This window comes from Megalobrama amblycephala, linkage group LG3 (assembly GCF_018812025.1).
Source record: "Megalobrama amblycephala isolate DHTTF-2021 linkage group LG3, ASM1881202v1, whole genome shotgun sequence".
Taxonomy (NCBI): domain Eukaryota; kingdom Metazoa; phylum Chordata; class Actinopteri; order Cypriniformes; family Xenocyprididae; genus Megalobrama; species Megalobrama amblycephala.
In genome coordinates this window covers 42,365,573-42,509,751 of record NC_063046.1, presented here as the reverse complement: position 1 = coordinate 42,509,751, position 144,179 = coordinate 42,365,573, and the positions used below count along the sequence as shown (strand labels likewise).

Here is a 144,179-nt window from a genome sequence, read left to right as displayed (position 1 = left end):
AAGGACATTTTGACATAATTCTGCATGTACAGTGGGTACGGAAAGTATTCAGACCCCCTTAAATTTTTCACTCTTTGTTATATTGCAGCCATTTGTTAAAATCATTTAAGTTAATTGTTTTCCTCATTAATGTACACACAGCACCCCATATTGACAGAAAAAACACAGAATTGTTGACATTTTTGCAGATTTATTAAAAAAGAAAAACTGAAATATCACATGGTCCTAAGTATTCAGACCCTTTGCTCTGGATCAGAAGGGTGCTTCTACTAAATACTGCCATGAGTCTTTTTGAGAAAGATGCAACAAGTTTTTCACACCTGGATTTGGGGATCCTCTGCCATTCCTCCTTGCAGATCCTCTCCAGTTCTGTCAGGTTGGATGGTAAAAATTGGTGGACAGCCATTTTTAGGTCTCTACAGAGAGCAACACAAGACTAACATCTAATGACATTTACAGCTGGAGAGACTGGACTGATTTTCTACTGTTTTATTGTCAATCTCCATCTAACTCAGCCAGGTAAGATCTACATTTAGCCTTAGATGTTATATGAATATGGTCCCTGCAGCACAAGTTTTATCATCTGGCAATTTTCAATGCACATTTGCAAGTTGCACTCTTGTGCAAATTAACATTAATGGAAAGATGAGGCTTATCAGTATGTCACAATACCACCCTGTTTTGCACCATTTCCTGCCAGTCTGTCATTGTAGTTATTCATTTGGATTCACAAACTTGCATCGAGTCAATATCAGTTACTTTGGATATACTGTATATCAGGTAGGCTACAGAAGGCTACATGGCAAATTTTCTCAAGAAAAAAAAAATTCTAAACTAATGCTGTAGGCCAGTGGTTCTCAACTCCAGTCCTCGGGACCCACTGCTCTGCACATTTTGTATGTCTCTCTTATATGACACACTCAATTCAGTTCATGCAGACTCTCCTAATGAGCTGATGATCTAAATCAGGTGTGTTAAATAAGGGATACATACAAAATGTGCAGAGCAGTGGGTCCCGAGGACTGGAGTTGAGAAACACTGCTGTAGGCCTATAATACACATGGGAATTCAATTCAATTAAATTCACATTTATTTGTAAAGCGCTTTTGACGATACATATAATTTAAAAGCAGCTTTACAGAGAATGCATGTCAACATTACAATTTAAAGAATGCAGTTAGCTAATAATGTAATAATTTAGGCAATTCATTTACAATCACTGTTAGCAGTTTAACTGAAGGTAGAAGCAATGAGCTCCTGGAAAAATTAATTACATTAACAATAATTAGGATATAGAAATTGGGCAATGTTGATCCAGATGATTGCGTCTTCTGAAGTCCTCGCAGGAATCAGTTGGTACATTAATATTAAAGGTTAAATGAACCAATTTGTATACAACCTTAAATTACACTTCAGTAATATATATATTTTTTATAATAATAAAGTTATAATAGGCCTACTAACTTTAAAATTATTTCTACTCCATTTTTTATTTTTATTTTTTTAAATATAAACATTTAAATGGTGGCTGTCAACTTGATGGATTTTTTTCAAACATGCATTATATAGCATGTTTGATATATATATATATATATATATATATATATATATATATATATATATATATATATATATATATATATATATATATATATATATATTTAGCTAAATGCTCCTCTCTATAGTTAATTTTTCTAGCTGACTAACGAGTTTATGGTCATGATGAATATGTTTGTTCTGAGGTAAATGTGATGTTACGTTTGTTTGTTTGTTTGTTTACAAGCTGTTAAAGGAAAACTCCACTTTTTTTGAAAATAGGCTCATTTTCCAACTCCCCTAGAGTTAAACAGTTCAGTTTTTGAATCCATTCAGCCGATCTCCAGGTCTGGCGGTACCACTTTTAGCATAGCTTAGCATAGTTCATTGAATCTGATGAGACCAATAGCGTCTCGCTCAAAAATGACCAAAGAGTTTTGGTATTTTTCCTATTTAAAACTTGACTCTTCTGTAGTTACATTATGTACTTAGATTGACAGAAAATGAAAAGTTGCGATTTTCTAGGCCGATATGGCTAGGAACTATACTCTCATTCTGGTGTAATAATCAAGGAGCTTTGCTGTCGTACCATGGGTGCAGCAGGCACAATGATATTACACAGTGTCTCTCACAAATGTCTCCATGGTTGCAAGGCACGCTCCCTGTGCAAGCAGGGGGTCACAGCCAGGGACGTGCACAGGAATTTTGAGGGGCAGTTGCTCTGACCTCAAAAAAGGGCACCCCCCCCCCCCAAAAAAAAAAAAAAAAAAAAAAAAATCACGGGCTATATGAAGGACTGAGAATAACATGAGATGCGGAAGAAATAGTCCTACCCACAATAGCGATTAAGTACAAAAACCGAACGAATCCCTTTAAATATATCATCGGATCAATGTCTTGAGGTGTGGTAACCATGGTAAGCGGAATCGTGACCGAATCACCACCTCAGGTGTGCATTATTTTTCTTATAATTCAACGGCCCGTCGTCAATTATTCCTTACTTGAATCGCAGCTTAAATAGTGTTTTGACATCGACAACCTAAGTGCATTTTACTCAAACTTGCGTCTAGTTAACTTTCTAAAGTAACAATCGCTTCTCGGGTCGACATTAACAAAATTATATTCAGAATTAAAAATATTTTTATACCACTTTTTAATGTGTGATTGTGTAAAGGTTTTCAGGAGATACCAACCTTTCGCGAACTTGCTTCCAACAATCGTTCTCATGGAGGCGCGGTGTGCTCGGAGGGGAGGGGCTGTGCGCGCGCGAGTATGTGAGAGAGACGCGTGAGTGAGAGACGCAAGGAAATTAAATGCAGCTGAACGTTTGCTCTATGAAAGACATTGACAAAGACGAAAACTAAGGACATTTCATCTATAATTTTATTTTATTTTAGTTAGTTTTGCCAAACACACATTACAGTTTTGGTTAGTTATGGTTTTTTTGTAATGCCTCGTTTTTATTTTTATTTCAGTTAACGACGATGTTTTTTCCCACCTAGTTTTCGTTTTTTCGTTCGTTTTCTTTAACGATTATAACCTTACTCACCTTTCCGACAACGTTAAGTCGTCTCACCCTATGGTCTCACCCGACAACCGCGACAATCTCCTTCTAGTGCCGCTCATGCAGGCTCAGCTCAGGTGCCGGTCGCGTGCAGCGCTGCAGCCACGTAAACAGAGTTTGCCCTTCCCCTACTGACTTTCACTTTCGGACGGGTGCCCGAATATGGAAGTGAATGAGGCTTTGCGATTTTTATTTTTTATTTTTTATTTTTTATTTTTTTTATCTAGGCCTACGTGAAATTCTGCATCCATTGTACGATTTTTTATTTATTTTTTTCCACCTCGGAAGGGCAACGTGAGTCGAGAAGGGCATATGGGCAGTTGCCCGGGCAACCTGAGCAACCCCCCTGTGCACGTCCCTGGTCACAGCCGCTGCGTAATATCATTGTGCCTGCTGCTGCTGCCGTCCTTGATTATTACGCTGGAATGAGAGTATAGTATCGGCCTAGAAAATCGCAACTTTTCATTTCATCGTCTTAGTACACAATGTAACTACAGAAGAAGTTTTAAATAGGAAAAATATCGAAACTCTTTGGTCATTTTTGAGCGAGAAGCTAACGGTCTAATCAGATTCAGATTCAATGAACTATGCTAAGCTATGCTAAAAGTGGTACCGCCAGACCCAGAGATCGGCTGAATGGATTCGAAAACGGTAAAATTCAACTGTTTAACTCTAGGACAGTTGGAAAATGAGCCTATTTTCCAAAAAAGTGGAGTGTTCCTTTAACATCTTTCGTTGAAACACTGACTAAACCATTACATGAGACATGATATGGATGTCGTTAAGTTGTTCTGTATCCTTTAACATAATTTAGGTGTTCATTCATGTTTATTTTGCGCTGTAACTGCTATTAAAACGGAGGAGAGGATCAGTTCACATGCGCGTCAGGCTGCCACTTCTTTTGAACTGAGGCACTGCGATCTGTCGTGTCACATTAAAGAGCGCCAAATCTGTATTCACACGCTTTTTTTAAGTGGATATATGGAAATCCTTGACCTTTCCTAGTGGGCATAAGGCATATACCTGCATATCACGTAGACTACACCACTGGGGGATCCCCCTTGGGAGAACTCGCGGGGGCCCCATGCATTTGGTGGGTAAACATGCTATTGACGGAAGCACTAGAACTGCAACTGATTGTGCGCTGTAAAAATCAAGCTGTCATTTCATATGCTCTTGGGGGCCCCTGGCAGCTGCTTAGTTTGCTTATGCCTTGGGCCGGCTCTGGTGATTATAGTCATATTTCTAAAAAAATATATAAAAACGTATCTGTTTTAAAGTAAAAATGATTAATAATCATAAGCCTTTGGCTTGCTTAGTTGGGGACACTTGACATTTGACTTGACATTTGATATTCAACAGTGCTTTGATCTGCCTGCATTGACACTATTCTTTGAAATAGAATTTGTTTGAAATAGAAATTCTTTTCATCAAGTCAAGTCAAGTCACCTTTATTTATATAGCGGTTTTTACAATGCAAATTGTATCAAAGCAGCTTTACATTGATAACTGGTACATAATTTTTGCTGCACAGCAGCTCTTCAAGAATAGTGTCAATGCAGGCAGATCAAAGCACTGTTGAATAAATGTCAAGAATACTGTTGAATATCAAATGTCAAGTCAAATGTCAAGTGTCCCCAACAAAGCAAGCCAAAGGCGACAGCGGCAAGGAACCCAAACTCCAACAGGTGACATCAGGTGGCAAACAAGTGGCAAATAGGTGTTAAAATGGAGAAAAAAACCTTGGGAGAAACCGGGCTTAGTCGGGGGGCCAGTTCTCCTCTGGCGAACAGTGCTTTGTTACGAATCAGGTTGCTATCATAAATCTGATAGGATCGCAACATTCAAAGTATTTATTTCAGTTCCATCCAGTTGAGGATCGCATTCATCACGCCGGTATGGGCGTTTTGTTGAGGAACTGTGGCACGGGCTGTCGTGTCGATGAGGCCTTCACAGTGGATGATCTAGTCGACTCGATCTCTGCTGATACTTCAGGGCTGCGTTGTGGTCGTGTCCAATTGAGGATCGTATTCATCACGCCGGTATGGTCGGTTTGTTGAGGAACTGTGGCACTGGCTGTCGTGTTGATGATGTCTTCACAATGGATGATCTAGTCGACTCGATCTCTGCTGATACTTCAGGGCTGCGTTGTGGTCGTGTCAAGGCGCAGGTCCTTGGTCTCAGCTGGATACGGCCTGGATCCGGTTGACTACGGTAAACATCGGGATAAACAGAAAGACTAATATTAGCGTAGATGCCATTCTTTTTCTGATGTAACGAGTACATCTGGTGTTATAGGAAGTGTTCCTTGTTCCGGCTGACCTAATTTATGCAGCCTAATAATCCTTTAACGGATTTGAAAATATAAATTGATAATGTGTTATGTGTATGCCAGGTTAAAGAGATGTGTTTTTAGTCTAGATTTAAACTGACAGAGTGTGTCTGCATCCCGAACAATGCTAGGAAGATTGTTCCAGAGTTTGGGTGCCAAATAGGAGAAGGATCTACCGCCTGCGGTTGATTTTGATATTCTAGGTATTATCAGCTGGCCTGAATTCTGAGATCGCAATAAACGTGAAGGACTATAATGCATTAAGAGCTCGCTCAGGTACTGGGGAGCTAAACCATTTAGTGCTTTGTAAGTAATTAGCAAGATTTTAAAATCTATACAATGTTTAACAGGAAGCCAATGCAGTGATGACAGAACTGGGCTAATATGGTCATACTTCCTAGTTCTAGTAAGAACTCTAGCTGCTGCATTTTGTACGAGCTGTAGTTTATTTATCAAGCGGGAGGAACAACCACCCAGTAGAGCGTTACAGTAATCTAGCCTTGAGGTCATGAACGCATGAACTAACTGTTCTGCACTTTTCATTGAGAGCATATGTCGTAGTTTAGATATATTTTTAAGATGGAAGAATGCGGTTTTGCAGATGCTAGTAACATGGCCTTCAAATGAAAGATTGGTATCAAAGAGCACACCCAGGTTCCTAACTGACGACGAAGACTTAACAGAGCAGCCATCAAGTGTTAGACAGTATTCTAGGTTACTGCGTGAAGTAGTTTTTGGTCCAAAAATTAGAATCTCTTTTTTTTCTGAATTTAGTAGTAGGAAATTACTGGTCATCCAGTTTTTTATATCAGCTATACATTCTGTTAATTTAGCGAATTGGTAAGTTTCGTCAGGGCGTGAAGAAATATAGAGCTGAGTATCATCAGCGTAACAATGAAAACTAATGCCATGCTTCCTAATGATATCTCCCAAGGGTAGCATGTACAGAGTGAAAAGCAATGGTCCTAGTACTGAGCCTTGCGGTACTCCATATTTAACTTGTGATTGATATGACATCTCATCGTTTACTACTACAAACTGATAACGGTCAGATAAGTATGATTTGAGCCATGCCAATGCAATTCCACTAATGCCAACATAGTTTTCGAGTCTATTTAGAAGAATATTGTGATCAATAGTGTCAAATGCAGCACTAAGATCCAGTAACACTAATAGAGAGATACAACCACGATCTGATGATAAGAGCAAATCATTAGTAACTCTAATGAGAGCAGTCTCAGTACGGTCTAAATCCTGACTGGAAATCCTCACAGATACTATTTCTTTCTAAAAAGGAACATAGTTGTGATGAAACTGCCTTTTCTAGTATTTTTGATAGAAAAGTGAGATTTGAAATCGGCCTGTAATTGACTAATTCTCTAGGATCAAGTTGTGTTTTTTTAATAAGAGGTTTAATAACAGCCAGCTTAAAAGTTTTTGGTACGTATCCTAGTGATAAAGATGAATTAACAATATTAAGAAGAGGATCTATGACCTCCGGAAGCATCTCTTTCAATAGCTTAGTCGGTATAGGGTCTAACATACATGTTGTTGATTTTGATGATAGTTTAGACAATTCTTCCTCTCCTAAAGCAGAAAATGAATTGAATTTTTCTTCAGGGACACTACAATGCACTGTTTGACACAATACTGTAGTAGACGGTTGCATGGTTATAATTTTCTCTCTAATATTATCAATCTTGCAAGTAAAGAAGTTCATAAAGTCATTACTGCTATGCTCTTTGGAAACATCAGAAGTTGAAGCTTTATTTCTTGTTAATTTAGCCACTGTATCAAATAAATACCTAGGGTTGTGTTTATTTTCTTCTAAAAGTTTTGAAAAATAGGCAGATGTAGCAGTTTTTAAGGCCTTTCTATACTCAATCATTTTCTCTCTCCACGAAATGCGAAATACTTCTAGTTTTGTTTTCTTCCAGCTGCACTCCATTTTTCTAGTTGCTGTTTTTAGGCCCCAAGTGTGCTCATTGTACCATGGCGTTGGATTAATTTCCTTAATCTTTTTAAAACGCAAAGGAGCAACTGAGTCTAATGTGCTGGAAAAGACAGAGGCAATAGTTTCTGTTGCAACATCGAGGTCTTCTAAGCTGTCTGGTATGCTAAGGCGATGAAACTGATCAGGAAGATTATTTATAAAGCGATCTTTAGTGGTAGAAGTGATGGTTCTACCATATTTATGGCAGGGAGGCAGTTTAGCCTCTTTGACTAAATGTAGTATACACGAGACTAGATAATGATCTGAGATGTCGTCACTCTGCTGCAGAATTTCAACGGCATCAATATCGATTCCATGTGACAATATTAGATCTAAAGTATGATTATGACAATGAGTGGGTCCTGACACGTGTTGTCTAACACCAATAGAGTTTAGAATGTCTCTAAATGCCAATGAGTCTTTTTTATTATCTACATGGATATTAAAATCACCAACAACAAGGACTTTATCTGCAGCTAGTACTAATTCTGATAGAAAATCGGCAAATTCTTTGATAAAGTCTGTATGGTGTCCTGGTGGCCTGTATACAGTAGCCAGCACAAATGTCAACTTACATAATGTTACGTAAAGCACCATCACTTCGAAGGAATTATATTTGAAAGACTTCTGGCTGATACTGTAAATATTACTATAAATTACAGCAACACCTCCCCCTTTGCCTTTCTGATGAGGATTGTGTCGATAATCATAACCTTGAGGACTAGACTCATTTAAAGTAATGTAATCGTCCGGTTTTAGCCAGGTTTCTGTCAAACACAGCACATCTAGATTATTGTCTGTGATAATATCGTTTACAATAAGTGCTTTTGAAGAAAGTGATCTAATATTTAACAATCCAAGCTTTATCGTTTGTTTATCATTATTATCTCTATTTTTTATTTGTTGAACATCAATTAAATTTTTAGCATTGAATGGGTTTGGAAGTTTTTTGTTTTTACTAATTCGGGGTACAGACACAGTCTCTATGTGATAATATCTAGGTGTAAGAGTTTCTATGTGTTGGGATTTATCTGACTTCTGTAATGTGAGGCAGCTAGCAGACGGTCGGTTTAGCCAGACTGTCTGCTTCCTGTCCTGGGCCCCAGTTTGTCATGTTTCAGCTCTAAGACTATGTGCCATATTACCAGAGAGAAGAGCAGCACCATCCCGGGACGGATGAATACCATCTCTTTTCTCTTTAAGAGCTGCTGTGCAGCCAAAATAATGTACCAGTTATCAATGTAAAGCTGCTTTGACACAATCTACATTGTAAAAAGCGCTATATAAATAAAGGTGACTTGACTTGATAAACATGTCTTTTGAATGGAAATAAATAAGTACTTTGGGTGTATTGTTAATTGTTTATTTTCATATAAAAGCAACAGAACTTAAATTACATCCAGTTTATCAGCAACACAGCGCACAAGTGTGAATCCCGTGATATCCGCCTTTGATCTCGTAGGTGTCTCGTGTCTGATCCACTTTGAGAAGACAGAACTGTCTGTCTTGCCTGCACTTTTTTCACTCCTCCCCTAACTGCAGCTGCCTACTCTCGTCTACTTTTCAGGTGAGGCTAGGTGCATCTCAAACAAGCCTAATATATGCAAAAACAAAATTACGTAGCACAGCATACATAACACCCTACAAACCCCTTTAAGCAGCTTTAACTGTGCACTTACGTCTGTGAGATGAGAATCTCGTGCAAATAAATTATTCATCGAGGTCAAGCTTACAATTGTGAAAAGCTCTTTAGTGGCACGTTTCATTCAAAGGTTTGTTTTAGATCAATTTAAAGCATCTATTTGCTCCTTGTGGATTATTACAAATGCCATACAGTCATTAGCATGTTTCTCTCCTTTACAGTGACTCAATAGTCATACTCCTTCTGCGGTCACAAACAGAGAAATATGAACGTAATTCATGTTTTAAATGCATTAAATGTAAATCACAACAGTGTTGTTTTAGAACTATGTGATTTAAATCGTAACTTATCTGGCTACAGGAATTTAATGTTAGTGTAATCTCTTGTACTTTTTTTTACTTTTTAAATTGAAATATAGTAATTAATTTGCAACTAGTTCCACTCAACACTGATTCATTTCTTTTCTGTTTCCTTCTTAATGCCTATACAGAGAACACTGGAGCTTAATTGAACGGATGGATGTTTTTCTTTCACAAAGGCGTTTGAAATCAACACAAGGGGACCAGTAACCATCAAATGTGAGATTCTCACAAGAGACTCACTATAGTACTGTATCTATGAAGATAAATGAATATGTGATGTGATGTCTGTAACTAGAATCTGAAATGTTAATTAAATATTCAAATATCAATTCTGTTCTCAACTGAGAATATCAGCACAAAAAAGTGAAAATCCGTTAAGTGATAATGGATGATTAATTCTGGCTTAGTATTCATACAAATTACCTTTTTTATTTACAGTTGAAACAGGGGATGAAGAAATGCATGAGCTCAGAAGAGTACATTTAGGTCTTCAGTATAATCCCTACAATCATGATGATATTGTTATTAAACATCCATAATCAAGTGATTCAAATGTTTATCTGATTATCAAGTATAGCGCCTTTTTTACGTTTCACTTGCTTACATTTTATATAGAATACATTTGTTTATTATATTGTGATTTTATGAAGTCAGCTATGGGTCTGTCTGTTGCTAATGTACAGATATACAGTTTATTATCCTTGTTCTGTGGATGGAGTCTATTCATCAGTCAGGCCAAATAAACTTATTTTTTTACCATTTAACAGCTTTTATGTACCTTTCAATCGCTCTGCTCTAGATAGTCTAAAGCTTCTTTCACCACTGGCACACAAATTAATGTAAATAAAATTGAAATATACAGTTAAGAACATTTTTATTTGTTTGAAAAGTTCACTCGCCTGTTGTAATTGTAACTGGATCTTCATCAGCAGATGCAGAGGTTCTCCTGCTTTAAAAAGGTATAGTTGTAGACATTAATGCACAAATAAATGTGAGCACTGTGCATTTGTACTAAAAGATAGGTGCTAATTTTACATTAATTTGTAAAGTACAAACAAAAATGGATCATATAATGCATAAAATAACAAATTTTACATTCTGGCAGACTTCTGCCCTTATTCACGTTCTTACACATGGGGATTCAAAAGAGAACACATTTCCCCCCCTTTTGTACTGATTTAGGTGTGATAGAACTGTTGCAATTATTTATTTTGACAACTTATACAAGTTTAACATTCAGTGTTTACTTTTTTGGTTGCAAATTTTTGACAGACAAACTCAGAATTGTTGAAGAGTTCACTGATAATATAAAATTCAATGAAGGTTGAAAATTCATTGAACTACAGTATGCAGTTATCTGCATGTCTCATCCATGAAGAAGCAACAATTGATAAGCTATTGAGGAGTTTGAGAAGCAGAACTAAGTTGACTGAGCAATTTGAACTTTAGCTATAGTGTGATGCCTCTTATTAATATGTCTGGAGGTAAGGAATAATTAGAAGAAAAAGGTAAAATTCACCCAGTATTCAGTATTCCATGCCGCCTCAGACTGGTTGCTGGCCACCCCTATGACAATATCCTGGAGGATCTAGGAGACGCACTGGAGAGTAAGTAGTCCGAAAGGTAAGCATTTAGGTTAGTATGCGTTAACGAGACCGGACAATGACTGAGTGACTGTGAGTGTTTTTTATAGTGCTGCTGATTGGGCTGGTGATGGGTGTCAGGTGCGTGTGATCAGTACTCTGGTGAGGGAGTGCGACTGTCACGGTCTGGTGTTGCAGAGACGAGGCGTTCACGGATTTCCACAGCAAATGGATATTTATTAACATATAGCAGAGAGGAACAACATCCAGACACAACATAACATTTAGGATAGACAAGGAGTGCAGGGAGTGAGTGCATTATAAAGGGAGTGCAGATGATAGAGTCCAGGTGCAGGTGATCCGTGATGATGAGGAGCTGACGAGGGAAGTGAGTGCAGGTGAAGAAACACGAGGATCATGGGAAATGGAGTCTTGGAGACGAGGGAACTGTAACAGTACCTGCAGGGTGGGCACCCTGGAGACCTCATGCCGGTGCAGGGAGAGGCATGGGTAGGAGTGGAGGTCTCCAGGGCGGGTCCATGAGCCATGGCGGGTTAGGTGCAGTGGGCAGCCACGGCGGGTCAGGTGCAGCGGGGCCACGGAGGGTCAGGTGCAGCGGGCTGCCACGGAGGGTCAGGTGCAGCGGGCTGCCACGGAGGGTCAGGTGCAGCGGGCTGCCACGGAGGGTCAGGTGCAGCGGGCTGCCACGGAGGGTCAGGTGCAGCGGGCTGCCACGGAGGGTCAGGTGCAGCGGGCTGCCACGGAGGGTCAGGTGCAGCGGGCTGCCATGGGCTCTGGTGCTCCCGAAACCCCGCCCAGGAGTTCCCCCCCCACAGGCACTGGAACCGGTACTAGGCCCCCCCCCAAAAAATACTTGGGGAGGCTGAGGAGAGTTTTTAGAAGTTTCAGGAAGGGAGTGTTTTTGTGGGCAGGAGTGGGCTTCTGGGAGGCAGAGACTGGAGATGCAGGCTCGGCGGCGGAGACTGGAGCGGCTGGCTCGGCGGCGGAGACTGGAGCGGCTGGCTCGGCGGCGGAGACTGGAGCGGCTGGCTCGGCGGCGGAGACTGGAGCGGCTGGCTCGGCGGCGGAGACTGGAGCGGCTGGCTCGGAGAGGGCTGGAAAAGGGGTCCAGTCCATCCCCTCAAATTCGATCAGAATCCCCACAGGCACTGGGGTTGGCACTGTGGAGACTGGAGAAGTCGGCGGCGGCGGCTTGCTCGGCGGCGGCGGCTGGAGCTGAGGGCTCGGCGGCGGCGGCTGGAGCTGAGGGCTCGGCGGCGGCGGCTGGAGCTGAGGGCTCGGCGGCGGCGGCGGCTGGAGCTGAGGGCTCGGCGGCGGCGGCGGCTGGAGCTGAGGGCTCGGCGGCGGCGGCGGCTGGAGCTGAGGGCTCGGCGGCGGCGGCGGCTGGAGCTGAGGGCTCGGCGGGGGCGGCGGCTGGAGCTGAGGGCTCGGCGGCGGCGGCGGCTGGAGCTGAGGGCTCGGCGGCGGCGGCGGCTGGAGCTGCTTTCTTCCTCCTCCTCCGCTTTCTGGACCCAGCGGAGGAGTGAGGGTCCAGTGTAACACAGGGAGAATGTTCGCTGGAGGGGCATGCGGAGGAAGAAGGAGCCTGACTAACTGGCCCGGCCACCTCTGTCTCTGGAGGGACTGGATGAACTTGACACTTATCCTGAACTTCATCAACAAAGAAATTAGATCCGTTTAAATACAAAATTAGATTAATGGTTTCGCTCAAGGAAAAAGAATCTTCAGGTTCATCAAAACGGATAGTGTCATCATCCAGTCCATCCAGAAACAGGGCGTTCAAACGTGCATCTGACCAGTTAGTCAGAAAAGCAAGCTCTACAAACTCCTCCACATACCTCTCCAGTGAACGTCCCATCTGGAAGAGTCCCATAAGCCGTTCCGTCGCAGAGAGAGGTGGAGAAGGAGTGGGAGCCATTGAGGGTACAGGCACCAGAAATATACCCATATTGTCAATTGTGGAAATCCTGCGGTTTTGGTCTGTCCTTCTGTCACGGTCTGGTGTTGCAGAGACGAGGCATTCACGGATTTCCACAGCAAATGGATATTTATTAACATATAGCAGAGAGGAACAACATCCAGACACATCTAACATAACATTTAGGACAGACAAGGAGTGCAGGGAGTGAGTGCATTATAAAGGGAGTGCAGATGATAGAGTCCAGGTGCAGGTGATCCGTGATGATGAGGAGCTGACGAGGGAAGTGAGTGCAGGTGAAGAAACACGAGGATCATGGGAAATGGAGTCTTGGAGACGAGGGAACTGTAACAGCGACGTGATTGGCTGGGTGCAGAGCCTGGCGTGTCTGTGACATATATAATATATAACACAATACTTTTAAATAAGGTCACTTTTCAGTTTGTACATGGATAAGAATATCATAATGTATAAAGAGGATTATTTTAGCCTATTAATGATGTTTAATGTTACAATACAAAATAGTTCATTGTTAGTTCAATGATAAGTTTTTAATTTAAAAAAAAATCAATAAATGTGTTGTTTCCTTCATGTTTATGTTGTTACAAATAGTAATTAAAGACAGAGTATAATATGCATGCAACATATTAAATTTAAAACATGTTGCACTTTATTATATGAAATTCAAAATAATCATTTAGGCCTAATACAAAGACTTGAACAAGTGAAATGTGCATTTCTTTATATGAGAACAAATAAGACATTTAATTAATAAAATAGGTAAAAAATCATTTAAACGTATAAACAGCTAAAACATTTTTTTTAAATTAACGCAAACTTTATACGACAAATATTTACATTTACATTTACAAGTATGTAATTATACAGAAAAACCTCAGTCATCACTGAAATTCATTGCAAAGCCCATTTACAACACCCAACCCGAAAAGTAATCAAACTGACCACTGGAAAAATATTCTATAAAATAAAGTCTGACAACAAATTCAAGCGTCAATATTAATGTTACAGTACAGGGACAGAGACCGACTTTCACAGGTAATGGAGCTTTATTGAGTACCAGTATGAGCAATGGCAGAAGTGCAGGTGAGTGAGCAGTGAAGTAGTGCAGGTTCTTGAGATGGAGAGTGATGACAGAGTTCTTTTGTGGTTTCAGATACCGGTGACCTTGGAACTGGAGACGCTGGAGACACTGGAGACACGGAGCACTCACACAGAGAGGAGAGAACACACAAGGAGATTCTTGGAGACAGGTAAGTAGATCTCGGGGAGTCCTTAAGGTAAGCATACAGGTAAGTTAATGCAAACGAGACCGGACATTGAGTGGTGTGTGTGAGTGCTCTTTATGCTGGCTGTGATGAGGTGCTTGATGAGGTGCAGGTGCCGGTGATCAGTATTCTGGTGATTGGGTGCGCTGTGCTTGGTGAGCGGTGGAGCCTGACGTGTCTGTGACAGTACCCCCCCCCTCCACGGCCCGCTCCTGAGGGCCGAAGACCCCGTGGCCGTCTTCTTGCACGTGGGGCAGGTCTGTCAGGGTGATTGGCGTGGAAGGTAAGTAGCAGATTTGGATCGAGGATGTCGTTCCTGGGAACCCAAGAGCGCTCTTCAGGGCCATATCCCTCCCAGTCCACCAGGTATTCCAACTGGCCACCACGGCGCCGGGAGTCCAAGATGTCCCGTACCTCGTAGGTGGCTCCGTCTTCCACGATGAGTGGAAGGGGAGGTTCGGCGGCTGCCACGTCAGGCCCTGTGGAGAGAGGAACAGAGGGATGGTGAGGCTTGAGGAGAGATACGTGAAAGGTGGGATATATACGATACTGTGAGGGGAGTTGTAGCTGATATGTCACCGGGTTGATCTGCTTAATGATCTTGAATGGGCCAATGAACCTGGGACTCAGCTTCTTGCCGGGCAGACGCAGGCGGATGTCTCTTGTAGATAGCCAAACCTTCTGTCCAGGCTGGTAGGTGGGAGCGTGAGAGCGACGAAGGTCGGCCGTCATCCTGCGTCTGCGCAGGGCTCTCTGCAGATGGTGGTGTGCTGAGTCCCAGACCCTCTCGCTCTCTCAGAACCAGTAATCCACAGCTGGGACGTCTGATGGTTCCCCGGTCCACGGGAACAGTGGGGGTTGGTAACCGAGCACGCACTGGAATGGAGTGAGTCCTGTGGCAGGTTGACGCAGGGAGTTCTGTGCGTACTCGGCCCAACCCAAATACTGGTTCCAAGAGTCCTGGTGGTCGTGGCAGAAGGTACGGAGGAAGCGGCCAATTTCCTGGATCTTTCTTTCCGTCTGTGGATGGTAGCCGGATGATAGACTTACGGTCACACCTAGGAGCGAGTGGAAGGCCTTCCACACTCGGGAGATGAACTGGGGTCCTCTGTCTGAGACGATATCCTCTGGTATTCCGAAGTACCTGAACACGTGATTGAACATAAGTTCAGCTGTCTCCATGGCAGTGGGTAACCCTCTCAGTGGGACTAGACGACATGACTTGGAGAATCGATCGATGATTACTAGAATGCAGGTACAGCCCTCGGATGCGGGTAGATCCGTTACAAAGTCCACTCCTAGGTGTGACCAGGGGCGGTTAGGAACGGGCAGAGGATGGAGCTTGCTGGATGGGAGATGGCGTGGGCTCTTGGAAATGGTGCACTCCCTGCAGCCCTGCACGTACCTTCTGACATCAGATGCCATACTCGGCAACCAGAAGCGTTCCCTTAGCAACGAGAGGGTTTCATTGACCCCCGGGTGGCCAGTGCCGAGCGAAGAGTGGGCTGTGTGAATTAGTGGAGTGCGTCGTGCTCGAGTGATGTATAACAAGCCAGGTGGACAACCCGGCGGAGGGTTAGTGGAGACATTGGAGGAGGGGATGGTCTCTTCCGACCAGGAGATGGGACTCACGATGATGGAGCTTGGGAGGATGGATTCAGGTTCAGCGGTGGTCTCTTCAGGAGAGTGGAGTCGAGAGAATGCATCTGCTTTGACATTCTTTGATCCAGGACGATAGGAGATGGTGAAGTCAAATCGGGAGAAGAATAAGGCCCAGTGTGCTTGTCTAGGATTTAATCTCTTGGCGGCTCGTAAATATTCCAGGTTCTTATGGTCTGTTAGCACAAGGAACTGATGTTTGGCTCCCTCCAACCAATGCCTCCACTCTTCTAGAGCCAACTTCACGGCTAGGAGTTCTCTGTTCCCTATGTCGTAGTTGACCTCTGCCGGGTTTAGCTTGCGGGAGAAGAAGGCGCATGGGTGGAGTCTACTTGGTGTCCCCTGCTGCTGAGACAAGACGGCTCCCACTCCTGTAGTAGAGGAGGTCCGGGTTAGGGTGGACGAGGAGGGGAACGGTGGTGAAGGCTTCTTTGAGGCTTTCGAAGGCGTTGGTGGCAGCTGGTGTCCAGGACAGAGACTTGGGCTGGTTTCAGAGCAGGCTGGTGAGTGGATGGGTTATGGAACTGTAATTCTTGATAAATTGTCGATAGAAATTAGCAAAACCTAGGAAACGTTGGAGTTCTTTTATGGATGTTGGAACTGGCCAGGTCTTGATGGCGTCCACCTTCCCCTTGTCCATCCGGATGCCACTGTGATCTATGATGTACCCGAGGAAGTGAACTGAAGACTGGTGGAATGAGCACTTTTCTGCCTTGATGAAGAGATGGAACTGGCGAAGTCGTTGGAGGACCTCCGCAACGTGGTGGCGATGTTCGGCCAGGCTCCGGGAGTATATTAAGATGTCATCGATGTATACCAGCACGAACTTGTGGAGGAACTCCCGGAGCACCTCACGTATGAAATCCTGGAATACGGAGGGGGCGTTGACCAGGCCATACGGCATAACGAGGTATTCATAGTGGCTGGTGGGCGTGATGAAGGCGGTCTTCCACTCGTCCCCCTCGCGTATCCGGATGAGGTTGTACGCGCTGCGGAGGTCCAACTTCGTGAACACAGTGGCACCACGGAGATGTTCCAGGGCCGCTGGGATGAGAGAAAGGGGATAACGGAACTTGACAGTGATTTTGTTCAGGGAGCGGTAGTCTATGCAGGGCCTCAAGCCTCCGTCCTTTTTTGCCACAAAGAAGAAGCTCGAAGCAGCAGGGGAAGTAGACGGGCGGATGTATCCTTGAGCAAGGGCCTCTTTGATGTATTCCTCCATGGCCTTCTCCTCCGGGATGGAAAGGTGATAGATCTTACCCCTTGGCACTGGCTCACCCGGAAGCAGATCAATAGCACAGTCCCATGGCCAGTGTGGAGGCAACTTGGAGGCTTTCTGCGGGCAGAAGACGTCACTGAAGGGGGCGTAGCATTCTGGGATCTCGGTGGAATGTTTCTCAACTGGACTCTCTATGGAGGTGGCACAGATGGGTAGATCATAAGAGGATGGTACTCGAGGAACTGGAAGGTCAGAGAAACAATTAGAGAAACAGGCTTCGCCCCACTTCAGGACCTCGCCGGTTTTCCAAGAGATGGTAGGGTTGTGCTGCTCCAACCAGGGATGCCCTAGAACCACGTCAGAGGTGGATTCCTCCAGAACCAGCAGATGGATGTTTTCCAGATGGAGTATACTGACCCGTAACTGAATGGGACCCACACATCGGCGCACACATCTTCGGCTCAGAGGCTTTCCCGTGATTGAGTGGATCTGATAGACAGACGGAGAGGGCGTGGTCTTGAGTTTGAGCTGCCGGCAGAGGGCGCCAGAGATGAAGTTGCCGGCTGACCCTGAATCGAGGAGCGCCACCACTGGAAGGGAAACACCAGCAGCAGTAAGGTTGACCACAGTGGTGAGTGGTTTCATCTTATTGAGTGAAGGAATAATGGCACTCACCATCGGCCGTGGGGGACGAGTTGGGCACGCAGAGATGATGTGCCCAGGTAAACCACAATAGAGGCAGAGGTTCAGGGTCAGCCGTCTTTGGCGCTCGGAAGGAGTGAGGCGAGAATTCTCTATGTTCATGGGTTCGTGGGCTGGTTCTGGAGGGCTGACGGGTTCAGGTCGGTGGAGGAGGTGGTGAAAGAGTGACTGGTCCTGGTGTTCTTCTATACACGACTGCATACGGGAGGCGAAGCGGATGGACAGCTGGATGAAGCGCTCGAGGCCGATGGAATCCTCGTATGCAGCGAGATGCAACCGCACCCGAGGATCCAACCCTTGACGGTAGGTGGTTATGAGGGCTTGTTCATTCCATCCACTGGACGCGGCTAGCGTTCTGAACTGCAAGGCATAATCGTTAATAGTCATGGAACCTTGTTTGAGATTACACAGTTTCTCACCAATAGAGGAGTTGAAGGAGGGTTTACCAAACACCTCCTGGAAGTGGGACACGAAGGAAGCATATGATCGAATGACGGGACCATTTTGAGACCAGATGGATTCTGCCCACTGTAACGTCTTGCCTTGCAACTGGGAGATGATGAACGCTACCTTGGATGTGTCGCTGGGGTAGAGGTGCGCTGCAGTCCTCCGCCGATCCTGAGTAGGGCGCTGGTCTGGCCATGGGACTGGCGTGCGCTGACGGAGAGGGAGAGGTGACAGTGTTTGCGGAAGTGCTGACAGGTGATGGTGGAGGTGCGCTGCCGGTGAGTGTTCGTCGGAGAACGTCTACGAGTTCTTGAAAGGGATCCGGGGAGCTCATACTGGCCTCGCGCTGTTATGGTCCGGTCTTCTGTTACAGTACAGAAGGGACAGAGACCGACTTTCACAGGTAATGGAGCTTTATTGAGTACCAGTATGAGCAATGGCAGAAGTGCAGGTGAGTGAGCAGTGAAGTAGTGCAGGTTCTTGAGATGGAGAGTGATGACAGAGTTCTGTTGTGGTTTCAGATACCGGTGACCTTGGAACTGGAGACACTGGAGACACGGAGCACTCACACAGAGAGGTGAGAACACACGAGGAGATTATTGGAGACAGGTAAGTAGATCGCGGGGAGTCCTTAAGGTAAGCATACAGGTAAGTTAATGCAAACGAGACCGGACATCGAGTGGTGTGTGTGAGTGCTCTTTATGCTGGCTGTGATGAGGTGCTTGATGAGGTGCAGGTGCCGGTGATCAGTATTCTGGTGATTGGGTGCGCTGTGCTTGGTGAGCGGTGGAGCCTGACGTGTCTGTGACAATTAAAATGAAAAAGACATGTAGATTCAATATTTTTAGCAGACAAACGTATAAATAATTTCCTCACATCATGGCATGACATATTACAGGCAACTCACCATATAATCCATCTTGTTCTGTTCTGTCAAATATCTTTTTGGTTTTCATAGAGAGGCTTTCCATTAAATATTGAATTTAAATGAATTTATAATGAATTTAATATGATTAATTAACAATTATCATCACACACCTGCAGGTAATAGATAGGTGTGTTGGAGAGAAGACCAAAAAAGTCAAAAATCTAAAAAAAACAATGGAAATCCTGTTTGCAATACTTGCAAAAAGTATCAAAAATGTATTAGCTTAGCAAGTACGGTTACACATTTATTAATATATTTTCAAATTTTAAAAGTGTTCTCATTACTTCATAAAGTGAACTAACAACAAACTATTGTTTGTACTACATGACTTCAAAATATTGCTCATTGTACATCATGATATCTTGTATATGTATGAATTGAAAAGTGACTTTATTTCAAAGTATTGTTTTGAAATCTATTGTAGATCCAATAAAGATAGATATATAATAAAAGAAAATGATTTGTGTATGTAGCGCAACTCTATTAAGACTGTATAAGCTCCGGCCCTCATTTCCGTTCTGTGGCTGCAGTTCTGCAGCGGGATATATCTCATATAAGGAGAAAATACTCACTGTTGACTGATGAATTTGCACATGGTTTGTCTTAAAGCATATTAAAAACACCACATAGACATATAAACGGTAACACTTTAGAATAATGGTCCATCAATAATAAGTAACTATGCAGGAAGTAATGCAGGACTAATGAGTAGTACTACATTAACACTTCAGCTATATAGAAACAAGCTTGACAAAACAGTAAGTAATATCAAATTTAGGACTAAGATAGTTCCTTATTAGCTAATCATTAATTAGAGAATGAGATTGGCATCATTAAGAACTAATAGGTAACTATGACAAATTATAAATAATTACTAATTAATTACTAATCACAACATTAAAGTGTCTGAGATGTGAGCAACTGCCTTTTTTTTTGCTCTCACAGTGATCATAAAATGCATCACTACTCATGTACCTAGTCATTCTTCAAGAACTACTAGTGATCTGGACCATTATTTTAATAAAATAATGGTCCTGATCACTAGTAGTTCCTGCATAGTGACTAGGTAACACTTGAGTAATTAATGATGCATTTTATGACTATATTCAGAGTAAAAATGATGACTGATTATGTCTCAGACACACGATAACATTCTTTACAATTTATCCGTTAGTTAATAGGTATCAATGATGGTAATCTCATTAGGTAATTATAGATTAGCTAATAAGGAACTATCATCTAAATTTGATATTACTTACTGATTAGTTAAACTTCTTTCTATATTAGTTAATAGAAGTAGCTGAAGTGTTAATGCAGTACTAGTCATTAGTCCTGCATTACTTCCTTTATAGTTACTTATTAATGACGGACCATTATTCTAAAGTGTTACCATATAAACAACATTAAAAACTTGGTTTTTCACCACAGGGGGACTTTAAATTACATAATTGTCTATTTATATCCATTCAAGACAAGGTCAACATGTGGACATTGTGCATCTTTCCAACTGTATCACTGAGATCAAGATTTGGATGTCTAATAATTTTCTGTCTTTAAATGGCTCTAAAACGGACGTTATGCTCCTCGGCTCTCCTCATCAACTGTGAAATGCTGGTGGTTCTCTTACTTTGTCTGTTGATGGTGTTGCCTTGGAGTTTCAAAGCAAACTAAAAAATCTTGGTGTCATCTTTGATGCCACGCTGTCATTTGAGTCTTTTGTTCAGAATACGGTTAAGACATCCTTTTTTCACCTCAGAAATATAGCACGAAATATTTATGTCCTATGTTGTTCTTCGCAGTGGCTGAGAGGTTGATAAACTCTTTTGTCTTTTCACATCTGGACTATTGTAATGGTCTTCTAGTTGGAGTTTCTAAATCATTACTCGACAAACTTCAATATTTATAAAATTTGGCTGCTAGAGTTCTGTCTGGGGTCAGGGCTGGTGATCATTTTACCCCTGTCTTAAAGTCTTTGCACTGGCTCCCTGTCAGGTATCGTATTGATTTTAAAGTCCTCATGTTAACATATAAGGCTTTTCATGATCTGGCTCCTCAATACTTGACTGATCTTTAAATGCCTTACACACCATGTCGAAATCTGCGTTCCTCTCAGAGTGGTCTCTTAGTTGTTCCTAAGACACGACTTCACTCTATAGGGGTGATAGAGCATTTTCTTCTTATGCTCCTAAGGTTTGGAACTCTCTCCCAGCTGACATCAGGGAGGCAAATACATTAGTGACTTTTAAATCTCTTCTCAAAACATTCTATTTTAGGATTGCTTTTACTTGATTAATCATTTTAATCATTTAATCATTTGATTTGCATTTCTTTGATGTATATCTTTTGTATTTTTGTTTTCTCTGTTATGTTTTCTTGTAAAGTGCTTTGAGAAAGACACTTTTAAAGGCGCTATATAAAATAAATGTATTATTATTATTTTATTATTATTAAAATGTAATATTTTGTATGATAAGGTGGATTACAAATCACCTTATCATCTTTGGAGTTCCACTTTTTATTTTACTGTAAAATATACATATTGCTTTATTAAATAGGCAATACATTTTCTCAATTATATTATTTTAATGCATAATTTTTCATCATATTTTACAGTTATTTAAATAGCATGTATTGCCTTTCAAAATATAACATTTATAACAAATATAACAACTGTAAAAGATTACTTGCAGTTAACAGTTTTTTACTGTGAAAATGTTTGCATTATTCCATTAAATGACAAATTTTTGAAATGTAACTCTGCAATATAAGTTTTTTTTTCATTTGGGATTCTTCTCCTTGCAGTGAACAAGGCGGAGTCCCTCTGTTCCTCCTCAGCAAAACCAGCCCCTTTGTTTCTGACCTCACTTCACCAAAACAGCCTGACTGAGACTGAGAGTCTGTGTCCTCAGTAAACGTCCTGACAGTCAGAGCGGGTGTTTCCCTGCACGTCATCTGAAACACTGCAGCATGGACAGCGATGGGAGGAAAGTGGTCGTGTGTGACAATGGCACTGGGGTAAGATATTCACTAAGTATTGTGGAAACATCATTCATAATGTGGGCTAAAACGGTATCTAAGCAATATAACCGCTGATTGATCATTTATGAAAGAACACTGCTTGTTTAAATGAATGATAAAGGAAAGTTCTTTTGATTCAAAAACTGTTGTAAAAGCTTTAATTGATTTTAACTACATATTTTAAAACTCAAATGAGAATCAAAAGAAATGTATTTACAAGTCTTGCTGCTGTGGGTGCTGCATGCCTGACGTGCGCTCGTGCAGAGACCTGTTGCATTGCTTCAATCTGTCTGAACATGTCTGGCCAGGAACAACACTTACTTCACCTTAAAAGGTGGCAGGGAAAAAGATACAAGTTTATTGGTCACAAATGAGGAAGTGCTTTAAACTCTGGTGTGCTTTACCACGTCATGGACAAGTGTGAAGGTTCCTAACATGACACTTTAAAACAGTTTCATGAAAGTAGGGAAGTTAGAGGGAGTTGGGGAAGATGCAGTTCTTCAAAACAGGCTTATCTCAAATAATTCAGTGCAGTCATATGATATCTGCCCTTATAACCCTGAAATATAAAACAGAGCTGAGTTTGATCTTTTCATACTACTCACTCATCATCTTCTCACACATTGTCTGCAGTTTGTCAAGTGTGGTTTTGCTGGCTCCAATTTTCCTGACCACATCTTCCCAGCCCTGGTGGGACGTCCCATCATTCGGTCAGATACAAAAGTTGGGAATATAGAGATCAAGGTGAGTTATCCGGTCATCCAGAGAGACTCAAAACAAAACAATAGGTTGCGTGTATATGTATATATATATATATATATATATATATATACACACACACACACACACACACACACACATACATATTTCATATTTTTATTATCAGTAACTAAAACTATTAAAAATTGTTTTCCTAATCGAATTACAGCTGGGTGTGTGTGTGTGTGTGTGTGTGTATGTATATATATATATATATATATATATATATATATATATATATATATATATATATATAGTTAAAATAAAATGACAAAAACTGAAATAAAATAAAGCTATAGATTTGAAAAAACAAACAACAAAAGCAACAAAAATGTCAAATTCACATAAAACAACTGAAACTTCAACTAAAAATTTTAATTAAAGCTAAAAATATAAAATAAGTCAATTAAAAATATTAATACAACTATATAGTATATAAATAATACTAAAATACTGATATACACCATCTATCAAGAAACCTGTAAAAACATTTATTTATTCATATTTCAAATTATTTTTATTATTTAAATTATTTCTATTCCTCCTTTAAAGTATCTTTTATTTTAGTTCCTTATTCTTTTTATTTAAGTTTAAGTTCCTTATTCTAAATGATCGAATAGTGTTTCAAACCTTTTAGTAACCACAAATATACACTATCAGTCAAAAGTTTGGAATCGGTAAGATTTTTAATGTTTTTTAAAGAAGTTTCGTTTGCTCACCAAGGCTGCATTTATTTAATTAAAAATACAGTAAAAACAGTAATATTGTGAAATATTACTACAATTTAAAAATAACTGTTTTCTGTTTGAATATATTTTATAAAGTAATTTATTCCTGTGATGGCAAAGCTGAATTTTCAGCATCATTACTCCAGTCTTCAGTGTCACATGATCCTTCAGAAATCATTTTAATATGCTGATTTGTAATGATGCTATTGAAATTGTAATAATATTTCACAATATTTAATTACACAATATTACACAATTTTTAATTAAATAAATGCAGCCTTACAGATTCCAAAATTTTGACTGGTAGTGTGTATATATATATATATATATATATATATATATATATATATATATATATATATATATATATATATATATACACACACACACAATATAAAGACTGTCATTATGTATTACTCTTATATAGATTTATATTTCTGAAATATATAACAGACTTTTTTTTAAATACATGAGATTCATTATTCATTATGCTCAGTCTTTAAATTTGTAGAATATAGAATTAATGGAATTCACAGATGAATTCTGAATTCTTCATTTATATAGCGCTTTTTAAAATACAGATTGTTTGAAAGCAGCTTCACAGTGATAATAGGAAAATTAATAGACAGAGATTGTTTTGGTTTTACAGCAGATCTAGGAAAAAGTTATTATCGAGTTAAAGTAAGTTTTTGATTAAATCACTACCGTTGTAAAAATCGTTAATTATTAACTTAGAGGCTGCTTAAGTAACACCTTTTTAAATGAAAACAGAAGACTTTTAACGCATTCTTGCTGTTCATTTACGTGTTTAGGCTATAGGTATGCGCGTTTGAATGTGTATGTGCACAGACACTGTCTTTTTTACAAAGTGACATCGCCAAATGACTTGTCTGGCCCACATAATACAGAATTATTAGTTGTTTCCGCGGATCCAAGCGAACTGGAATCATTTTGATTATGTTTTATCTATAAATAGGTAAAGAGGGGAGGCCTTCACAGGGGATAGTTTAGTTGACACTTCAGGGCTGCATTGTCTTCGTGTCTAGGTGCATGTCCTTCATCTCATCTGGATATGGCCTGGATCTGGCAGACTACGGCAAACCTTGGAATAAACAGAGAAAGATTAATATTAGCGTAGACGCCATTCTTCTCATTATGTAGCGAGTGCATCAGGTGTTATGGGAAGTGTTCCCAGTTCCGGCTGACCTAATTTATGCAGCTTAACAATTTACATGTAGATAATGTGTTATGTGTATGCCAGGTTAAACAGATGTGTTTTTAGTCTAGATTTAAACTGACAGAGTGTGTCTGCTTCCCGAATAATGCTAGGAAGACTGTTCCAAAGTTTAGGCACTAAATAGGAAAAGGATCTACCGCCTGTGGTTGATTTTGATATTCTAGGTATTATCAACTGGCCAGAATTTTGAGATCGCAATAGACGTGAAGGACTATAATGCATTAAGAGCTCGCTCAGGTACTGGGGAGCTAAACCATTTAGTACTTTGTAAGTAATTAGCAAGATTTTAAAATGTATATGATGTTTAATAGTGAGCCAATGCAGTGTTGACAGAACCGGGCTAATATGGTCATACTTCCTGGTTCTAGTAAGAACTCTAGCTGCTGCGTTTTGGATCAGCTGGAGTTTGTTTATTAGGCATGCAGGGCAACCACCCAGTAGAGCATTACAGTAATCTAGACTTAAGGTCATGAATGCAAGACCTAACTGTCCAATCCTGCTCTTGGAAGGCCACAGTCCTGCAGAGTTTAGCTCCAACCTCAATTAAACACACCTGAACCAGCTAATAAAGGTCGTACTAGGCATACTAAAAAGAAACTTCCAGGCAAGTGTGTTGAGGCAAGTTGGAGCTAAATTCTGCAGGATAGTGGCTCTCCAGGACTGAGTTTGGACATTCAATAATTTGTTATGTTTTTTTTTTTTTAACCCCTTTGACATTGAAATCAACGTTATTCACCTCTCCACTTTTACTATTAGGATCTGATGGTGGGCGACGAGGCGAGCGAATGCCGCTCCATGCTGGAGGTCTCGTATCCCATGGAGAACGGGATAGTCCGCAGCTGGGAGGACATGCTACACCTGTGGGACTACACGTTCGGCCCGCAGCGGCTCAACATCAGTCCTCCTGACTGCAAGGTCCTGCTGACGGAGCCACCCATGAACCCGCTGAAGAACCGGCAGAAGATCGCCGAGGTCATGTTTGAGACCTACAAGTTTCACGGCATCTACATCGCCATACAAGCCGTGCTGACTCTCTACGCTCAGGGTAGCAGAAGTGACTGTCAAAGTTAGGTGTTGAAGATGAAAAATGCAGAGCGTATAGCTGAATTGTGCTGTGTTCCTGTGGCAGGTTTGTTAACCGGTGTGGTGATCGACTCAGGAGATGGTGTGACTCATATTTGTCCTGTGTACGAGGGCTTCTCTCTCCCTCACCTCACGCGCCGCTTAGATATCGCAGGACGTGACATCACGCGCTATCTGATTAAGGTGACATTCTCCTTCTATTATCACCATGGAAACTAAGGAATGAGCAATGTTACAGATTCAGAACATGTTAAAAGGGATAGTTCACTCAGCCTCATTTCGTTCCAAACCTGTTTGACTTTCTCTAGTTTCAAAAATGTCAATACAATGAAAGTCGATGGGGTCCAATGTTATTTTGGACACCAGTGTTCTTCAAAATATAATTTTGTGTTCCACAGAAGGCTGTGATCAAAACCACAGTGAAAACAGTAATATTGTGAAATATTATTATAAGTTTCTATTTGAATATATGTTAAAATGTAATTTATTCCTGCGATTAAAGCTGAATTTTCAGCAACATTACTCTAGTCTTCAGTGTCACATGATCCTTCAGCAGTTGTGCTGCTTCATATTTTTGTGGAAACTGTGATTCATGAACTAAACCTTTCAACTTCTACTGAACCTGTAACATTTTGTTACACTGTCTGTTTTGCAGACTCATTTTCTTAAATGTTCCTAAAATGGATCAAAAGCTACAATTAGAATTATTGTTTTATTTAAAAAAATAAAAAAAGATCAATCTAGAGCAATTTGTCAGTTGTGGTCTGGCAAAAAAAAAAATGATTAAAAAGAGTTATCCAGAGTTGCTGAAATGCGGATATTTCATTTATTTAGCTTTTGCTTCTGCGAGGCTACGCCTTTAACCACACGGCAGACTTCGAGACGGTGCGGATGATGAAGGAGAAACTGTGTTTTGTTGGCTACAACATTGAGCAGGAACAGAAACTGGCCAATGAGACCACTGTCCTGGTGGAGTCCTACACGGTAATACACTTACAGCTGATGAAAATGAAGCCAAAAATAAGTTACACCAAGTACCTAACACCTACATGGACAGGTTGCATGACAGGCCCTCGAGAACCATGAACAAAACTTTGGTATACTGTGTTTCCATTTAAAAGTCCTGAGGCGAAACAAGCTGACAATCATTGGTCTGTTGCATTTAATTTTCCATTTGCCAATGTATCTTCCTACAGGGGGCAGAAGAGAGCTGCTATTAGTTCTCATGCATGTCACAATGAAATTTAAGTACAGACGACAGATCTTAATGGATTATAAAAAACCAAATAATTTATGGCAAGGATGTGGACTTGAGTGCCTTCCTCACAGCATATAAAAGATTTTACTGACCTTTTCCGCACACAGTTACCAGATGGACGGATGATAATGGTCGGAGGCGAGAGGTTTGGAGCGCCAGAGGCCCTTTTCCAGCCTCATCTCATTAACGTGGAGGGAGTTGGTGTGGCCGAGCTGCTCTTCAACACCATCCAGGCAGCAGACATTGACCTCAGGTTGGAATAATTCAACACCATCATTGTCAATTAGGAGACTTTTAATGCTCGATTCTGTGGAAGGCATTGCACTTTTTTTTGAGCAAATCTTACTGTCAGTAATTGGACATATTTTTTTTCTGCAAATGTTCTTCAGCTAACAAGTTAGGAGACATTTTTATCTACACTGCAAAAAAAACGTAGTAGTCTTTCTTACTTAGTAGGCCTATTTTTGAGTACAAATACTGAAACATTCTTAAATCCGACATACATTTATTTGAGATTTTTGGACTAGAGTCACATGATTTGGACTTGTCTTGAGCTGTGTTAGAAACTGCCCCCTATACCCTCATTCACTATTCCCTACATTAGTCCACTAATATAGTCCACTTGAAGGAGTGAATGAAAACGAGTGACTGAATTTGGACACTGAGCGTGCCGGAAGGGCTGAGCGCTTTTGCATAGTTTGGGCCGTTTAATCATCATTTGAAACTTAGCAAACTGGCAGCTCCAGTAGTAAGGAAAAGATTCATCTTGAACTCTGTCATGGAAACTAGCATTAACCTTAATTAAACAAAGTAATAATCAATTAAAAAGGAATGTATATCTGTATGATATTATGCTGTATCGACATTGGACCAGTGGTTTGGAAAATGTATGGTTGGATGATTCAGCTGCAGGAGCCATTGTTTAGTGAGATGAGGGAATTTATTCAGCACGTGACTCTCACAGTGCATTATGGGTATTCTCTAGCCGTTGAGTGTACATGAGTTGTACACTCATTATTGCAGTGCATTATGGGATTGAATGAGTGCACTCAATAACGATAACACTGTGGTTTCGGACACCACTACAAATGGTTGTTCCCTAAAATAGTGCCCAATTTAAGGGTATAGGGGGCGATTTCGGACACAGCCATGGACTCAAATCCCAAATTTAATGACTTGCAACTCGACTTAGACTTTAGGTGTGTTCAACATGTGCTGGAAAATAAGATAAAAACACTAACTTTTTTTTTAAAGAGACTTTACTCAGTTCAACTACACATTTTTTAAGGAGTATTCCAGGTTAAATACAACCAAAGCTATTTCTTCTGAGGTCATCTATAACATGTCACAGCTGTTTCTGATGGAAATCAAATTGGTTTCCACCTGGAATGTTCCTTCAAAGGTGTCTGTGAGCTTCATGTCTTACTGTCCATCTGCAGGTCAGAATTCTACAAGCACATCGTCCTGTCCGGAGGAACCACCATGTACCCGGGACTTCCGTCCCGTTTGGAGCGTGAGATCAAGCAGCTGTATCTGGAGAGAGTGCTGAAGGGAGACACTGACAAACTCTCTGTAAGTTGTTATGCTAATGCTAATTCCTATGTGAGGATTTCTGTCTTTTTCCCCCTGTAAAAACATCTAAACACCCTTAAAATAAGATATATTTACTCAAGAATCAAAAGTATGTGCAATATTAAGACTTCAGTTTTAAAGTTATCAGTTAAAGATTATTTTTATTGATTTCCTATTGGAAAATATATATATATTTTTGTTCATATTTCAAGAATAAATCTCAAATTTGCTTGATTTGTGCTAGAACTAAAGAAAACTAATTGCCAGTGGTGTACTGTTAACTAAAACTATTGCAAGTAATACATTTTCGGTAATTGAAATAAAGCTGAAATCAAATAAAATATAAATATTAGATGAAAAGGAATGTTGCTTTGCAAAGTAACTGAAATAAATTAAAGTACTAAAGAAATTTACATAAAGCTAAATAAAAATATAATAACTTAAATTACTAAAACTTACATAAAAATTAAATAAAGCTATATCGATATTTAAACGAAAACAAATACTAATAAATGATGCACAATACATAATAAAAGCACATAAAATTGTGAAAAATTAAACTAAAATTAAAATGAAAACTATAAAATATAAAAATAAAAGCTAATTCAAAATGTTAATAAAAAATATATTAGTATATATAATACTGAAATAACTGATGGGGTCGGTAAAAAAAACAAAAATTGTCTGAAAAGTCTTAATATCTCATATAATTTTTCAAGTAAATTAATCTCATTAAATAAAATGATTTATGTCATGATATAAGATTCACCTAATTCCATATATCATTTTCAAAATTTATTGACTGATTAACTGAAAATCATCTTTTTTTTTTAACCACACCCAAATTATCAGAATTGTGTATTACACTCTAGTGTATTACACTTTTCCAAAACTCATTTTGTGGGTACAAAACATTCATACACAAGGCCCCAGGTGACTGATTTTACATCGCAAAGGCCTTTGAAAAGCAAAAGAGTGCTGGTACTGACATGGAAATGAGGGACTGGCACACAATAAAGTAACTTAAATATTGCATATTCAAAATATATAGGCTATATGTCAGAAAGCTTAAATTACTTTTAAATGAATTTTGCTTCAAGCAAGCTGCTTCTTCACTGCTGTTTTCTCTCCCACCACAGAAATTTAAAATCCGTATCGAAGACCCTCCACGCCGCAAACACATGGTGTTCATGGGCGGTGCGGTGCTGGCCAACATCATGAAAGATAAAGAGTCTTTCTGGCTGTCGCGAGCCGAGTATGAGGAGAAAGGCCTGAAGGTGCTGGACAAACTGGGAGCAGTGCTGCGATGAGTGTCAGCACCATAACCTGTTCATGCATGTCTGTGTAGCCACTTCCCATTCAGATCTATTGTTTTATATATATATATATATATATATATATATATATATATATATAAACATTTTAATCACTCTTAACCCTAAAACGTACACAAACACTTGCTTCTGAGTCTAAATAAGGGCATACCATAGACATCTGATTTGTTTATATAAGGCTTATTATAGGTTTGGAGACATTTAGCAAAGATCTGGAGATGTTTATTCCAGCAATTTAGCCCCCAAAGTACAGTTAAGTAACTAAAATTGGCATGAAATGCATGTAGCACTAGTCTTTCTTCCCTGTTGTGATGTCTGAGTGAAACAGCTTCACGAACAAGAACAAATGTAGGGCGGGGCTTGATTTTGTCAATGGGGAATTGATTGGATGGTTGTGGTTTGCTATTGGTGGATCTCATGTGATTGACAGATTGCCCCACACTCACAGTAAACATGTCATCAGAGAAGAGATGTCGCTATAAGAGGGAGGGGAAATTATATTGATTAAAAATTATGAGGCACATGAATTTAACAAAAATAATTATGTGCACGGATAATTTATAATAAATACTGCAATATTCCATAAAAAAATAAGTGTTGTCAGTTTTGATTTCATTGTGACTTTCACTAGCTATCTAAATGGAAATAGTTACTAAGAGGACATACTATCAACCACATATTATTTCTATTATTTTAAATAAGTTTAAATATATTACTGCAGTCTTACCAAAGACCTTACCTAGTATTTATGAACTATTTTTCCATCTGAACAAGTTCCCAATTTTTGTAAAATTTTACTAAATTCTGGGGACTTTTATCCAAGCTCCAAGTATAAACTTTGAAACATATAATCTGCACACACAAATACAAATATATATACAAAATAAATGGCAAATGTAAACTACAGAAATTAAGATATTTGACACGGCTAATTTTTACACGCTAACAGATTATACTGAATAAAAATCATGTGTTGATAATGAATCTTTCTACAATTTTTTTACTTGTTGATCCAAACCAAGAAAAGAGCCTCAATCCAACATTACATATTACGTTGCTGCTGCCATCTAGTGGACTACAAACTTACTAATGTTCAGGTCAATGTCAGTGTATTGAACCACACACAACAATCCATAATTGGTAACACTTTATTTTACAGCGTCCTTGTTACATATGTTACATGTACTTACCATAGTAATTATGCATAGTTACATGCAAATAACCCTCAACCAAACCCTAATCCTACCCTAACCCTATAGTAAGTACATGTTGTTAATTAATATTACTCAGTACTTAAATATATAATTACACTGTAACAATGACACCTTAAAATAAAGTGTAACCCCATAATCACCAACAGCTCCAGAGAGACAGATGTCAGCCGTTAGCATTCATATAGGAGTTTAATACTGTATGTCAGTGAACAAGCATACAGCACCATTCTGTAGGCAGTAAACATTCAGAGAAATGAATCTGTGCGTGATGTCATATGAAGCATATTGTTCATTCATGCATCACAATTAAGCGCATCACAAACAAACGCATGCATCGGTCAAGAGTTCAACTGATCCAGCAATAAAAAGCATCAAAACTCAACTGAAGTCATAATCAGAGCCCCATGTAGAATAAGCATTACATTTATAGTTAAACAACACACTGTAGAAAGAAAATATTTCAATGTCACATTCAGAGTCAAAGTGAAACCGGCGAAAGAGCATTTGATGGAACAGTCGTTTTGGTGGGACATTCGCAGGAAACGCTGCCATGTGATTTACCACAGAAACTTATTTAACTCCGTTTAATGTGAAAGAAAAATAAATATTTGCATATTCCCATCCATCATTACATTTTAATGGGTTGTATAGTCATATAAATTTATATGGGTTAACATTACTTTTATTTAATTAAATTAACAGGTAGTAACGATAAATAACATTGGTACTTTGCAAAGCTGTAACCACATATTTTAGATTAGGGTAATAGTTTAAAGTGCCCCTATTATGCTATTTTAAAGGTTCATAATTTTGTATCAGAAATCTCCTACAGTAATTTTCTTACAATATACACTGCAGCATCAGCTCTTTTCTCACAGTGTCTGAAACGGTTCCATAAAGGATTCGGTCTCTCTAAACCAGTAGTGGCCTTTGATATGTTTCACCTACTTGCGCTCGAAAAAGAGCCCCGCCATTCATGCCGTGCGCACACCAGGGGCATAAATTAATGGGGACTTGGAGCAAAAATGCCACACAAATTAATAAAAATGCCTCCAAAATTCAAGATAATGGGACAAAAAGAAGTTCCTGTATGAGTTCTTGCTTTTAATATTTATAAAGGATATAGGTATTAAGCAATACCACATGAGCAAGAGTGCTGTTTTCCCGGATATCAGCATGACTGCAATTGTAATGTCAATTTTATGCAACAGTATAAACAATAAGTTAATATTAGGTGACTTACATTTGATTTTAGACTCAGAATATTGACTGTTTTTGCTCTGTAACCAATAAAAATAGTTCCAAACAAATACACAGTAAAGCCATTGTCAGTCTCCGAGCTACACAGTGATGTTTCGTTACTGAATGAATCCACGTTTCGAACGAAATCGGTCTTATGAATGACTCAATGACTCACTCGTCTATTTTTCTCGTTTCTCGAAACAGGCCTCCGAATTGCAAAGGCCGCCTCTGCTCTAAAGCCCTCTTTTCCGAGAGCTTCCTCTGCTCTGATTGGTCAGATCTGTTGTGATTGGTCTACTGCTTACAGCGTGTCGGAAACCAAATGCCCATGAACAGTGCAACAGTCTGGTTCCGGAAGTAAAAACTCATTTCTCCATAGGGAAATTGATTTTTAACGATAACTTATAAACCTTTAAAGACAGACCTACTGTGATCTACGACATTGTCAGTCAATTGTATGTGCTTCTGCTGAAGCTGTCAGCCTGTAATATTTTGACTTACTTTTAAAATAATCTTGTTTAACAGCAGAATTCATGGTGAAAATCTACATTACCCATGATGCTGTACGGAAATTAAACAATATCAGAGTCAGTCTCTCTACACTCTCAAAATACTATATATATATATATATATATATATATATATATATATATATATATATATATATATATATATATATATATATTTTGTAACATACTTAACATATTGTTTTTTATATTATATATTTTTTTAAATTTACATATATATACAGTTTTATATTTCTCCTTATATTTTTGTCTGATTTTCAAATGTTTTTCTGCTTCAAATCAAAAATTTTTTAATGTTATGATTCACCTCGTAGCCTCTTACCTTTGTTCATGGCTTATAATGCTTTAAAGAAATTCCAATGGAAGAATTGCATGGAAAAAATCTCAATTGCCATATCTGAATTTCAGCTGCAGAGGCTTTCTCAGTACATGTACTCACACAGTGATAAGAACAGTAACTATGGCGTTGTTTTACCATGTGCCTTGAAGAGCCCGTATTATATTATTTTAAAGGTTACTAAATTTGTTTTGGAGTCTCCTACAATATATACTACATTCAAGTTAAAAAACACTTTAATTTTCTCACAATATACATTGCAGCATCAGCCCTTTTCTCACAGTGTCTGAAACCATAAAGTTCCATAAAGGATTCGGTCTCTCTAAACCCCACCTTTCCGAAAGCCTACGCTGCTCTGATTAGTCAGATGATTCAATCTGTTGTGATTGGTCGACCGCTTACAGTGTGTGCCTGAAACCAAATGCCCATTACCATATCTGAATTTCATTCCACACACACAAAAAAAAATTTCTTCCACAGCGCTTCATACACAGTGATATGAACAGTAACAATGGTGTCTTTTTACTGTATTTAGTCCTATCCCTACCCCTACCCCAACCCATAAGTTATCCCTAAAATCAGTGGGAAATGATGGGTGAATAACACAAATGTAGAATCACCTAACCCTGGTTTTAAGACTAAACTTGACATAAATTGTAAACCTGTCCTTCAAATCTGATTGGTTGTCTGGAATGTTGTTCAACAAAGATGCTGATCCAGAAACATGTTGTACTTGGTGAAATCATGTTCACTGTAATGATAGTGTCGTTTTACTGTATCAATCTCATCCTTTGGAAGTGCGTCAAAATGGATTTGCTTTTGCAGCTCTGAAAACAGCATCTTCTCGACATGTCGACAACACAAACCAAACTCTTCCAGTCTTAACTACAACTACAGTGTTTGAGGGTGGGTCAAACATTGTTTACGTGTAGCCAATGAAGGCCATAGGCTGGCATTATGAAAATTTATTACAAACCTACATAGAATCGAGCAGGAAATGAGACTGGAATTACTGAGGTCTCGTTTCAGCAGTTCAGAATCGTTTCTTCATTTGGGAGACAATAACTCCATTTATCTGCACTTTGATCTTTGAAACTTTGCAGACCTTTTACATTCACAAACAGCTATATTACACACTGCATGAATGGTAACATCGAAAAAAGCATAATAGGGGCATTTTAATCGTTAAAATAATAATAGTTCTGGTTCAGCAAGAATAACAAAACAAAACAAACAAAAAAAATCCTGAATTTATCGGGCACAAATGACACCGTTTCCTGCATATGATTCAGGCTTAAAACTAAAAACTCTCAATAAAATACCCAAGTTTGACACTTGATGGCCATTTTGAGAATCTCCCTCCTCTCTTCAATCCAAAAGGGAAATTCTTTCTGACTTAACAAAATTTGCTTTCGGTATGAGTTGAATTGTGGGCAGCCATAATTCAAGCTCCTGACAGTGTCTATGTGTTTATCTGCCCACCATGAGGTGAAACCAGAGCTGTACATTCAGCAAGCGTGACATGATACACTATTTGTGCTGAACACTTCTGCAAATCACAACCAGCTTGTTTCTTTGGAGTCTATTTACATGGAGTATTCACAAATGATAATGATGCCACATGTTCACTACATCCTTCAAACACTGAAATAGTATGCTTTTTGAAGGATATTAAGAAATAAATCAAATAAACACAAAAATCAGGCCAGTGGTGATTCAATGATCAAGTCCACGATGTTCATTCAGTTAATGTTCAGCTAACAAAATAGCCGGTGCAGTTCAAGTAAAACTCAGAGTACCACAAGCAGACTGTAGTACAGCAGTGTTACCGCAAAACTCACAATATACTCAAACCTTCATACTTGATACTTACACTGTGTTTACAATGGAAGAGAGTCTGTTGTCTACACTGGAAATGTCAAAGCTGCACATCAGCTCATCATGAAATAAGCTACAGTATAATTGCATTTTGCAATTTGTTGCATTTTTGTTTATTAAATATACACTAGCTTTCAAAAGTTTGGAGTCAGTAAGATTTTTTAAATAAAGAAATTAATACTTTTATTCAGCTAGGATGCATTAAATTGATCAATAGTGACAGGAAAGACATTTATAACGTTTTTGGTCAAATGAACACAGCCTTAGTGAACTTAAAGGCCAAAGTATACTTCATTTTTTTACGTGTACACGAGGGTCAGCGTACAGTGCGTGTGACGCGAATTTCGTCATCAAAATAATAATACGCGCATACTGAACGCACACCGCCAAATTTTTGTATGCGCACATGTGCATTTAATATTGAATGAAGATTTTAGAAAGTACCCTCATTTGTACAACTCTAGCATGAAAGAATACAAAGACTGGTTTATATGGGTCGTATACCGGGACCCCTTGAACAGCCTACTTTTTTTTAATTAAAAATATATTAATCAGCATTACAATGAAGTTTTGCATGTTATCAAGCACAATTTAAGTTATAATGGAGCTTTATGGAGCTTCTCATGTGCAAATTTGCTTATTTTTGCTGATTGGTGACTTAGAAACCTTACATCAAAACCATCAAAACCTTACATCAAAATCCTAAAATCTTTATTTTTGTAATTATTGGCATCTGCCAGTGAGTTTCTCTGTTTGGCCGATGTGTCAGAAGTGGGACTTTTATTTTGACAAAGATGAGAACACCAGTGTGTGTGCACAGAGCTCCCATTTTCCTTCTTCATTTGTTTAAGGTCTCGGTTTAACAATTCTGTCTAATATTTTATTATTATCAGCTTTATATCAGCCATCAGCCAGCCAGCTCTCTAAAATATTGGCCATCAAAAAATTCAATATCAGTCGACCACTACTTTTTGACCACACTGTATAATTAAATAAAATGAATAGCAATCAATTCACATATGATATATAGATAGATAGATAGATAGATAAATCAGATGAACAAAGAAATAAAGTGGCTGCAATAATGTGTCAGAACCAGAAACCATGAACTGAAGGTGCGTCGCGAGATTCGCGACACACACTTTCAGTGCAAACAGGAACGATTTAATGCAACACTTCCAGTGTAGACACAGTGTCAGTACTCAGAGCATGTCAGATGTGTACATATATGATTCTTTAAACATATATATTTTTATTAAGTTTTTTTGTATTATGTTCAACACTTTGGTATTACTCTGCAATACACACCTCTGCAAGCCAATCAATAAGTGAGAGCTGAATCTCAGAGCGCTGGACAGCGTTTCTAGATCTCCTGTTTGGCAGATATTGCTTTTTGCATTATTACCAAGTATCTCGCTTCTTGCTTTGATTCATTGGAAATGCTATTGTGCTTTCAGTTTACACCCAACACAAACAAAAATAATCACCATCATCCATAGAACTGAACACATATACAGCATTCAAATACTGTGTGACATCCATAATCCTCTTGCCACGAATGTGACAAAAAATATAAAGTCATATTCTGCACCTGCTTCTCCTCACTCCTCACACACCGACTCTCCCAGATCTACGGCGCCGCCTCTGGTCAGTCTGCGCATCTTGCTGAAGTCGTGATCGCAGCGGAGGTACGACAGGGATGCTCCCTCATGCATGCCCAGCTGATGAGGCTGTGTGTGGGCCGGTAGAGGACGCATTTCCCCTTCACTTCTCCAGAACAGACAGTAGTGCTGTGGCTCGCTCACGCCGAACAGACCGGCGCAGGCCTGGGCTAAAGCATCAACATTTTCCCCCGCCTTCCAGAGAAGAGTCCGCACTGCACTACGAATGTCGTCCTGGAATAACACACGGATGAACCTCTGCAATCCGACAGGGAACAACAAGAAACATAATCATAGTTAAGGGTGGATTTGATTTAAATAAATAAACAAATTAACAATAATTTCATTTAGACAGACAGACAGACAGATAGATGACAGATAGATAGACAGACAGATAGATAAGTAGACAGATAGATAGACAGACAGACAGACAAACAGATAGATAGATAGATAGATAGATAGATAGATAGATAGATAGATAGATAGATAGATAGATAGATAGATAGATAGATAGATAGACTTAAAGCTGCCGTAGGTAACTTTTGTAAAAAAATATTTTTTACATATTTGTTAAACCTGACATTATGTCCTGACAGTAGAATATGAGACAGATAATCTGTGAAAAAATCAAGCTCCTCTAGCTCCTCCCAGTGGTCCTATTGCCATTTGCAGAAATACACCGCTCCCGGTAAGAAACAACCAATCAGAGCCAGGAGGAGTGTCTTAGCAGTGTCAATCAAGCTCGTGTGCGCGCTGATCTCACCCCTCTCATGCACAGTGTACAGGCGTCAAATTCAAGATTACCGGTGTGCCGCAGCTTTGCTTATGGCGAAATAAAACGATGTTATATGCAAAGGACCACCCTGAAATCTACAAGAAACCATGCCATACATAATTTGTCAGTCCTGTTTTGAAATTATCTTAGTTGTGTAGTTCTTAAAAAATTAAACAAATCAAGCAGGGATACTTACTTGTCAAGCAGAAATGTGGCTGACTCTGCATCGGTTTTTAATCCGTTCAGGACACGTAGCTCCCTCCACCTCGGAAAAGCCGCTCCGATATTTACCCTCGTTTTATTTCGGGCTCTATCTAATTATTTCTTTTTGGCTTTTTTATCATCGTCATCTGTCTTTTTCCGTTTACCCGTCTTTATTTTATGAGCAGGTGCCACTCGAGGAATTGACAGTTTGGATTGTTTTTCCGCCATAAGCAAAACTGCGGCACACCGGTAATCTTGAAGCCTGTAAGCGCTGGCGCTGTGCATGGCAGGGGTGAGATCAGCGCGCACGCGAGCTTGATTGATTGACACTGCTAAGACACTCCTCCTGGCTCTGATTGGTTGTTTCTTACCGGGAGCGGTGTATTTCTGCAAATGGCAATAGGACCACTGGGAGGAGCCAGAGGAGCTTGATTTTTTCACAGATTATCTGTCTCATATTCTACTGTCAGGACATAATGTCAGGTTTAACAAATATGTAAAAAAATTTTTTTTACAAAAGTTACCTACAGCAGCTTTAAAAATAATATAATTGACCGTTAAAAAAAATAATAAAGTTGTTTTCTGATAATCTGATAAATAGGAAAATAAGACTGCACAGAAGAAAAATCCACAACAATAAATTACTAAATATAAAATGTAAAAAACAAAAACAAAACAACAATAACAACAAAAACATTGGATTGTGTATTATATATTTTCAGAATAAAACAATGTGTGTGTGTGTGTGTGTGTTTGTTGTTTTCAACCTGTTTCTGCTGACTGTCCTTCTGGGTCTTGGCTTCTTGGCCCCGCCTCCTGCTCCACTCCCGCAAGTACTCTTGAGCCTCATTGGTCAGACTGCAGGTGGGCGGGGTCCCAGGCTTGCTCTGGATCAGACATAGGCTGGCATACACACTCGTCAAATAGTATCCTCCTACAAACAAACAACCATAAAAACTCCTCAGTTTGGGGACGTCACAAACAGTCTATACATCCTGTCTCAATCTTATAAAATAATTTTAACAAAATCTGCAAAAACCTGTACCTAAATTACTCATCCCATAAACCATTTTATAGATACACAGTATGTGAGTGCATAAATAGTTTTAGAGTGTAGGTAGATCTCGATTACATAATTCATCAGACTTCATGTGAATGTGTGCTCGCTGCTGGGTTTCCATGGTAACAGCAACTTCTGATTGCTGTTGCTGTGTTCAGGTAGTGTAGATCTTCACTGGGAATTTGGCTATTGAAGTTTATGAAAATAAATGATAAATGAAGTACAAACCCGATTCCAAAAAAGTTGGGACACTGTACAAATTGTGAATAAAAACAGAATGCAATGATGTGGAAGTTTCAAATTTCAATATTTTATTCAGAATACAACATAGTTGACATAACAAATGTTTAAACTGAGAAAATGTATAATTTTAAGGGAAAAATAAGTTGATTTTAAATTTCATGGCATCAACACATCTCAAAAAAGTTGGGACAAGGCCATGTTTACCACTGTGTGGCATCCCCTCTTCTTTTTATAACAGTATGCAAATGTCTGGGGACTGAGGAGACAAGTTGCTCAAGTTTAGGAATAGGAATGTTGTTCCATTCTTGTCTAATACAGGCTTCTAGTTGCTCAACTGTCTCAGGTCTTCTTTGTCGCATCTTCCTCTTTATGATGCGCCAAATGTTTTCTATGGGTGAAAGATCTGGCCTGCAGGCTGGCCATTTCAGTACCCGGATCCTTCTTCTATGCAGCCATGATGTTGTAATTGATGCAGTATGTGGTCTGGCATTGTCATGTTAGAAATTGCAAGGTCTTCCCTGAAAGAGACGACATCTGGATGGGAGCATATGTTGTTCTAGAACTTGGATATACCTTTCAGCATTGATGGTGCCTTTCCAGATGTGTAATGCCTGGCTCACACTACAGGAGTTTTAAAATCCTATCCGATTGTAAAATCTGGTTGCAGCACACACTTCAGGAGAATCTTTGCAGATTTTCTTCCCTCAAATCTTAAACATGCTCACACTACAAGATTTGAAATTTGCGGAGCATCACACACTACAAAATGTTATTAAGATTATCTGCCAGAGGAAGCGCGTCACGTGATCTACGCAGCAGATCGAAAGCGGATGTAAACAAAATGGATACTGAAACATGAAAAAAATGGTTGAGGAGACGGGCTCAACGTGGATTGTCAGTTCTTCAGCGAGAAATGGAGGTAAAATTGACCTTTTATTACTATCGTAGTGTGCTAGAATGTTTACCGTTATAATATTGCCTGCCTAGTTCAAAAGCGATAGCGTCAACTTTTACATTGTAGATTCCTTGATCTTGGTTTCGCGGTCGCCATTTCGAAATGTCTGTCACTTCCGTCGCGTCGTATACTTGTTTCCTATTGGCTATTGTGACAGTACTGATGTTATTACAATCTTGCTCATCCCGATAAATATCAAACATGTTTGATATGATCGGGGTGAGCCCGATTTGTGTGAGATCAGATCGGGAGGTGCAAGATTTTATCTGTGAACGTCTCACATTACCAGATAATCTGCGCCGAACATCGGAACCGATCGAGGTCGTGGACAAGATTTTTTCTCCGATTCTCGGGAGAGGAAAATCGGGCATAAATCGGCCTAAAACTCCTGTAGTGTGAGCCAGGCATAAGCTGCCCATGCCACACGCACTCATGCAACCCCATACCATCAGAGATGCAGGCTTATGAACTGAGCGCTGATAACAACTTGGGTTGTCCTTGTCCTCTTTAGTCCGGATGATGGCGTCCCAGTTTTCCAAAAAGAATTTCAAATTTTGATTCGTCTGACCACTGAACAGTTTTCCACTTTGCCACAGTCCATTTTAAATGAGCCTTGGCCCAGAGAAAACGCCTGCGCTTCTGGATCATGTTTAGATATGGCTTCTTTTTTGACCTGTAGAGTTTTAGCCGGCAACGGCGAATGGCACGGTGGATTGTGTTCACCGACAATGTTTTCTGGAAGTATTCCTGAGCCCATGTTGTGATTTCCATTACAGCAGCATTCCTGTATGTGATGCAGTGCCGTCTAAGGGCCCGAAGATCACGGGCATCCATTATGGTTTTCCGCCCTTGACCCTTACGCACAGAGATTGTTCCAGATTCTCTGAATCTTTGGATGATATTATGCACTGTAGATGATGATAACTTCAAGCTCTTTGCAATTTTTCTCTGAGAAACTCCTTTCTGATATTGCTCCACTATTTTTCGCCGCAGCATTGGAGGAATTGGTGATCCTCTGCCCATCTTGACTTCTGAGAGACACTGCCACTCTGAGAGGCTCTTTTTATACCCAATCATGTTGCCAGTTGACGTAATAAGTTGCAAATTGGTCCTCCAGCTGTTCCTTATATGTACATTTAACTTTTCCGGCCTCTTATTGCTACCTGTCCCAACTTTTTTGGAATGTGTAGCTCTCATGAAATCCAAAATGAGTCAATATTTGGCATGACATTTCAAAATGTCTCACTTTCAACATTTGATATGTTATCTATATTCTATTGTGAATAAAATATAAGTTTCTGAGATTTGTAAATGATTGCATTCCTTTTTTATTCACAATTTGTACAGTGTCCCAACTTTTTTGGAATCGGGTTTGTAGAAATCACACCAACTTGTGGCTCAGAGCTCATGGTAGACTGTCTCGAAAGGTTTGTATTTTACTGCTAAACATTAAGATTTAAATTTTCGGCTAATCGATTAATTTTTAAATTAAACCATTTGATGTACATGATGTACAAGTGAATAAAATATTTGTAATTTATAATTGCAGAGGAATTTTCCTCCCAGTCTTGTCTGTGATTCTCATATCTGTTAAAACATTTATGTACCTGTTATCTGATAAGTTATCTTATGGTTATCTTACACAGTAGCATAAACGTGCCACCTAGTTTTTGACAGTCTTTATGTTAAAAGTAACTAGAGTTTTTAAAAAGGCCATATTATGCCCTACAAAGTCTTGATTTTGTTTTTGGGCACTACTAGAATAGGTTTTTATGCTTGAATGTTCAAAAAAACACATTACTTTCCCCATATTTGACATTGTTGAAGCATCTCTATTCCCAGTCTGGGAGCATTTCCCAAAAGCATTGTTGTCCAACTATAGTTGCAATTCTATTGAATTGTGTTGGTAATGACGGAACTTGCAACCAGTTGGCTTTGGGAAACACACCCCTGTTTAGTTCCTGTCTCTATGAAGCCCCTCCTTCTGAAAAACACAATGTGCTCTGATTGGTTGGCTGGATTAGTGTGTTGTGATTGTGATTAGTGTGTTGTCAACCGCTTGAGCATGTTTGGGGATCGTATCATGAGTTTCAACATGATACTAACACAACCAGGCCCCGCCCCTTTATTTTGTGTTCCTGGAAGAAAACTCAAGACTACAATGGAGGCGTTTCAGGGAGTTCAGAAACAGTGCATACTGATATAGAGAATAACTCCCACTGGAGGGACTTTGTGGGACTTTTTAATGCAACAATACACATTAAAGAAAGCTGAACATGTAAAAAGCATAATAGGTCCTCTTTAAACAGAGACTGTATGTTTTTGTTTTTGAGGTGAATTCTCCTTTACCCTCTCCTGTTAGCCATGACGGCTCAAGCAGCTCCATCATGTACTCCGTCTCCAGCAGCAGTTGTGGGATATTACACTGAACTAGCACATAGGACAGTGCTGGTAGGAAGTCCTCAGACCCCACTTCCTGATCTGCAGAGGAAATGCATTCAAGTCTTAACTTTAACAGCTTAAAGTTGCCCTATACCTAATGACAAACCAGTTTCTAAATCTTTTCTCACCAGGTTGCGTCTCCATAGCCTTGTACACACTCTTGCACACCTGCAGCAAAAGCAACACCTTGTCAATGGGCGAATGGCTGCGCTGCATCAGCGTAAGCTTTGCCTTTGCTCTGTCTACACCACGAACGTCCAGGACTCCCACTTGTACAGCCAGGCGCTCCAGTGCCCCTTCCTGGAAGGCCAGCATGCTGTCTGTGATCCTCTGTAAAGAGCCATCCTGAGTGTGGAGAGAGACGAGCGTCTGGTGCAGCTGAATCTTTAATGGCTTCAACACGCAGCCAAACAGAGCCTTTTCCAGGGCTAGATCTGTGGGTCACATAACAGGAAAGGAAAGTACACTTTAAATTCAGAACTATTTCCTGTGGGTGGATATTTCAGTCTCTTTCTGGTGTCCTTGTGCAATTTACAGTGTTTACTGGCGTTATATTGCCTTAACTGGAATTGAAATATTGGATGTAACTTTTTACAGCCAAGGTTAGTGATTTAAATAGTTCCCATAGGTTTTCATGCTTGAATGTTCACAAAACACATTATTTTTCACATATTTGACATGGTTGCAGCGCCTCTTTTCCCTGTCTGTCAGTCTCGCTCTGTTTAGTTCCTGTCTCTATGAAGCCCCTCTTTCCGAAAACTCAGTGTGCTCTGATTGGTCGGCTGGACCAGTGCCGCTTTGAGCGTGTTTGGGAAATATCACTCCCTTTACCATAATTACTAACCACACTAATGAAAGTTGAAAATGTAAAAAAGCACAACAGGTCCTCCTAAAATATTTTTTTCTACTATAATGCTTTGAGCAACCAATACGAGTGATTACAGCAGTATGACAGATTACTCTTTTTCGCAGATTTATCCTATACACGGCAGAAAATAGATATGGCACAGATTGCATACTGGCCTACTTATGTTTGCCTAAATCTATTTGGAACATGTACGCTTTTCCTCTAACTCTATTTAAACATGATTATGTCTGTGGTAGTGAACATACAGCCACTGAGCAGCTTGGCGAAAATAATTAAGCTCTGTTCAATAGCAAATTAATGTTTGTACTGCAGAAGAAAGAGCCAGATACATTTCAGCAAACAAGAAAATCTGTGCACTGTGCAAAATCTCCTCCCCATCCCTCCTTCTATCTCTTCTCTCTCTCTCTCTCTCTCTCTCTCTCCACATGCTTCCTGAAGTATGCGTGGGAATGTGCTATGTGCTAATGATAAATGCAAAGTGGAAAATGCGAATGCCTTCATCAACATCTGAAACAGCATCCATCCCCAGGGATGTGGCCGGATTTCTTGCTTTGATTTCAGGGAGATATCTCATAATCAGCTCATAATCCCAGCTATGCAGAGTTATAATACATTGGATGTTTTTATATGAGTAAGGTGATTGTTTTGCGGTATAAAAATGAATCTACGTTATCTTAAATTTGTGTCTTAAGCACTGCTGTACTGCAGTTAGCATGCTCCATAAACGTGAACCATTTTTAAGGAACATATTTGGAAATATATAAGACTTTACAAATGCATCAGTGCTGTGTTAATAAAAGCTGTATGTACTGTAACAGTGCAATTCAAACATAAACACTATTTTCCAGAAATTCAATAAAATTCTAGGAATCCAATCACATCTTTTATCCACTGCAAATGCTTTAGAGTTTTTAAAAAACACTGACTGGTTTCCGTGATGCAGTCCATAGCGCTGAGTCATTTACTTCCTGTAAAATCCTTTGGTAATTCAAGCATCACAATTAATATTGCTCAAACTTTTAAAATTGCTCATTCTAGTGTATTAAACTCTGGTTTGCTATTACTTGTTATTACTAAAAAAAAATCAGATTTCCAATTTTCAACTGTCAGACATCAAAAAAAACAAACGAACAAACAAAAAAACTACAGTTATTAAAAGAAGGACCTGAGTCAAACGTAAAGACTAGGCTATCATAGACCACATTTAAACTGCAGGTCTTGATGCCTAATTTGTTGACTATAACGATTTTTTTTGATGACCAGCTTACATCATCTTTTAAAAGCGACCCATATCCGATAACTGCATTTACACTATACACTTGGTGAAACAACCCAAGGTAGAGGTACTGTCCCAGAAAAGCTTAGGCCGAAAAGGAAGTAAAAACGGCACAATTTGCCATGGACGCAGACAAAATGATAATACAAGCTTTTGCTTTCCGCACCATCTTTAAAGGTCAGCAAAACATTGGTCAAGGTGGAGAAAAAAAGAGGAGAGCCCTTGTTGCAGCCTGGGCGAATATAGCAATGATCGCTGCTGTAATCGCTGTGGTTTGTGTCAACATGACTTGACGTCATTCACCACCGTCGCTTTTTCAATAATGCACAACTCGCATTGACAGGGGAATATCTTACACGGAAGACGCAAATGCACGTATCCAATTCATATAAGATTATTTCCACATATGAATGAGGCCTGAAACTGATCTGAGAATATCGGAATCCATGTGCTTATATGTTCATGGGTTATATCCGATCTAATGGCGTTGTTAGTGTCTGCTCTGCTCTTTGAGCTATCAGCAATGTGTCATTCATCAAGCAACTTAATCTCAAGTGATGCCTCCTTACCTTTCTCGTTCTCAGGCACCAGCGTCTCAATTGGAGGTTCTATTTCTCCTGCTTCAAGGAGGAGAATTTTAGCTTGGGACAGAAATCTCCTCATGCCCTGAAGCAGCTCCACAGCAGAACTATGCGTTGAGGCCTCCATCTCCTGCCTCTGTTTCTCTAAGAAGTCCTGCACCAATGACCCAAACGTGGAGCGTCTGTCATGGGAGAGTTCATCCACCAATCGGGCAACTCGGCGCTCAGGAGCAAACACGCATACAAAGGCGGCGGTCATGCGGCGCAGAGTCGAGGTCGGGTTCGCTGAGGGGAAACGAGTACCACGTGCGGCAGGCGGCCATTGGGCGGCAAAGTCTGCCTGTGCTTCCTCCTCCTCCAGGCTGCTGAAAGAACTATTGCTGTCCAGTTCAGCAAGGGAAGGAGCACGAGTTCTTTCCAAAGCAAGACACACCTCACCATCTTCAGTATCTTTGTTGAGTTCAGTGTTGTCTCTTTGGGGTAAGGAGTTACTCTAGAGAACCACATGATGTGGAGGAGGGCAAGGTAAAAAAAAAAAACAATTTTAATTTTAGAACATGGCACTACTGAAATACTTTCAAACACACATCATGATCACGACCTTCCAGAACCACAGGGTAGTGTAGGCACAGTATGTGGAATATCATTATATTGTTTGTAGGAGGAAGTTAACTAGGAAAGGTTATATTTGTGCCAACCTCTCTCCACCCGCGCTAACTACTGCACAGTTGCGTGCGGACCATGATTTAGCCAAGCAGGATGTGCTCCTGTTTTTTTGTTGGTTCTGAAATGTTATTGTAAAACAAAGACACTCATAACCCTTCCCATATGCCTATTAACATAAGCCTGAACATTAGAGGAAAATGAGAATTTGAAAAGAATTTTGTTCAACCCCATATGCCAGGGGTAGCCAACGCTGCTCCAGGTGGGCTACCATCCTGCAGTTTAGCTCCAACCCTAATCTAACACACCTGAACCAGCTAATTAAGGTGTTCAGGATTACTTGAAAATGAACAGGCAGGAGTGCTAGAACTGAAGTCTGCAGAAAAGTAGCTCTCTGGAAGCATGATCGGCTACCCCTGCCATATCCCACCCCAAAGCCTAACCCAGGTGTGTCCAATCCTGCTTCTGGAGGGCTACTTTCCTGCAGAGTTTGGCTCCAACACACTTGGTGTCTAGTGATCCTGAAGACCTTAACTAACTGGTTCAGGTGTGTTTAATTAGGGCTAGAGCTTATGCTGTGTTCACGCCACCTTGTATTTACCAGAATCTTGAGATGACAACACGTGACGGATTCGGAGCTGTTCACGTCCTTGGACTGGGAATTATGCGTTTCTGTGGCACCACTATCAACGCCTAAATGAATCTACAGCGGTCAGGTGGTACAGCGGCCACGTGGTACATCTTGGAGCTTTCAGAAAACTCCCAGCTTACAAGCTGTAATTACAAGCTCTACGAGGATGTGAATGCTTTTTACAAGCTAGAATCTCATAACTACAGGAATTACGAGGCGGCGTGAACGCACCTTTAATTCTGCAGGAAGGAAGCCCTCCACGAGCAGGATTGGACACCTCTAGCATAACCCCTTACCTATACCTAAATTCTGATTGGATGATTAGTCCAGGACCAACAAGAACATTGATCCAGAAATGTGTACTACCATCAAAAAGCATGGAAAGTCACATGGGTATGGTGACTATGATTTTGCCAATTAAATGTGAGAACTTTTCTGTCAAGCAAACATAGTCCTAACCCTAAGCTTAACCTCAACTTTAACCATTATCTATACCTGAAATCAGAAGGAAATCGAAACAAAAAATGTTGTTTAAGCTCCTAATCCAGGTCCAATCCTGCTTCTGGAGGGTCACAATCAAGCAGAGTTTAGCTCTAGCCCTAATTAGACACAGCTAAACCAGCTAATCAAGGATTTTAAGAGCACTAGAAACCTCCAGGCAGGTTTAATGGAGTTAAACTCTCTCCAGGAGCAGAATTGGACACCCCAGTCTAAATCTCCACCTTGAGACAAAACATAAAGTTGTCCCAGGTTCAGCACGTATGTTGGTACAGAAACATGCCTTACTTTGCAAAAGCTCAGTCAGACAAGGTTACACATACTTACGGGTGGTATCTGTCCCAACATCTGTTCGTCCTCCTCTTCTGAAGTGGGAGTGAGGGCCGGAGTCCTCCTGAGCACACTCAATCCTCCTGTCCGTCTTGGGCCTCCCTGGTTGGCAGTCTGTCCATGCGTCTCCCCCTGGGTTAGGTCCGATTCTCCACCTGACAGGCTGAGAGAGGTTTCATTGGACACACGAACCCTGAGGCTGCGTTTGAAGCGGTGGCGTTTGTGTGAGGCAGTTCTGCTGGGTTGGGGAGGCTGAAGGAACAGGGGATTTACAAAACATGGGCTGATCAATCTGGATGTCCGGTGGGGCGCTGAGGGTGGAGGGGGGCCATTAGGAAGGCCAGGGGACGTCTGAGAGCTCCAGAACTCTGAAAGAGCCAAGGAAGATTGCAAAGAGTGAAAATGAAATGGAAAACACAACTGCACATGAGAGAAGTTTAGAGAATGCATATCATGTAGGGTGAATTCAAGGGACACTTTTAGCCAATAAGATGACATGGAAAAGTGTCCCAATCAACCTGAATTCACCCTAGATCTACTGAAAATTAAGCTTTCAATGTACCATGAAAACATAACATGACAACTTTAAAAACTTCCTGAAACAACATCTATTTGGTGAAACCATAACCTGGCCAGTTATGAGTTGATAAGGATGCTATTTAGCATGCTAGCTGGCATACGTTAATTGGAATTTAACTAACAAGATTAAGATGTTGGGAAAGTTTGCAAAATGTTGTCTTGTCACTCTTTGTTTTATACAATATCCCTGAGTTTGAGGAACACATTTTAGTGCTAACTGATTTTGTGATCCACAAGGATACGCAAACTTTGTAAAGAGGCTGTTTTTGAAGGATAGGACAATTAAATACTACAGTGGACAAAACCACAAAACCTGCAGGTTGTTATAATCATTGAAAAGCGCTGCAACTGATTATAAGAGTGGGTATTTACATATATCTGTTAAAGGTACAGCAGCAAAAAAGGCTAGTTTAGTTTTAAGGGTCAGTGAGGGGGTAGAAATGGTCATGAAAAACAAGTATTCTTACCTAAACCCAGATGCGAAATGCTTTCCAGCTGGGTGTGTGTTGTGGCCTGTATAATTGCTTCTGGGAGATCCAGTGGGAAAGGTAATACATCTCTGTTGAACACATACACAAATAGCAGAAGTAAAAAAATAAATTACAGATAAATCACTTGTTTAATGTACATGAATCCTATAAAGTTTGTTGGTTTGATGTACCTGCTGATGGTGTAAAATGCCACTAGTCTGCAGAGATCAGGGAAGCTCAGGGCAGAACTTTCTAGAGAAAATGCTAAACAGTGGCAAAGAAGATATAAGAATTTAAGATATAAAATGTTAGGAGACATAAACCCAAGTTTACCAGTCTTAGCTTTCTCATTTAGGAGTAGCCCAGCTTTTTTTTTTTTTTCCTAGTAATTTTTTCAGCGTCAAGTATTATTTTTGTTCCCAGAACATTTTCCTAAAAGGTAGGATAACATTCTTTAAAAACATTCTAAAAATGTTTAGTGATAACATTGTTAGAACATTATCCCCTAACATTCTTATAATGTTTTTAGCAGGAAATTTCCCAGTGGGCACTGGATGTGGACAACTCCACAAACAGCATTATCATCTTCACTTGTTACTAAAGAGTTTGACTTTATTTCTGTCATTCTTCTACAGAAGTTCTTCTTGAGAATTAACAGAGGTTTGGATGTTGATGTTTTATTGAAAATAATATTGATTTGACTTCACCATTATGGTGATCAGTGGTTTCTTTAGTTGGGCTCTTGAATATTTACTTTTTAACATTAGTTTTTCTCTGGCTATTGTAACTGTGTGTTTGTAAGACACATTCATTATGGCGAAAAAGAAAAGAGAAAACCTTATCAGGTGGTTTGGCTACTTAGTGATGGTGAAAATCATCATCTACTGGTCTGATTCACTGATTTCATCCAGTGTCGAAACATTGATCATATGGGGGATGTGTTATTAGTTTTATATTTTTGATGATTGTAGCCCTGTGATTCTACAGCATGAGATTCTACAGTATTTTAATTAGATAAACTTATAAAAGATAAAAGATAGATAATAGATATAGATAAAAGATTTTGAAAATACATTGTACACTAAACAACTCCTGTGTCTATTAGACTCACTAAGACATCAAGAATCAGTGTATGATTCTCAACAATGGTGACATGCTTCATGCTGCAGTACATTCTGGGAGCCATGGATGAGTTTTATATGATGCACTTAGAATTAATAACACACATAAGTTCTTATTGATAATTAATATGATCAAAGTTTAGACACTGGATCTGACACTGACATCAGACACTGACATCAGGCACAATGTCAGACACTGACATCACTGAATCAGGCCACTAGATGATGGTTACATCAGCTGGGGCCAGTTACATAAACTGAAGCTGTGCACACATTTAACGATTGTAAGGCCGATTATGAATGTAAATTGATACTTATGACTGATCGCACTCAAACGCGTCCAGTCAGAGCCAGTTGCGTTCAGTCTGCGATTACAGTTGGTTTTCAAATTCCATGTACAAGTATTTAAATCTGCTTCAGTTGCAGGAAACAATCGTTTGTATGTTGAGCATAGTCTTAGAATGTTTTAGCTAGTTGTTAAATGAGTGCCCGGCATTAGTCACTATGTTAAGACTGTCTTAAGTGAAAGTGAATTGAACCTATACACTTTATTTGTCCTCTGCATGTGACCCATCCAAGATACGAGTAGTGAACACACTGCAAACCGTGGACACACACCCCCTGAGCAGTGGGCAGCCATTTTTGCTGTGGCGCCCGGGGAGCAACTGGGGGTTAGCCTTGATCAAGGGCATCTCAGTCATTTCCTGTCAGTATTGAGAGTCGAAACCATGACCTTCGGGTTACCAGTCTGATTCTCTAACCATTAGGCCATAACTGCCCTACAAGAACTACTTTCTTTGATCTTTTGACACATAAGAGGTCTTTGTATCATTAATACATCCTACAAGTTCCAAAACCTAAAAAGTCCTCATCACCAAAAAAAAAAGAATTTATATAATCAAGCTGTAAAAATACTTAATCTGACTCCGAGGTGGCATGTGACGTCACAGGGGCACAATCATTTGCATACGACTGCCTCTGGAGCAAGACAACAACACCTACTTTTACATCGTTGCATCTATGGCCCCGCCCACTGGTCAAGTCAAGTCATTTTCAGTCATTTTCATTCACAATACATATTGTTTCAAAGCAGCTTCACAGTGACAATAGGAAAATTCTTATCAAGCTTAAGTTGGTTTTTGATTGAGTCACTTCCGTTGTAAAAATTGTTAATTATTACTTTAGGGGCCGCTTAAATGACACCTTTCCTACTGAAAACCGAATACCTTCAATGCATTCTTGCCGTTCATTTACGTGTTTAGTCTATGTGTGTTTGAGTGTGTATGTGCGCAAAAGCTTGGTCTTTTTAAAAAAAGTGATATTTGCCAAATTACTTTACTGGAGAAGGGATGAATACCATCTCTTTTCAACAGGTCAGGTCTGCCCTCAAAACTTTTCCAACTGTCTATGAAAAAATGACTTTTTCTGACATTGTACTTTGTAGTTCACACACCTCTTTAATGTTAATTTTAGTGATCTCCGATTGGCGAAGTCGAACATCATTAGTGCTGACGTGAATAATAATCTTAGAGTATTTATGATTAGCATTAGCCAGCACTTTTACATTTGCTTTCATGTCAGGTGCTCTGGCTCCCGGCAAACATGTGACTATGGTGGCTGGTGTCTCTATTTTCACGTTCCGTGTAATGAAATTGCCAATTACTAGGGCACTTTCAACAGGATTCTCAGTGGGTGTGTCACTGAGTGGGGAGAACCTGTATGATGTTCTAATTGGAACGGAAGAGTGTTTTTTTCCGTGGCAAGGCCGCCTCATGGTGACCCAATTGCCCTGCTGCACAGGCTCTACAGCCGGAACCGAACAATGAACAGAGTTCACTAAGCTAGTCACATCCAAAACAGTATCTAAAGTCTGTGCATTCTTACTATCCTCAATTAAAGTTTGGATGTGTGTCTCTAATTCTGAGATTCTCTCTGTCAGCCTGACTATCTCCCTGCATTTATCATGTGTAAATCTCACCGCTGACAGAGAGAGCTATACTATGCATGTGACAGGCAGTGCAAGTAACAACAAAAGGAGAAGATGACATGACTCACCAACGATGACATGACTCACCGACTTACCACAGTTGTTTGATGGACTCAAGTCGTAGAAAAAGGAGCGCGCGTCCGCGCGAGAGAAAAGGATGGTTTGTGGCCCGAATGGCAAGCTAACAAATTAGTGGTAACGCGCTGTGATAGCGATTTGGATTAAAAGATTAAATGCTAGCGACGTCAGATTAATGTGATAGGCAATATCAGATATATGGTGATGATAAAACAGACAAGTAATTATAATAGTAATTATAATAAATAGATTCAAAACAAAGCACCACAGAGCTACAGACGCAAACTATTCAGCAGCGAGGCAGAGAGGATAAGACCATCAGATCATCGACTGGTGTTCAGTCGATGAGCAGCAAGTGGATCTGAAGTAGGCCTAGTTGTTTAGCATAAGATTGTGATAATAACAAGATTGCGATGCCACGCAGACGTTGGTTGTGCTGTTCCTGGTTGTGGAAAAGCATCATCTTTGCATAAGCTGCTAATTGGATCCCGATGTCAGAGAAAAATGGATTCAGTTTATTTTTACATTTCATAGTGGATTATTTGGAAATTCAGTCACAATATCGACACAGGCTTTGCAAACAGACTTTTATGATATGGATTCTATAGCAACGCCACAAACGTAAGTAACAGTGTTCATTCTAATGCCTAATCTGTGATCAGTGATATCTGATGTGTAATTATTCAAGTTTTTGTCCCAAAATCGTTTAATACTGTTTATGCATCAGTAAATCAAGCCAGTGACTAAACAATCAACTTCACATTGTTTCTCTTAGTAGCATGAAAATAATCTGATGATTAAATTGTGATTAAATTACACACAAAAAGCGATCAAAGTACGCTCCCTTTACAATGGCTGAAGCTGTCAATCACACAGTGCGAGTTTATCTGGAAACTTGCTAAGTTGTGGTGAAAGTATTTCATGAGAGTGCAGGAATTGAGTTACAATGATGAGATCACTGCATTCACGCGATCAACAGACTGTCTGTCATCTGCTGAATGCTCATCACTGCAACCTTTCATGTGATGGGAAAATATATAATCAACACTTTTGTTAATCGCAACAGCTGTAATCGTAAAAACGTAGTAAAAGTATCTGAGAGGGTTCCACATGTTAGACATATTTCAAATGCAAAGATGTCAGCCAATAACAGCATTGAAGTCTCACAGCAGACACGCCCCTTCAAACAGAGCGTTCAAATCAGAGGGCTAAAATCAAGATAGAAAAATGCCTTTTATTTCTAAATTATGACATTTTATGATGTAAAAATCATACTAACATTATAAGTGCACCCTAGGAAACATTATAAAAAAAAAAAAAAAAAAAAAAAATCCACTTCATGACCCCTTTAAGAACTAGTTTGACTAACTAGCAGTTAACAAAGGGGAAATCAGTTTTACTTTTCCAATTCAGATTATACCTGACTTTAAACATTATGGCCAGTCTTGAAGAAAAAAATTAGATGACTCACTTTTAAGACTAGTCTAAGCAGTTTATGCAACTGGCCACTGATCACATTTTCTTATCTTTTTCGCTAAAGACTGTGTTTTATAAACACACAGTTACAGCAGTCAGTGAAAAAACAATGTTAAAAAGACAAGGGTCAAAAGCCCAACTAAAGCAAACACTAATCACAATAATGGTGACTTCAAACATTTAAAAAAAAATAAAAATCAACATGTAACCCTCTGTTAATTTTCAATAAGAACTTCTGTAGATGTACGACAGAAATAAAGTCAAACTGGTTAGTAATAAGTAATGCTGTTTGTGGAGTTGGCCACGTCCAGTGCATGCTGGGAAAATTCCTGCTAAAAAACTATGAATGTTAGGGGATAATGTTCTAACAAAGTTATCACTAAACATTTTTAGAATGTTTTTAGAGAATGTTATCCTACCTTTTAGGAAAACATTCACACATTCACTTGGTGCTGAAAACATTACTAGATCAAATAAATTCTAACTGGGAGGCTACAAAATAAAATGTATGCCAAGTTTTGCTACAATACTGGTCACTAAAAATATGAATAACTGAAAATAGACTAAATTATATTTTAAATTCCATGTAAAAAAGTTCTTAAGGATTTGCATTAATCTGTAGTAACCATAATTGTCTTAACAACACAATATGACATCAAACATAAATACCAAAGGCTCAAGGGATTCAAAAAAAAAAATATACCATAAGCTCAGTCTGAAAACTAAGCTAAAGTGTGTGTATGTGTGACATGTTAAACTCACTGGAGTCTTCCTCACGGATGGGATACTGTGACACACCTCCCTCCTGCACCCGCACACACAGAACCTTCCTGTGGGAGGCGCTACACTTACACACCAGAAACGTCTATGGACAAAGAGGAGAGATACAGCATTCATTAACACTCATGAGATATGACATAAAATGATAAATAATAATAAAATAATATAATGTTATACATATGTTCAGTTATTATATGCAACAATAAAAATAAAGCTGATGTATAATGAAATTAAACTTTGTTATTGAGAAGTCAGAATCAAGTACTGTAATGTGTGTGTGTGTGTGTGTGTGTGTGTGTTGGGTGGGGGGGGGGTTGTTAAAAAAACAAAAAACTAAAAATCTGTGCTTCTAAGAAAATGAAATTGTCAAATTATATACAGTGGCATGAAAAAGTATGTGAACTCCTTGCAGAATCTGTGAAAATGAGAATTATTTTAATAAAATAAGAGGGATAATAAAAAATGCATGTTATTTTTTGTTTAGTACTGTCCTGAGTAAGATATTTTACATAAAAGATGTTTGCATTTAGTTCACAAGACAAAACAATAGCTGAATTTATTAAAATAACCCCATTCATAAGTATGTGAACCATTGATTCTCAATACTGTGTGTGGTTACCTGGATGATCTAAGACTGTTTTTATGTTTTGTGATGGTTGTTCATGAGTCTCTTGTTTGTCCTGAGCAGTTAAACTGAGCTCTGTTCTTCAGAAAATTCCTCCAGGTCCTGCAGATTCATCAGTTTTCAAGCATTTTTGCATATTTGAACCCTTTCCAGCAGTGACTGTAGGATTTTGAGATTCATCTTTTCACACTGAGGACAATTGAGGGACTCAAACTCAACTATTAAAAAAGGTTCAAACATTCACTGATGCTCCAGAAGGAAACACAATGCATTAAGAGCCGAGGGATGAAAACTTTTGAATTCAAATATCAAGGTAAATTGTACTTAATTTTTCTGCCGGGAAACATGCAAGTATCTTCTGTTGGTTCCGAAGGGCAGTACTAAATGAAAAACAATGATATTTAAACAAAATAAGAAAAATTGTGACATCTTCATCCTGTTGAAAAGTTTTCACACCCCGACTCTTAATGCATCGTGTTTCCTTCTGGAGCATCAGTGAATGTTTGAACCTTTTTTAATAGTTGTGTTTGAGTCCCTCAATTGTCCTCAGTATGAAAACACAGATCTCAAAATCCTACAGTCACTGCTGGAAAGGGTTCAAATATGGAAAAATGCTTGAAAACTGATGAATCTACAGGAGCTGGAGGATTTTTCTGAAGAACAGAGCTCAGTTTAACTGCTCAGGACAAACAAGAGACTCATGAACAACCATCACAAAACAAAAAAACAGTCGTGGATCATCAGGTAACCACACACAGTATTGAGAATCAGTGGTTCACATACTTATGAATGGGGTTATTTTAATAAATTCAGCTATTGTTTTGTCTTGTGAACTAAATGCAAAAATCTTTTATGTAAAATATCTTACTCAGGACAGTACTAAACAAAAAATAACATGCATTTTTTATTATCCCTTTTATTTTATTAAAATAATTCTCATTTTCACAGATTCTGTAAAGGGGTTCACATACTTTTTCATGCCACTGTATATATATATATATATATATATATATATATATATATATATATATATATATATATATATATGTGTGTGAATGAATGTAATGCAACAGACTGCCTCTGTGTTTATTTGAGGTGTAATTGGTTGATTAGATGTTAATTACATCTGTCTTTCTGGCTATTGTTAAGCAGGCAAAAGTTATACAGAGATACATCACTGCATGATTACTGTAATTACGACTTATATTGTGAGTAATAATGAAAAACATGATGATTTGATTTCAAGTGGCTGTTAGGATTCTCTCACCCCGACTATCTCTCGTTGCAGGATCTGGTGGGCAGAGTCAGGGTTGACTGACAGCTGCAACCATATGGAGTGTGTGAGGAGAAGACGATCCAAAACACTCAAACTCCTCTGGAGAGACGCGTCCATCTATAACGCAGAGGACAAGGGTCAGCAAACACACGAAACTGGGCCAGCAAGGAATCTGAGCTCACGGAAAGTCAGTCATTCGCAAAATTCTGTTTATTAAATATATTGGTAGCACTTTACAGTAAGGCTCCATTTGTTAACATTAGTTAACATGAACAATGTATTGCTCCTTGTTAGTTAATGTTAATGCATCACCTAAAGATAACCAATGAGATTTTATTTAAAAAAAAATTACCAATATATTATATTCATTAAATACTTGTGATAGTGCTTTCAGTTTCCTGCAGTTCTCTCCACTCAGTTTAAAGGGATAGTTCACCCAAAAATGAAAATTATCCCATGACTATCTTCTTTCAGTCAAACACAATCAGAGTTATATTAAAAAATAATCTGTCTCTTCCAAGCTTTATAATGGGAGTGAATAGTATCTGATATTTTGAAGCCCAAAAAGGCACATCCATCCATCATAAAAGTAATCTGTACGGCTCCAGGGGGCTAATAAAGGCCTTCTGAAGTGAAGCGATGGATTTTTGTAAGAATACCCATATTTATAACTTTATAGACTATAATCACTGGCTTCCATCTGTGAGTTCACGAGAGAGATGACGTAAGGGTAGTGTAAGCTTAAGTGAGAGTAGATGCCTCTCGAGGTTAAAACAAATAGGGCTGGGCAACAAACTCAAGCTCCTCCGACATTTCTCTTTAAAAATTTGCATTTTAGACTTCTAATCGTGACCAGTGTTTTGTTTTGCTCTATCCTATTAATCAATGTGATTACTTTTATGATGGATAGATGTGCTTTTTTTGAGCTTTAAAATATCGTTTACTGTTCACTCCCATTATAAAGCTTGGATCGATTTTGAATGAAAGAAGAAAGTCATATACACCTAGGATGGCTTGAGGGTGAGTAAATTATTTTTGGGTGAACCGACCATTGAACACTTTTTACCCTATTCAAATCCATCCAGCAGTTTTACCCCAAAAAATCAGCACAGAATCTGTGGAAAATCATGTCTGGGCCTACATGAAACAGGCAGACAATGAACTGTGCAGCAGTCACTGCTTCAAACGCTCGCTCTCTCTAGATCTCACTGTGATGACACTGTGTGGGCAGCCCGAGAGGATGCTTATGCATAACAGCAGATGGTTGTCATGGCAACAGATGCCTACACGTCCTACCAGGCAGTCCCACTCATCCACAGACACCTACTCACCCGAAACACACGCGCACACAAGGCAGACTGCGCTTAAAAAGGCGAGGAACTGTTGGCAAAGTAGAGAGGATGTTTTTTAATTCCAGGTTCTCTTGCCCTTTCTCTCTCTAGAGGAGTCAGAGAGCTCTCCGGCACAATCAGGGCTCTTTGCGATATTTTTATCTTGTTTTTGAAGCCCACATCCCCTCCTCACACTGTTCATCAGACAGGTAGATTCAGCTGCTGTCTGTGTTTTATACACTTCACAATGAAATAAGGCCATTGATGACATGCAAGTAACCATGCAGCTGCTGAAACTGTAATAGTACTGATTGAGGTTTAGTTTTAGATGGACTTACGCCCTTTTGTCACAAGCACAATCTACGCACACTGGTTTTGTAGATAAGCAGCTTCCAAAAACATAAATGTCCATGTAATTGCGTTCATGTCGAGTGTCTCTACAGATTTTACAGAGCCAGTACAGAGAGATTTGCCAAGCCCACACACATACTGTTATATACACACATTTATACACACACATGCATATACACTCACACACAGACACACATAAAAACACACACATATACACTTAGACACACACATATTCACACACACACACACACACACACACACACACACACACACACATACGTGCGCGCACACACACACAGTGTATATAAATGTGTTGGCCATGCATATTTTCTTTATTGGTCATTCTCAGAAAACAATGCTTTTTGTGCCTAAAAATAATCACATCAAATTACCATATCAGTTTGAGTTAAGACAGAAAATTCTTGAATTCTTGTTGACTCACTCAGTATGTGTGCCTTGTATAATAAAAAAAATAACTAAAAATAATAACTGAACAGAATACAACTCTATTGCAATAAAAACAATTTGGGGTAAATGCCCTAGCAGAAACATCTGATGGCCCTGCGAATATCATCACAGCATCACACCACATAATTTACAGTCAATATTCTTGTTCTTTATGCCAAGAAAAATATTTTTCCCAGTAAAATATTTATCACTTGTAGAATTATAGACTTACAGAACTTGCAGAACTTAAGTTCAGTTCAATACATATTTTACAGTACAATTCAAAAGTTTGGTTAAGTAAGAAATAATAAAAAATAATAATAAAAAGAAATTAATACTTCTACTCAGCAAGGATCTATTTAATTGATCAAAAGTGACAGTAAAGACATTTATAACGTTACAAAAGATTTTTATTTCAAATAAATGCTGTTCTTTTGAACTTTCTATTCATCAAAGAATCCTGGAAAATAACAGTTTCCACACAAATATTAGATAAGCAGCACAACTATTTTCAACATTGACAATAATCAGAAATGTTTCTTAAGCATCAAATCAGCATATTAGAATGGTTTCTGAAGGATCATGTGACACTGAAGACTAGGGCTGGACGATATGGCCAAAATTTATATCACGATATAATTCTTAATTTCGGTCGATACTATATAATTCCGATATCGATATGAACTATATAATAGCCTCAGAAAAACTGCCAAGAACGGCCACAACGTCTGAAAAATGAATTTGCCAAATCTATGAAATCTCTTCCTATAAAACTATATAATATTTTAGAAATAAAAACAGTACAAATAAATTTATGTTCAGCTTTTATTTGTATTTAGCCTTCATACAAACATAAAAAATAAACATAAGACTCACTCACTTTTGTAATATTAATATCTTTAACATTAAACTATAACGTAGGCTGATTTTATTATCCTTAATATAGATTAAAACAAAAGTGTTTCAGCCAAGATAAAGATTGTGAACAGTAAAAACAGAAAAAAACAGTGAGAAACAACAAAAACACATTGCTGGGGCAGGGACATTGTTGAGTGTTGATGACACTAGGGGTGCAATGGTTCAAATTGCTCATGGTTCGGTTCGTATCACGGTTTTAGGGTCACGGTTTTGGTACAGTTCGGTATGTGCTATTAGCACATACCGAACCGTACCCAAACCGTGATCCTAAAAATAAGACTACTGTCAAATAAAAATAAAGAAAATAAGAACAAACGATCAAACTACAAGCAAATAAGTACATCACAAATAAGTACAATAAAGCAAATATTCAAATAAAATAAACAGTGCTTTTCAGGTTTTCAGGTATCTAACAGTAGTTTTCAGGTACAGAAAATGGATAAAGTAATCAAATATAAAATTACACTGCATATTATCTTTACTGTATAAAATAAATAAAGATGAATCATTATTGAAGTTACAAAAACTATTCAGTCAAGAGCAGTGAGTGATTTCTTTGTTATTTGTTGTTTGATTTAACATTAAAAACAGGCAACAGGAATAGTTTTTTTCCCTTTAAGACATGCACGATCCAGTAGCTACATATACTGTTACACATGCGCTGTCTTTCTCGACTGTTATACGTTCACTTAAGACATAACCGACTATGTTTGCTAGGATACTCGCCAAGACGGGCATGTTGACTTAATTTTTGTATGAATTTGCCCGCTGAAGCGCAAGACTTAAAAGAGAACTCAGTATTTGCGCGCTGACTGAAATAAGCGTGTGCGCGCGTCGGATGAGCGCACACAAATCTTCTCACAGTGCGCGAGTTCTCTTTCGCGTCTTGTTCTTGAAGGTTTAAATCAGCAAAGCTTAAATGAGTTTAGTTTAAACAGATAGCATCGTGTGCTGTTCAGGTCTCACCTGCGCTCGCGCTATCAACACCCGGGTGATGACGGCGTAAATGACTGGACATTAGAGCAGACGGCACTAGCTGTTAACAGTTTACAAAGAGTGACTGTTTTGTCCACGCTTCTTGATTATCGTTTTTGTAACGTTTTGCGCATCCATCGACTGAAACATACATTATCTGAACTCTGTCTGTCTGTTTTCCATGTTGCTATTTTAAACAAACCATATTAACCGATAATGCTGAGTGAGCACTGGCTGATGGCTGCGTGTCTCTGGTGTACGTCATCACGCCAATGGCCAATCGCGTTCTGCTCTTTCTAACGGCTGCGCCTCAAGTCAGTGAGAAATGTTGTAATGTATATATCGAAATACCGGAAATGTGTTTAAAAATCATATCACCGTTATTGGAAAAAATTATATCGCGTTATATATTGATATTGAATTATTGTCCAGCCCTACTGAAGACTAGAGGAATGATGCTGAAAATTCAGCTTTGATCACAAGAATACATTACATTTTACATCTTATTCACATAGAACACAGTTGTTTTAAAATTGTAATAATATTTCACAATATTACTGTTTTTGATCAAAAAATGCTAAGCATGAGAGATTTCTTGTAAAAAACATACACTGAGTCAGAAACCTTGACATTTCCATGCTGTCACATGCTGCTTCAAATACAATAAAACATCCTCCTCTGGCTAAGTGCGGCCAGACCTTGACTGAGGAAACTGTGAGGAAAGCAGTTCAGTGGTTTGATTGTTACCCAATATACCATACAGACTCCATTCAGAAGCACAATCACAGCTATTATACCTCAGTACTGCTTTGTTTATTCCATGTGTACATTGTAGACCTCTAACGCCCATCTGAGGTTTATGGAGAGGGTTTATTACATAAACATCACATCACCGGCCCGGATGGCTTTACCACCCACAAACACAAGCACTAAACCACTGCAAGAGAATTTGAGAGTGAGTGCCATCAGCACACAAAACTGACGGGTCAGAAACCTTCATACCACAAACCCTAACCAGATAACTTCCGAGGAGAGACAGATGATGTCCGATTGCAGCGTAGGCCTCCTTACATAAAGCCCTGAACAGCCTACTCACACAGAGTTATGCAATTAAGCGTCATACAGGGAGAAACACAGGAAGAGAAAAGTAGAGAGAATGGAAGAAGAGGGAGTGAGTTCGATTTAAGCAGCGAGTCGGTTTCTCCTCTTGAAGAATTTTTTTTTCACAAGGCTATTTTTGAGTCTGAGTTCAGGGAGATTATAATTATGAATCAAGGAAGTCGTGCATTTTTATCGGCACATAAAAAGGCAGCTTCAAATTTCAATGGCTTTTGAATACTTTTTTTGCTCACCAGTTGCTCTTTCAGGTTGAGACACTGTTGAGATCTCTAGAGCAAATGCATGTGAGATTACTGTGAGCTTTTTCTCTGGAGAAACAACAGAGATATTATAAAGAGATCTGATTTGTGATTGTTGGTGTTGGATTCACTTTGAAACAATTTTCACTCAGAATTTGATAGTAAATTTCACACTACAAAGCAATGGCAAGTAACACATTGAATTTTGAGATTTTGAGGCAGAAACATTATATTAGATACTAGTCGGCTAAAGGAGTATTTCACTGAAAATTTCTATTCTGCCACCATTTCCTCAACCTCATGTCATTCCAACCCCATATTATTTTCTTTCTTCAGGTGAAACACAATATGAGACACAACTTCTGTTTTCTATACATTACTGTTCAAAACTTTGGGGTTGGTACAGTCTTTGAAAGATGTCTCTAATGCTCAACAAGGCTGTATTTATTTGATCAAAAATACAGTAAAACATTAATACTGTGTGATATTATTACAATTTAACTGTGCTATATGTAAGCATTTTCATGTAATGATCTTTTTTATTGCCAATGTGTGAACAGCTTGCAATGAAACTTAAAAAAAACAAGACCTTCCCCAACTTCTTAGGTCTATGAAAGACTGTAGTTTGATTTTTATGTGAAGGACTTGGGTCATTTCTGGTTACACTCCCGAGAACCCCTCGTCTATTCCATGCTTACAATGTTCAGGTTAATGCTGAAAGAGCTATTCTGTAATGTCAGTATGTCATGGAAAGAAAAGAGACTAATTCAAACTATAGTCTCACATAGCCAGATCTTATAGTCTTTAGTCTTAAAAATACTTTATAATCAATCTTAACAGTGTAATTTTAATTACCTCATCTGTTAGCATGATGTCAGTGATTTGCAGAGCTGGTGCAAACATATCCACATCGCTATGATCAGATGCTTTCTTAACTGTTGTTTTCTCACCGCTGTCATTTTTTTGTGTTTATTTTGCTATTGAAAGGAAAGTGTGCAGATCATTTACATATTCATCTAAATTATGTTTCATTAACAAAGTTCGGGAGAAGCACATTCAAATGATCTTTCCAATCAACATCACGTCAATTATCACGTCCATCCTATCAGCATAAGAGGAGGCCTATGTATATATATATATATATATATATATATATATATATATATATATATATATATATATATATATATATATATATATATATATATACAGTCGACTCATCTAAGTTCCTCGATAGTTTTCAGCATCCCTCCACCACCCCAACTCCTCACTCTTAGTTGGTTCCACAGCCAAGAAAACGGGGGGAGCACTCTGGGTTCGGGCCAAATACAGAGCTCGCAGCCCTCTCCTTGGACAGCACGCCAAATATGCATACCATTTACTCTATCTGATTTATTTGTAAGTGTGAACTCATGAAATGTCATTCTCAGCAGCGTGGACAGTGTCTACAGTTTCTTGTAAGTTACATGTGGTGAGTGCGAACACAAGCAATAAGTTGGTGGCTGCAATTCACTTAAAGGGTTAGTTCACCCAAAAATTAAAATTCTGTCATTAAATACTAACCCTCATGTCGTTCCACACCCGTAAGACCTTTGTTCATCTTCAGAACACAAATTAAGATATTTTTGATTAAATCAGAGAGCTTTCTGTCCCTCCAGCTACGCAACTACAACTTTCAAGGCCTAGAAAGTTAGTGCAGACATTGTTAAAATAGTCCATGTGACTACAGTGGTTCTGACACGGAAGAGAAGAAATTGTTGAAATTGATGTGCTAGTCTTTTTTTTTTTAGCACAAAAAGTATTCTCATCACTTCATAAAATTATGGTTGAATGACTGTAGTCACATGGACTATTTTAATGATGTCTTTACTACCTTTTTTAAGCCTTGAAAGTGGTAGTTGTGACTCACAACAAAGTACAATAACACTTTGGGAGATATTTATGATGATATGGGTCTAAAATCATTTCAGAACATTAAAGGCGAATATAATTTACAAGGTACCTCTTTTTTTTGTATTTCCGTATTAGATTGGCCCTTCGGGAATATGGAGTGCCTTGGGACTCTAATTTACCTATTCACTAGGGCTGGGCGATATATCGCATGCAATTGTCACGCGCATTTCGTCAGTAAAGCCGATTCCCTGATTACCGCTAAATCGGCATCACCTGCTTTCAAATGGAGCGGCATTTAATAGACAGAGCCGTAGTTCACTGATAAGCTATGCAATATCGCCGTTCATTTTCGCAGATGAATCGCCTTCGATAATGAACGCGATATTGCGATATATCGCCCAGCCCTACTATTCACCCTTTGTGCAAACTAATCCTTCCTTCCCTCTTCTGTTTCAGTTATTTATCTGTCTCTTCTTGAGCATTCATACAAACCCTTATCTATTACAACGGTTTGGGCCAAGGATCTTAATGAGGATGTGCATTTATTTTTGGATAAGGTATAGGGGATGTTTAATCTGTCTTCAAAGAACCCCAATCATCAAATGATATACTGGAAATTGCTACATAGGGTTTACTTGACTCCTATGAAACCTTTCTACATGAATCTATCCTCCTCTCCTAAGTGTAATCTCTGTTTTCAAAGATCTCTAGGCACATACTTGCATTTCTTTTGGGATTGCCCCTCTCTCTCACCTTTTTGGACCCAGCTCTCACAGGACTTATCATATCTGTTGGGCACTGATATATGTTTGACTCCATGCCTCTTTTTTCTGAATGATTTTGGGGACCTTATATCCACTCAACAAAGATGTTTACTGTTAGTCGCTCTCACAGCGGCGAAAAAAATGTTAGTCAACCATTGGAATCCTCCTCACACAATGAACAGGCAAACGTGGACAGTGTCTTTGTTGGACATTATTTCAATGGAACTCTCAACTTCTCGTATGCATGGATCTAATGTTAAGACTGTGAATTTATGGCACGCTGCTTTTGATATTGTCTCAACTTTCTTAACATCATTGTAAACCTGTTTTTTTTTTTTTATTAATTATTATTATTATTTTTTTTAATCAATTAATTTTGTCTTCCTTCGACGTTTGTATTATATTTGTTCTTTTCTCGAAGTCTACCAGGGGTGGGATGGTTTGGGGTGGGTTCCAGATTTGTATAACTGTATTCTTGAATTTCTTTACTTTAAAAAAAAAACTATATAAAAAGTTGTTAAAGGAATAGTTCACCCAAAAATGAAAATTGGATGTTTATCTGCTTACCCCCAGCGCATCCAAGATGTAGGTGACTTTGTTTCTCCAGTAGAACACAAATGATGATTTTTAACTGCAACGGTTGACGTCTGTCAGTCAAATAATGCGAGTGAATGGGAACTCCATCTATAAGAGTCAATAAAACTTGCTTAGACAAATCCAAATTAAACCCTGCGGCTCGAGACTTCCATTGTCAGAGCGTGATCAGACCTCACTAAGTGAGTGCTGAATGCAGTTGGACATAGTGGTGTTTTAGATGTAAAAAATAATATAAATACTGTTCGGTTTCTCGCACAAACCGATCGTTTCGTGTCTTAGGACATCAATGTGTCGTCACGAGCCGCAGGGTTTAATTTGGATTTGTCTAAGCAAGTTTTATTGGCTCTTATAGATGGAGTTCCCGTTCACTCGCATTATTTGACTGACAGACGTCAACGGTTGCAGTTAAAAATCATCATTTGTGTTCTACTGAAGAAACAAAGCAGATAAACATCTAATTTTCATTTTTGGGTGAACTATCCCTTAACAAAAAAAGAAAGTGGTAGTTGTGTAGCTGTCTATGGAGGGACAGAAAGCTCTCTGATTTCATCAAAAAATATCTTAATTTGTGTTCTGAAGGGCTTACGGGTGTGGAACGACATGAGGGTGAGTAATTAATGACAGATATTTCATTTTTGGGTGAACTAACCCTTTAATGGCCACTGGAGTCACTAATAACAAGGGTTTCTGAATTCTACATACAGCCCCTTTAAGATTTAGACTGTTTAGACTGTTTTCTATGTGAATATATTGTAAAATGTAATTTATTCCTGTGATCAAAGCTGAATTTTCAGCATTATTACGCCAGTCTTCAGTGTCACATGATCCTTCAGAAATCATTCTAATATGCTGATTTGCTGCTCAAGAAACCTTTCTGATTATTATCAATGTTGAAAACAGTTGAGCTGCTTATTTATTTATTTTTTTGGAGAAACCAATACACAGCATTTACTTGAAATAAAAATCTTGTCATCATATTATAAATGTCTTTACTGTCAATTTTGACCAATTTAATGTATCATTGCTGAATAAAAGTATTGCAAAAAATCATACTGAACAGCAATTTATTTACATTTATTAATGTTTAAAGAAAAAAAAATGCATACAGGTTTTGAACAATATGATGACAGTATATTGATTTTTGAGTGAACTGTACCTTTAAAGAATTTTGACTTTAAATGAGGTTAGATAATTACAGCAGAGGGGAACATTCGGAGAAGAGCCCAGATTGATTTTTTTGCAATGCAATTACATTTAATACATTCCTAATACGAAGTATCCAAATACTTTTAGAGGCCACAGTGAAAACATAACTATTGAGCCATGGAGCAGGTGGTCACTGCGTAAATGAAGAAGTGAACTTCAATGACATGAGGACAGTCTGTCAGACAACTGCTGAGCTTCTGCAAGACAGCTCTCAACATTGCCAGTAACAAGCACAAAGATGGAGAGAAAGAGCGGATGAGAGACACATAGAGATGGTGTCATGAAGCCGAAGTGTTGGAGACTAAACACAAGTCGGAGCAAAAGCCTGCTGAGAAACATCTCCAGGGACAGAAATGAGAGAGAAAAAGAGAGAGAGAGAAAGAAAGAGAGAATGGAGGAAGTGAGGAAAGACAGGAAGCCTTGCAGAGGAGGAGAGCTCTGCAACTTCAGCTGTAAAATGAGCAGCAGCAGCTGTCAGAATAATGGAGCTCAGATGGAGAAAGTTCAGGATGAGATCCGGTTGGTTATGATGGTGGCAGGGAAGAATTTGAGAAGGAATTGTGGCCATGTTGAACATACTAGGGCACACTGAATCACTCCAGAACATGAACTTAGGTTTTGCATTATATAAGTCTATAATATATAATAATATTAAATAAATAAAAATAGAATTTTACACACACACATATATAAGCATATAAATTATATACAGTATATATATATATATATATATATATATATATATATATATATATATATATATATATATATATATATTCTTCATTTTAGCACTTTTAGACTTAAATTTAAGACTTATAGACTTGTATTAAAAGTTATTTTAATATATTAATATAAGGAAATAGTTCATTAATTTAATCAGTTAGGTTCCACTTCAAATAAATTTTCATTTGAAATGTTAATTAAATTAATTTCATCAGCTTGGTTAAATTCAACAAAATTTAAAGGGTTAGTCCCCCTCCCCCCCAAAAAATAAATAAAAATATTATCATCATATACCTGTTTGTTTGACTTTTTTGAAAAATGTTCCAGCATTTTTTGAGCTTACAATAAAAGTCAATAGGACTCAAAGTTGTTTGTGTGAACTGTATCTTTAATATAATTCATCTCACCTCAACAAAACTCAATCTAGTTTAAATTAAACCCAAACTCATTTCAATTCGATTCAGTTAAAGAGTACTATTAACCGTTAAAATCTCTCAATGATCGCATGTCATTTGACTGAAATGTGTCTGAATATGATTTTCATTATTAGCGCACTGATGCTGTCATACTCTATTTAAGCCGCTGATGAATGATGACACACCGCAGCCGTGGCGGATTGTGCTTGTGTCTAAAACAGGCCTAAAGTGACGGATAAGATGAGGTGGGATGTGTGAAATCAGGGGTCCTAATGCCAGCTGCCCACTGAGGAGCCGGAATATAAAGCTGCCCTTTATTAAAACAGGATGACGGAAGTGACAGTTTTTAGTCAGACACACGCAAACAAACATGACACAGAGATGAAGGACTATGAAAATGTCTATTATGAGGGCCAAGTCATTTGAGTATATTGAGTATCGCACGTTTTCTCCAGAGGAAAAAAAAACAAAACAAAACAGTAATATCACACGTGTTTCCTCAAGAGCTTCAGAAGAAATCTCAACCATATCAAGACCAATCAAAAGTCAGAGATCCCAATATGAACTAAAACATGAACTTAAATGTGAATACATCATCAATCTTTCTTCCAAAACGTGTTTTTATCTTATATTTTTGTTATATATGTTATATATATTGTTATATATTTGTTATATTTATATATTTGTTTATTTACTTGTATATTTGTTATTTAGATTTAATTTACTTGTATATTTGTTTATATTTTAAACTACATATGTCAACTGTGCATGTCTTGTCATATCTGTAAACAGAGAAAAGTTGCTTTGGCTACTTTGACACGTATATGGTGTGGGAGTGGGTTATTTGTCACAACGAGAAAGAAAGGTGGACAAAATCTCCAACCTCCAGTGAATCACCTGTTAAAAAAAAAAAAAAAAAAAAACAGAATGGAAGAGCGCTGTGCTGGAATTTATTTTTCAATGAAGTACTGTGTCTATTAATAGTTAAAGCTACAGTAACGTCTTCAGCTAGTCAGCTTGAGATTGTAAACTGGTTACATGTCTATGTCTGTATATGTCAAAATATTGTAAATATATATATATATATATATATATATATATATATATATATATATATATGTCATCTGACATTTCATACATGTGATTGATGACGAATATGATGCAGGGCAACAACTGGCCAGATGAGCCTATAGATAGAACAGAATGTAGTTAGATTGTCCCTAAAATTCAAGATATGAGGGGCAAAAAATTTGCCAACGAAAATATTAAGACAAAGCAGAATTGTTCGTCTCCGAGCAACATACATTTCATTGAACGAATCAAATGACTGAATGACTCAATGATTTAATCATTAAGACATTAACCGCCACCTACTGGCAGTTTTAGTTCCTTATAGTATAATTTCATTAAAAAATAATTTCATATTTCCAGATTAAAAAACAAACAAACATTAAAGGTATAGTTTATAGTTTCATTTACTCAACCTCATGGTCCAAAAGTTTATGTGTAATAATTTCATGATGAATCAAATAAAATATTTATTTCTGAAGCTACTTTTTTAAATGTTTATTTGATACTTTACACAATAATAATAATTTATTATTATTTATTATAATAATTTCAAATCTTTTGGGTGTAATTTCTTAGCCAAATTTGATGTGCAATTAATTAATTGCCACATCATGTAATTAATTAGATAAAAAAATTTAATCCTTTGACAACCCTAATATATATATATATATATATATATTAGGGTTGTCAAAAATATAATTATATATATAAACATACAGTGCTGGGTAGATTACTGATTCCGAATTGCGTGACAAAAACTGTAGGTAGTAACATAATCCATTACATTACACATTTAGGTAATATAATCTGACTACTTTTTGATTACTTTTGATCTAACCTATGTATGTGATAAAAAAACATTACAAATATTTATTATTACATTTTATATATTTATGTTCAAGTTTTGGCAAGTAAAAAAAAGTATAAGTCACTGTTTATTTTACAGTGGAAAAACAACTAAACAATGTTTCTAAAAAAATGGCACACCTCACCTTTTTGACAGTGTTGATTACTTAGTTAATGCCATTTCAAATGCCATGAAAATACTCCCTAAAATGCCTTTGGTAGACTTCTTTCTCTCCACAACAATCAAAATTGAAATAATGCGTCACTACAGTAAAGCTGAGAAGCCCACAGTAATGGAAAGTTCTGCTCTGCGAGCAAGTGAATGACTAATATAACTTACCATGGATGGCTGGTGAAGAGCTCTCCACATGCAGTAACACAGCAGGGCAGTTTGAAATTGTCCTAAAGCAGGGGAGCTGCTGACTGTGAGCGCACACACAGACTGTGGGGTGATTCGGCCACAGGTACGCCTGGTATGTCTAAACACACGACTCTCATCAAGGGGAAGTTCAGGAGCATTTCTGAAACCATACGAAAGCTCTGTGCAAGCAACAGGCCAAAACTTCAGTCGGTACTTGCTCCCAAAAGAAGAAGCAATTCTGAACTGCTGATACGAGTCGTCAGTAATTCCAGTCTCACTTCCTGCTCAATTCTATGTAGGTTTGTAACAAATTTGCATTATTCATTGGCTGCTTGTGAACAATGTTTGACCCGCCTTCAAACACTGTATTTGTAGTTGAGACTGGAAGAGTTTGGTTTGTGTTGTCGACATGTTAAGAAGATGGTCTTTTCTGTGCTGCGAAAGCAAGTCCATATTGATGCACTTCTAAAATATTAGAGTAGTACTGTAAAACAACATATTTGTTACTGTTAGTATCACTGTGTATCAAGAGCTAAAGGAAGATCTGGAGTTGAAAACCAGATATGGTAACGGGCGTTTTGGTTTCCAACACGCGCTGTAAGCGGTCGACCAATCAACAGACTGGGCCATCTGACCAATCAGAGCAGAAAGGCGGGGTTTAGAGAGACCGAATCCTTTATCGAACCATTTCAGACATTGAGAAAAGAGCTGATGCTGCAATGTATATTATGAGAAAATTAAAGCATTTTTTTCTTGAAAGAATGCATGTAATCTTACTGTAGAAGACTTCAAAACAAAATTAGTAACCTTTAAAATAGCATAATGGGGCACTTTAAATTACATGCATGCTCTAGCAATCAAACTTAAGATCACTGGCATTGCAAGTGCCATTCTGTGCTGTTTGTTATGTGACAACAAAATTGCATTCAACAAGAAAAAAAAGAGAAAGAAAGTCCTGCAGTCAAGGTTTGCACACTTTTTCCAAAAACATAATAATAATAATGGTGAGGGCGTTACGCATGTAGGCTATATCGGTGACAAACAGATATATATAGTGTTCACAATGAATGATTATGACATGACAGCACTAATGACATCATTCTAATAGACTGGTTATAATGGCACTGGAAAAACAAGATGAGTTTCATCCATCAGTCAAAGTGCTGCGAACAAAGCCACTGCAAGTGTGAACAGAATGCTTGCATGTGTGTATATGTGTGTGTATATATGTGTGTGTGTGTGTGTGTGTTCTCCCAGGAGGCTCACCACCACACTTTTCACACTGCCACCCCCGCAGCCAAAGATGCTCAGAGCTGTGGTGGTTTTTCTGTCTAACTACCACCAGGCAAACCTTTACTGTACATACTAAAAAAGGAAAATTTCTAAACCAAAAGAATAAATATGCACATTTATAAAAGACAATATATAATACACAATATATAGACATTTTAGAGTGCAACTGAAGTACAAAAGAGATCAACTGCTCTCCTCCAAACTATTCATTTAACAAAAATCTGAATCAGTTCAGAGATCAAAAAGCAAGTGGACGGAGAAACAACACTGACTGTATAAAATCAGTTCACGTGACGGGACAATAATTATCGATTATTAATTAACTATTACATAGTTTCAGTATGCATCAAATAACTTTACATTCTAGACATCATGACTTCAGATTGAATATATCTTATAGTTTTAAAAGCTGATCTCTTACAAAAAAGTACCACAATAAAGCAATGGCATCAGTTAGTAATACCATGGAACTGAATGGATACCATATTTCTATACCATGGTCCCTATAAGTTCCTTCAAAGAATAACCATGGTACACATCCCAAAAAAAAAAAAAAAAAAAAAAAAAAGTGTTGTAATACTTTTAAGTAGCCTACTTTTGCTTCTCTATCCATTTATTCTTAAAAAAAAAAATACAGTGGCAGTATCATGAGACACTGATGGTATCAGATAGTAATAATGTGGTATATTGACATATACTGTACCATGGTACTGATTGAACATATTTATATACAGTACCATAGTGATTCAAAGAATATCATGGTACTACCATGGTACACATCCGAACAAAAAGCATGTTAATGCTCAAGTACTTTTCGTAAGTCGTTTTTCTATCTATCTATCTATCTATCTGAAAGTACTGTGGTGCTGTATCATGTGGTAAAACCATGGTACTGAATGATGACCAATATGGTACTCCTAAGAATACTAAATATAAGACTAGATAGACACTTAAAATAATAACACGAAACATAGTAGGCTATATTTAAAGTTATTAGCATGGTACATGTCCAAAACATGGCAATACCATGATATTTTTCAATTAGTGACAAGAAAACACTCTAGATGAAAGAGAAACTTTACCTTCTCCGTTAATAGTTCTTCACCTTTGCGTCCATTATCAGGTTGGTGATTTCAGGCGCGCGAGCTGTCCACGCGCTTTCGGTTGAACATCATTTGATCCGTCGAGCAGCACCGGAGCTTGTGATGATGTGTTTGATCGGATGAGACGATCCTTGTTCATGTGATATGATGAGTTTGATATCATTAGATGATCCTTCGTGTTCATCACATTCTGATTCACGCGCACTGGAGCTCCTCGCGCAACTTTCCCCACGCGACACAAACTCTTCTGTCACTACGTGCGCAGATACAGAATGAAAATAGTATCTTAGCCAGGTCAAGTCAAAATAAAGTAATAATATAAAAATATTTTTTACAAAATAATAATAATAATAATAATAATAATAATAATAATAATAATAATAATAGAACAAAAATAATTTATCTCATCAAGTGCTTTGCCATGATCATTCTTTGCCGCGGATATCAAACAGTAGGCTAAAATAACATTAATTGAGAATTATATATAAAAAGACAGGAACACGTGAATATGCAAACACTGAAACGTTACTTAGCTCATAAATGAGACAGAAATCACGGGTGGAAGTGAAGACGCAGCCCACATGAGGCGCGCGCTGGAACAGCTCTTGCGTTTCACTTTATATCCGCTGGATGTCGCTAGAGGAGAGAGAGAGAGAAAGGCAAAGAAAGCGCGCGAAAGAGAGCGAGATGATTTCATTTCATTAGATGAAAGACAGGTCAGATGACAGGCAGACTGACTAATTAAGATAACCAGAACATATTTTAACATTATTTACCAATATAAAATGCTTAAAAGAGATTAATATAATTCCCAAACCCCATTCGGTCCATCGCAGACACACTCTCATCAAATCCTTTGGACACTTTCACGTCTCTCGTTCCAGATGTAACGTTAAGGTAGGCCTAATTACAATTTCTGTAGTCTAGTGGTTCTTGAATTAGAGGGTAATGTATAGTTTTACAGTTTTAATTTAGATATTATTCGTCTCATTTACCAACTTAAATACAAAAGCAAAGTTGTTCTAATCTCGCGGGCAGTTAAAGGGATGGTTCAAATTGTAATCACACAAATTTACTACTTTTGGCTCTTCTGTGTTCAGGGTTTTTTTTAAACTTTTAGATGCCCCAATAATGACCATCCTTGTGTGAGGGAGTCTATCCTAAAACTTAAAAAGCAGCTATATATCAGTTGTATATTTTCATTTATAAATGTCCAATTTCTATGGTTTAAAATAAGTATAACCAATGTGTAAAATGTTATTTGGAAGATGTTTTATATTCTATCAAGTTACACTGTTTTTTCAACTCTGTATACTCTGTATAACTCTTTTCAACTCTTCACTGTAATACTATACTGTTGTGTGTGTATATATATATATATATATATGAGTGATTCTCTGAGATGGGTGCCTTTTGGGTCATACCTTTTTTTTAATATATACCTTAAATAGTTATATTTCTGATCATTTCATGTGATAGTGGATTAGTACAACCTTTAAGAAAAAACATTTTCCCACCTCAGGCATGAAATTCTAATTGATATTGAGTGTTTTTTCTTACTGAAAGTTGTTTTGGAGTTCAACCCCGTCACAGACCACTTGGACCCTGTTTAAATATGATTTAAAAAGATTTTCAAGTAAATTCTTGTAGAAGCTTTTCAATGAGATGTCCCTTGTTTGATATCATTTATTGCATGTAGAATTTTATTTTTAAATACTCACCATTTGAATACCAAATCAGGTCATGAAAACTGTATCTAACATTGGTCTTCATATCTTATCACAAAATATTCATTAACATTAGGATTTAATCAGGCTTTCATATTTTTTCAGACTGTCCTGTAAGTTCTGCACACAGCAAAACAAACATTGACCTAATTTGTCTTCTTATCACAAAAATATTAATAAAAACTATCAAATAACAGGGTTGAACTCAGCATAACGGGGTTGAAAATGATAACAGGGTTGAAGTGATGATCATTATTTCAATATAGTATGGATTTCTTACCTATAAAATTAATGATATCACATTCAATAACATTTTATTTTATTAAAGTTGGCAAAAACAAACAAACATTTTAGTAAGTATTTAACATTAAATCTAAAGCATTAAGCATTAATTAATCACAAACATCAATCGATCTTTCCATTTGGTCCAAAAAAATCCCTTATAAAAACAACATAGACTATGGAAAACTACCTTGCTGGGATCTCATTTTGATTAAAACTTGTTTTTAGTGCTTAATATGAACTTTGAAAACAGGACTGTAACATGTCCATTAATTCATTCTTTATTCAGAAAGAAATCCCTCCACATCTTTCGCTTATGTCGTTTAGCTCTGTCACCCAGATTGCTTATTTTTTTTCTTTTTCCCTGCCTCTGTGTCCCTTTTCCACCTTTCACGCTCACTCCTGAGATAATTTTCCCTTCTCTCTGGGTCTGCATCCCTTCTTGCTCTGTACTGTCTTTGCCTCTCTGCTGCTGTTTTTGCCATTGGGATGTCTGAAAATATTGAACATAAAATACCATAATCAATTATTTCTGACAGTTCACATCACAGTACAACAAGTCTACAATTGAGTAATCTACTAAGAAGTGTCAAACATTCAACCCTGTCACAACGATTCAACCCTGTTATAATAAAAAATGTGACGGGGTTGAATGTGACGGGGTTGAAGTTTTTGGCAAACAGTAGCTCTAACTCCATACTTAGCTAAGACAGTAGCACCACATGGCATTTAGGACATCATAAAATTGTAATGTTTTGCAAAACTATTATTTAATTCATCTTAAACCGTTGTTTACTATAATTTAGTCATACAACAGAGTTGAAATGTTGAGCCTGACAATCTAAATCTGACAGTGAAAAACATGAAATATAGGTAAGAAAAGATACTGACACTTGCCTTTCTTTGCAGCATGTTCTTCAAGAGACTTGTGTGATGTCACTTCTGGATGTGATGCCACAGGGATTGATCCATTATTTTTATAGGGGGGTAAATAGTATGGCGTGACAGGGTTGAAAACAAACTGGAGGACGTGTATAAATATTGCAATTTCATATATAATTAATGCATTTTTATATATATATTTATATTTTAGTTAAATTAGACCAACATATGATTATATTAGCAGCAACATTTTGGTATTAATTGCACTTTTTATTTGTTTGATATTCAATGAAAATGTAATGATGGTTAGTGAGGACATGCAAACATGCTTGTTGTCTACTACTTAGGCAACCCATTATCTTTAAATTAAAATTTTAAAAAAGCAATTGTGTTGCATTATAATACAAAGGCACCTGGTTCTATTAATTGACAGCGATAAAAAGCATTTTGTGATTTCCTTCAATTGAAAATCTTTGAAGTAAGTTTGGGGGACTTGAAGGGCACCCAATTCAGAGAATCACACATATATACACATACATACATACATATATACATACATATACATACATATATACATACACATACATACAAACCCGATTCCAAAAAAGTTGGGACACTGTACAAATTGTGAATAAAAAAGCAATGCAATAATTTACAAATCTCACAAACCTATATTTTATTCACAATAGAATACAGATAACATATCAAATGTTGAAAGTGAGACATTTTGAAATGTCATGCCAAATATTGGCTCATTTTGGATTTCATGAGAGCTACACATTCCAAAAAAGTTGGGACAGGTAGCTATAAGAGGCTGGAAAAGTTAAATGTACATATAAGGAACAGCTGGAGGACCAATTTGCAACTTATTAGGTCAATTGGCAACATGATTGGGTATAAAAAGAGCCTCTCAGAGTGGCAGTGTCTCTCAGAAGTCAAGATGGAAATAGGATCACCAATTCCCCCAATGCTGTGGCGAAAAATAGTGGAGCAATATCAGAAAGGAGTTTCACAGAGAAAAATTTTAAAGATTTTGAATTTATCATCATCTACAGTGCATAATATCATCCAAAGATTCAGAGAATCTGGAACAATCTCTGTGCGTAAGGGTACAGAGATTGGGCCCTTAGACGGCACTGCATCACAAACAGGAATGCTACTGTAATGGAAATCACAACATGGGCTCAGGAATACTTCCAGAACACAATCCACTGTGCCATTCGCCGTTGCCGTTTAAAACTCTATAGGTCAAAAAAGAAGCCATATCTAAACACAATCCAGAAGCGCAGGTGTTTTCTCTGGGCCAAGGCTCATTTAAAATGGACTGTGGCAAAGTGGAAGCTGTTCTGTGGTCAGACTAATCAAAATCTGAAGTTCTTTTTGGAAAACTGGGACACCATGTCATCCGGACTAAAGAGGACAAGGACAACCCAAGTTGTTATCAGCGCTCAGTTCAGAAGCCTGCATCTCTGATGGTATGGGGTTGCATGAGTGCGTGTGGCATGGGCAGCTTACACATCTGGAAAAGCACCATCAATGCTGAAAGGTATATCCAAGTTCTAGAACAACATATGCTCCCATCCAGACGTCGCCTCTTTCAGGGAAGACCTTGCATTTTCCAACATGACAATGCCAGACCACATACTGCATCAATTACAACATCATGGCTGCGTAGAAGAAGGATCCAGGTACTGAAATGGCCAGCCTGCAGTCCAGATCTTTCACCCATAGAAAACATTTGGTGCATCATAAAGAGGAAGATGCGACAAAGACCTGAGACAGTTGAGCAACTAGAAGCCTGTATTAGACAAGAATGGGACAACATTCCTATTCCTAAACTTGAGCAACTTGTCTCCTCAGTCCCCAGACATTTGCAGACTGTTATAAAAAGAAGAGGGGATGCCACACAGTGGTAAACATGGCCTTGACCTAGGGCTGGATGATATGGCCAAAATTTATATCACGATATAATTCTTAATTTCGGTCGATACGATATAATTCCGATATCGATATGAACTATATAATAGCCTCAGAAAAACTGCCAAGAACGGCCACAACGTCTGAAAAATGAATTTGCCAAATCTATGAAATCTCTTCCTATAAAACTATATAATATTTTAGAAATAAAAACAGTACAAATAAATTTATGTTCAGCTTTTATTTGTATTTAGCCTTCATACAAACATAAAAAATAAACATAAGACTCACTCACTTTTGTAATATTAATATCTTTAACATTAAACTATAACGTAGGCTGATTTTATTATCCTTAATATAGATTAAAACAAAAGTGCTTCAGCCAAGATAAAGATTGTGAACAGTAAAAACAGAAAAAAAACAGTGAGAAACAACAAAAACACATTGCTGGGGCAGGGACATTGTTGAGTGTTGATGACACTAGGGGTGCAATGGTTCAAATTGCTCATGGTTCGGTTCGTATCACGGTTTTGGTACAGTTCGTACCCAACCGTACCCAAACCGTGATCCTAAAAATAAGACTACTGTCAAATAAAAATAAAGAAAATAAGAACAAACGATCAAACTACAAGCAAATAAGTACATCACAAATAAGTACAATAAAGCAAATATTCAAATAAAATAAACAGTGCTTTTCAGGTTTTCAGGTATCTAACAGTAGTTTTCAGGTACAGAAAATGGATAAAGTAATCAAATATAAAATGACACTGCATATTATCTTTACTGTATAAAATAAATAAAGATGAATCATTATTGAAGTTACAAAAACTATTCAGTCAAGAGCAGTGAGTGATTTCTTTGTTATTTGTTGTTTGATTTAACATTAAAAACAGGCAGCAGGAATAGTTTTTTTTCCCTTTAAGACATGCACGATCCAGTAGCTACATATACTGTTACACATGCGCTGTCTTTCTCGACTGTTATACGTTCACTTAAGACATAACCGACTATGTTTGCTAGGATACTCGCCAAGACGGGCATGTTGACTTAATTTTTGTATGAATTTGCCCGCTGAAGCGCAAGACTTAAAAGAGAACTCAGTATTTGCGCGCTGACTGAAATAAGCGTGTGCGCGCGTCGGATGAGCGCACACAAATCTTCTCACAGTGCGCGAGTTCTCTTTCGCGTCTTGTTCTTGAAGGTTTAAATCAGCAAAGCTTAAATGAGTTTAGTTTAAACAGATAGCATCGTGTGCTGTTCAGGTCTCACCTGCGCTCGCGCTATCAACACCCGGGTGATGACGGCGTAAATGACTGGACATTAGAGCAGACGGCACTAGCTGTTAACAGTTTACAAAGAGTGACTGTTTTGTCCACGCTTCTTGATTATCGTTTTTGTAACGTTTTGCGCATCCATCGACTGAAACATACATTATCTGAACTCTGTCTGTCTGTTTTCCATGTTGCTATTTTAAACAAACCATATTAACCGATAATGCTGAGCATGGGCGAGGCTAGCCCCTTTTTAGGGGTGCTTAAGCACCCCTAAAAAGGAGCTCAGCACCCCTAAAACTTGGAGTAAGAAATGTTATTCTAAATTTTTTGTTCGTCTTTTACAAGGTTAAATAATGTCCAAAACATACTCTGTAGTTTGTGGTTTAAAATGTATGTGTTAAGGATGAAAATGAAAACATCCCCCTTAGCAAATGATGTCACCCTCTTCTCCTCTTCTACTTCTCTGTACCTGCACCGCTCAGCACAACCGTTATCCAGCGCGAAACACGCAGAGTGAGAACCCGTTATGTAGTGTTGTGAATCAACTAAGTTGCTCCAAAGCTGTGTCTCACACTTCTTTCCTTTTACCTAGAGTTGTTCCGATTCCGAAACCATATCGGTGAGTAGCCTACTGGAGTCAGTATAAAAAAAAATATCCCCCCTGGGTGATGCTACTCCTCAAACCACCAACAGAGCATATAAAATACCAAAAATATAAATCTTTTTTTAAAACATCGCCAAGTAAAACGCTGCGTTTATATAGAACTGTCTCTTTACGACCACAACAAACGGGACACTTTTCAGACGCGCGTTCCGACCTCGCCTCAGTGCCAGGCGCAAGTTAAACGAGAGCGGAAAAGGTGCAGGTGACGACGAGGGAGCTTCAGTTGTTGAACAACAGTGAACTGCAGTCAGATGAGATGTTGTCAGGCTATGTCGGTAAAACTCAGAAAAATGAACACGACTGTCCAATCAGCCGTTATACTGTGCTCGTGGCGCGCACTCAAGAATTGCATGCGCAAATGCGCCGGCGCGTGCTGCATAATTACTTTATTATAGCTTAAATAAAGCTCAATAGAAACTGCGAGCAATGACCGTCGTTGTTCTGTTGTAAGTTAAGTCACGAAATTACCAAACATGCGATTAAAGCTGCCTCAAAACTGTGCAGGCATGTATTTGTTGACATGGTTTTAAAGCTATTGTTATCCAAATTGTTGGCCTTAAAACGTCTTAAAATGCACATATGTACACCAGGGAAATCTAAATTTTCTCGGGGGAGCATGCCCCCGAACCCCCCTAACATACTACATTTTCTGACCTCGGTAATTAAAACCCAGCTTATTCTATCTAATGAAATCTGAGGTAAACGTGCATTTCTCCAAATGTGCGCACTTTTGGACAAAAAGTTTTGTTGTATGCACTGTGATCAAAAATAAATGGGACCAAACACGATTGAATTTGTGTCTCGTTATTCAATTAATAACTAGGCTAAAAAAAAAAAGAAAAAAAAAATCTGGATTTTGGAGTTAGTTGAATCAATGTTAAAATGATAAAGTTATTTTTCAATAGACATATTTTTTGTTTTTGTGTGAAAAGAGGGTGGGTGGTGGCAGTGGGGCTCATTGGGTGCTCAGCACCCCTAAAGCTCTGACCCTAGAATCGCCCCTGATGCTGAGTGAGCACTGGCTGATGGCTGCGTGTCTCTGGTGTACGTCATCACGCCAATGGCCAATCGCGTTCTGCTCTTTCTAACGGCTGCGCCTCAAGTCAGTGAGAAATGTTGTAATGTATATATCGAAATACCGGAAATGTGTTTAAAAATCATATCACCGTTATTGGAAAAAATTATATCGCGATATATATTGATATTGAATTATTGTCCAGCCCTACCTTGACCCAACTTTTTTGAGATGTGTTGATGCCATGAAATTTAAAATCAACTTTTGTTCTGCGGTACATTTTTTCAGGAGCTTGTTAACCCAGATTCATCTCTATTGTTGAATGGAAAGTTTGGCGTTTCTATGGGAAAAAAAAAAGTCACATGGGACATGAGAGTGAGTAAATAAACACAATATTAATTTATGAGTACACTGTTGCTTTAAGGGGTTAGTTCACCCAAAAATGAAATTTCTGTCATTAATTACTCACTCTCATGTCGTTCCACACCTGTAAGACCTTCATTCATCTTCAGAACACAAATTAAGATATTTTTGATGAAATCTGAGAGGTATATGACTCATCCATAGACAGCAATCTAATCAACACTTTCAAGGTCCAGAAAGGTACTAAAGACATCGTTAAAATTGTCCACATGACTACAGTGGTTCAACCTTAATGTTATGAAGCGACGAGAATACTTTTTGTGTGCGCAAAATGAAAATAACGACTTTATTCAACAATCTCTTCTCTTCCCTGCCATTATCCTTACACCGCTGCCACAGTAAGCACAGTGAAGGCTTCCGTGTTTATGTCCAAATGCCGGCTCAGTATTGGCCAAAGCTGATCACGTGATCATGCGTGATGCTGACGCAGGAGCCAGCCAATGATGAGTCGGCGTTCTGATGTATAACTTGGAAGCGCTGGATGTAAACAACTTATAAGAATGACGTTGAATAAAGTCATTATTTTTGTTTTGTTTTTGCACACAAAAAGTTTTCTTGTTGCTTCATAACATTAAGGTTGAACCACTGCAGTCACGTCAACTGTTTTAACGATGTCTTCTCTAACGATTCATCTCTATTGTTGAATGGAAAGTTTGGTGTTTCAGTAGATAAAAGAAAGTCATATAGGACATGAGAGTGAGTAAAATGATGATAATTTTCATTTATGAGTACACTGTTGCTTTAAAGGTAATACATTTAATCCTCACATGCTTAGCAAACATACAGGCCTACAGTGCACAGACATACACATAATATTGGAAACAAATTATCCAACCATTAAATTTTTCTACATCTTCAGTGTCCATTCTCTCCTCCCCTTTTTCAAAGAACTCTGCTTCAGCAGCAAGAGGTTTAAAAAAAGCAACACGCCACAATCTCCACGCGCTCCAATGCCCTTATCCTCAGCCATAATTAGTGCCGAGAGCTGACTGCTGTGCCTCTGGCAATCTCCATGCCTGAATAAGGTGGATGTTTCCCCTGTGCCGCAGAGCAGAGGACCACACTGCAGTGACAGAAGGCAGAAAGAGATACATCCTCTCCAACAACAACCATGGGGCAGTTTATTAAGGCATATAAGGACAGGGTCAATCCAAAACAGGCTAAGCTCAGGGATAAAAATGTGTGATACTGTAGTCGACGGAGTTCATTTATAGTCTCCATGCAAACTCTGGAGACGTGTCCTCACGAAGCAATCATGCATGTGCCAGGAACAATATATGCTGCACTGTCACTTTGGTCTAAAACTATGTTATTGGGTCAGATCTGTATTTCAAACTTAATCAGTGCTTATTTGCATATTCAGCTTGTCACATCAATTAAGCTTGTCACTACACCAAATTGCTATAAATTGTACAAAATGGTAACACTTTACTTAAAGCCTTTATGTATAATGGCATTTTTAAAGTGTTTTTAATGCAGTAATTATGATTTGTAATGCACCTTATAATGCATTGTATGATCTCATTAATAATTGTAACCACAGTTATAATACATTATAATACTTATCTATTCATTGAACACAACTGTAGAAGTATAATGACAAACAACCAATTTCAGAATAAAAAAATATTATAATGCAGTTTTACTTTGGTTACAATTATTTATGAAAAGATATTATGCATTATAACGTACATTATGAATACTTTTATAATGCATTATATATTAGTTCACTTTCAAATGAAAATTACCCCAAGCTTTACTCACCCAATTCTTCATTCTGATGAACACAATCGGAGATATATTAATACATATCCTGATGTATCCAAGCTTTATAATGGCAGTGAGTGGGATCAAGGAGTATGAGCTGAAGATAGTGCTTCCATCTACATCCATCCATCATAAACGAGTACTCCACACGGCTCCGGGGGTAATAAAGGCCTTTTGAAGCGAAGCGATGCGTTTGTGTAAAAAAAATATCCATATTTAACAAATTATGAAGTAAAATATCTAGCTTCTGCAAGACCACCTTCCGTATTAAAGTTACAAAGAAAGTGTAAACTGGCATCATGTCAGTTAAGCTTTTTCCGTAAGTTGAATAGGGAAGCCGTAGGACGTAGTGTAAGCTTTTTGAACTGCGAGAGTTTTACACTTTCTTCGTAAGTTGAATATTATCTATTTGTAAATTGAATGAAGCTAGATATTTTACTTCCTCACTTGTTAAATATGGACATTTTTTTTTCACTCGAATGCATCAGGATATTTATTAATATATCTCCGATTATGTTCATCAGAAAGAAGAAAGTCATATACACCTAGCTTGAGGGCAAGAAAAGCTTGGGGTAATTTTCATTTGAAAGTGAACTAAACCTTTAAGAAAAGTGTTATAGTGTTTTATAATCATCAGTATCAACACATAAACTAATAACTCCAACATACAAACTACTATATGTATGTGAATAAAGTGGGATATACTTACAGTATATTTACATAAAGTGATTATATACTTATATAGCAAATCTCAACAGCTTGATTCTTTATATCATCGCAAAACGTAACTATATTATTGCACCGCTCTTTATATAAAGTTGGACATATAAGTCTATCCAACTTTATCCACATACATACTGAACAGTATACAGTATAAGCGATATACAGTACAGTCCAAAAGTTTGGAACCACTAAGATTTTTAATGTTTTTAAAAGAAGTTTCGTCTGCTCACCAAGGCTACATTTATTTAATTAAAAATACAGTAATAAACAGTAATATTGTGAAATATTATTACAATTTAAAATAACTGTTTTCTATTTAGATATATTTGACAAAGTAATTTATTCCTGTGATGGCAAAGCTGAATTTTCAGCATCGTTACTCCAGTCTTCAGTGTCACATGATCCTTCAGAAATCATTCTAATATGCTGATTTGCTGCTCAATAAACATTTATGATTATTTTCAATGTTGAAAACAGTTGTGTACTTTTTTTTTTCAGGATTCCTTGATGAATAGAAAGTTCAAAAGAACAGCATTTATCTGAAATACAAAGCTTCTGTAGCATTATACACTACAGTTCAAAAGTTTGGGGTCAGTAAGAATTTTTATTTTTATTTTTTTGAAAAGAAATTAAAGAAATTAATACTTTTATTCAGCAAGGATGCATTAAATCAATCAAAAGTGGCAGTAAAGACATTTATAATGTTACAAAAGATTAGATTTCAGATAAACACTGTTCTTTTGAACTTTCTATTCATCAAATAATCCTGAAAAAAAATATTGTACACAAATATTTTGTACAATTGTACACATTAAATGTTTCTTGAGCAGCAGATCAGCATATTAGAATGATTTCTGAAGGATCATGTGACACTGAAGACTGGAGTAATGATGCTGAAAATTCAGCTTTGCCATCACAGGAATAAATTACTTTGTGAAATATATTCAAATAGAAAACAGTTATTTTAAATTGTAATAATATTTGACAATATTACTGTTTTTTACTGTATTTTTAATTAAATAAATGTAGCCTTGGTGAGCAGACGAAACTTCTTTTAAAAACATTAAAAATCTTAGTGGTTCCAAACTTTTGGACTGTACTGTATACTATAGCAAATCTCAACTGCTTAATTGTTTATATTTTTGGAAAATGTCCAGCTTTAATCTACTTAATGCATCTATAATGCAAGAAGATATTAAGATATTATAAACATTAATGTGTTGTGTAAAACTGGTTAGCATTTTTACACTTCCAGTTCCTTCCAGTTGTGAAGTCGGTGTGTTTTTTGAAGAGGTCTTTGGTTAAATGCCTAAAACAAGGTCTGTGGTTAACACAAGCTTTTCAAGTTTTATTCTATGCCAAACATTAAATATATCAGTAATACCTGCTTGTGATTTTTTTTTTTTTTACAGCTTTTACTTCTCTTGTAATGGGCAGTTGCAAACAAGTGGCTAAATAAGAATACAGAAGTTGTCGGGGACATTAAACATCATCAGCCGAACAGGTAATCTCATCTACTCACTAGTCTACTTTCATAGCCTCATTGTGTTTCTAATCATGCTCTTGCAAACTATTATAACTCAAACTTCCCAACTAGATTTTAAATATAGATTGAAAAAATTGTGGTGACATTGAAGTCATGCAGCCGTGGTGTAGTTCGTTTATAGCCTAAGCTTAGCTTTTTGCTTCTGCCGATTATATTTCGGCTTAAAAATTCATAAAAGTTGTTCATTAGTTGATCTTAATTAACAAAACTTGTAGGAATCATAAAGTTTTGTTGGTCTCAGAGCAACAAAATAACCTAAAACCTGTAATAGCCTATAAAGCCTATTGTCTTTTTGTCGAGGGAACTAGGTTGATGCTAACTTCTGGGATAGCCTACAAAAAATGTCATCCCTGCATGTGTAGTTGCAGTTTTTTTCCTTACCATGGCAGTATAGTTTGACTAGGAGAGCTGCTGTAGGTCGTCATGGAGATTATCTCAGCATCCACATTATCTAAATTCCCTTGATTGTGCCCACATAACCATTCCATCTGTACATCACCCATCATACACTCATCCCACCAAAATATGTCTGAATAAACCGCTTGCCTCTCTTTCAGTCACATGCTCCAGATTTCCACATGGAAATCCCCCCGAGGGATCTACAAGAGCCGAAGCATCTGAATGATGCAGGCTGTTCGTGGCTTCATCAACACAGCAATGGCTACATGATTCAGTGTCTTGAGAGAAGCCTAGAGGAAGTGACACTTTGTCAGCACTGGCCTGACAGTGACCCTCGCAGCCTGCTGAATCAAAACCGTGAAGAGACTTCCAGCAGAACTTACAGCCTGTGTGATGGAGAAGTAAATGCAGTAAGTTAATTTCAACAAGCATTTACTGTTCAATCATAAACAACCCACACATTAAAAAAAAACTCACTTGTATGATGGCGGTTCTATGCAATTACAGAAAATAAGCACATTATCATCCTGATGCCAGAGAGAGACTGTAGAACTATAGACCATAGAACATAATTGATTAAATCCATTGATAATACTAACAGTATCATCAGATCAAGTGTTAGTTAGATTCAGCACACCCAGAGAATATATTCTATTGGTTATTATTATCATCATTATGTTGCTCTATTTAATAGTTCTTAACTGAATAATTTATCACACGTCATTCCAAACCCAAATGCTAGCATTTTTTTGTGTAACGCAAAAAGGATTTTTGAAGAATCTTAATCTCTTCTATTCAATAGTTCATTTAAACTCAAAAAACGCACAACGATAAGTCATAAAACTATCAGAACAATCCATATGATAGTAGTCCATATTTTATGACTGCTCATGAACTACTCATATGCTTTTACAAATGCTTTACCACTTACAATATGAACTACTCTGCTTTTACAGTGTCCTTTTTGGAGCTTGTCAGATTAACAAGGAAATTAGCTTTCAGTGATGACTTTTCTACCTTTGGATGTCATGGAAAAAATAACAGTGTACAGATTTGGAATGACATGAAATGAGTTCTTTTTTGTAAAACCTTAGGATATTTAAAAGAGACACAAATGAATCAATATTTGAGTTCATAAATAAACACACACACACAGTGCTTAACAAATTTATTATTCGCACATAATACATTTTTTTCTTTATTCACACAAAATCAAAATATATATTTATATTTATTCTTTATTCACACAAAATCAATATATATATATATATATATATATATATATAATCTTTATTTTGTATGGCCTCCTTTGGCCTTGATAACAGCCTGCATTTTTGCTGGCATTGTAATTATGTACTTTTCCACAGTCTCTTTTGTTATTGACTTCCAAATTGACTTCCGTTGTTTCCAACAACTTGCTTTTGATGAAACTGAGAAATATATGTCATTAATAGCCAATTTTGTTTAAATTAAGGATTGCAGAAATGAGTACACCCTAGATTTAATTCAACAAATGTATAATATTCTAGTACTTAGTATGCCCTCCATAATTTTGAATATACTGCTCTGACCCTTCTTGGCACAGAGTGTACAAGTTTTTGACAAATTGTCACATCTGTCCTGTTTGGATGATGAGCTCCTAAAATGCCCTCATCTTTAATGGGGAGTGTTGCTCAAATCATCTCTACAGAATCCCCCACAGGCGCTCAAGAGTGTCAAGACTGAGTGCAATACATGTCCACAGAAGGTTTTTCACCTTGGGAGAATGCATATTTTTTTTGTGATTATATATATATATATTTTTTTTTTTAAAAATAATAACAAAATACAAAACTAGAATAGCAGCAAAAATACTGATATGTCATGTGTAATGTCAGGTGTAAACCATTGCTGTAAAAAAATTTTTTTTAGCAGCAGTGAAGCCAGACATTAACAGTCTTCTCTGAACTAATATAAACTTATAAGAAGAATCATCATTTAACAGCATAAGACAGGGATCAAAGTCAAACTACAACTTATATATACTTATATATGCAACTTATTTATTTACACACACACACACATATATATATATATATATATATATATATATATATATATATATCTTAGCCAATCTGTACTCAAGCAAAAGTTTTCATTTGACCTCCGGTTAACTGCATTGCTGTCTGAAATATTAAGGAGGTTTCATTTGTGATCAAATCTATCTGACTTAATACACACTGTGTGTGTATGTGTGTCTGTGCACATGCAATCGTGTTAGTCAATGAGTGTGAAACTGTACGTGGAGGGAGAACAGCTGGGGAATAGCTGCCTGCAGCAGGGCCGCGTGTGAGAAACAGTGAGACGGTGCGAGACAAACAGGCAGGGAACGGGGGGTGTGAGTGGGTGCTGTTCAGCTCAGCCTGTATCTCCTTACCAGCTGCGGGCCACATTCTCCACATTCAGCTTTCACGCTGCCCTCTGATAACACAGGTCACATCTGAGGCACCTGTGGTGACCGAATGCTGAAAGAAACATGCATCAATATGAAATAATCCCCAAACATCAGATTCTCTATCCAGGGCTTCATGCCAATCCTCTTTCACATATATGTGTCAGCAAAAACACGCCGCAGTGTTACATAAGCAGCCCTCTGCCAGCTTCACGAACACACCGCAATGAGATGAGAGGCAGAGAGAGAGAGAGAGAAAGAGAGAAAAAGAAAGATGGACAAAAAGATAATGACAGTCAGACAAATGAATGACAGACAGAAAGAGGGAAAAGAACGATAAACAGAAAAAAAGAAAAGAATGACAGACAGAAAGAAAAGAATGATAGGCAGACAGACAGAAAGAAGGAAAAGAACGACAGACAGACAAAAAGAACAACAGACAGAGAGAAAGAATGAATGGCAGAAAGACAGACCGAAAATAATGATAAACTGAAAAGAATAACAGACCGACAGAAAAGAACAACAGACAGAAAGAAGGAAAATAATGACAGACAGAAAAGAATAACACAGAAAGAAAAGAATGACAGAGAAATAAAAAAAGAATGACAAAGAAAAAAAAAATGACACAACTGAACTGAGGAGAGAAATTATGGATAGTCAAAGGGGGAATCATTGGCTATGGCTAGGTTACCCTTGTTCTGTGGGTTTGGCACATTTTGCTTCTACTAAGGGGTTAACAAGTTTGGGTGAGGGTTAATCTAAACCAGGAGGGTCCATTCCTCCTCCTCCAAAACACCTGCTGGATATTGTAATCCTGAGGACCTGCTTTAGGTGTGTTCGAATAGGCCTGTAGGTCCAATTTCCTGCAGAGCTGAACTGCAGTACGTTGGACCTCCATGAGCAAGACTGGAGACCCCTGATGTTAACTATTTGTAAGAACAAGTGTCACTATCTAACCAAAACAGGAAATATGGGTAACTGGAAAGAAGGAAGGATGGATAAGTACAGAAGGGATTGGTGGGTAATTGGAGGAAGGGTTTAAAGTTTGATGAGAGTTCCACACAAACACACAGCAAATGTGTCCAAAAACAAGAATGACACATCTGTTTAATCTCGTCACATCAACAGCAAAATTAATCACAGCAGAACAGTTTGACCCCTTACTGTCACGCACACACACACACACACACACACACACACAAAACAATCACTCCGAGATATTTACTGAGAGATTACAGTCATAATCCATCTTTTCATTCTGCAGCAGTAGCACCTTTTGCCACTTGTGCAAGACAGTTCCAAATTAGATGACGTCTGTCAGTTAGCATTTAATCCTGGTCAACTAGAGAATTCAATCTGTCCATGAACTCATCACAAAGCAAAGCTTGAAAAGAGCCTTTACATTTATTCTAAGTGCAAAAGGATAAAACCTCAGTCTCCGACCTCACAAACAGTTCTGCATGGGAAAACAGGGCTCTCACATGACAGACAGACACAAAGAAAGAAAGAACAACAGACTGAAATAAAGAACAGCATGCAGAAAAAAGACAGACAGTAATGGGATATGGGAAAATAGAGGAAACCAGGAGACAAAAAAGACAGATAGAAAAGAACAACAGACAAAAAGAAAGAACTGAATGACAGACAAGGCAAAACTTGAAAAGAGCCTTTGTTTATTTTGAGTGCAAAATGATAAAACGATTCTGGCTGGGGAAAACAGGGCTCTCGCATGACAGACAGACAGAACAACAGACAAACAAGGATGACAGACACAAAGAAAGAATGACAGAAAGAAAGATACAGTAAAGGGATATTGGAAAAAAGAGGGAACCAGGTGGCAAAAAAAAAAATTACAGACAGAAAAAGACAACAACAGACGGAAAGAAAGACAGTAAAAGGATATTGGAAAAAAAAGGGAATGAGGAAAAAAAAGAGGGAATGAGGACACAAAAGTACGACATACAGAAAAAGACAACAACAGACGGAAAGAAAGAGACAATGCAGGATATATGGGAAAAAAGAGGGAATCGGGAGACAAAAGAACAACAGACAGAAAAAGACAGAACAACAGACAGAAAGAAATATAAAGTAAAGGGATATATGGGGGAAAAAGAGGGAACCAGGACACAAAAAGACAGAAAAAGACAACAACAGAAAGAAAGAAAGAAAGAAAGAAAGAAAGAAAGAAAGAAAGAAAGAGACAGTAAAGAGATAAATGAGAGAAAAGAGGGAACCAGGATACAAAAGAATGACAGACAGAAAAAGACAGACGGAAAGAAAGAGGCAGTGAAGGGATATATGGGGGGGGGGGGATCAGGAGAAAAAAGAACAGCAGACAGAAAAAGACAACAACAGACAGAAAGAAAGAGTCAGTAAAGAGATATAAAAAAGAGGGAACCAGGATACAAAAGAACGACAGGCAGAACAACAGACAGAAAGAAAGGGAAAGTAAAGGAATATATGGGAAAAAAGAGGGAATGAGGACACAAAAGTATGACAGACAGAAAAAGACAACGACAGCCGGAAAGAAAGAGACAACGCAGGGATATATGGGAAAAAAAGAGGGAACCAGGACACAGAAGAATGACACACTGAAAGAAAAGAACGACAGACAAAAAGAACAAAATGACAGACAAGGCAAAGCTTGGAAAAAGGCTTTACGTTTATTCTAAGTGCAAAATGATAAAACCTCAGTCTCTGACCTCACTGCATGGGAAAACAGGGCTCTTGCATGCATAGATTAAACCGTTAGTGAAGAGCAGCGTTTGGGGGGGCAGGGAGGTGGCGTGACAGTAGGGGGTTCTGCGGAGAACCCATCCAAGGGGAACAGACCCATTCACACACTGTAATCCAATTCTGAGAGCTGTCGCTCCCTCGGAGGCCCCATGCAGAATGGTCCTGATTCCAGACTCGATTGCAGTTCTTTAAAAACCGAAGCCTGAAGGGGGGGTCGTATTGCACATTTGCACATACACAAAAACATCAGCTGCCCCCATTCCACAAATCTCAGATCCACAGCATAGTGACTAGGAAAAACAACTCGGATTACCTAATATCCATGCGCTTTTATTTAGGGCTTGAGTTACAGGAGCTTTCAGAAACACACAGATGGGAAAAAGAGTGAGAGGTATAGATTGGAAACGGACTCCCAAGGGCCCCATATAGGCGATACAGTATTGATGTTTAATGATGGCACATCTGCGTTCACTCGCTCTGTGTAATCGGAGGCACTCTCAACCCGTCTGGTAATATCGAGCCGTGGCTCTTTAGTAAAGAGCAAAATCTTGTTCATCTTGGCGCACAAGTCTCTTGATGGCTTATTGATGGTATTAATCTCCAGGCGGCATGGCGCTCGTTGCGCTTTACAACCAAATGAAGTGGAATTTTTATCAGCAGTCTCTCCTATCTAGCCATCTACCATCCATCTAGCTGAATAAAAGTATTAATTTCTTTCCAAAAAAACAAACAAACATTACTGACCCCAAACTTTTGAATGGTAGTGTACATGTGGCACAATCTCACCGGTCTAAAGGAGTCTTAAGATGGCTGCAACAGAGCAGCACTGTGCAAGCTGTTATGTCTTTGCCCTAAGCAGCCCTGCAATCTGTGCGCACGCACACACACACACACACACACACACACACACACACACACACACACACACACACACACACACACACACACACACACACACACACACAGACACACACACAGACACAGACACAGACACAGACACATTTATTGTTCTGTCACAGTCAGGACTTACCATTGACCTCTGTTGTCTTTTTACTGAGCTAATGATTTTAAGCTTCTAATCCCAAACTTAACCTTAACAGAAACCTTTCTGCATTTTCAGCAACACACTTACTGTTTATTAAGCCGTTTATTGAAGGAAACACACACATACACATTCAGTTTATTCCTCGGGGCAGTTGGCCTCGTTGATTCTCGAGTGATAAGTTGGTCTCTATTGGCTGCAGGGTCTGTAAGAGTCTTAAATAATTCACCTCCGAGCAACATAAATATTTAGTCTGTTGCTGAAAGATCAGCTGAATGTTGTTGGCCATTCCAGAGACTGAACTGCCAGTGTGTGTGTGTGTGTGTGTGTGTGTGTGTGTGTGTGGCACTGAAGGGCTTTAAATCTTGACCGCTTAGTGTTAAAATCTCCCATCATCCTTCCTCTGCCTCTCATATCTCCCTGTTTTTCATCTACTCATCTGTTTTTTTCCTCTGAAGGGTCGTCTGCGCCCACTCTCTCGCTCTCGCTCCCACACACACATCTCTATCTCCACATTATTCTGCTCTCTGAGTCTGTTTGCTGGAGATTTCCTCTCTCATCCTCTCCATCACCTCGATTTTTCCCCTCTCACTGGTAAATCTATGAAACTTGTGCATTTTACAGTTTGTTAAATTCAATTTCAGACGAATAATGTGTTTAGGTGTTAATAATTTGCATAATTTGTCTCATTTCAAGATAAATTAATCATGTTTAATGTGCTTTATATAATTACACTCTTAAAAAAAGGTTCTTTATTGTCATTGATGGTTTCATAAAGAACCTTTATATATATATATATATATATATATATATATATATATATATATATATATATATATATATATATATATATATATATATACACATACACACACACACGCACACGCACACAAGTGGTGCTATATAGTACTAAAAGTGGTTCTTTGGCTTGTAATCATAGGGGAACCACTTAAAGTGCTGTATAGCACCAAATCTTGGTGTTCAGTGGTTCTTCAGCGGTTCTTCACTGGTTCTTCGGGTTGACTGAGGTGCTATATAGCACCGTTACCATATACAGAACCTGTTAAGCCCCTGTATAGTTCTTCAATGGTTGTTGTTCAAAGTTCTTCTTTGTTGAAGAAATAAAATGCGATATGGCACCTCTTATGGGTTCTACATAGCACCATTTAACAAAAGTGCTACATAGCACCAAAAGTGGTTCCTCTATGATTTCGAGCCAAGAACCACTTTTTTTTAGAGTGTATATACAATATCTCACAGAAGTGAGTACACCCCTCACATTTTTGTAAATATTTTATTATCTTTTCATGTGACAACACTGAAGAAATGACACTTTGCTATAATGTAAAGTAGTGTGTGTACAGCTTGTATAACAGTGTAAATTTGCTTTCCCCTCAAAATAACTCAACACACAGCTATTAATGTCTAAACCACTGGCCACAAAAGCGAGTAAACCCCTAAGTGAAAATGTCCAAATGGGCTATATGCACGGAGCGTTCTTTAGAACTTCCGCAATAATATGTAGGGAAAACACCCTAGAAAGTAAAATTAGCTCAAATGAAATATTTATAGGGAATTATAAAGAGTTGTTTAGATTACGACCGAGCAACTGAGTCGTCCAGCGTTCATTTGCTCGAGCCGTAATAAGCTCTTGTATCGTGAAAACACTGATTAGAGCACGGTAACTTTTTAAGATCACAGGTTAAGACATTAAATCATAGTAGCACATAATACAAGACATTTTCTTTTAAAATCTATAAAAGACTTTATTTATTCTAACACAAGCTAATCTACCACGAACACACACATACATACATACATATATACATACATACATTCATTCATACGCGTTGCAGTAAGACAGGAAGTGAGAGAGAAGGAGTTTAGGAGAGAGAGAGAGAGTGTGATATGATGAATTCCTAGCAAAGTTATGCTTTTCAGAAGATCTGACCTGAACGAACCATGAATCATTAAATGCACCAGTTCAGTTTTAATCTGGAGGTACTTGCTTGCGTCGACTTTGAATGTGAATATCCCTCGTTGGCGTGTAGAGAAGAGTTTTTCAAGTCGATGAGTTGTGGCAGGGTATTCAAGGTCCGTGTTGTGTTCGGTAGAACCCAATCACGTTTGAGCTTGCTGAAAAATTAAAGGGAAGTCTCTTTGTCGCTGGAGTTAAAGTTGAAGCGGCAGAAGTCGTTGGTTGAACTTTGTGCGAAACTTAGAACACGAGACTTTCAATGGAAAAGAAAATTAAAGAAAGAAAAGAAAAGTGAGTGGAAGTTGGATGGCTTGAAATGAGCGGCTTGTCTGTTCTTCTTGTTACTCCATTGTTCTTGGTACTCTGGTCATGGCTGACCGGTTCTTTCTTCTGTTGCTCTGTTTTCCTTGACCAGAACTAACCAACTCCTAGTTCACTATCTTGCAATATGATTATTTAAACTTAGTTGTTTGTCACACCTCTGAGGAGTCTTGGCCAATCCGACATTGTCCTGTTTCAAGAGGGCCTTCCTCTGCCCCCAATAAAACATAAGTGTTACATCCCGGTCTGTCTCTGCTTTAGCAGAGTGCCATTTTAACATAATTTCTATTTAACTGGAATATGATACATTTTAAACAGATTTCATTCAAGCCATGATTTAAGAAAGATGAAAAGAAATAAATCAAGTCCAAATAAGGCATACTTTCAGTCATTCAGTCAAGAGTTAACATATTTACATGAATTGTGAGTGTTCTAAAGCCTAACTGTTTACAGGTAGTACTTGTGGACACATAATGCAAAATGTATGTAGTTAAAAGATGTTTGATAAGTCCATTAAAATTGTTGGAACAATTTCGAAGCAGTTTTATTTGTAGAACAGTCTCTGTTGAGTTTTCTGTGAGGTTAGGTCTTTTAGAGAACAAATGGGGCCTGCATTGTTTCCTCTGTTTCTTTGATCTGGGTGATCAAAGAATCTTATCTTCCTGGTGACCATTTGGTTTGTCACTCCTCCTGTTATCAGGAAGCATGGGGGTGTCATAAAATTAATCCGCCTGGGTGTACTCTGCAGACGAGCTAGAGTCGCAACTTGATTCTGAATTAGGATTATGTTAAAAAAAAAAAATCATCTGAATGATTCAATTGTCTGGTTCGTCCACAGTTCCTACAAATATAAACCAGCTCGAAAACTTCCGGTGAGATGTCATTTGCTGGTGTGTTGAGCATCAGTAGTGTAATACTTAGTTTATAATCAGAATATAGTCACTTAAATAGTCAGGCATAACTAGGGGTGGACAATAATTCAATATCAATATATATCGCGATATAATTTTTTTCGATAACGGTGATATAATTTTTAAACACATTTCCGGTATTTCGATATATACATTACAGCATCACTGACTTGAGGCGCAGCCGTTAGAAAGAGCAGAACGCGATTGGCTATTTGCGTGATGACGTACACCACAGAGACATGCAGCCACCAGCCTGCCAGTGCTCAACAGTTGTACGCTAAGATCAAACGCGAATGCGGCAAGTTTTACAAAATGAGTACACCTGATGCAAAAGCGCTGAAACCGAGCATATGCGCGCTCCGCCTGTATATCATAAAAACAATCGTATTTTTCATGTGTTCGTATTCAAACTCCAGTTCTGACCGCATCGCGAGCAAAATACAAACAACACACGTGCTGTGCTGAGGTAAACAGCCTACGGCTCGCGTGTTTGAACGCAGCTAGAGCAGGCAGAGGTGAATGAGCAGCACTTTTGTGTTATTTGAATTCACCCTTTAATGCGATCTCATGCAATCATATTTTCCATTTGTGCTGGTAGATTACAGCAAAACAATCCACTTCCGAGAGAAGTGATGCTTCCTCATGCGTAATACTGCAATTATAATCTTATGCAAACTACAGTGCAGTGATTGGATTAAATGAGCTTTATGTCATGAATATATATGTCGAGATTCGCTCGAAACGGTCTACGTCAGCATGTTCGACCATGCCCATACTTGGGCTGAAAGTACACGATTACGTCAGATTTTGTGACGTTGCTCCGACTCAGCTTTTCAAACAGGAAGACAGAAATCGCTATGAAAAATGCAAAAATAACTATTTTTCACTCATGAATAACATTGAGTACCTTTAGTGTTTTCAATGATGTGCAGCCTATACATATCTGTTTACATTTAAAAAAAAAAGTGTTTTGGGGTTTCATGACCCTTTAAGAATAACATTAAACTATAACGTAGGCTGATTTTATTAAAGATATTAATATTACTAAAGTGAGTGACTCTTATGTTTATTTTTATGTTTGTAGAAGGCTAAATGCAAATAAAAGCTGAACATAAATTTATTTGTATGGTTTTTATTTCTAAAATATTATATAGTTTTATAGGAAGAGATTTCATAAATTTGGCAAATTCATTTTTCAGACGTTTGTAGGTACAGACATCCGTTGTGGCCGTTCTTGGCAGTTTTTCTGAGGCTATTATATAGTTCATATCGATATCGGAATTATATCGTATCGACCGAAATTAAGAATTATATCGTGATATAAATTTTGGCCATATCGTCCAGCCCTAGGCATAACATTAATTTAGTTATTCAAACGTAAGACAGCATAAAAAAATAAAGACATACCTCAATGTTCCTCCTCTGCTAAATTCAATTTGACCATCATTTTTTACACTTTCGTGTGAAAAAAAGCATCAAAAATTAAATATTTATTGTGCACTTTAGTTTGATTCATTGAATAAAATGTTTTCACAAGTGTGCCGAAATCATTGATCTTGCGCTGCAATGACTGACAGCTTCTGTGATTACAAAGGGAAAGCGCGGTGCTCGCTCTGTGTTATTAATTCACAAGAAAAGTTATTGTCTTTCATAAGATTTTGTGAGCACTTCATACTTCACATTGACAAAATGTATTTTTAAACCTAGTTATTTTATAAAGTTTAATAATTAGTCAAAAATCGAAACTAGGTGAAAAACAATTAGAGGAAATGGCTGATATACAGTGGGTATGGAAAGTATTCAGACCCCTTTAAATTTTTCACTCTTTGTTATATTGCAGCCATTTGCTAAAATCATTTAAGTTCATTTTTTTCCTCAATGTACACACAGCACCCCATATTGACAGAAAAACACAGAATTATTGACATTTTTGCAGATTTATTAAAAAAGAAAAACTGAAATATCACATGGTCCTAAGTATTCAGAACCTTTGCTCAGTATTTAGTAGAAGCACCCTTTTGATCTAATACAGCCATGAGTCTTTTTGGGAACGATGCAACAAGTTTTTCACACCTGGATTTGGGGATCCTTTGCCATTCCTCCTTGCAGATCCTCTCCAGTTCTGTCAGGTTGGATGGTAAACGTTGGTGGACAGCCATTTTTAGGTCTCTCCAGAGATGCTCAATTGGTTTTAAGTCAGGGCTCTGGCTGGGCCATTCAAGAAGTGTCACGGAGTTGTTGTGAAGCCACTCCTTCGTTATTTTAGCTGTGTGCTTAGGGTCATTGTCTTGTTGGAAGGTAAACCTTCGGCCCAGTCTGAGATCCTGAGCACTCTGGAGAAGGTTTTCGTCCAGGTTTATCTGGAGAAGGTTTATCCCTGTACTTGGCCGCATTCATCTTTCCTTCGATTGCAACCAGTCATCCTGTCCCTGCAGCTGAAAAACACATGAACAGCATGATGCTGCCACCACCATGCTTCACTGTTGGGACTGTATTGGACAGGTGATGAGCAGTGCCTGGTTTTCTCCACACATACCGCTTAGAATTAAGGCCAAAAAGTTCTATCTTGGTCTCATCAGACCAGAGAATCTTATTTCTCACCATCTTGGAGTCCTTCAGGTGGGCTTTCATGTGTCTTGCACTGAGGAGAGGATCCGTCGGGCCACTCTGCCATAAAGCCCCGACTGGTGGAGGGCTGCAGTGATGGTTGGCTTTCTAGAACTTTCTCCCATCTCCCGACTGCATCTCTGGAGCTCAGCCACTGTGATCTTTGGGTTCTTCTTTACCTCTCTCACCAAGGCTCTTCTCCCCCCGATAGCTCAGTTTGGCCGGACGGCCATCTCTAAGAAGGGTTCTGGTCATCCCAAACGTCTTCCATTTAAGGATTATGGAGGCCACTGTGCTCTTAGGAACCTTAAGTGCAGCAGAATTTTTTTTGTAACCTTGGCCAGATCTGTGCCTTGCCACAATTCTGTCTCTGAGCTCTTCAGGAAGTTCCTTTGACCTCATGATTCTCATTTGCTCTGACATGTACTGTGAGCTGTAAGGTCTTATATAGACAGGTGTGTGGCTTTCCTAATCAAGTCCAATCAGTATAATCAAACACAGCTGGTCTCAAATGAAGGTGAAGAACCATCTTAAGGATGATCAGAAGAAATGGACAGCACCTGAGTTCCTTAGGACCATGTGATATTTCAGTTTTTCTTTTTTAATAAATCTGCAAAAATGTCAACAATTCTGTGTTTTTCTGTCAATATGGGGTGCTGTGTGTACATTAATGAGGAAAAAAATGAACTTAAATGATTTTAGCAAATGGCTGCAATATAAAGAGTGAAAAATTTAAGAGGGTCTGAATACTTTCCGTACCCACTGTATGCGCAAATAAATGCTACTTTGCTGCCACCTACTGGTTATAGTGGTAATTATTGTCTTTTTATTTTTAAATAAGCGTTTTCTATCAAATGTTGAATTTCCTACATTTTGAAATGTTCGGTTTTACAATGGGGACAATCTCACAAGGATGAACAAGTAATGTTTGTGGTCATCACATTAAAAATAACGTTTGAAAAAAATGTGTGTGTCTAATTACAGACATGGCATTTCTTAAACGGTCCGAATAGCTTTGTCTTTATTGCAATAAATAAAACTGGTTTATTGGCATATTAGGTAAATGTGATAACTGCATTAAAATATGAATACAACATTAAAAGTCAACCACTGATGGTTTTGTGTCAATGTACAGCGAGTACAGAATGAACAGCTAACAGTTCACCGGAAATGCCCGAGCTGGCTTAACGACAACCAGGAAGTGACAGTGCATATAGCCCATTGGGCCCAAAGTGTCAATATTTTGTGTGGCCACCATTATTTTCCATCATTGCCTTAACCCTCTTGGGCATGGAGTTCACCAGAGCTTCACAGGTTGCCACTGGAGTCCTCTTCCACTCCTCCATGTCGACATAACGGAGCTGGTGGATGTTAGAGACCTTGTGCTCCTCCACCTTCCATTTGAGGATGCCCCACAGATGCTCAATAGGGTTTAGGTCTGGAGACATGGTTGGCCAGTCTATCATCTTTACCCTCAGCTTCTTTAGCAAGGCAGTGGTCGTCTTGGAGGTGTGTTTGGGGTCATTATCATGTTGGAATACGGCCTGTGGCCCAGTCTCCAAAGGGAGGCGATCATGCTCTGCTTCAGTATGTCACAGTACATGTTGGCATTCATGGTTCCCTCAATGAATTGTAGCTCCCCAGTGCCGGCAGCACTCATGCAGCCCCAGACCATGACACTCCCATGCTTGACTGTAGGCAAGACACATTTGTCTTTGTACTCCTCACCTGGTTGCCGCCACACACACTTGACACCATCTGAACCAAATAAGTTTATCTTGGTCTCATCAGACCACTGGACATGGTTCCAGTAGTCCATGTCCTTAGTCTGCTTGTCTTCAGCAAACCGTTTGCGGGCTTTCTTGTGCATCATCTTTAGAAGAGGCTTCCTTCCAAGACGACAGCCATAAAGACCAATTTGATACAGTGCGCAGTGTCTGGTCTGAGCACTGACAGGCTGACCCCCCCACCCCTTCAACCTCTGCAGCAATGCTGGCAGCACTCATACGTCTATTTCCCAAATACAGCCTCTGGATATGACGCTGAGCATGTGCACTCAACTTCTTTGGTTTGGTCGACCATGGCGAGGCCTGTTCTGAGTGGAACCTGTCCTGTTAAACTGCTGTATGGTCTTGGCCACTGTGCTGCAGTTCAGTTTCAAGGTCTTGGCAATCTTCTTATAGCCTATGCCATCTTTATGTAGAGCAACAATTCTTTCAGATCCTCAAAGAGTTCTTTGCCATGAGGTGCCATGTTGAACTATGTATGAGTAGTATGAGAGAGTGAGAGCGATAACACCAAATTTAACACACCTGTTCCCCATTCAGACCTGAGACCTTGTAACACTATCAAGTCACATGACACCAGGGAGAGAAAATGGCTAATTGGGCCCAATTTGGACATTTTCACTTAGGGGTGTACTCACTTTTGTGGCCAGTGATTTAGACATTAATGACTGTGTGTTGAGTTATTTTGAGTGGACAGCAAATTTACACTGTTATACAAGCTGTACACTCACTACTTTACATTGCAGCAAAGTGTAATTTCTTCAGTGTTGTCACGTGAAAAGATATAATAAAATATTTGCAAAAATGTGAGATACTCTGTGAGATTGTGTGCATATATATATATATATATATATATATATATATATATATATATATATATATATATATATATATATATATATATCACTGTTTTCAAGCATAGCATATAAAATCCTATATATTCACACACATGAGGGACATAAGTGACACCTGTTCTGCAGAAAGACCCTCCTGTTGTCATCATCCATGTTATTTCTATCTTGTGTGTGTCTTCTTTCACTCTTGTATGAAGTGTTCTGTTTGGTTAGAGAAAGGACACAAACAAGTGTACACAACACTTCACTCTCTAAAGCTGCAGGGCAACTGCCTATAGAATGGCAGCAAACACACAAACATAGTGCTGATGCATCAACCTTTAACACACATGGAATCTTTCTATTGCACAAAAGGTTCTTTAGATTATTAAAATGTTTGTCATATTAAGAAAAAATGGTTCTTTTAAGAACTGTTCACTGAAAGGCTCTTTGTGGAACCAAACATGTCTCTTCTAATGCAACAAAACCCCCTTTTTGGATTATTTTTATAGAGTTTAGAGTTTTGATCTGAGAGGGCTTTAGCATGTTGACAGTGTTGGGCACATTACTTTAAAAAAGTAATTAATTATAGTTACTAGTTCCTTCTCACAAATAGTAATGGAGTTAGTAACTGAGTTACATCATTATAAAAGTAATTGATTACCAGGGAAAGTAACTATTGCGTTACTTTAAAAAAAAAAAAAAAAAAAAAAATATGCCAAATAAATTGAATGCCCCAAATATTACATATAAGTCTAAGAATAAATTATTCTTGATGCGACTCCTGACTCATGATCTGCTCTTGCTCACGACATGAAATTTCTCTGTACTGTGTTGGTAGCCATTAAAGAAAACGTAGTTTCATATTTATGTTTAAATAGTCCTATGTTATGTTTTAAATCCATTTATTCGATTATGAAAAGTGAACAGCATGAGTAAGATGCATCATAAGATGCGCAAATATATCGGGAGACATGGAGTGGGTCAGATATGATTTTGTCCACTTCATTAAGTTTTGCTTTGTAGAAAGCCTTTCTTTAAAGTGAATTTCGTTTTGTAAAAATTGTATCTTAATTTTAATCAATGTTTCATCAACCAATTGCTTTGATTTAATATATAACAAGCAAATATAGCAGACAATAAAATCATGACATGGAGGTGCGGGCGCGATCACTGGCGCGTGAACTGGAGCGCGTCTTATAGGCTAAATGAACCGAAACTCAGAGGCTGCTTGCCTCGCAGACATGAGAAATATATCTATAGAATGCTTGAAATATCTACTTTAACGAAAATGAAGTAATTAAAAACAAAAAGAAAGAGGCTACTCTGATTTTGTAGCCTAATCCGAATGAAATGTGCATTATCTCTCTAGGCGCGTCCATATGAGCAGATGATCAGCAATGAGAATCAGCAATGTCAACTTCATCTTTGCAGCCGACACTGATTCAGAAAACATTACTTTATTAATAAACAATTCAAATGTCTCTTTGCTGTTTTTGTCACATTCATAATCATTACTTTTGCCGGTTCTTTATGGCAATTATGCATGCCTTTGAGTGCTATATAGCCTATATTATGTAAACGCTCCTTATTATGGTTTATTCTCTCCAGTATTTAAGAAATTAAATTAATATAAATGTGATTAGTCAACTAATAGTTTAAATGAACAACTACTAGTCGACTAGAAAAAAAACTCATTTCACATATTTTCGATCAAGCATCAAAAAGGGTATTCTGGTTTGAGCTCTGCTGGCATGCTCTGACAGACACACACACAGCGCATCGTACATTATTATCAGTTTAAAATTATATTTGTGTATGACTAACCGCAGCACACACCAGAGAAAAAAAACTTTGCAGGTCCTATGGCTGAGAGAGAGCTTACTCGGATGAAAACCGCTTAAGTGAGCTCAATTATAGTAACGCGGCATTTTTTTGTCAGTAACGGTAACGGCGTTGTAACGGGAGAAAAAGTCATTTGTTTGATTACTCGTTACTGAAAAAAGTAACGGCGTTAGTAACGCCGTTTATTTATAACGCCGTTATTCCCATCACTGCATGTTGATATGATGTTTTTAGAGGTTTCTTACTGCACCAATTCAACCTTCAATCTGTGTTAATCTGTTTGCTATATTTTGGTATTTCCTATCATAAATAAGAGCCTTATGGTTTCCATTCTCATGGTTGACCATTCTGGTAAGCTGTAATTCGTCAAAAATGCACTTTTGTGTATATCATGACCAAGACTGTAATTTATAATGCTCTGAGTTAAATTAGGCAGCATCTTCATCAGCCGAGCTTTATTATATACAGTATATGTATGTGTGTGTATATCATTCATAAATGAATAAATACATTTTTAAATACTTTTTTTTTTTTTTTGTCATTTGCTACCACTGAAAGATTAATTAATTCCTTCATGTTTTCCCACATTGACTACTGTAATGCACTATTAGTTGGCGTTATGAAATCGACTCATAATAAACTGCAATATTTGCAAAACTCGGCAGCCAGTATCTGGGGCTAGGGTAGGTGATTACATAAAGTAGCAGTGCTTAAGGCAGAAAAAAGTAAAAACTCAGAAAAGGAGAACAAAGCCATGAATAAGAGACCCAGGTGGCGTTTAAGTACTGTGTTTGAATATAGTCATAATATATTGGAATTACTTTAAGAAAAACTGTGAAGATGGTATGAAGAATTTTAATATAAAACTACTTTAGAAGACATGTAATAAGCAAATATATGAATGAAAGAAAGAAACAAGCACTTAAATGCTTGAATGTTAAATGTTTTCTCCAATAGTGCTGTGGTTGCATAGCTATTGACTGGCAAAGAAACCTGCCAACTGACACCCATCCCCATGTGACTGTTAAACCGCATGTGTTTAGAAACTAAAAGGTGCTCGTTTTGTTTGGATCACAGTTTTGCTGCTCTGTTTGGATCACAGTTTTGCTTACCCTTCATTCTTCAGTGGCTTCTATAGATTAACAGCTAATCTGAAGTTTTTAAAACACTTCATGAAACTAATATGAATATTTTAGTTCGATGATGTTTTTTACTTTATATTTTGTATTTTTAGGGGATTTTATTGTACTAAATTATATCTATGCAGTAGTTATAATCCATTTATTCACTTTTTGAGCATAGATCTGAAAATGAAGTTTCTAATTGCCATAAATCTTGAGTGCTTTGGGGCATACATCTAATTTTGGTCTCATTTTAAAGATGACACTTGGCAGATTATTGCTTAAGCAAAAAAAAAAAAAAAGAAAAAAAAGAAAAGAAAAGAAAAAAGTTGTAATAGAATTTAACATGTATTGTTATGAAAAATGCACAAAAACACCAATATATTTAAATGAAATATATATTTTCCAAAACGCATTGTCTTCTAAAATTAAAAAAAAAAGCAAAGCCATAAACCTAAACAAGTTGTGTTCCAAATTTGAGCTTGATATCTCAAAAAAAAAAAAAAAAAAAAAAAAAATACATTTACTCGTTTTTAGCTTTTAGTAATTTATTTGTAATAAACCCTTAAGTGGGCTATTAAAAATAAGTTATATGATGGATTATGTTTTTAAAACATACGGTTACAGTGTGCAAAGACAAAATTCGTCCACTCTACTCCTGAGCGCAAGTCCTTCGTTGGAAGGTAGGCGGGTTTTTTGCGTTTATTTTTATTTCCTGGCTCTTTTATCGTATGACAGTGTAAATAGCCCAGTAACCCTTTTATTAACCCTTGGGCTTACTTTATGTCCTGTAGACCTACCATTGCATTACGATTTCAAGCAGTATCAAAAATTTGATATGCAGTCAAATGTCCCTGTGTATATGCTGTTTAAATGAGTGTTCTCACTGATGCACTTGTATTTCGTGGAGTTTTGGTGTGTTTTATGGACACAGAATCCTAACCTAAAACATGTTCCTGTGCCCCTGCCAGAGGGTTAACATGTAAGCTCATTTATGAATATGTAATCAATCATCACTCAAAAGAGCACAAAAACATGGTTGGGATTCATGGCTGTATTTTACACTTGAATTGGAAAGTGTGTAAGTGTAGGCCAACTGATATTTCATGGCACCACCCTTTCCCGTCCTACTCAATGGTTAGTCCTTTGTTAGTAAAGAGAAAAGTTGAGACAAAAAGATAGAAAACTAGATGATTGGAATGAAGCACATGAGCCTGAAGGATGCTGTTTTTCCATCTTTAATGGTCAATGTTTTCCTAATCTTTCATTACACAGTTTCAGAAGCAAACCTCTGATTGTCAGAAGCATTTTATTTAAAGCCCCTAAAAAAAGACATTGAAAATGTAGCAGTTAAATAAATAGAGTATGAAAGAATGATTTTGACAGAATAGCATCTATTGTCATCTTACCACCCAGCAAAAAAAAAAAAAAAAAAAAAAAAAAACACAAAAATGTCTCTCTTCACAGTCTTCATGAAAAGGTCTTTCAGTTACAATTGCACTGCAAGTTCTTTGTATACAGTAAATTGTGGCAAATCACTCCATGCTTTACTTCTAATTTCTCTTAGAATACATCAGAGATGACAAAAGACCATTGAATTGTCTCCAGTGTTATCTACCGAGAGGTTTACTAACGCAAACAAGAATGACGAATGAGTTGCGTGTTTGAGTTTAAACACAATTGTGTTGTTCGTGTACAACAAAGTACATTATATACAAAGAGCACTTTCTACATGCCTAAAGTCTTGACAGTCTTTAAGGACTGAGACGCTTTCACTAACAGCAGTATTAATTTATCGTCTGAGGTATTTCTAATTTTGAAACAAAGAAATGAGAACGTTGGCTTTTGGGATTGTTAGATCCAGACATTATGTTCAACAAACACCAACAGTATTTCTTTATCAACTAGAACTCCTAAAAACAGGAGCTGGTTTATGGGTTGATAATTGTTTCAAGATGCTCATGATGTTTTGATCTACATACCTTCATTTGACTAATACACTTCTTAACATTACATGGCATACATGCCATTGCTATATTGCTCCAAATACTATTTTCTAAAATACAGTACATAAAATAAGATAGCAAGATTTTACCAAATGAAAGATGAAAATTATGACTTAACAATGAGGTTTTCGAAATGCAAACCTCACTTCAGGAAACAAGGGAATTCGTACTGCAGGAAAGTTTGAGAGAGAGCAGTAAATTTAGCTTCATCCTGTCCAATAACATATTTCCACTGAACAAACCTTGCAGCAAAGGCTTTGAATGGCAAAGAAACCAATATTAGAAAAGACGTTCTGTAAGAAGCTGTTCTTTCAGAGGTATTCAGTTTCTATTTGATTGCCTAAACCATTATTTCCCAACCCTGTTCCTGGAGACACCCCAACAGTACACATTTTGGATGTCTCCCTTATCTGACCCATCCATTTACTAGGAACAGGATTGGGAAACACGGGCCTAAACCAGTCTAATTTGATGCATCAGGACAGACTCTATAGTAATTTGGTGCAAATTTAAGTCACACCTATGTTGCAAAAGCAAACCAGTTGAGAAACACTGGACTAAATGAAAGTGATGCAGTGTTTTAAGTACAAAGACAGTCAGCAAACTATGTTTTTACATTCCACTGGCACAACTCTTTATGAAGGTGGCCACTAGGGTTGTAACGGTATGATAACCGTCTGAGTAAATATCACGGTTTCACGGTATACTGTATTAAACAATAAATTATTATTTATATCATCAATTAAAATGACCAATAAATTAATTAAAATGTTTGTTTTCTCTATTCAGATTTCAATAATCAAAAACAATCAAACACATTTAATAAATGATTATGGATTAGAAGATGAACAACTTTTATTAATAATTAAAATTCAGAAATTCTGCCTTGATTAATTCTTCTGGCTTTTATTTTATAATACAAATATTATCAAAACGATGAAAATAAAATTAACTTTTTTATTATTATTTTGAGAAGTACATTCTATTTAACAATCATAATAAATTTGTCAATTTCTTCGAGTTAAAAAGCGGTCTTTTATTTTGACGGGATGTAGTGAAGAGCTCTGAGTTTCAGTGTATTTGACAATGGTTTTTCTCAAATAAAATGATGAAATGCTCATTAAGCGCTATCTCAGAGCAACCGTGGATATGTTTGTGTTCATGTCCTCTGATAACGAGACTGCAAACACTGAAAAAACAATAAGAGCGTCGCACATACTTAAGTATGTAGTACAGGAAACGGCGCAGCTCATTCACAGAGACTGACACGCAAAACAAACAGATATATTTATACAGCCGTCTTTTTGCGCTTTAATATGCACAGACCCCGCCTAGACCATGTCACGATTTTATTTATTGTACAGATCTGCTTTCGTTTTATTCATCAGTCCAATAAATCGCACGTTTTTACCTGACATCGCTGCGTTATACTGTGCATTCCATTTTTATGACTGGATTCCGGGATTCCCTCTCCATCACGCACATCATACGACCTAAGTTACAAACGGAACATACCTGCATCTACACGGATGGTGTTCTCGAATATAGGTGAACATGTTCAATGTGTTTCCTCCTTTTGCAGGTAGGCCTACTTTGCGCCCACATTGTTTTTGGATATCTACACTCGAGGACAGCCCCGCGTTTGTTTTTCTATATCTAAAGTATTCCCATAATGCAAATTGTAACTTATTTTTCAACGGGGCATAGAGATTAGAGATAGCAACTTCTGTCTCTGACATTGTCTGCTGGATGTGTGGAGCAAGTTTAGAGTGTAGTGAAGTAGAAAGTTGTTGTCTATGCGCAAGTGAAATTCTGTGTCTTATTTATTTATTTTTTTACAATACCGTAAATAAGCAAATGTACACGATATGATAATCGTACGTGTTCGTACGTATATCGTAATACCGGTATATCGTTACAACCCTAATGGCCACCATTTAGTCGGTCACCATTAAATACCTCTACATCACAGTGCCTTTAAGTGAAGATCCAAAAAAGGAAAAACTTAGGCCAGAAACGTACTCTACGCAAGTATGTGAAGTGTTTGAGTTTACTTGCTTGTGTAGAGTATTGTGTAGAGTCAGTCTTAAACTGACAATTTGGAGCTCTATTTCCTACTCTAATTTGATTACATAAGTTACACATTTGCAAGAGCACTGCAGTATCTATCCCGAAAAACATACAAAGATGAAACTAACACACTGCTCACTCTGGCATATAGCATTTGTTCGATCACTGACCTCGATTGTGTCCATGTAGATGAATTGTCCTATCACCATTCCCAACTTCTAGTCAAGAAGTCCTCTCTGGCTTGGTCTGTAGTGGCCTCATAAAAATGTAGGAATGTGTAACCCAAGCATTGCCCAAGGAGAGGCTAAATATTAAATATTTAAATATCCTTTGAGAAGGTTGCATCATCATCGACACATGATGCTTTTTTTTTTTGACCACAACTAAAGAGTCAGTTATGGCGATTTGTGGCTCAGGAGCAGCTGTCAGTATGTTGATAAGCAAGAGTAAATGTTCACACTTAAATGGAGTGCCTTACCAGAAAAAAAAAAATGTCTTAAATCCAATACACCAAAGATATATTCTGAGACCCTGCTGGAAATTCAAGGTCATGCCAAGCTGGTTTGTTCCTGGTTTGTTGCTGGGTGTTTATCAAGGTGGTCTACCAGCCCTAACCAACTTTGACTAAGATGATCTACCAGGTCAACCTAAACATCAGCAGCTGGTAATACAGCTGATCAACCATCTAGACCAGCTGTCTGACCATATAAAACCATCTGAAGCTGATTTAGCTGGATTTTCCAGTAGGGTAATGATGGCTTAAATACAAACAGTGAGTGATGGTATACAGTAAATATGGAGAGATTGTCCTTGAGAGATTGAGACATTCCAGATGTCAGGCTTTTAGACTTCAATATATATTTTCCTTCACCTTTTTACATTTCAATTTGAGTAACACACCGGTGTTTCTAACTTGTAGAACAAGAGTTGTGAGCATATGTTTGGTTGTGCTCACAAACAGTAAAACTGAGGTATGACCTCATGCTTTCAAGTAATTCCAACAGCTCATAGACATTTAGCTGCAGTCCAGATCAAGGAGTGGGGAATAAAAAGTTTGACTATCCTTTCACACCGGTCATTGGGAAAGCCGCAGCGCTCCTCTGGTGCTCCGAGCCATAGTATCTGATGGTCGTGGGATCAAACTCGGAGCTGGGGACTCTTTGTGTGCCCGAACTTGTCCCACGGATCGTGAAGTCTGCTGGGAGCTACGTAACGGATACCGCTTCCGGTAACGTAGGGACTCTGATCGTAGCAACAGCCGTGTGTACTGCACTTCTGGCATTATCATCTTTAGACACTCGTCTCGTAGAGGGATGTGGCCTTTTTGTGTTAGGTTAACTGGTATATCATACCCAACGATTGCCACTTTGGCACTTGGCTGCCAAGGCCGCAATTCCTTATTTGTGATCTGTGCAGCAGAGCGAAGAGGCGGCAAATGTCCCCCAAAGCAGCTACGGACAAGTCGGTCACGAGACTGTCTCAACAGCTGGACTTCTCGCTCGACACACGCTAGTCCCAATGTGTTCAGCTGCCGCCACAGCGAAGCATTGAAGTAATCATACAGTACGGAATCAATTGCGTTCCAGGCTCTGATTTTGGCAGTATTTTCACTGGAAAGGCTGCTCTTGGAGTCAGGTGTGCGCATGTTGAGACTGACATACAGAACATCATCGAGATCCCAAGACAACAAACGGCGTAGCAGCACCAATGATTCATCAAAGTATTCAGCGATCATAACCAACGAGAACACTCGCTCCACCTCTAAAGCGAATCGTTTTGCATACCCTGCCGCTTCCGAAGATGGTCGGTCCTTATCACCACCTAGGTCAAAGGTCAATGTATTTCTCGCATACATTGAATCCTTCTCTTCTGGACGATAATAGCTCCAAGGGTGGTCCAGAAAAGTCTCTAAAGAGCCATTTGGGACACGTTTAAAGCTAAGACAGTACTGATTAAAGTAGGTAAAAAGAGACTCAAACATTGCTCCCGGTTCCCGCAATATAGTGATGTACATAGTGTTGTTGGGCATGAGGCGTCGTAGCTCAGCCCGGCTGAACCGTAAATGATTAGTAATTATGTCAGGTGGCGTGGTGTGCTGGTGAACAAAGTGGGCACTGAACGGCCGAGGGTAGCAGAACTGGTGGTCACAGGTGGTAATGGGTAGTGCCACAGTGAGGTTGTTGCGTTCTGCAAAGCGAAAGAGGATGTTCTGCACAGTGGAGCTGGCGGTTTTATGAGTCTTCAAGAAGGCTACACTGGTGTGTTTAGCAGAAGGTCCACTGCTGCCCTGGGTGGATGTGACTGTGGAGGATGGACAGCCCAACCCAAATGCCTCCAACGTCCTGCAATAAGAAAGAGAATCGATGCAGAAATCAACACAATACAGTAAGCTTTGAAAATCAGTGTGGAAAGATAAGAAAAAACAAAAAACCTACTGATAAAACCATCTTTAGGCTTTAACAGTATGGATTTTACACCACCTTTAAGCTTAAGGTGGTTTACTGGTTTTAGCTGGCCACGCTGGTTTCTACTGGGTCTGGTTTGCGGGCACTTGTCAACTAGTCAGGTTAGGAGACCAGTTGGCCAAGCAGCTAAACCAGCAAGGTAAAGCAGGAAGCACATGAAGACCAAACACAATTACTTAATTTTTGAAAAAAAAAAAAAAAAAAAAAAGTTTTTTTTTTTTGGCTAAATGAAAACTCTTTTCTTTGTTTAAAAAAAAAAAAAAAAAACATTTTGGTGCGTCACTAGGAATGATACAAGGACAAATGAAAGCAGTGCTCTTCAAAGGCTCTTACAAATTTAAGTGACCCCCATGGTGCAGAAGCAAGCTGACAGTACTGACTGCAATCAACACTAGGAATATCTTCTTCTGAGACATGTCCAGGCTCTTTCACTGCAAAAGAGAAGAATGGGAAATTACAATAGTGTACAATACTCTTACATTTAACATGCATCCAGAACACCAAGTATTCTCTCTTCAGCAACATAAACGCCAACGAATTCCTCAGTAGAGGAATTGGTTGATTGTGTAAAAATTGGTTTAGTTGACAGTGTTTTCTTACAAGTTGGATCTCAAATTGCAAAGTAGCTTTTTTGGGTCATGAAAACATGTACAGAGACAAAGAAAATGAGCAAACCAAGAACAAGGACAGGACAGGTGTCATGTATTAGCATTCTGACATTGCTGCCTGTCTAGCGTTAAAGTCTTGGATATCTTCCATACGAGTCAGGGCCACCTCTTCCTTTGGCTTCTAATTACAGTTATCTCATCTCACTTTCCCTTTCTCTTTCACCATATCAAATGGCACTTCTACATAACCTGCCTTTATTTCCACTGATCAAGCCCTGATACTACTGTAGTTTAATTAGTATTAGCATTACAAAAGCCAAGTCAACTGGCTTTTAAATTTGCACCATTTCTTACCATTTTTGCACTATTAATATGCACAAGAAAGTGCGTGACCAGTATGTTTTACTGAACCCAACTTCAGGCTTAAAATGCAGATGCAAACAAATAATGCAGGCCAGAGTTCAACAGCGACTGGGTGTCTGGGCTTCTTTTTCTAATGGTAATATAAACCATCACCTACGACAAGAGTGCAATGTTCCTTAGAGTCAGTATCATGTAGCACAGTAAAAGCTCATAAGAAAAGAGGTGCAGCAAGTAAATTTAAGTGTGGTTTGCTAAAGCCTCATTATACTTGAAGTTAGGGATTTGTAGCAAACCTTTAAACCTTTTAAATTTTGGTGCTGCGGACATGATACCTCAAACCATGCCGCTCGAAGAGAGATGTGCTATTAAAACTTAAATTACTTGAGCGCCCTGAAGAAGCTCTTCTTTGGCTAGTGAGTCTCTCAGTTAGGTGCCATTATTTAACTGTGCTGACTATGTTTCTAATGGTCCAGAAAGTTATGGCAGAACACGAGACCCCCTCAGAGATGGAAAACATTTGGTAGAGTCGGTGTGTGTTTTCTGTGCTGTAAGAGAACATAAGAAGGAAGAGAAAATTAGAGGCAGAGGAAGACACGAATCACCCACGCAACCATCCACCTACCTACACGCACTCAAGTATGCAACACCACAGTGTGAGATAAAAGACATTACATAATAAATGCCCAGATATAGTTTCAGATTTGGTCATGAACTTTAAAAACGTTCTGTGCATCCGCACCAGACTAGGGTACAAAATCACATTCCCCATGACATCAAAGGACAATTCAGATGCAATTGTAAGACTAATGCCAGACTGTCTGGACCAAGAAAGGGCTACTCTTTGAGAAAACAAAGGAAATTAACATTTGAACTCTCTCTTGCAAAATTAGCATCCCCATCCGAGTCGATCACATCTCAGCATTGCCTTAATCTACATTTCCCTTCCTTCACCCCCTCTTCCCCCCATCTCTTCTCTCTACATACGGAGATGACCTGAAATTCACCCAAAATCTATATGGTTCAATGTGAACAGTTATCATACAATACTATACATGTTTGGTATCATCTGAAATGTCTCAGTGCAACTGGTACAAAGGTCTCATTCCCCATAGAAGTAAACCAGAAGGTAATAAAGGTTTTAAGATTTTAGAGATATTTTGCTCTCTGTAATGGGTGTGTCCACCTTCATAGGGTCTTTCATGCAAATGGCTTTCTGTCCCCAAAAGGTGTAAACTACTCGGTCTAGGACCCTGATTAATGCAAATTCACATTAAGAACTCATGTTTCCATTTGAAAGAAGTTTCGGTAACACTTTACTTGAAGGGGTGTGCATAAGACTGACATGACACCTTCATAATCATGACATGACACATGTCATGAATATGAAGGAGGTTTTATGAATGTTTATGACAACTGTCATTAAGTGTCATTCGCTCAGTTATGTCATTTTTAATGCAAAAATGACATTGTTTGAGATGTCCGAGTTATGACAACTTGACATAAACCAATACATCATAACCTGTCAGTGTCTTTGTCATGACAATTTGACATTATTTAGCTTTATGGGTTAACATTACATTAAACTGTCATGTGGTTGGTTTTGACATTGGCTGTCATGAGGCCATTATAATAGTGTCATGAATATGTATCTTGAGCTCAAGTACAGTGGTACAAATTGAACTTGTCATTAAAATGTCATTAAGTGACAATACTCTGACAAATAATTTTATAACAGCGTCATGACTATTTTTCATTTCATGTTTTTTTTGTTTTTGTTTTTTGTTTTTTTAAGTTTCCACCAACAGAAGGTCAGATAATAGACAATTTCAAATTTCTTAAAAAAGATGACACTGTTATAAAATAATGGTAACACTTTATTTTAGAGTCTTTTAACTAGTTGCTTATTACTATTAGCATTCGTATGGCTAAAATATTGGCTGTTTATTAGTACTTATAAAGCACATATTAATGCCTTATTCTGCATGATCTTATTCTACATTCTTAATCCTACCCAATACCTAAACCTAACAATTAACTATAATAAGCAGTAAATTAAGAGTTTATTGAGGGAAAAGTCATAGTTAATCATTTATATGTGTGTTCCCTATACTGAAGTGTTACCAAAATAATGTAATGTAATGTTCACCCATAAAGCTAAGTAGTTTTTTAAGTTTGATAATTAATCTGCTATGTCATGTTTATGACAGGTTATGATGTTTTGCTAATGTCAAGTTGTCATGACAAAGACACTGACAGGTTATGATGTATTGGTTTATGTCAAGTTGTCGTAACAAAGACATCTCAAACAATGTCATCTTTGCGTTAAAAATTACATAATTGAGCGAATGACATTTAATGACAGTTGTCATAAACATGCATAAAACCTCCTTCATATTCATGACACGTGTCATGTCAAGATTATGAAGGTGTAATGTCAGTCTTATGCACACCCCTTCAAGTAAAGTGTTACCGAAGTTTCTGTCTTGGTCTGGGTATTTAAAGAGATGTTGCAGGAGGCTCAGGGCTCGATCCTGTAATCAGATGAGCCACATTGCTGAGTGTCCTTTTTTCTAATGTCAGGTATTCATCTTTTACTCCGTTTCTGAGCATTTGATGTTTGTATTGATCATCTTTGAAATGATTATGTAATTGGCATGATACATTTACCTGACTAATAAATTGTTACATTTGACTTTATTCTGACTTACTCTGAAATTATTGACTCTAGTAGATTACGTTAAGTCCATAAACCCACAAATCTACGCTCAGGTTAGTAACGGACTAAAGTAAAGTTTAGAGCAGTGGGGCACACCAACTGATATTTTAGAGTAAAAGTAATCTTACCTTAATTCGGTGTGTTCAGATCTATGGGGACTAAATAAACGTATTCTAGAATATTAGTCATCGTCTCTGTCTAATGACCAAGACTGACTAGATTGTGCGTATGAGATCGTATGCCCGGCCGGTGCGTTATAGGAATCTGAATGAACGAGTACAATAAGAGTAAAGAGTTAAATAGAATAATCGAATGTATAGCTAAATTGTTATACAAATGACTAATAATCAGTTGACATTCTAAACCAAATTCGAGGTCATAATAAAATGGAGTCAGATAAAAGTTTACTTGGAATTAAACTACTTTGCCACACTGAAAAGACTGAACGTGCAAGAAACCTTCCCCGTCCTGTAGGAAACCGCCGTTGGGCCTTAAACATTACTCACCAAACAAACAAAACCAAAACTCTAATTTATTCTTGTTCATTTCAACATTGCACTCTTTACATGATATCATTAAATCCCATTTGTGTATTGCATTGTACTCGTTTATAGCAGTGGTCATCAAATATGTGTTTTTGCCAATGGCTAATGCCAATATCAATATCTAGAGCAGTGGTTCTCAACCAGGGTGCCTCAGCAAACTTCCAAAGGGCCTGAAGGTGACTTAAATTGATTTAAAATAAGACAAAACAAGCAATAAAATAGGGTAAAAAATGTATTATTTTAAATGTACCCATCTTTTTTATTAGAAGAACCAGGGTTCAGACCTTTTTGGAAAACCTGGAAATATGAGGAAGCCTAATTGTAAATGTAGAAACTTATATGAAAGTAGAAGTCCTTATAATCATGAATGACTGAAAAAGTTGTGCAAATTCATTGCTTGAAGAGTGAGAAACTTGAAGAACATTTAGCTCTTAATACTCTACAATTATGAAATTTAAATTTTACAGAATCTTGGAGTGTCCACAGATTAAAACAAGAAAGTCAAAGACAGCGAACCTCGTATTTTTATATGCCAAATCCCAGAAACGAGTTAGCATTTTAGCACTTTAGCACTTTTGGTTCATTTTTAAGAAGACAAATGGACTTTTAGAGTGGGTTTTAGTTAACCACATGAAATAAGTTCTGAGGTTAACAAGCTCAAGATATTTATAAGAATCATACACTCTTGCTGGGTACAGAGCTTATTTTCTTCAATAATCAAAAAGACAATGGAAAAATCCTATTGGGTTTTTGTCAAGGGAACCAGGGTGACGCTAACTTCTGGGTTGGCCTATAAAAATGCCTCATAAGTGCAGCACTATTTAGAGAGCAGGGTGGGTAGCAGCTGATATAATTTACATAAAACAGTTTAATGACAGCAAATGAAATGGAGAACAAAATCCACTGAACCCCAATGAACTAGAACAGGCAAATCCACCACCATCAGTGCCTGACTTCATTGACAATCAAAAAGAGGTGGAAGCTGTTCAAGAAGCAAAGATCCATGGTTTTGCAATTATAAATTTAACAAGCACATACGAGCACGGGGTTTGGGTGTACTCGCACTTTTGGCCATGGATTGTTTGTTAAAAACATCATCATTGAACGTAACACATAAACCCCTTAGCTGTACACTAAGACCAGTAATACTGCAACAGCCTCACAATCATTCCCTGTCATTCAAGCCACACAAAGCCAGAGTTGAGGTGAAGGCAAGGAGATTAGAATCCGATCTGTGCTTTTTTGTTGGAATCAAAATGTGGCTTTTTGGGGAAATCACCAAGAGTCAAGTTGTGATCCTACGGTGCTGAGTGGTTCTATTGAGGAACTGTCGAAAGACACTCTCTGGAGAAGGTGTCGGGTTACAGTGATATAGCCAAGGTTGTGTGACCAATTCAGCAGTGACATGAAGAGAGGCCAGACAGGCATGCAACGTTATAGATGTCTGGGACAGATGGTGGTTAAGAGTACGCGTTAGGTCAGACAAACACTCTAAAACAAAGGTTTTGGCTCAAAGATTATTATTTTTGAATTATGACAGCTTCAACTAACAAACTACACCAAGAGGAACTTAAAAATGCATGGCATAAATACAAATTATTAAGCTGATAACTCAAAAACTAAGTTCCAACTAATTTTGCTTTGTGGCCCTGGAACCAATGTATCTTATCTATTTCAGTTCAAATTAACAGCTAGCATAGCACATAACACAAATGTAACTGTTTTAAACGTAAATTTACTGAACAAATAAGATAATACTTGTCACTGGACTTTCATAAATTACTATTGGTTAGTGCTGTCAAATCGAATAATCATGATTAAAAGCTAACAAATGTTTGTGTTATTATATATATATATATATATATATATATATATATATATATATATATATATATATATATATATATATATATATATATATATATAAAATGTGTGTGTGTGTGTGTGTGTGTGTGTGTGTGTGTGTGTACACAATTGCGATTAATCGATTTACATGCACACATATATTTACAGACTTTTATGTTAGATGCAATTAATCACGATTAATCGATTTGACAGCAGTACTATTGGTCACCCTTTACATCTCTCTGTGGATTTAAACAATGAAGTTAACTAAACCTTGTAACTCCACTGGATCCTCAAACTGTCTGTAAAACTTTCTACCAGAGATGCTCTTATTATTGGGACAAACGAGGGTCTGTGGCATACAACAATATGCCAATATTGTCAACAACTTATCAAAATGATGTTTGCAACTTAAAAAATTTAATTAAAAGCAATACATTATAACTTTTAATTTGCAACCATGCATTTACGTATTGTTACGGGCCAGAGTGTTTCTATGTTTGTCCACTAGGTGGTGGTGTTCCATGGTTTCGCCTCTTTTTTTAGAGCGAGCGTCAGGTACAGGTGTGGAGTGTTACCTGTGATTGGCATTTGGGGTTAAAAGACAAATTCAGAGAGCAATGGTTGTCTGGACTGGGCCGCCGTTCATCTTCCCTCTCCAGACCTGGATTTTACTTTATTAGGGGCCAAGCACCGAAGGCGCTGTAGCCCCTCTTGTATCCGTTAGTTTACTTTATTAGGGGCCAAGCACCGAAGGTGCTAAGGCACCTCTTGTATCCGTTAGTTTACTTTATTTTTCTTCTTCTTCTTCTTCCTCCCCTCTGGGAGTCTGTGGCAGCCCCATCAACGAAACATGAGAAACTGATCAAACTTGGCACACTTGTAGAGATGCTCATGAAAAGTCATTGAACCAAATGTGGAGTCTCTATGACTAACTCTATAGCGCCACCACCAGTTCAAAAATTCACTTTTCTAAAGGTTATAACTAGGGATGTCCCGATCACGTTTTTTTGCCCTCGAGTCCGAGTCTGAGTCATTTGATTTTGAGTATCTACCGATACCGAGTCCCGATCCGATACTTCTATAATACATGAAAAAGAATAAAGAAGAGCGAAAAAAACAGTGCTTTTCAGGTTTTTCAGGAATCTAACAATCGTTTTCACATACAGAAAATGGATAAAGTAATCAAATATAAAATTACACTGCATATTATCTTTACTGTATAAAATAAATAAAGATTAATCATTATTGAAGTTACAAAAACTATTCAGTCAAGAGCAGTGAGTGATTTCTTTGTTATTTGTTGTTTGATTTAACATTAAAAACAGGCAGCAGGAATAGTTTTTTTCCCTATAAGACATGCACGATCCAGTACATATACTGTTACACATGCGCTGTCTTTCTCGACTAATATACGTTCACTTAAGACATAACCGACTATGTTTGCTAGGATACTCGCTAAGACGGGCATGTTGACATAATTTTTGTATGAATTTGCCCGCTGAAGTGCAAGACTTGAAAGAGAACTCAGTATTTGCGCGCTGACTGAAATAAGCGTGTGCGCGCTTCGGATGAGTGCACACAAATCTTCTCACAGCGAGTGCGAGTTCTCTTTCGCGTCTTGTTCTTGAAGGTTTAAATCAGCAAGGCTTAAATGAGTTAGTTTAAACACAGACAGCAACGTGTGCTGTTCAGGTCTCACCTGTATCAACACCCGGGTGATGACGGCGTAAATGACTGGACATTAGAGCATACGGCACTCACAGTTAACAGTTTACAAAGAGTGACTGTTTTGTCCACGCTTTCTGATTATCGTTGTTGTAACGTTTTGCGCATCCATCGACTGAAACATACATTATTTGAACTCTGTCTGTCTGTTTTCCACGTTGCTATTTTAAACAAACCATATTAACCAATAGATGCGTCGTCATTCGAGATGGACCGCGGTGCAAGTGCGTACCTAACTGTAAGTGGAGAACCGTAGGGTTCGATTTTTTACTGAGAACCGTTGCACCCCTAATGCATATATATCCGAGTCCTGATCGGGAGGTAACGTCCGATTCCGATCGAGTCTGAAACCACGTGATCGGGCCCGATTTCCGATCGCGTGATCGGATCTGGACATCCCTAGTTATAACATTTGAACCATTTGTTCTAGAAAAATCTTATTTAGTACATCTGATTCCTCTTCTTATGCTGATTCCAATCACCATCTTACATTAAGTCTCCGCCCATTACAGTAGCTGCCATTTTGAAAAGTGCAGTATTCCTTTTTTTCACTACTCTTCCTTCAAATGTTCTCCAATTTTGTCCAAACTTTGGTCACATGATCTTTGGACCAAGCAACATAGAACTGACTCAAGAGATTTTTTTTATTCATTTTTGTTCAAAAGTTATGATGTCACAAACTTAGGTCGACCCAAAATTGGTTCAGAGGCTGCATCCCGGCCAAACTTTGAGCAATCGAAACCAAAATTGGTACGCTTCATCAGAACCAGGATCTTAAGGTCCATACCCAATATTGGAACAGTGCCACCTACAGTTTATGAGATCTGGAAAATGGTTATTTTGGCCAATATCTTTTGAACAGTTTGTCAGAAAATCATGATCTTAGGGTCTATGGATTCCTTGAGTCCGAGTCCGAGGATATCGAATTTGTCAACATCAGATGCTCAGAGAAGCTTGTGTCTGACATTTTTAATTTTGTCATAAATTGCAATAACTTTTAAACAATTTGACATATCTTCACCAAAATTGGTACAAATAAGTTTGAGATGCTCATGAAAAGTTGTTGAACCAAATATGGAGTCTCTATGACCAACACAGAATGGTCTCCATGGCCGCACAGAAATGACTAAACAGTTTTTTGATATTCGCTACCCTTCCCGAGATATTTGTCTTTGAATGTGACTTTGTCTCTGTTTGTTGTCTTATGCTAGTTAGCTTAGCATATTAATTGCTTAGCATGCTAACCAGTTGCCATTCTCTCTAATGTGGCTCTTCAGGTATCAGGTTAACCATAAGCTGCATTAGCATTAAGTCAGTTTAGCATGCTAATCTGGTTAACATGCTGAGTAATGTTTTTTGTGTGTGCTTATTTTCACATTTAAACTTCTCTTCAGCAACCTGATGAACATGTATCCTCAAGTAGCTCAGTGTGTAAAGCCAGATGCCTAATAATCACCTTACCCAAAGATTTTGGGTTCGAGTCCCTTTTAGGGCAACTTTATAAAATTGTAATGTTGTCATTTTAATTCCTTTTTTTTTTTTTTTTTTTTTTTTTTTTTTTTTTAATCACAATAAGTATTGTACTAATCTTTCTTCTTCTAATTAGAACTAAATCTATTTTTGTTCATTCTGTGTTCATTTTCATCTCAGCTTCTGGTCTTTTTTTCTGTTCCTGCTCCGCATTGCGCTACAACCCAGACATTTTTCTTCTTATTTATTATTCTGTTCATTTTGTGTTCATTCTCACCTCTACTTCTGAACCACCTTTTTTTCAAGTACATTCAATTTCTGCTGTTTTTTCTCTTCTTGCTCCGCACTGCGCTACAACCCAAACATTTTTCTCATCATTTCTTATTTAATTTTTCTCATTATTATTTATTCCTTATTTTCAGTTGCCTTCGGTGCTTGGCCCCGCATTGCTGCTTGCAGCTATATTTCTCTTTCTAATTGCCTTGTCAAAACTTTCTGCATGTGACAATTTCTGGATGCAGAAGGAACCTGATGAATCACACTATTTTTGCTGCTCATCAGTTTTGCCCTTGGGGTTGATCACAGAAACAATGCGGACAGAAAGACTGTGAGGTATAGAAGTACAGTGTGTTCAATAGACAACATTCCAGTTGTCAGCTGGAATGTTGTCTTTCCAAAATCTCCATAAACAGTTTTGAAATTTGTGAGTTGTGAAAATTACATGATCTAGGACCTTTATACAGTTCATGTCATTGTAAAGACCTATGCACGTAATAACCTAGAATACTAAGAAGTGATGGCTGCTCTGTCAAGTCTTCGTCGTCAGTTAGGAACTTAAGTGTGTTCTTTGATACCGATCTTTCATTTGAAATCCACATCTCTAGCATCTGTAAAACCACATTTTTCCATCTTAAAAATATATCTAAATTACAACATATGCTCTCAATGACAAATGCGGAACAGTTCATGCGTTCCTGACCTTAGGGCTAGATTTATTGTAATGCTCTACAGGGTGGTTGTCCTGCTCGCTTAAACTACAACTGGTCCAAAATGCAGCAGCTAGAGTTCTTACTAGAACCAGGAAGTATGACCATATTAGCCCGGTTCTGTCAAAACTGTATTGGCTCCCTATTAAACACTGTATACCTTCACGTCTATTGCAGTCTCAAAATTCTGGCCAGTTGGTAATACCTAGAATATCAAAATAAACCACAGGCAGTAGATCCTTTTCCTATTCAGCACCTAAACTTTGGAACAGTCTTCCTAGTACTGTTCAGGAAGAAGACACAATCTGTCAGTTTAAATATAACCTAAAACCACATCTCAATAAACTGGCATACACAACACATCATCACATTTCTCTAATTCACATCTGTTAATGGATTGTTAGGCTGCATTAATTAGGTCAACCGGAACTGGGAAAACTTCCCATAACACCTGATGCACTTGTCACATTGTAAGAAGAATGGCATCTACACTATAATATTAGTCTCTCTGTTTATCCTGAGGTTACCATAGTCAGCTGTATCCTATCCGTATCCAGATCAGATGGTGGACCTGCACCTAGACACGACCACAGTGCAGCCCTGAATGTCAGCAAAGATCAATTAATATCAGCTGAACAATGACACCATTTTCTTTTAGAGCTGCTTTACATCCGAAATGAACTGTTTGCATCATTGAATCATTTTCCTGTTAAAGTAAATCTGCTTTGTAACAATCTATATTGTATAAAATTATACCTACATACAAGTCCAATCACTGATATTACTATTCAATGTTTTATTTGCCATTTGTAAAATGTGTCAAGGCATTTGTTTTGATTCCAAATGCCAGCAGTCAAGTCAACATTATAAAGAAACCTGCATGATAATCACATGCTGCGGAACAGATCGTGCTTACGTTCTTCACATTCTGTAAATTGCAGTCAGAACAAACAACGCAAACAAATAGTAACAGTAAGCCCACCCAACAGGTAAATGTAAATGTAAATGTAAAGAGTGATGACAATAGCAGGTCTTTCCAGCCTAGTGCAATAAAATGTGAAAAATTTACTTGTCTTCTGTTTAACTGCGTGTTCCTGTGACTTATATGATTCTACTGATTTAATGATTCCCGGTTGATGAACTTATAAACTCTGTCCTATAATCCCACATTTTTAAAGGAATATTAGGTGTTAAAAACAACTTAAGCGCAATTAAAAAAAAAATTCAATATAAAAATTATACAGATACAAATACAAGCATATAGGAAAACAAACTACAAACCCGTTTCAAAAAAAGTTGGGACACACTACAAATTGTGAATAAAAAAGGAATGCAATAATTTACAAATCTCATAAACTTATATTTTATTCACAATAGAATATAGATAACATATCAAATGTTGAAAGTGAGACATTTTGAAATGTCATGCCAAATATTGGCTCATTTTGGATTTCATGAGAGCTACACATTCCAAAAAAGTTGGGACAGGTAGCAATAAGAGGCCGGAAAAGTTAAATGTACATATAAGGAACAGCTGGAGGACCAATTTGCAACTTATTAGGTCAATTGGCAACATGATTGGGTATAAAAAGAGCCTCTCAGAGTGGCAGTGTCTCTCAGAAGTCAAGATGGGCAGATGATCACCAATTCCCCCAATGCTGCGGCAAAAAATAGTGGAGCAATATCAGAAAGGAGTTTCTCCGAGAAAAATTGCAAAGAGTTTGAAGTTATCATCTACACTGCATAATATCATCCAAAGATTCAGAGAATCTGGAACAATCTCTGTGCGTAAGGGTCAAGGCCGGAAAACCATACTGGATGCCCGTGATCTTCGGGCCCTTAGATGGCACTGTATCACATACAGGAATGCTACTGTAATGGAAATCACAACATGGGCTCACGAGTACTTCCAGAAAACATTGTCAGTGAACACAATCCACCGTGCCATTCGCCGTTGCCGGCTAAAACTCTATAGGTCAAAAAAGAAGCCATATCTAAACATGATCCAGAAACGCAGGCATTTTCTCTGGGCCAAGGCTAATTTAAAATGGACTGTGGCAAAGTGGAAAACTGTTCTGTGGTCAGACAAATCAAAATTTGAAGTTCTTTTTGGAAAACTGGGACGCCATGTCATCCGGACTAAAGAGGACAAGGACAACCCAAGTTGTTATCAGCGCTCAGTTCAGAAGCCTGCATCTCTGATGGTATGGGGTTGCATGAGTGTGTGTGGCATGGGCAGCTTACACATCTGGAAAGGCACCATCAATGCTGAAAGGTATATCCAAGTTCTAGAACAACATATGCTCCCATCCAGACGTCGTCTCTTTCAGGGAAGACCTTGCATTTTCCAACATGACAATGCCAGACCACATACTGCATCAATTACAACATCATGGCTGCATAGAAGAAGGATCCGGGTACTGAAATGGCCAGCCTACAGTCCAGATCTTTCACCCATAGAAAACATTTGGCGCATCATAAAGAGGAAGATGTGACAAAGAAGAACTAAGACATTTGAGCAACTAGAAGCTTGTATTAGACAAGAATGGGACAACATTCCTATTCCTAAACTTGAGCAACTTGTTTCCTCCTTTCTCAGCTGTTTGCGTTCACTTAAGATATAAATGATTGTGTTTACAACAATACTTGTAAAGATGGTCATTTTGACACAAGTATGTGTATTTAACTTTCAAGCCTATTAAGGCACCAATAAGAACTCACCTCAGTACACACACGCTCTATAAGCAGCGACTTCATGTGCGTGCGTCTCTCTGACAGTGCGCGCATATAAAGAAACTTTGTCTTTCTCTGCTTAATTTTAAATATAATAGACTGTACAAATGCTAAAGTTAAAACTTGTTAATTGGTTAAGGATATGTTTATGGTGAAAAAAACTAATAGATCTAATCTAAATTGACATTCCCAGAATTCACTGTGTGACAGCTCACATTGGATAGTTTTTTTTCCCAGTCATTGTCTCAAATATTTTATGAATGGTGAAGCCATGTACATATAATAAAAAGTATATAGTTTAACATATAGAAATTCTATTAGTGTCATTTAAAATACTTATTTAAATAAAGTTTAAAAGCCAATGACAAATCAGTTATGAATGAGGCTAAACTCGGCTGTCAATAGAGCTTTTAAGTTTATTAAACCCAGAATAGTCCTTCAATGGGCAGCACTAGGGCCCTTGTTTGAGCTATTATCCACAAAAACATTCATAAGTCTCGGTTCGTTTACATTTAGATTTATTTTTGTTTTTCAAAGGTGTGACCTAATCCGTTAACAACACATACAACTGTACTGAGAACATCCCCATTTGGGTTAAGGATGCTGGTTTGAGCATTGGATTTGTCTGTGGATTTGGATTTGTCAAGCCCAATGAGGCACCAAAAAGAACTTGACTTTTTTTTTTGTGAACAGTGATTGTATGTGGGACCTGTGACAGAAGCCACTATTTAAGTCACTATTATGTTACTAAGCGGCTCTAGACTCAAATATTACTGTATAGATACATCAGCAAACCCCCAACCATCTACATCTTCTCACAAACACACACAAGCAACCTAGAAGTTAAAGATTATAACTTATATATTTGATATATTTAGATATAAGCAGATATTTTACTTGACTTACACATAAGAAAAGTATATGAAATGTCTTTTGGATTATTAAATACTTCACAAATCAAAAAGATTCTCTTTTTATTTGAACTAGATCAACTCAAAACCTAAAGATCAGATTATTTATAACCAATGATACGTCTGATGTCAGTGCAAACAATTATTAAAACTGAAAAAACAAAAAGTATAAAACTGTTCCCACTCTGAATTCTGACTGGATGAGCCACAGCAGAAAGCAGATAAAATATATTCTATTTGAAAATGGCAAGTAACAACATTGCTTAGTAATTTTAAACCACAACAGCCCACATTGCACTTCTGCCTTACCCATTGTATGCTCACCATTCCTCTCATCTGTAAATCATTGGCAGCATTTATAATAGAAATATATATATGCAATTATGCATTAAAAGGAGTCAAAGGTGACATTAGACATTATTAATGTTACGAAAAATTGTTTCACATAAATGTCTTGTAACTTATAAAAGGTACACCTTTCTAGTACTGGGTTTGACCCACTTTTGCCTTCAGAACTGCCTGAATTCATATATTCAACAAGGTGCTGGAAATATTCCTCTGAGATTCAGGTGACTGGTCCATACTGACATGCTAGGGTTGTCAAAAGTATCTGTACTTTGGTACTGGTACCAAGTCAGTGATAAAATGTGAAAAACGCCAGCATTTCTGTAGTACCGGTAGTGCTGAATAGAGGGTATTTTTGGTACCCGCTGATAGGCGGCTGCTATCAAATGCTGCCGTGAGTGTTTGTGTAAGTTTTACAACATGCTTTTGAAGCGTTGATCATTGTAGCCAATCACAGACATATCTGTTGAGCGTGTGAATGCAATGGCCAATCAGAGATTTTTCAACACTGCTCAAAACACTGGAGTTTTTATACAGTGACTCTTAATTTTATAATGCATATAACTCCAAAAGTTGGATACTTAGAAGACTGAAACCAGTGTCATTTTGACCTGCTTGATTTGTGAATTTTCTCACAGCAAAAACACTTGTCTGTAAACCCCTGGGTAAGTCCAGAATTCCAATAAACACGCAGACCACGTTAATACAAAATCACTTGCTTTTTGAGCCTGATTTTGTGAAAAGTTTCAGTTTCTCTCTGCTCTGTCCTCTTATTCTTTTGTAATAATGACAAACAAGCTGTGCCAATAAATAATGGTAAGCAATTTGTCGGCTGTGCATCCATGATGCAAAGACCATTTTTAACCCAGGAAAAATCTATATTATTTATACAGAGAGAAAGAGAGAGAGAGAGAGAGAGAGAGAGGGGGGGGGGGGGGGCTCTCTATTATAAAAAAAAAAAAAAAAAAAAAAAAAAAAAAAGGTACAACTCAATGTCTGGAAGATCAGACAGACAAATCTTAAGAACTACAAACTCAAAACACTTGTGCAATGTTCTAAAGATGCAATCAGATAAAAGCTTTTGTCATTTCAAAGCAAATATACAACATGCATCATGAACAGTCCTTAGATGTGCCATCTCAGATGGAGATAGTTGCTGCTGTAAACGTACAGTACCTATTAAGCTCAAGTACCCATTAAGCACACTACCATCTTTGAGCTCAGATTATAAAAAGAAAAAAAGAATGCATTATCCTACTTGATGTCTTAACCAATTGATGCATTTGTTACTACATACCTCCTGTAATTTCAAGAAAATCAGACCATTGCACACTGAGATATGTGTATCCATGTGTTCACACTGTCTGGTGGCCATTTTGAAAGCTATCTGAAAACTTTCACCAAAAGTGGAGCCCCTTAAATGTGCATTTTTAAGGTGGTTAAGCCTTTTTGGGGGTAGTTATAACTACTTACTGCAAAAGAGATTAGACTTTTAAGAGATTAGACTTTTGCATATTATAACCTGGAACCTGCATGTGGAAAATGATTACAGTTAGATCCAAAATAAAGTTTTAGCAACATAGCGCAGATGCTACAGAACATAGTTGGCTTACTAGCTGTATAAGATTGTTTGCTACACTAATATATTACATTACAGGCATTACTGGCTTGTACTTTTAAATCCATAATATTATAAATTTACAGTTTATTGATGGTTGTGGTTTTACACTGCTGCAATTTTTAAAGACTTCAAAGGGTGCGCTACTATGAAAATCACACACCTTCAGTGTGACATCAATAAGAAAAAGTATAATTTCATAGATAGTCAATAATAGTTGTTCATATTAAAATATGTATAAACTTAATACATTACCTAGATTATTTATTTAGCAAAATCTTGTCCTTTAAATTGTAATATTTATTCATTAAAAATTGTTGCTGCTCCAGTTAAGCTCAGTGTGCTCTCTTTAAGCTCATCCACATTGAACGTCTATGTAAATACTTCATAAACAGACTTTAAATATTAACTGGTGGTTGTCACTTTAAGTTAATCTTTATAAAATGATTAACAACTTATTTTCACAGCCTTAAAGGGTTAGTTCACCCAAAAATAAAAATGACCCCATGATTTACTCACCAATCAAGCTATCATAGGTGTATAAGACTATCTTCCTTCAGACGAATACAATCGGAGTTATATTAACATTTTTGGCGTTAAATAGTGTCTCTTCCAAGCTTTATAATGACAGTAAACAGAGAATGAGATTTTGAAGCCCAAAAAAGTGCAACCATCCATAATAAAAGATATCCACACGACTCCAGGGGGTTAATAAAGGCCTTCTGAAGCGAAGTGATGCATTCGTGTAAGAAAAATATCCACATTTAAAACTTTAAAAAACTAAAATAACTAGCTTCCGCCAGACGGTCGTACACATCGATTTACGGCGAAAGAGTGAACTTGACGCATGACGTAATGATGAACGCAGAAGCGCAGAGGATAGAGCAAAACAAAACAAAATGCCTTGTTGCTTGATTTTAGTGTTGTTGTTTTTTTTGTGATTGACTCTGTACCTTCAAATAAAACATTTTTCAATTCTTTAAAAAGGTTGTTTAAAATAATCAAGAATTAACATGTTGTGAGCTTATTGGCAACAAGGGTGTGCTTAAAGGGTACAAAAATATACCCAATAAGCACAGCCAGACTTTTTGCATTTAATGATGTACATCTTAAATGAAATGCTTTTGTCATTTAAAATAAAATTAAATATTAAATATTATTGTGTGAGAGATTAATATTTTATTTTAACATAACTTCTTGTACTAAAACCAATATCCTGTGCACTAAAATGTCTCAGTGTAGATTTTGGTGCAGCTTAATGAGTACGTTTACCCTACAGCTGGCCATTTATAACCATACAAACAAAAACAGTGGGTTTTGGTTATATGTTTTCACAGTTGAAGATCATTGACTCTGCCAGTATCATCTTCGCATTGCATTTTTGTGGTATTTCATATGTGAGCTTTGTACATCTCACAGCATGTGGACTAACTTCTTGTGAACCATAAACCAGCCAGCATCCACCCCCAACCTTAACCCTGACCTCCAGAGAAAACGGCAGTTGCCCCAAAAATGTTCCTGATAATTTACTCACCCCCATGTCATCTAAGATGTCCATGTCCTTCTTTCTTCATTCGAAAAGAAATTAAGGTTCTTGATGAAAACATTCCAGGATTATTCTCCTTATAGTGGACTTCAATGGCCTCCAAATGGTTGAAAGTCAAAATTACAGATTCAGTGCAGCTTTAAAGGGCTTTAAACGATACCAAACGAGGAATAAGGGTCGTATCTAGTGAAACGTTCGATCATTTTCGAAAAAAAAAAAAAAGTAAATGTATTTGCTTTATATAAACAAATGATCGCCTTCCAAGTGGTTCCACCAAAACCGCACTTTCGTATTCTTTAAAAAGCTTTCGCTGTATGTCCTACGCCTTCCCTATTCAACTTACGGAACGAACACAGCGCCAGTTCCATTTTTTCCATAAGTAGAATATAGAAGGCATAGGACAATACTCAAGCACTGTAAAAGGTTTTGCCACTAACTCAACTGACTGACTTCTCTTCTGTATGATTTCAATCTCTTCAGATCTTACTGTACCTGATTTATGAGCTTCTACAACTTTTTACCTCCTAACTGAACTCCTTTCTACAAACTGATCATAGAAATAAAAACAGTATAAATAAAAATGGTAACACTTTACAATAAGGTCTCATTTATTAACATTTATTAACCAACATCAACTAACAATGAGCAATATATGTGCTACAGTATTTATTAATCTTTGTTTATGTTAGTTAATAAAAATAGTCATTCATTGTTAGTTCATGATAGTTCACAGTGCATTAACTAATGTTAACAAATGAAACCTTATTGTTTGTGCTTAAGATTAAGAGACAACTGTTATTCATTTTTATGGTAACACTTTACAATAAGTGCAACCATAATCACACTCTCTCAATATTCAAAGTGCAAATAAGATACAATTTTTCTTTGACACAGAGCTAAGAGATGGTTACAACTACACTGCACAGCCTAAAATAGCTTTCATATTGAGAGATATTTGCATTCATTAGGGAGCCGCTTTCAAAATGCCGGGTATTGACATCGCGTTTGAATGCGCCCTTGCGTTTACTTTCACTTTCAGCGATCGCGCGTAACTCTGTAAATATGGAGCGGCGGTGACCGTTATCCAACTGAATTAAATGTTTTTTATTTAAATACAAAGCAAAACGACAGTGGAGGCGTAATGTAAACGTAGCGGTGGCATATTCTTTCCTAATCATCCTAACACTCTGTCATGTTTATTCTGAGATAACACCCGGCTGGATGTACATTATCCCACTTATTACACGGCTACTTGCCACACAAGTAAATAATTAATACGAAATATTGATCCGAGTCGAAATATTTTATTAGCTCTTTAAAAGCAAAGCTTCCGCGGAGAGAGCAGTTGCTAGCGCGGCAAGTTCAAACTGGACAGACATTTAAGGGATACGGTACAGTCACACCACTTATTAAACGACATTTCGCCACATAAATAATTATGGGGATAAGAGATATTGATCAGAGATGAAACCTGTTTGTTAGTGTACAAAACAATAGTCACAAAAAGGCAGCAGCTGTGCTTGTATGAAATAAGAGAGAGTGAGTCTATGATATTGGATGACATAATTGTAACATAAGTGACATAACTGTACACAAAATATTGATTTGACTGACTTTTAATATTTTATTAGCTCACCAAAGTGCAGTTCATTATTAGTTCATGTTAACTAATGTAGTTAACTAATGTTAATAAATGAACATTTATTGCATAAACATTAAAATAATAACATTAACAATGATGGCTTGATTTTAAATAAACTACAAATATTGGTTGACCTGCATGATGTTATCTACTGACAAGTTCAAATAAAGCTGACAAAAAAGTTTTATAAAATAATAAACCTTACATTTTAGCCTTTATATCATTTTTATGAAAAGTATGATAACTTATAGATAGAGCCATTTCCCTATTAACCCCATAAACAAGGTAGCTGTGCTCTCATAATTATGCAACTTAAACAGTAAAAAATTTCCTCCAGTGTGAGAAAACAAACTGTTACCTTATTTACCAATAAAAATGAAAATAGAACGAGGTGTAATTATTCATGAAGAAGGTTTAATGATGAAATGCATGATTCAAACTGCACTCTAGAAACATTTAAAACCGATAAGCTTTTCCAAATCAATTCAACATTTCCAGCATTCGCTAAAGGATTTGATAAGTCTAGCAAATAAGAACCGAGGTGGCAAGCGCATCCCAAAAGGTCATGGGTTCAAATCCCCTGCCGCTCATCTAACTAATCCCCCATGGTCCAAAACATCCCAAGAGCCAGACAGCTCTGCTCCGTGTGCAACAGATGAGCCAAGCACGAGATTGAATTATTGTGCGAGATGTAACAATCAGCGCAGAGCTCTTTGGCCCTTACTAACACCTGCCGTGTTTATGGGCTCGGGCAGATGGCACAACCTCTGGGGTAGCGCTGAAGGGAGATAAATGAAAGCGATCAAGAGGTGTGTGTGTGTGTGTGTGTGTGTGTGTGTGTGTGTGTGTGTGTGTGTGTGTGTGTGTGTGTGTGTGTGTGTGTGTGTGTGTGTGTGTGTGGATCAAAGAATAAAAGGATGGGAACATTACGTCCACAAACATGAACATGAGTGCAGACGGTGCTGCTTCATAACACATAAGCAGTCGTATTATACATAATCAGGACCTAAAACTGACTTTTTGCCACACCTACCAATGGCCAGAAGAAAACCTGCCATAAATATTTTTTACCAGCTATAAATTAATCCTTATTAAAATTACAAATGTTATTCAGTCTGGAGCAGTTCATGTTTCTTTTGTTCTTTGAATAACATTAAAAACACAAAGACAGACAGCAGCAGGATTATTAGGCTGCTGTCTTTTTAAGAGCTAACGCAAGGATCCAATATACTGTTACACAAACGTTTTACTCATCAACTATTTACGTTCAGTTAAGACATACCTCACTATGTTTACAAGGATACTTGCCAAGATGGGAATTTTGACAATTTTGTTTGAATACGTCGCAAGACGTGAAAGACAGCTCAATTCAGCTGTCTGAGACAACGGCTTTCTGGGTACATGTTTCGGATGTTTGCGCACTGAAAACCGAGTATCCTTTTGTGTCTTCTTGAGTTTGAATATTTAAATTGGCAAGACTTAAACTTTCGTGATGATGCAGCACTTGCCTGTCAGCTGTCCCAAGCATCATTCACGTTTGTTTACGTTCATGTTCTCACAACATTGCATTGTTAGCATTCATAAAAATGTTACCAGCTAACTGGCGATTAACACCGATTTTTACTCTCATTTGGCACTTGGCGAGTGTTCATTTTAGGCCCTGTACATAATGCATTATTTTATTACTGAGGCAATAAAAACTCAGTGCTCAAGGAGGCGATCGAGTTTCCTTCAAATTTGAATCCGGTTGCACATTATAGTGCTATAAAGCATTTACATTCATATATATGCCTTGTTTGGGTTATTAAAGTGCGTTCTGGGACTAAAAGAAATGCACAGTTTTGATAAAGTAAACTTACAAAGAGTTTTTGCAAGGTAGCTACATGGAGTTTGAGTTGTTAAAGAGCTAATAATTATATAAAATGAAAATAAAATAAACAGTGATATAGCTTAGTGCGATTATCAAGTCAAAGGCTGTGATTTAAATAACTATATAGTGTGATGCGCTGCGTGTTTCAGAGTGAGGCGCAGCACCGTGTTCATGTGAATAGCTTGTGATATGGCATTTTCAGCATCTCAGAGTAGCTCGGTTTACAGTAAATGCAGCAAAACTTGGGAATTTGTTAGGTTCGAAGTTTACAGCATTTCACCAGTATTCCAAAAAAAAAAAAAAAAAAAAAAAAAAAAAAAAAGGAAGAGTGAGGCTTTGAACGTTTGAAAGTGGAGAATTTAAAATATTAGTTTAACTGGTGTAAAATAAAATTATAATAACTCATTTATTTTATAATAAAATTGTAAATTACAACTGTAATAGTATAGACAACAGTCTTTTTTTTTTTATATAGAATTATTACTTTAATAATTATCAATTTTAGTGCTTGGGTCCTAAAAACAAGTTTGAGTCCTCTTTAATGTCTAGCTACAAAGCCAAAATAAAATATTTTTTTTGTTTTTTTAATGGTGTTTTATCTATTTACTTGCATGACATGTGACCATTAAGCGACATCAGAGAACCGCAAATGTGAATGTGTCGTTAAATTATTATTCAATAATTATTCATCTCAGGGTGTAGATATTTTATGTCTAAGACAAAAAATGTTCGGAATTATGTTTCTTTTTCTTCTTTTTTTTTTTGTTAATACTCGCATTTTGGAATTGTGTGTAGTGTGAAGCATTTGTTGAGTGCTACATAAACACAGATGAATAGAATAAGGCAGCATGATTCAGGAAGAAAAACTGACAGCAGCATCACTGATGAAAGAGGCTTCAGCGGGGTTTAACGCGAGCTGTCGCTGCACCGTTACTGATATCCACTTACACTCCTGCTGTCTGAGCACCAAAAGACACCCTCCACTCACTCGCGGGGGGTTAAACCATGAGGCTTTGTGTCTGTGTGTGCATGTTTATGTGGTTATTGGATCTGTTGCTGGAAAGAAGCATCTGTAATAGACTGACAGTCAAGCTCCTTTCTGAAGAGCTTTTAATTAATCCTTTAGTAGCCCCTGGGCAACCCGGCCATCCACCGCAAGTCTAGGAATAAGAGAAAAATTAAACAACGAAAAAAAAAAAAAAAAAAAAAAGTGTTGATGGTTTGTACGCAGTGACATACTACACACTAGTTCTGCACAGTACTGCACCGTTTCATATGCACTAAATACCTGGAAAACCTACGATATTAGCGAGAATAAAAATCTGCATTATACTAATATTTTGAGTGAAATCCCTTAATTTAAAGCGCTCAACTTGACCTTTCAGTGTTAAAAAAAGACCCTAAAAATAGATCTGCAAATGTCAACATCTTTGACTCATGTAATCAGACCACCAGAAGGAAGGACATTTTTACACATAATTTGACAATAATAATAATAATAATAATAATAATAATAATAATAAAAAATTGACAATACAATATTTCTACAATATTACTATTATTAGTACTCATTATACCAAGTCAAACCGAATAACACCGTCTTCTGTAGAGCTGTTTATAACTGAATTTCACAATTGATGAACTTTACACAGATAATGAACTGAATCAACATTGAACCGACTCAAGCCAAATAATGACATTATTGTGTTTTTAGAGCTGCTTTACAGCAGAATTTAACTGATTGCATCGTTGATCATTATTTTCCTGTTTATCCTGTTTGTCCTTGAGAAAACAAGCAGTGACTGTACAGATTCCCTTCTCCATTCACAGAGACGACAGGATAAAAAAAAAAAAAAAAAAAAAAAAACCTGCTTTGAAATGCAATATCACAGAGACCACAACAGTGGCTAATTTCACTCTATTGTAACTCCGAGGTCAAAGTGGAGCCGTTTGATACGACAACAGAAGTTTTTCAATGACATAAGAAATGAAATATTAAACCTTCAAAAGGCTCCACCAAGGTTTTCTTAATCTGCATATCAAAACAGGTTTGTCTATGTTTCACCAAAAAAACAGAAAGTGTTGAAAAGGTTCATGGGAAAGTAATTTGCACAAGTTTCGAATGGATCAAAGAATTCAAACTTCAATGTATTCTGTAAACTAATTAATTAATGGTGTTTGCTAAGGCACAACATTAATTGTGTATGACGTGCACAACAGGGTGATCTATTGGAATCAATTGCGAGTGGATTCACTGGTGAAAAGCAATATTTGTGTTGCAGTTAATGTAAATCATTCTAAAATCCCCCAATAATAATGGACCATTTGACATTGCAATATTTACATTGCATGCTAACAGTGACTAACAATAAAAAAAAAAAATCTGCAAGTTTACATGCATTTCCCAGGTTAAATATATTGCTGAGTAAAAATACTTTGCCATTCAGAAATTTGGGGTAGTTGAGTTTATATGTTTGAAAGAGGTCTCTTTTGCTCACTAATGCTGCATTTATTAGCTCAAAACTACATGATCCTTCAGAAATCATTTTAATATGCTGATTTGCTGCTCAAGAAACATTTCTGATTACTATCAATAATGAACACAGTTGTGCTGCTTCATATTTTTGTGGAAACCTTAAAAGGAATATGTAAGGCACAATATTTTTGGATTAAAATATCCAAAAACCACCAGAACAATATTTTGTTGACTGGTGTACTTACATTATCCCAAATGTTTCCAAAAATGTTTAAATCCAGAGAAATAAGCAATTTTAACCAGGACCGTGTCCATGCATCACCTATCAATGACATCATACCCGTGTTACCCTCGGTTCCCATTTTTATTTTTAAGAAACCATGGAAACACCAAAGACGCTTTAATATATTGTGTTTTATTAGACAGATGAGCAACTGTTTAAATACATTAATCGACAAAAACAGTAAATCTTATTGTTTAAATCTCGTTTCTTTGATTTACACTGAGTACCATGATTTACCATGCCTAATATCGATCTAGCTTACTGCGGTGTGCAACACGTGTCTCATAGTAGCAGCCGAGCGAATGCAGAGTAGCACTATAACAGCTTTCAACACACAAATGTTTCTAATATGATAAAACAGCGCTGCTTTACCCCACATACACTTGACCGGAAGAAGCGGAAGTGGTGACTGCGGCATAATAAAAGTTCTGCTGCTCTCGAGGCGTGTCACGTTCGTCTCTCATTATCAATCGCTCCAGCTCTGCTTCATACTACAGTAACGTTAATATTCTCATCCATGAACATGATTTCTGAGTCCCATCCCGATTCTTTTCCACTGGCTAGACGTAAAGACAAGACCTCCCATGATTTTGCAAAATCAAGGAGTCATCAAGCTACGCCTTTGTTTTGAATAAGCAACCCCTAGCGGTGATTTTTTTTTTTTTTTTTTTTTCAGGATTCTTTGAACAGAAAGCTCAAAAGAACATTTATTTGAAATAGAAATATTTTGTAACTGTCATTTGATCAATTTAATGCATCCAAAAAAAAAAAAATAAAACAAAAAAAAAAAATAAATAAATAAATAAATAATACTGACCCCAAACTTTTTAATGGTAGTGTATTATATTGTAAAACCACAAAACTTAGTCTTGGAAAAACAAACAAAAAACAACAACAACAACAACAACAACAACCACCAGTTTCTGTCTGATTTTGAATTCATATCTTTTTCCCCCCTTCAGTTTTAACAGCAAACATATGATTAACCTTTATTTCCACTGAGAGAAGTAACGCTGTAGGAGGATATTAATATGTAGCTAAAGCAAAATGGACATTAATAGCCAAGTGGAAGAAAAGGAGGATGCGACACAGATGAAAAGAAACAAGAAATGCAGCAAGTGCCTCAGAGGAGGGAAATTAACACAAGGGTCACGGAAAAGGTTGCGACCAGGGAAACCAAAGGGGATGCAGAGAGAAGATGGCAGGTTTTAATGAGTGCAGTAAATTAGTCAGACAAACAGGCAGGCACACGTATACACGCTTTCATTTTTCTCTGGGGCAGCAAAAAACCCACCCGTAAATATTTAATCACAGGCGATCTAATCAGATTCCCACTTTAAATGCCAACGCATACCAGCATAGAAACAGAAGAGTGGATGCCACATAGACCCGTCTCCACATCTCACTTTACCTTCTCAAGTGCCACATGCAAGAATAAATAGGAGAACCGCAGCCTTGACATCACTTAGACTGTAACGGCCTCACAATACATGACATTCACAACACTTTTGATTGGCCTGATGTTTATAAAGTTATAAAGATCACAATCTATCCCATAAACACAATGTTTTATTAGAGAGTCATTCATTGTACTTTGACCCATCAGAGATTGGCACCCAACTGAAGGGCCTATCAATAATTTAAGAGAATCATGTAATAGATCGCAGCTGAAAACACATTCTCCTATTGACTTTCAGGGAGAGTGGCGATCAGATGCAGCAACTAGTCTCACAACAAAGCTGTTTCAAGATATATTACTGCAGTAATGTGATACTCAAGCACCAAGATTTTAATTATATTTGGTCTAACCAAGTTAACCAATCAAGTAAGCAAACTTTAAAGGGGGGGTATCACACACAGTTTCTGCCAATCTCATGCTAAACTTAAGTACCTATAGAGTAGCATAGCATCCTTCATATCGCCAAAAAGTCTAGTTTTATCATATTTATAAAAGATACATACGCTGTACCAAGTCTTTCTGAAAACAGCCGAGCGCCTGGAGGCGTGTGAGCGGAGATAGAGTGATGAGCACGTGCAGCTTTTGCGTAGAGATCGTCTGCAAGCTATCAATGGTCAGCTAAATTTAAACACACAATACACCATCACATTATCCATGGATAACTTTTGAATCACTATAATGAATATAGCGTATAGTGAATGATGAATAATGAATTTATGAATTCACTACATTCGAGTTGTTTACATTATATGCACTTAGGCGCCTATTGCCAACAAAACAGACATTTGAAGCAGTTTTACTCACCACCTGCGCCTCTGACTCATGAACGGGATCATTATCGCTCCATCTTTTAGTTTCAAACAATCTGTAAATCCAGCGTGGAACTGGGCCTTGTTTATGAAACCATAAGAGCCGATCCTGAGGGCTCGAGCAGCCACGGAAAAACACGAGATATTCTCCATTCGTTTTAACCAATAAAAAAGTGATTGAAACTATCAGTTTCTATGGTTATTTTAATAACAAATATCGAGAGCGCATCAATTTAATGCTTGAGCACAAATCTCTTAGCTCCACTGGGTTCTTTGCGAAGCAAGGTTATCTTTCCCTCACAACCAAAAACACGCTTCTTTGGTGATACTGTTGATTTTGTGGTCTAAAAACAAAGTGACAAATCTTTCTCAAGCAATTCCTGTGCATCGCTGCTGATGACTTCCGTAAAGCCAAACGAAGCGCGTTGATGGGCGAGCGCTCTTCCGGGAGAAGTGCCCATACAAGGATTCCGACCATTCTGAGGTCACACAGGCACATACTTGAAAAAAAAAAAAAAAACTTGAAGTTTGTGAAGATTTGGAAGAGTATTTTTTTGGCAAAGAAATACTCCGTGTTTTGAAACTTTGGCCATGTTTAGCATGAGAATCCAACTCTTTAACAGTGTAAATAAGTCAGAATGCATGAAATAGCATTAAACACCCCCTTTAAGCAAATTTAAATTTGAATAAACCAGTAAAGGTCAACAAAACTGCTAACCTTTAGGGCTGGGTATCGATTCAGATGTTCCAGATCGATTCGATTTCGATTCACAAGCTCTCAAATCGATTAGATTTCGATTCTTGATTCGATTCTCGATTCAATTCTCGATTCAATTTTCAATTCTTGATTCAATTTTCTATACTCGATTCTCGATTCAACTCAATGAATATAGATTTAATACAAATACTATATTTAGAAAAAAGAACAGTGAACATAAGTTTACAAGTGGGTAATAAAAAGAAATTAAGAGCCACAAACCTGTATATTTAACTTTTATTTTAGGTACACTTGGGTACATTAAAACAGAACCCATCTCTAATTTTTAAATGCATACAATTATGTTAAATTCACTATATTTCACTATATGTAACATCTGGGTGATGTCTCATCAAATGGTTCCGCAGATTTGTAGTATTACTACAGCATTTCACCTCTGCATTACAAATCACGCAAATAGCTTTGTTCTTGTCCACAACACTATCGTCATCGTGCTTGCGAAATCTAAAATGCTTCCATACCTCTGACTTTTTATGTGAAGGTGGCATCAACATTGACAAAGCACCTGAAACCGCCATTTAAGCACTGAATGAATGAATGACAGGTTCGCCTCTCGCTCCTTGGTGACATCGTGCAAGGCAAATAAGAGGGTGACATCTAGTGGAGAAGACTCGTAATTAGATTAACGTTAATCTTACGTTCAATGTTTGCGGAAATAAATATGGAAAAAAAATCGTTTCGTGGCCTTTGAGAATCGATTTTGAATCGACCACATTTTAAAAAACGATTAATCGAAAAATCGATTTTTTTTACCCAGCCCTACTAACCTTACTGTTAATGTTTGACACTATTAAACACCCCAACTGCCATGTTCATTAAACGTTAAGGGATAGATCACACAAAAATTAATATTGTGTCATTTACTCACCCTCAAGTTGTTCCAAACCTGTATGAATTTCTTTCTTCTGTTAAACACAAAAGAAGATATTTTAAAGAATATTGGTAACCAGACAGTTGACGGCACCCATTGACTTCCATAGTATGTTTTTCCTACTATGGAAAAGTCAATGGGTGCCGTCGACTGTGTGGTCGGTTACCAACATTCTTCAAAATATTTTTTGATTTAGATTTTTTGATTGATCTTTTGTCGTTGCAAGGGGTGCAGGCAAGGTTATTGTTTTTGACTGAAGATTATAAGAGCACTAGGGGTGAAACGGTTCTCCGTAAAAAAAAACCATATACCGTTCTGCACACTCGGTTCGGCACGCGCTTGCACTGCGGTTCATATCATATCTGACGACGCATACACATCTAATAATATGGTTTGTAGAAAATAAAACAGACAGAGTTAGGCTAATATACGTTTCTGCCGATGGATACGCATTCTGGCTTCCCTTAAACTTTATTCAATGCGAGTGCCGTATGCTTTATATGACCAGTCATTTACACCAGTCATAACCCAGGTGTTGATAGCGCACGAGCGCAGGTGAGACCTGAACAGCACACGTCGCTATCTGTGTTTAAACTAAACTCATTTAAGCTTTGCCAATTTTAACATTCGAGTGCAAGTCGCGAAAGAACTTGCGCGCGCGTTGTGAGAAGATTTGTGCACTCATCCGAAGCGCGCAAATATTGAGGTCTCTTTCAAGTCTTGTGCTTGAACAGACAAATTCACACAAAATTGTCAACATGCCGGTCTTGGCGAATATCCTAGCAAGCATAGTAGGTTATGTCTTAAGTGAACTTATACACTCGAGAAAGAACGCAAAGACAGCAACCCTTGCATTCTTGCTGTCTGAATGTGTTTTTAATGCTAACCAAACCAAAGACAATGAAATCACTCATTGCACATGACTGAATAGTAAATTAATGATTAATCTTTATTTAACTTATACAGTGAAGATTACATGCAGTGTTGTTTTACATTTTATTAGCTACTTTATTCAAATTCTGTACCTGAAACTGTACATGAAAAACCTGGAAAGCTTTATTTATTTTGTATTTTTGCTTTACCGTAGGCCTATTTTCTGTGCCGTTTGATTATTTGTTCTCATTTTCTTTATTTTTATTTGACAGTAGTAATTTTTTACCTGAACATAGAACATAAACCGAACCGTGAGTAATCTGAACCATTGCACCCCTACAGAGCACGTTTTTGAAAGAAAAAAGAAAAATGTGTGCACAGATAAATTATTCCTATAATAACCATTGCAACTTTACATGAAAATAGGAATAGTCCATTTTGATTTAAACAATGGCCAACATTTGTTTATTTTATTATGGTGGCCCAAACTGGTCAATATAACATGTACTTTGTAAAACTGAAAGCTCCACAATTTTCACCAGGCAATTCTTGTTAACACTTTACAATAAGGTTCATTAGTTAAACATTAGTTAATGTATTAACTAACCATGAACAATACATTTGTTACTGTATTTACTAATCTTTGTTAATGTTAGTTAATGAAAATACAGTTGTTCATTGTTTGCTCATGTTAGTGCATTAAGATTTTAATAATGTATTATTAAATGTTGAAAGTGCAGTTCATTATTAGTTTATGTAGCTAACTAATGTTAAATAATGAACCTTATTGTAAAGTGTTACCAGATTTTTTTGTGCATTAGCCTAACCAATGAGAGATGGGAGAAGTATTTTCTTTTTTTAAAACAGTTTTAAAAAGGTCATTAATTAATTCCATTTGGTGCCGCATAAATTACTCACTGCTGATGAAAATAATGTTTTGGGTTCAGACTGGCATTCATCTAACATGCACAAAGATCTGGGCTGGTATCTTACGTTTGCTGACAGATATGAGATTCCAATCCGGCTTGAGCAAGACCTGTGAAAACCAGTTTACTTTTAAGGCTGTGTCAATGTCCCTTAATGTGTATTAAGCATTACTGGATTCAAATCAATTTAAAATATCAATTCTTTCTTTCCAGGCTAGATTACATTCTTAAACTCTGAAATGATAAAACTCTTGAATTTAAAAACAGAACATCTTAATTGCAATTATAGAGTGGGGGAAACAAGTCTGCAATTAAGACATTTTCAAATTCAAGCTTTTGCAATTTCCTGTTAATTTCCAGATTTTATAATTTTACTAATGCACCTTTATATTTCCTGTTTCACCAGATGACGTTGAGCCTTATTATCTGCCATGCTAAAAACTATTAATCATTTTCTAAATGGGGTAAACTAGGAACAGCAGAACAAACAAAAAGAGATAACGTGAAGCAGACTACATCATCTCATACCACAGAAGCCTGATGTAGCCTAATTTAAATTGCAGATCACAGGTCCATTTCGCACTTGACAGGTTTGTTTATATTAAATGAAAATAAAAACCCAAGCAGTTGCATCCAGCATCCATAGGAGGACAGCAGAGCAAAATTTGAACAAAATTAAATGCTTGTAAAGTTCACTGTATAAGCCAGTTAAGCTGTCCATTAAATCATAACACCTCTATACTTTAAATCGTTTAAAAACTTTCTGAACATAAGAGACACAAGCTTTCACAACACACTGCGTAAGCCCTTTTGATTTCTTTAAGACATTTCAAAGCTAAATGAACATTTTCAAGCTTATTTCACGTTAAAACTGGAGCAAACATCATTAAATTAATTCAAATCAACTACCAGATGTCAAATAGATGATGAATGAATGAATGAATCCGACTGTTGTTTCACTGCTCAGACACTGTAGATCCTCACAGGTGAATTTGTCACTTAAAACCTGATTTATAGCATGCAGTCCTGAAATCAATATCCATAAATCAGTTTTCATCATCATTATGAATCAGAAAGGTGAATGAGGGGACGCCGATGCATTTGATTTCTGCTGCAAACTCACCACAGGCATGAGAACAGAACAACGTAAATACATCAAAAACAGCCCATGATCGTATTAAGGATGTGATACGAGACAGGTGTGCTGTCAATCCAGGCCAATGAAAGCGATAAAGCAGGTTGTATTCTCACCCACCTTTGTCATCTCACGCTCCCGCGACTAAATGGATAGATGCAGTGTTTGATCCGCACAGTCAAACAATGCGTCCGAACCGCTTTAAACTCGCTCGTCCGCTGTTATTCAAGCTCAGAATAAACGGACGTGAACCGCAAGAGACGCCGAGGTGTTCGGTAGGTCATCTCAGCGTTGATATCGGCGCGTCGGTTGCCGCTGTCTGTCATCAGCGTTTCACGCGACTGCACCGCGCCGCCTCTCTCGCGCCAGCGTACCACGACGCACGCGCGTGGAAGGTGCACGAATGAAGAGGCGGAGAGAGTCGACAATTAACTTTGTGGCTGATTAATTGAGAAGATAAATGCAATTTGTACCAACCACGAAGATATATTTTGCATTGGGCTATTTCAATAAAACCCCTTTGCCTCAATGACAAATTAATAATTTAGACGTTTTCCTTTGAATATTTCTGGTCATTTGTACTTCTGAGAGAAATTTACCATCAGTCCATGCGGCAACACATTCCCGGTGTTAAAGGAATAGCCACGCAAAAAAAAAAAAAAAATAGCATGTTTTATCATCTTTTAGCTGCTCACGCTCTTGTCATTGCGAAAACGTCTCCACATGTTTTCTTTTGTTTGTGAACACGAACGGAAATGTTTGATATATGATTTGAAAAAAAGCGCTATTAAAGTGGTGCGCAATAATTCAAGTCATCTGAATCGTACCATACAATATCCTAGTGTGAGAAACAAGGGAAAAATGTATTCCAAGTAAAGAGGCACTCGCGCTCATGGAATTCCAAATGACAAAATGATTTAGCTTCTTAGTCTAGTTAGGCTAGTAGTCATAGGGGAAGTTCCTCAAATATCATAAACATTTATATCATTGACGTTGTTCCTCATATTTTACCAGTAAGATGCCTAAAGCATAGGCAGGGGGGTGAACCAACTCTAGGGTAAGGCTAGATGCGATTCCTCCATGAGAACACATAACGTAGAGAAGAGTCTATCATCAAATAGTTTCGTGTCTACACATCCCAACATAAATGCAAAAAAAAAAAAAAAAAATGTGATCTTCAAATTCTGAATGAATTAGGCCTATATTATGGAAGGCCGTTTCCACCACTAAATAAAAAAAATAAAAATAGTAATTCTGACCTTAAAAAAAAAAAAAAGTCAGAATTTTGACTATATGGCGCAATATATATATATATATATATATATATATATATATATATATATATATATATATATATATATATATATATATATATATATATATATATATATATATATATATATATATATATATATATATATATATAAAAAAAAATTCTATCTCGCAATTCTAACTTAACTTGCAAATGTAAGAAAAAAAGTCTGTCACTCATCTTAATTCATTGCAGTCTCACAAAGTTCTGCTAATCGATTAAGCTGACTACAATTAATATCTTATTTGGCCGACATAATATACTTTTTTGTTAAAAGTTACATTATAACGAGAGGATTTGAGTGTGCAGATCAAAAGTATAACACAACATGAGCAGATCTATATTAAATGCCTCAATTAACACTTTTCATTTAATTTTCATTTCACTTTATTACTAGATTTAGTTTAAATGTGCAGATGCATTTTTGGCCAAGCCCCCTCTAATTTTTTACCCATTGCAAAGGGAAGGCTAAACCTTCCCCAGCCTTACACACGCTCCGCCCATGGCCTTATAATTTTCAGCTGCAGAATGTTGTTTGATGACAGTTGCTGAGTTTTTTTTTTTAGAAGGCCATTTATTTTATTTTATTAGGCTAGCCTATTATTATAATTATTATTATTAATTTGTTTTTATTTCCTGCTGAAAAAATACACATATTATCATATTAACTCCGTGAGGTTAATAAAGGCCTTCTGAAGTGATGCATTTGTGTAAAAAAATAAATAAATAAATAAAAATAAAAAAAAGTTATGAAGTAAAGTATCTAGCTTCCGCCAGATCGCCTTCTGTATTCAACTTACGAAGAAAGTGTAAAACTCTCGCAGTTCAAAAAGCTTACATCCATCGCCTTCCCTATTCAACTTATGGAAAAAGCTTAACTGACACAATGCCAGTTTACACTTCATAACTTGAATATGGAAGGCAGTTTGGCAGAAGCAAGATATTTTACTTGTGTACTTGTTAAATATGGATTTTTCTTACACAAACCCTTCACTTCAGAAGGCCTTTATTAACCCCCTGGAGCCATGTGGAGTATGTTTATGATGGATGGATGTGGATGGAAGCACTTTCTTCAGCTCATACTCGTTGATCCCTATCACTGCCATTATAAAGTTTTAATGTGTCAGGATATTTATTAATATATCGCCAATTGTGTTAATCAGAAAGAAGAAAGTTATACACCTAGGATGGCCTGAGGGTGAGTAAATCTTGGGGTAATTTTCATTTGAAAGTGAACTAATCCTTTAAGCAAGTCCTAAAATGCATGTTTGAGGTGTTTTAACTTAAAGAAACATGTACTCACACATCTTAAAATATGTCAGTGCCATTGTTTTGTCTCAAGATGCACACCAGTAATGTGTGCACCAGCTTTTACGTCCGACTCAAAAAGAACTGATTGAGCCGGTTCAACCAACTGTCGAAGTTTGCCGAGGATTATAGTGGACTCAAAAAGAACCAAAGGAGCCGGTTCAGTTGTCCAAGATTACCAAGGAGTCTGATGAGTGAGTTGATGCTACCATGCAAGCCTGAGGCACGTACTGGAAATATGCTTATGACGACTACTGTTATTAAATAACATTTTATTAAAACCTGCAAAAACATTTGTTGAGAAATGTAAATACATTTTTTTTTTTTTTTGGTTTATTTTACAAGCAGATTATATTTTAAGTTGTTAAGTGAAATCAATGAGTTTATACTTTAGACATGTAGAACATATCTGCGTTTATGCATGAATATGTGTGTTGTAGTTGCGAATCTTATCCAAGACTAATCAATATTGGTCAGTCGTATCCGACATAAAGAATCCGAGATCCAATGGTTCACACAAATAATTTTACTTGAATGTTTAAATATGCGTTGACACAAATCAGTTTATTTGAACGTTTCATCGATATAACAAGACACCAAAAATGCACAGTGGCATCATAGCACGGTGACATCAGGAACCTATGAATCGGCTTTTTTAACGGGTTCATTGTGCCAAACTGTCCGAAAATAACCGGTTCGCGGAAACGAAAGGGACTTTGCATCACTATGTTGTAACAATAGTCCACTGTATAGGCAAGTTGCCCAACCCAAATGCAGTTTTATTTACAACAAACAAACATAATACAAAATAAAGGCTTGGCCTGACAGAAAACACAAAACTCACCCACAGTGGTTACAGGGACAATGCATGACAAGGGACAGTGCAAACATGGAGGCTTAAAAACACAAGGACTAAATCACAAACAACGAACACCTGTGCACAATGAACCAATAGGTGTGTTCGACATCGGCTGCGGCCGGATGCAACCAATCGTCGAGGGTAGACGTGTGCAGGCGGGGAGGGGCTGAAACGGAGACGTGAAGTCGGACACTTTCTGCTTCCCGTAGTGACGCTCACGCTGCGCTTGCATACTTTATCACAGCTGAAGTGAAATAAATGCAATATTTGACTAACACAGCGATCTTTCAAAAATACATTTTCATTCAATACTTTATGTACTGCTTACAGTGTATTTTTACAAGAATAAAGTTCAACATAAGCATATATTTAAATACCAATGTAGCGGGGTCTACGCTTTTTATCAGTTTTGTTTTGATAAACACGACACAATATAACTTTGTGACTACATGAAAAGAGCTTTAACCTTTTCGTTGTCATGCGGTGAAACCGGCCAATCATGAAACAGCTGTGTCGTCATCAGAACTCGTGCAGCTCCTCTTGAGAAACTGCGCTGGCTAACTCAGGCGGCTGATCTCGAATCGCTCTCGCGGTACTTTGAAATCATACGTCACAGTCACATGCCTTCAGCGCCAGCTCAAGTCGGACAAAAGTACTAACCGGAATGCACTGCTTCAAGTCAGACGCCGATCGGTCTGCGCAGCGCCACATGAGCTCGAACACACCTAATAATAACACAACACATGAGACTAGGGAAGCACATGACATGATCATATGAGGACATGGGAATCTCATGACATGGGAGTACGTTCAGCCCTGACAAAACGTTGCAAAACATTTTTTAAATGGAAACGGTGGTGCATTGAACACCCTGTTCTGATGACGCAAGAGTTCTTCCATTCTTTGTGTTCTTTTTGAAGAATTGATATGCTATATTTTTACTATAAAACTCTTACGACAAACATGTCTTCTAATATCTTCAATTGTTGCAAATACTGAGCTGCAGCGGACACATTTGTAAACGACTTTACTTGGACCCATTGTGCGAGCTGTTTCTTTAATACCGTGTGGTTTATAAACAAGAGAAAACATATCTCAAACCCCATTGCACACCGTTTCCAGGAAACACGTCATTCAACCCGGAAACCGTAGCAAAATGTTCCGCACCGGTTTGAGCTTGAATGTGCCCCAGGAACATAACATAAACAAGGGAAACGCATGATAAACCAGAAACATGACTAAATAAAGACATGAAACATAAACATGAACACAAAACTATATATGATGTGTGTTTACTTCACATGCCCTGAAGAAATTATTAAAGTTTTTTAATTTAGTTGGTTAAAATTCTGGTTTTTGTTCATAGGAGAATCCTGAGGTGAAGCACCTCTTTACCTTGACATTCACAATCATAAATAAATATGAATAAATTTAATCTGTTCCATTATCAATCGATAGAAGCATTTTTGCCACTCTGGATTTTACTATTGTAATTAGGCATTACAGCATAGCTATTATTATTTTTCCTGAATTTGCAAGTTGCTTTGGATAAAAGCGTCTACTAAATCGAAATGTAATGTAAATCTAATGTAAAATGTTACAACCTATAAAATGCCAAGAATAGTTAACATTTTTAAATGGTTTAAATTGTGCGGGTTTTTATGGCACATAGTCAACATTCAAATGTCAAATCATTCCTTTAGAGAGCAGGTGTCAAATTATACAACTGCCTTCTGAGAAGAGAGCCAGGGTTATATTGCCATAGAAGATGTAATCTGTGT

General features: G+C 37.7%; 3 protein-coding genes and 1 long non-coding RNA gene across 5 annotated transcripts; 2 read left to right on the top strand and 2 right to left on the bottom strand.

The window, feature by feature from the left end:
- The first annotated feature begins 22,050 nt into the window (after positions 1-22,050).
- zgc:101810 (uncharacterized protein LOC493612 homolog) lies at positions 22,051-31,165 on the top strand. Its single transcript, XM_048185519.1, has 8 exons — positions 22,051-22,207; positions 22,844-22,954; positions 25,691-25,979; positions 26,064-26,200; positions 26,852-27,001; positions 27,383-27,528; positions 28,715-28,847; positions 29,987-31,165. The coding sequence occupies exons 1-8, from the start codon at positions 22,160-22,162 to the stop codon at positions 30,155-30,157; spliced, it is 1,185 nt and encodes a 394-aa protein (XP_048041476.1). The 5' UTR covers positions 22,051-22,159; the 3' UTR covers positions 30,158-31,165.
- Positions 31,166-36,614: 5,449 nt separating this feature from the next.
- rin1b (Ras and Rab interactor 1b) lies at positions 36,615-72,133 on the bottom strand. Of its 2 annotated transcripts, XM_048185517.1 has the most exons (12): positions 71,591-72,133; positions 69,195-69,375; positions 55,950-56,075; positions 54,040-54,142; positions 48,807-48,879; positions 48,613-48,704; positions 47,564-47,934; positions 45,433-45,937; positions 42,848-43,153; positions 42,627-42,758; positions 38,787-38,953; positions 36,615-37,298 (listed from the first exon to the last, which is right to left on the bottom strand). In XM_048185517.1, exons 2-12 carry the CDS (start codon positions 69,222-69,224, stop codon positions 36,981-36,983), a joined length of 2,223 nt encoding a protein of 740 aa, XP_048041474.1. In that variant the 5' UTR covers positions 69,225-69,375; positions 71,591-72,133; the 3' UTR covers positions 36,615-36,980. The 2 variants fall into 2 exon arrangements, with proteins under 2 accessions (XP_048041474.1, XP_048041475.1); XM_048185518.1 differs by lacking the exon at positions 69,195-69,375.
- A 175-nt stretch (positions 72,134-72,308) lies between these two features.
- Positions 72,309-85,430, top strand: LOC125265370. The gene is made up of 3 exons (XR_007184251.1): positions 72,309-72,508; positions 83,698-83,789; positions 84,389-85,430. It is a non-coding gene; the product is annotated as an uncharacterized LOC125265370 (long non-coding RNA).
- A 16,929-nt stretch (positions 85,431-102,359) lies between these two features.
- Positions 102,360-139,611, bottom strand: gal3st3 (galactose-3-O-sulfotransferase 3). Its single transcript, XM_048185516.1, has 3 exons — positions 139,040-139,611; positions 108,717-108,814; positions 102,360-108,260 (listed from the first exon to the last, which is right to left on the bottom strand). The coding sequence occupies exons 2-3, from the start codon at positions 108,797-108,799 to the stop codon at positions 106,994-106,996; spliced, it is 1,350 nt and encodes a 449-aa protein (XP_048041473.1). The 5' UTR covers positions 108,800-108,814; positions 139,040-139,611; the 3' UTR covers positions 102,360-106,993.
- Positions 139,612-144,179: the final 4,568 nt, after the last annotated feature.

Bases quoted from the DNA above. Each gene is read 5' to 3' on its own strand.
- gal3st3 (XM_048185516.1), bottom strand. From the start codon at position 108,799: ATGTCTCAGAAGAAGATATTCCTAGTGTTGATTGCAGTCAGTACTGTC. The intron at 108,261-108,716 runs GTAAGAGCCTTT...TTCTTATTGCAG, and splicing joins CATGGGGGTCACTTAAATTT to GACGTTGGAGGCATTTGGGT.
- zgc:101810 (XM_048185519.1), top strand. From the start codon at position 22,160: ATGGACAGCGATGGGAGGAAAGTGGTCGTGTGTGACAATGGCACTGGG. The intron at 22,955-25,690 runs GTGAGTTATCCG...TTTTACTATTAG, and splicing joins TTGGGAATATAGAGATCAAG to GATCTGATGGTGGGCGACGA. The intron at 25,980-26,063 runs GTAGCAGAAGTG...TTCCTGTGGCAG, and splicing joins GCTGACTCTCTACGCTCAGG to GTTTGTTAACCGGTGTGGTG.
- rin1b (XM_048185517.1), bottom strand. From the start codon at position 69,224: ATGTGGAGAGCTCTTCACCAGCCATCCATG. The intron at 48,880-54,039 runs GTGAGTTTAACA...GCCACTGTTTAG, and splicing joins CATCCGTGAGGAAGACTCCA to CATTTTCTCTAGAAAGTTCT. The intron at 38,954-42,626 runs GTAAAGGAGAAT...GTTTGTTTGTAG, and splicing joins GTCATGGCTAACAGGAGAGG to GAGGATACTATTTGACGAGT.